This window comes from Pleurodeles waltl, chromosome 7 (assembly GCF_031143425.1).
Source record: "Pleurodeles waltl isolate 20211129_DDA chromosome 7, aPleWal1.hap1.20221129, whole genome shotgun sequence".
Lineage (NCBI taxonomy): Eukaryota > Metazoa > Chordata > Amphibia > Caudata > Salamandridae > Pleurodeles > Pleurodeles waltl.
Window position 1 is genome coordinate 337,522,520 of NC_090446.1, and position 144,179 is coordinate 337,666,698.

Consider the following 144,179-nt stretch of genomic DNA (forward strand, 5'->3'; position numbering starts at 1 on the left):
CAGAGCTGGGGCTGGCTCCTTGCCCTTCCTGGCAGGAGCTGGGGCTGGCTCCCTGCCCTTCCTGGCAGCAGCTGGGACTGGCTCCTTGCCCTTCCTGGCAGCAGCTGGGGCTAGCTCCTTGGTCCTCCGGGCCACAGCTGGGGCAGGCACCCTTTCCTTGATGCTGACAGGTGCAGGCTCCTTCAACCTCTGGACATGTACCCTGGATCCTTTCCCACCATGAGTTGGTGTGGAGACTACTGGGCCTGTGGACTGGTTGGCTGAGGTGCTTGCCTGGATTTTTGCCACCCTAGCCAGACGTGAAGGACAGGGGGGAGGGGCTGGGAAGAGGTCAATGGTGGAGAGGAAAAACTTCTTAGAGACATTGGGGCGGGAAGAGGGAGAAGGTTTGGGAGTGGAGGAAGAGGGAGTAGTTGTATGAGGTGTCTGTCTGCTGAGGTTGGGTGCAGGTGCATGGGCTGGATGCTGTTGTGAGGTGGATGGCTGTTGGGTGGCTGAGTGCTTGCGTTTGTATACCTTTGGGGGACAGACATAATGGGAGAGGACACATGGGACGTGTGCATGGCTGTTGTGGAGGTGTCTGCCAGTGAGGTGTGTGTTCTGCTATGTGTGGTGGTGATGCTGGTAGTGGATGAGGATGTAGTGCATGCAGGTGTGAGTGTAGATGGAACTGGGAGGGAGATGGAGGAGGAGGGGGACACAGTGGAAATTGTGGATGTTGGTATGTCTGCATCTGGATGGTGTTTGTGTGAGTTCCTGTGGGATGATGTGTGGTGCTTGTGTTTGCCTGTGCCACTCTTGTGTGTTGTCTTGTGTGCATGCTCGTCTGCCTGTGTGCTTGGGATAGGGTGGGGTTGAGGGGAATGGGATTTGGAAGAGGAAGTTGGGGGGAGGGAGGAAACTGGGACAATGGCTGCCATCAGAGAGGAGGCGAGAGCCTGGATTGATCTCTGTTGGGCCACCAAGCCAGTGTGAATGCCCTCCAGGAATGCATTTGTCTGTTGCATTTGGGCTTCCAGCCCCTGGATGGCATTCACAATGGTTGACTGCCCTACAGATATGGATCTCAGGAGGTCAATAGCCTCCTCACTCAGGGCATCAGGGCTCACTGTGGCAGGGCCTGAGGTGCCTGGGGAGAAGAAGATGCCCACCCTCCTGGGTGAGGGGGCACGGGCAACTCGAAAAGGGGCTGCTGGCAGGGCAGTGCTGGTACGGGGGTGGCAGCTATACCTGTAGCTGGGGTGGTCACAGAGGTGTACATCACCATCAGGGACCTTCCATTGGAGGAGGTCTCTGTGTTCGAACTGTCCCCTCCAGTCTCTGTCGTGGTGCTCCCCTCACCCTCCGTCCCACTGGTGACCTCACCGTGGGTGGACTATGCCTCCAGGGTCCTGTGGGATGCAGCTCCCTCCGTCACCGGTGACTCTGCTCCTTCGCCAGATTAGGCTAATCCACTTAAGGACAGGGTGACAAAACAAAAAGGGGGGAAGAGACAAAGGATACACTGGGTCAATGGTTCCCACACACAGGGAACAGCCCTATGCACTATGCATTGCATTACCAGTTATATTGCAAGCCACCAAGGCATGGGGAGGGGCACACACCATCAAATACAGTACACTTGGGACCTAAGCAGCCCTGACCAGTAGTGGATGCCTACGAGCTAGGTAGAAGGATTATCACTTCAGAACCCTGGCCACCATGGGACCTACTCTCCAATGTCAGGCCTGGACTAGGGGCATGCACTGACACACATCCCTCACCCGGATACCACCCTACCATGCATAAGTTGTAATGATGGGTACTCACCCCCTTGTGGCTGCTGTGATGCCCTCAAGTGCCCATCCAGCTCAGGATAGGCCACCACCAGTATGCAGGCCATCAGGGGGGTCAGGGTTCAACGGGTACCCCTTCTTCGTTGGGAGGCCTTTCATGCACAGTGTCTCAGGACCCCCAGGGTCCGCACGTCCTTGGCACGCCATATACCCTTCTTTCGATGGGCGCTGACCTGCAGAGGAAAAACACAGGAAAATAGTATCAGTCAGACAGTCCTGACTGTTACACTTTTGGCCCACCACACCCCTTCACATCACCATTACACACACATGGCCCAGCACACAACCTGTACACCCAGGGGACTTCCACCAACCCCCCCCCTACACGAGGCCTACACACACCACTCCATACATTCATGTCACATGCACCCTGTCCACAGTGTACTCACCTGTAGGTCTGGAAGCCAATACAGCAACTCCATACTGTGGTAGGATCCCATCCACCAGTTGCTCCAACTCCGCCGAGGTGAAGGCAGGGGCCCTTTCCCCACTCACACAGGCCATGGTAGGTTCAAGACACAGGTCACAGCAGCACATGCAGTGTAGGTCCTCTCCTGCTGAAGATCAGGTAGCAAGTGAGTGATCAGATAGAAAATGGCGGTCACGTCCACGATGCTGCATACCGTCACCGCCGGCATACATCACCATTTGCCACTGTAACTCCTAGGGTCCAATGTTAACCAATGAGGAGTTGCACAGTGGTCCCCGACCGCCTCACACAACAACGGAATTACCTCACTTCCATCTCTCCGTCCACACATTACAAGTGGAGGCCATTTCAGTGGGGGGGAACAGGCCCTGGATAATAACTGCGTCACAGTTAAAATTTGGACATACAGGACAAATCCCACTTACCCATTACAAATTAACATCATGCATTGTACTGTTGTGGCTCCAATGACCAGTTTGTGATCGGCTCCTCACTCTTTTGTCTCTTAGACTGCTATCGCTGTGGATGAATAGCAGATGGAGATATACCCCCGTGTACAGACCCCTGGTGGACTTGGCAACAATGGAGGACAGGCACATTATCCTCACCTATAGATTTGACAGGGCCACAATCACAGAGCTGTGTGCCCAATTGGAGCCTGACCTGATATCTGCTATCCATCACCCCACTGTGATCCCCCCTCTTGTGCAAGTTCTATCTGTGCTCCATTTCCAGGCAACTGGTTCTTTCCAAGTGACAGTGGGCTTGGCAGCTGGAATGTCACAGCCAATGTTCTCAATAGTGCTGACCAGAGTTTTGTCTGCCCTAATTAAACACATGTGCAGCTACATTGCTTTCCCCCAAGTGGAGGAGTTGGCCACAGTGAAGGGTGACTTCTATGCAATGGGGCATATCCCCAACATAATTGGGGCAATTGATGGAACTCATACTTCATTTGTACCCCCCAGCCATAATAAACAGGCGTTCAGAAATCAAAAGACTTTCCACTCCATGAATGTCCAGAAGGTGTGCTTGGCAGAACAGTACTTCTCCCATGTCAATGCTAAGTATCCAGGGTCTGTGCATGATGCCTTTATCCTGAAGAATAGCAGCATCCCAAAAGTGATTGCCCAACTACAGAGGCACAGGGTGTGGCTAATAGGTGAGCCCTTGTTTCCACCCAGTATATGTTGGTATATGGGTATGGTGTGGGCCATATGGCATAGTGTGTGGCTAAATGTTGTCCCTTGATATTTGCAGGTGACGTAGGTTACCCAAACCTATCATGGCTACTGACCCCTGTGAGGAATGCCAGGACAAGGGCAGAAGAACGTTACAATGAGACACATGGGCGAACCAGAAGGATAATCGAAAGAACCTTTGGCCTCCTGAAGGCCAGGTTCAGGTGCCTCCATCTAACAGGTGGATCACTGTGCTACTCACCCAAGAAGGTCTGCCAGATAATTGTGGCATGCAGCATGTTGCACAACCTTGCCTTGAGGCGCCATGTGCCTTTTCTGCAGAAGGAGGAGGTTGGAGATGCCCTTGTGGCAACAGTGGACGCTGTGGCCAATGAGAATGAGGAGGCAGAGGATCAGGATGAGGACAACAGAACAGCAGTGATACGACAATACTTCCAATGACACACAGGTAAGACAGTGTTACTTCACATTTCATTGTCATTATTTAGATTATCTCTGGCATTGGAATGCTGCTATTTCTCACTTCTATGCCCACTTACTGTACCCTTTGGCAATTCATTTTGCAGATGTTGGTGCCCCACTATCGCTGCTGGTGTGATCACTGCAGGAAACTACAGGTCTTTCCTATCTGAACAATTACTGTACAGTTGAATTGCAATGTTTGAACCTGGTTAAACGAATACATATTTTACAAATGTAACATACACCATACTTGTAGTTTTTTTTCACATGGGGATTTATTGAAGTACTAAGAAGAAGAGGGGCAAGTGCATTGGGTTGGGGTGATGATGGAGGAAAGTCCAGGGTATTGTTACAGTCTATTTGTAGCACAGGTGCATAGTCCAAGGGGACATAGGAAGGGGAGCAATGGAAGTTCAAGGTGGACAGGGTGACTGTGTGGGACACAAGGGTGACAATCATTTCCTGGTGGGTTCTTGCCAATAGTCTCTGGCTTCTGCCTGGATCGCAGGGCACGTTTGCGGGGTGGTTCACCTTCTGCAGGGGGAGGGGTGCTGGTGGCCTGTTGGTCCTGTGGTGGAGCCTCCTGTCCACTAGTGACAGCGGAGATGGAAAGCAGTTTAGATGTCTGGCTAGTGGCAAGGGCCTGCTGTTGTGAGACTGCCTCCCTCATAATATTGGCCATGTCTGCCAGCACCCTTGCAATGGAGACCAGGGTGGTGTTGATGGTCTGCAAGTCCTCCCTGATGCCCTGGTACTGTCCCTCCTGCAGCCGCCTGTTCTCCTGCACATTGTCCATGATCTGGCCCATCGTGTCCAGGGAATGTTGGTAGGCTCCCAGGATCTCTGAGAGTGCCTCCTGAAGAGTCGGTTCCATGGGTCTGTCCTCCCCCTGGCGCACAGCAGTCCTCCCAGTTACCCTGTTGTCCTGTGCCTCTGTCCCCTGAACCAAGTGCCCACTGCCACTGACCCCAGGTCCCTGGTTGTCTTGGGTATGGGGTGTGCCCTGGGGTCCCTGTAGAGGTGGACACACTGCTGATTGACGTGTCCTGATGACAGAGGTATGGGTATTCTGGGTGGGTGCTGTGGTGGTGTTCCCAGATGGGAGCGGCTCTGTGGTTGTCTGTGACTGGGCCTGGGTAACCGACTGTCCAGAGGTCCCTGATGGGCCAGGCTGTTCATCCAGATCCAGGCAACCAGAGTTGCTGTCATCACTGTGGGCCTCTTCAGTTGGGGAACTGGATAGTGTTGGCACCTGTTCTCCACTGACATTGGCTGGGATGCCTGTGGGGATGTAAATGCTGTGTTATTGTTTCTGTGTGTGACATATTGTATATCAGTGGGTTTCCCTCTTTGGTTGTATTTGCCCTGGCAGCTTTAAATTGTGTAAGTTGGCATGTGGTGGGCTAGCTGATTCTTTCTAGTGTGCATGCTTTGGTAATAGGTGTCTATGCAGGGCTGTGAGTGATGTCCATGCATTGGTGGTGCATGCAGGGCTTGCCATTGGGACGGGTGGGATGTGATGGGGTGTGTGGGAGGTGGTGGAGTGATGGGAGTGACTGTGAGGGTGGGGGTATGTGATGGCATACAAGTAGGGGGTGATAGTAGTAGAGAGATGACTTACCAGAGTCCAGTCCGCCTCCTACTCCGACTAGGCCCTCAGGATGCATGATTGCCAAGACTTGCTCCTCCCATGTTGTTAGTTGCGGGGGAGGAGGTGTGGGGTCCACCGCCAGTCCTCTGGATAGCGAGCTGGTGTCTTGCTGCTATGGAAAGCACCTTCCCCCGTAGGTCATTCCATCTCTTCCTGATGTCATCCCTGGTTCTTGGGTGCTGTCCCACGGCGTTGACCCTGTCCATGATCCTCCGCAATAGCGCCATCTTCCTAGCAATGGATATCTGCTGCACCTGTGCTCCAAATTGCTGTGGCTCTACCCTGATGATTTCCTCCACCATGACCTTTAGCTCCTCCTCTGAGAATATGGGGGGTCTTTGTGGTGCCATGGGCGTTATTTGAGTTGTGTAGGTGAGGGTTTGTAGGGGAATGTGTTGGGGTGTGTGGGTGGTGTATAGGTGTAGGTAGTTTGTGGCTCTGGTTTTGTCTGTGGTCGTGGTGTCTGTCTCGTTCCAATGGTTTGTAGTCGTAAGGGATTGTGGGTAATGTGGGTGGGTGTTTTATAGTGGTGTGAGTGTGTGGGTGTGGTGTGTGTGTCAGGGTGTGTAGTTTGAATTGTCCAATGGGTGTTGTTTTGTTTGAGTGTGTGTATTTTGAGCGCGGCGGTATGTACTGCCAATGGTTTACCGCCATTGAATGTCTGTCGTGGTGATTTGTGGGTCATAATGTGATGGGCGTAGTTCTGTTGGCATAACGGTGTGGGTTTGGATACCGCCAGTTTATCACTGACCTTTGGTGTGGTGGACTTGTGTCTGTAGCTGAATAGTGACGAATTGGTGTGTGTGTGTCATAATATGGTGAACAGATATCCGCCGCAGAGCCGGTATGTTAGCAGCAGTCAGCATGGCGGTAAGTGGGATTTACTGCCAATGTCATAATGAGGGCCTAAGTGTTAACTTAGAAACAAAGCCTCCTCCTATAAAGGCCCCAGCTTCAATGTCCTGACCTGGGCCTCACAAAATCTTCTCACTTGCTTGCCTTACATAGATTGGGTTCATAACTACTCCAATACTTTTTTTATGAATCGAGAAAGAATTTGCAATTTCTAGCTCTTTTTAGTCCTACCAGTGAAATATTTCAGAAACTTGCTGCAAGCAAGAATTATATCATAGCACATGCTTAAGCCAATAGGGTCTTACTACAAACAATGTTTTTAGTATTAAGTGAGCTAGACTGTAATTGAATAGACAATAATCTGTGTGTTGAGCCTTATACATTTGGGGCCACATGTAGGTAGCTTTTTGCACTTCGCAAACAGCGAATTTGGCTGTTTGCGATGTGTAAAAAGCACATTGCGATGCACATACCCAGTTTTGGCGATTCAGTAACCTGGTTACCGAATCGCAAAACGCGTTTGCGACTCGCAATTAGGAAGTGGTGTTACCTTCCTAATTGTGACTCGCAGTGCAATGTAGGATTGTTTTGATCCACGAACGCGGTTGCAAAACAATCACAGTTTGCACCCATTTCAAATGGGTGCTAACCCATTCGCAAAAGGGAAGGGCTCCACACGGGATCCCTTCCCCGTAGTGAATGTCACTGTAAACATTCTTTCAGATGTAAAAATGAAACGAAAACGTTTAATTTTTTGTTTTTGTAATGCATCTCGTTTTCCTTTAAGGAAAACAGGCTGCATTACAAAAAAAAGCTGCTTTATTGAGAAGCAGTCACAGACATGGTGGTCTGCTGTCTCCAGCAGGCCACCATCCCTGTGAGGGCCGCCATTCCCAAGGGGGTCCAAATTGCAACCTACCTCATGAATATTCATGAGGTGGGCAATTGCAAACCCGTTGCGAATCGCAAATGGTGTCAAGGACACCATCCCACATTCGGATTTGCGACTCGCAAATTGTGAGTCGCTCTGACTTGCAATTTGCGACTCCTAAATCTGAACCTACTCATGTGGCCATTGGTGTTTTGCATGATGACAAGAAATTAGTCCATCCGGGGAAAGCTGTTAAACTTAATTAAATGCCTCTAATATTCAATTGTTATGCATTTAAAATCTAGCCCTTCTGTGTCAAGTACACATATGCACCTTCCTGTGAATCATCGTTTATATTTGGGGCAGATTTTAGACGAGTGTTAATCCTCATATTCGAATGACTCCACATGACGTATCTGCAGTGGGTTTATTTCTTTTAAAAGATGTGTTATTGGTTGTCTATCTCTGGGCGCACAACATGGAGCAACAACGTTCTTGTGGAATTAAAACTTTCATTTGTGATATTAGTTTGCATTAGGATGCACATGAGGGAGAACTTGTGGTCTCCTTAAAGGCCTGACAGGCTGATCACCAGGCTGGTGGGGCAGCAGAGATTCGTCCCCTGATGGCCCATACAGAGGAGGCCGAACCACTCTACTGAAATAGCCTGCCGTGTTGGCAGAGAAATTCTCACTGGCTTTATCAATCTCCAGATATGAGATGCAGTTTAGTAACATCTGATATTGCTACAAAGCTTTCTTCTTGTTTATGAGTCGTGCTGGGGTTTTAACCTTGCTTCTCTGTTTAGGTCAAGAATATTTGATTGTGGTTCAACTACAAACTCTCGTTGCATTAGTTGATTTCCAAAGTATCCAGTCAGATAATTGTACTAGACTTCGATGCAATGCCATCTGCCCGGTGCGAAACGGGAGGTATGCTGAGACGAGAAACCCTCTATCTTTTTATCCGACACCTTTTCTAACAAAGGCCTCTCTTAGTTTCTTCTACACAGTGAAAGTGTTCACGCTCCCTTCCCCTCCATCACTTTGATCCTTAAATGACAGTTTAGCATTTGTTTTCGGCCAACTTGGAAGAATTTCGCTTCTAAGGAGCGGAATACCCAGAGGGCCCCCATATCCTGAGGACGTCATTAGCGTGGTGGCGGCGGATGCCCTGTTCCCACCAGAAGAGTCCATTCAGCATTAAGCTTTTGAGAGCATGTGAGAGGGAATGGGAGATGTGGGGGTGGCTTTAGGGAGTGTAGTGAAGCAATGATAGAAGTACCTGGACAAAGGCTGATTAATTATGAATGTGAACAATCTAGCTTCAGAGACCTCATTAAAGACATTTGAAAGCATTGCCTTTCAAGAGATACTGAAAATACACACACATACACAAAATTGGAATCCATCCCCAGCTGCTGTTTAATGGGCATCTTCGTGTTTGTGTGTGGATCAACATCCACTGGATAGGAATTCAATAAACACAGACCGATCACTTGGGGGAAAAGTTTGGTTTGAAAAAGAGGCATTGGGCGAACATATTTTTTTTTGCCATACCGTAAAAAAGGTCCAGTGAAAATGTAACTACTAAGCAAAATCTTGCAAAATTTGTTTATCCTGCTTTACAAAAATGTCGTGATATGTTCCACTACTGTTATTTTATGTACGTTTTGTCACTGGGAGACGGATTCAAGCAGAAACCTTCTTGTGAGAACAGTTAAACCGTGCCTGAGAGACATATTCTGCTTGAAGCAGTTTATTGCTGTCATGTCTTTTGACTTTTATAAGAGTGGTATGTCTTCGAGTTCAATTATCACTTTAGATACCATTTAAGTACAGTTTGCTCAATATGTGTAATCTGCGGGATGGAAATTAGGTATATTTCATAGAAAAAAAATCTAAATTCCACCCAACACTGGTGACAGCCCAGAAAGGTGGCAATTTGTATTGTGCTACAGTAGTACGGATAAGAAAATGGAGAAACTTGCTCCTAGTATCTATGGAGTATTATTTCAAAACGTTGAGAACTTTGAGGGCCAGGGCATCATTACTAGCACTTTGCCTTCTTTCTTCCACTCCTTGTTGTGGTTCTGGATTCAGGCTTTGTAGTAAGAACAAAGGATTTCCTTTTTAGTATATGCAATTGTTTCAAAATATGCTTTAGTTTCTGCACTTTGAGAGAACACTTTAAATATATTTCTGACTCTTGAATGAGTGGCAAATTTAGTCAGCGTCATTTCCTAAGTGCTTAACCATAGGCACTGACCATCCAGCGTGTGATATGCTGTTGCACATTTACTTACGTTTTTGGTTTGTGGTCTGGAGGTCTCTGCAGATAGGTACAAGTGATGCTTGATACCTGTTTGGAAAATGATGAGGGAGGAGACATAATTCAAGTAAAGGTGTTTTTGTTCACTTCCCTGCACCAAACACAGATCCTTCTGTTTCAGTTTGTCACAAATCTGTTTTTAGGGTGTTTAGGCATTTTCAGTTTATTGGTTGCATATGAGAAGATGGCAGGTACCATTTCACACCGTGATAGTGATAGTAGGTGCCTTTCCAAATCGCGCAGTTAAATAATAAAGACTATTCAATTCTAAACCAGAACGCCAAAGTCATTTGGTTTAGGCTTCAAAAACATAGGGCTGATTAAGAATTTGGCAATGGGATTCTCTGTCAAAACTCGATGAATATCCTGTCTGCCATATTACAAGTGCCATGGATTGTAATGCACTTCTAATACAAGGGACGGGATATCCTCTAGCATCCTGTCAGCCAAACAGTAATAAGGCCCATAATCCTCAAGTGATAGCTAGTTTATTCTTCCTCTTCTTCAGTGTGTAGCATGATAATAATTCAGAAAGGAAATGATCCTAAAAACCACCACAGTTGTTCCAGTTTTGGTGCCAATGGAAGGAAATTCTGTCTAAGTTTCCACATCATCAGGATACTTTTCTTGACTGCTGAGTTAATCTGGAAACAAAGGTGATTGGCTTGTCCAGTGTAAAAAACCAGCCCTTTAACGAGGGAAGGCTCCTCAACCAACAGAACAGAAAAGTGCAATTAGATTTTGAATTTAATGGAAACATTCTGCATGTTTGTTGGTTATTCAGAAAGACCAAATGGACGTTATTCTTCCGTGGCTACAGGCACTTCCTACTCTTAAATTTTAAATACAGAGTAATCAGCTCAAAAACGATATAATCATTCCCATAATTTAGTTTTATTCGACTGCAATCAGCCGTCTCCCATTCAAAAATGAATTTGGTAGGGAAGTCACTTTTTAGTTTCGAAGATTGCTCTTTTGTGCTTAATGCAGAGAACTGTGTTTTGCTGGCACTCAGTCTGATCCATTTTTTTTGCTAAATGAGGAAGCATAAAAATGTAAGTAAACCTTTCATCTTTTTTTTCTTTTTAGGTAAATATCGGTGATTCGCACACAGCTAAACTAATTTACAAAAACGTTTTAAATTATTCTGTAAAAAAAAAAAGCTTCTTATAAAGTGTGCTTTGCAGGTTTTGTGCTGTGGCAAAATACGTCTACCATTTGTTAGTGGGCACAGAATTTAAGTGGATAATGGATGTTAATCACAGGGGCGCCACTTAGAGAAACAGCATGCCAATCCAGGCTAATAATTTCGATCTATTAATTATTTTACTAAACGTAAATACTAGTGTTATGGAAGCCTCTGAAAATTTGCATGCAAGCGGGTTGTGCTTCACCAAGTTCACTGAAAAGCTTTTCTCGTAGGATAGCCTTGAGGGAGCGTTTCGGGAGCCGTGGAGTTATCTTTGGTGCTGAAGCTGCACCACGGGCTCGCGCTGTGCCAGTTTCTCTCTGTTGCATGACGTTAACAGCCATTGGATAACATTGAACCCACTGTTGGCTTTCGGCGCAGTAGCTGTCGCTTTCGAGTAAAGACTGTTCCTGTCATAATCTGGAATCCCTGAGGATTAGAACTAGGATCGGCATTTGTAAAAAAAAAATTTATATATTACGCTTGTCTCAATATACTCGCAAGCAAAATTCTCAAAATTGTTTCACTGAATTACGTGTCATTAGTTCCGTCTATTCGTGGAAAAGGCTCTTTAACAGTAGCACAGGAAAGACACGAATTAAGAGAATGTGAATGACTGCTGCTTGCATCATGTGCGATTTAGCTATTTAATTTATGGCTAAAAAATAACACTGAGTTCTGGGTTTGTATTTCACGTAATTTCACATAATATTCCAGAAATGTTACTTAATTATGCATAGCCAAATTACGCAAATTATGGCAACGCCTAGATTAGAACTGTCCTGTTACCTTTTGATGGCTAATTTATTCTGTTATGCTTCTAGTTTGTACTGAAAGGTATTCACTTTTAACAGCACTAACTCTGATTGGACTGTCAAATTTATTAATATTGATAACACTGGATTTATGGTCTATTTCAGTGGTTCCCACCCTTTTCACGTCTGTGGAATCCCACTTTATCAATAATGGAACCTGGTGACCCCCACTGACTCATTATTGGAATCCAGGGACCCCCACTGAGTCATTACTGAAAGCGGGGAATCAAATCTGTTATTATTGTTTAATTTTCTCAGCAGTCACGGACCCCCTGAGGAGGCATTGCAAACATCCATAGGGTCCCCGGGCCATAGGCTGGGAACCAATGGTCTATTTCACACCAACCACCCTCACACCATCTCATATGTGAGCTATGCATTCCCTAATTGAGCACAGTTACCACTAGAGCGACAAGGAAGCTACAGAGTCATGTCATCTTTTGCCTGCATGACCAGAGCCAATTCGACACACGCAGTGTTGCGTTTGAGAATTCTAGGTGTTCCTGCTAGCAGGGACTGGAAAAGTCACTCAAGATGTTAACTCTAAATTGTAAGTCAGGATGTTGAAGGCTGTTTACCCGCGAAAGTGGTTCTTATCATATCGTTCTGACATAAAATTGTGTGCTGTCACTGTGTTGAATTAACTGACCCAAGGTAGAAGGGGGAACACAACCATGGATACGTTTTCAGTTAAAGTCATTGGGTGTAAGTCCGAGATTACCCAACAAATACAGCAGCACACAAATATAGATGTAACAACCAACAAGTGCAGCATTGGGAGGAGAAATGGGGGGACAGAAAATTCAAGGGCTCCTACAAATATGGGATATCATCCTGGAAAATAAACGACATTGTTGAAGCCCTACAGATCATTTCAAGCATCTATCCAATATCTGGGCTAAGTGTGAAAGAAGTGTGAGAAATGTTATCAGTAAACAGATCAATGTGTTTTATACCTGCCTAAGAAACTGTGACTTTTTGTATGCTGGAGTCAAGTGCAGAGGATCCATAGAAGTGGTCCCACTGCAATGATTTGAGAATCATCGACCTACTGGAGTGAGCAGAAGGTCGGAGCGTGGTATCTTGTTTAGAAAATTGGATCCAAGAGAATATCACACTGTAGAGATTGTCCCCACTCTTTATAACTGAAAGAGTTCATAGGCCACTCTGGTCCCGAGTGCACCCACACATCTGTTGGACGCACAGGTCTTGAATTACTTTTACAGGGATGTAAATCGACAGTGCATGAGAAGAAATGGACCACTTTCAATAGACACTCATAAAGTTTTCATGTTCCAAAACGACATGCACCGCTGCAATTCAAACCAGATGATCAGCATTGTTGGGGGTGAAGCAGAAGCTTCATTAGCTTGAAATGAAGAATATGCTTCTGTTCCCAGTGAAGCTAAAAGTTGTGGTTAATTAGACAATATTCTTTATGAAACATGTTGAGGCTTGGGACTGGACAACCCAAAGAACACACAACAATAGCAAACCGAGACTTAACAACTGGCACAGCACCAGTTCTCTCTTCAAAACACATAGCAGCCACCAAAGAGGATACATTGAATGTGGCTAGCCAACTGGATAGGAATAAGAATAAGACACCCCGAACTGGAGTTTCCTAAAGGTGGTAAAGGAGATGGGATTCGTGGCAGAATTTAGAGAATGGGTTCGGCTTCTATACACTAGACATATTTGAGGATCTGTACTGAAAGAGTTATATATCTCAGGCTGGGCAGGTATAGAGGAGGCCAGGCAGGCATCTGTTACTCGTCTTTGACTTGGAGCAAATAGCAATTATTTTAAGGCAGGAGGAGGGGAAACCGGGGGGAGGGGATGACCTTCTATGGTCACATGCATTTACTATCATTGTATGTGCATAATGTGTTAATATAGCTGAGGGATCCATCCCAACATTTGCCAGTGATTCTTAGACAATTGGAGGGATTTGAGATATGTTCTTGTCTTAAGTCAAACATTAATAAATCAAGTTTGTTACTGCTGCAACCTTTGGACATGGCAGGGGAAATTGACCTCCCTTTTCTCCGACTGTAGTGGTTCCCAAGATCATTTAGATACCTAGGGATTCAGATTATTTTCACACAGCATGAGACACTAGAGAGGGGAATCTGGGCAGAACATTATCCACCGCAAGGGAATCTATTAGATTTTGGAATATGTTTCCCCTCTCTGAGACTGGCACTTGTGAAAGTGGTGATTCTACCTTGTCTTTTGTTTTTTTTTCCTCAGTGTTGGTAACAATAACTGGTAGATATTTTAAAGACATCAACAGAATGTTGTTGGAATTGATTTCAGGAGAAGGTATGAATAAGGCGGTACTGCATAAATGACTGCTGCCCTTGACAGAGTGTTTGGCTGGCAGGCCCCGATTATGAGAATTGTTATATCATATCTCCGCTGCAGTGGATGACCAAATAAGTGTGTACTTCCCAACTGGAAGAGATTAAATATTTGGAGGACCCTGTGACTGGGGAGAGATTACTGTCAGAAGTGCTGCATGTAGGAGGCTGGCCTGGCTTGTAGTGGGTACCAAGGGGTACTTACACTCTGTACCAGGGGCAGTTATCCCTTATCAGTGTAGAAGAGGTGTTTCTAGCAGCTTAGGCTGATAGAAGGTAGCTATAGCAGAGCAGCTTAGGCTGAACTAGGAGACTTGCAAAGCTCCTACTATACCACTAGTGTCATATGCACAATATCATAAGAAAACACAAGGTACTTTATTTTTATGACAATATGCCAAAAGTATCTCAGTGAGTACCCTCAGTATGAGGATGCCAAATATACACAAGATATATGTACACAATACCAAAAATATGCAGTAATAGCAAAAGGAAGTGATGCAAGCAAGGTAAAGTTACAGTAGGTTGCAATAGGAGCACATAGGTATAGGGGCAACACAAACCATATACTCCAAAAGTGGAATGCGAACCACGAATGGACCCCAAACCTATGTGAGCTTGTAGAGGGTCGCTGGGACTGTAAGAAAACAGTGAGGGTTAGAAAAATAGCCCACCCCAAGACCCTGAAAAGTAGGTGTAAAGTGCACCTAAAATCCCCAGAGAGCACAGAAGTCGTGATAGGGGGTTTCTGCAAGGAAGACCAGCACCAGCAAAGCAACCAAAGTGGATTTCTGGACCTGAGTACCTGTGGAACAAGGGGACCAAGTCCAAGAGTCGAAGATTTCGTCGTCCCACATGAGATTTCTTCAGAGCTCCTGGTGCAGAAAGGAGGCTGGCTACCCCCAGAGCATGCACCACCAGCAAACAGTCGAGAAGGCGGGAGGAGTAGCGATACAAGGTTGCAGTAGTCGTCTTTGCTACTTTGTTGCGGTTTTGCAGGCGTCCTGAGCAGTCAGCGGTCGATCCTTTGGCAGAAGGTGAAGAGAGAGATGCAGAGGAACTCGGATGAGCACTTGCATTAGTTATCTAAAGAATTCCCCAAAGCAGAGACCCTAAATAGCCAGAAAAGGAGGTTTGGCTACCTGGGAAGGAGGATAGGCTAGCAACACAGGTAAGATCCTATCAGAAGGAGTCTCTGACGTCACCTGATGGCACTGGCCACTCAGAGCAGTCCAGTGTGCCAGCAACACCTCTGTTTCCAAGATGGCAGAGGTCTGGGGCACACTGGAGGAGCTCTGGGCACCTCCCCTGGGAGGTGCAGGTCAGGGGAGTGGTCACTCCCCTTTCCTTTGTCCAGTTTCACACCAGAGCAGGGCTGGGGGATCCCTGAACTGGTATAGACTGGCTTATGCAGAGATGGGCACCATCTGTGCCCATCAAAGCATTTCCAGAGGCTGGGGGAGGCTACTCCTCCCCAGCCCTGACACCTTTTTCCAAAGGGAGAGGGTGTAACACCCTCTCTCTGAGGAAGTCCTTTGTTCTGCCTTCCTGGGCCAAGCCTGGCTGGACCCCAGGAGGGCAGAAACCTGTCTGAGGGGTTGGCAGCAGCAGCAGCTGCAGTAAAACCCCGGGAAAGGCAGTTTGGCAGTACCCGGGACTGTGCTAGAGACTCGGGGGATCATGGAATTGTCTCCCCAATGCCAGAATGGCATTGGGGTGACAATTCCATGATCTTAGACATGTTACATGGCCATGTTCGGAGTTACCATTGTGACTCTATACATAGGTAGTGACCTATGTATAGTGCACGCGTGAAATGGTGTCCCCGCACTCACAAAGTTCGAGGAATTTGCCCTGAACGATGTGGGGGCACCTTGGCTAGTGCCAGGGTGCCCACACACTAAGGGGGTCATTCTGACCCTGGCGGTCCGTGGAAGCACCGCCAACAGGCTGGCGGTGCTTCCATGGGTCAGAAACGGGAAACCGGCGGTGTACCGCCGGTTTCCCGCCGGTTTCCCGCTGCCCCAGGGAATCCTCCACGGCGGCGCTGCAAGCAGCGCCGCCATGGGGATTCCGACCCCCTTACCGCCATCCTGTTCCTGGTGGCTTTCACCGCCAGGAACAGGATGGCGGTAACGGGTGTCGTAAGGCCCCTGAGGGCCCCTGCAGGACCCATGCCAATGGCATGGGCACTGCAGGGGCCCCCTAACAGGGCCCCACATTGATTTTCAGTGTCTGCCAAGCAGACACTAATAATCGCGACGGGTGCCACTGCACCCGTCGCACGCCTTCAACTCCGCCGGCTCCATTCGGAGCCGGCTTCCTCGTTGAAGGCGCTTTCCCGCTGGTCCGGCGGGCGGCCTTTTGGCGGTCGCCCGCCAGCCCAGCGGGAAAGCCAGAATGGCCGCCGCGGTCATTTGACCGCGGTGCGGTCATTCGGCGGCTCCCGCCGGGCGTGCGGTTACCGCCGCCGGCGGGAGTCGGAATGACCCCCAAAGTAACTTAGCACCCAACCTTCACCAGGTGAAGGTTAGACATATAGGTGACTTATAAGTTACTTATGTGCAGTGTAAAATGGCTGTGAAATAATGTGGGCATTATTTCACTCAGGCTGCAGTGGCAGGCCTGTGTAAGAATTGTCAGAGCTCCCTATGGGTGGCAAAAGAAATGCTGCAGCCCATAGGGATCTCCTGGAACCCCAATACCCTGGGTACCTCAGTACCATATACTAGGGAATTATAAGGGTGTTCCAGTATGCCAATGTGAATTGGTAAAATTAGTCACTAGCCTGTTAGTGACAATTTGTAAAGCAGAGAGAGCATAACCACTGAGGTTCTGGTTAGCAGAGCCTCAGTGAGACAGTTAGGCATCACACAAGGAACACATACATATAGGCCACAAACTTATGAGCACTGGGGTCCTGGCTAGCAGGGTCCCAGTGACACATAACAAACATACAGAAAACATAGGGCTTTCACTATGAGCACTGGGCCCTGGCTAGCAGGATCCCAGTGAGACAGTGAAAACACCCTGACATACACTCACAAACAGGCCAAACGTGGGGGTAACAAGGCTAGAAAGAGGCTACTTTCTCACACTGCATATCAGAGCTCGTAGGAAAAGACAATCTAGATTGTTGGTGGTGGCTCAGCATTGTTGGAAGAGCTGCTTTAATCAAACTAGTACTAAAGAAGCTTGTTCACCAGAGCTTCTACTGTGGATGCATTTTACATTTACGAGGATTGGACCTGCCTCTAGAAGGGCTTGTTGGAATGATGTCAACAATGCTATTTTGGTAAGTGTCTTCCTCAAAAACAAACTGGTTATATTCCAAGAGCTGAGACACACTACACAGGTAAGTGTGGGCCAATTTTTTAGATTTGGTGCAGTGTGTAAAAACCCTATGTGGCGATATAGAACCTATTACTCATTAATACTACAGAGCTTATTGACACATGGTGGAACCATGAAAGCTATTGCAGTATCTTATAGTAGTTTGACACGGCAATCAAAGACAGACATCTCCTTATTAAAGGATTCTAGGCCAGGAGAAGCCAAAAAATATTTTACTTCAAAGGAATGTAAATAAAAAACTATTTTTGAAAAAACAGACACTGTGTCCACCTCAACTTCCAAGCTCCAATGTCAGTGAGACAGCTCAGGAAGCCAAGAGCCCCCACCTGCGGTCTGTGTGTAACCTGCAGGCCATAGGTTTGGTTAATACACCTGTTGCACAAGTGTGTGTTTGTGGGGAGGAGTGTGTGTGCATGTTTGGTATGATTAAGACTCAATTTCATCTTGAGCACGCATGGACAAAAAAAGAGAGGAATTTACTCATGTTTTCACTTTCTATAACTTTTGAGGCCCATATTTGTGGCATAACGTAAATCGATGCACTATCATTATCTCTAAGATTTTGCTTGACACTGGCAAGAGATTATCATGTAACCAGTCATTTTCTGTTTGGGTAAAGCGCCCCCCCCCACAAAGTGGGGGGGGGCGCGGCCCATTAGGGGTCGGGCCTCCGAGGCCCAGCACTCCCCTCGGGCGCACCAGTGGTGCTCAGGGGCCGGCCGGACTTCTGCCCCCGGCCTCGCGAGGCTTCGGGCGGAAGTACTCTCGGGGCAGAACGTGGGGTCCGCGTTGGGCTCTGGCCGGATCCGGCTGCCGCAATACGGTGGGGGGCTATTTAAGAGCCCCCTCAAGAAGGCTAGTCCTACTTTACCGGTGCGAAGGCTGGATGCGTGCGGGAGCCCACGATTGTGATTACGCATCCTTGGATTCTTCAGTTGCTGCCAGTGTCGGTTCTTTGCTGCTTCAACCGTCGCTGGATCTTCACTGCTGGTGTACTGTGAGTATTTTGCGCGGCGCACAAGCTTGTTTTGCTCGCGCTCGAGCGACATGCCCCTGTTTGTTCAAGCATCGCAGGGGTGTTTTTAAAGTTTCATTTTTTTAAAACCGGGCAGCGTGTTGCGGTGCAATTTGGTACCTCGGTTAGTCTTCGGCCCCACGGCTCTGGGGGCTTTATTTATTGAACTAAGCAGCACTATCCAAGGCACAATTTTTTAAGGTCTACGGACCACACGAGTGGACCAGCATTATTATTCTTTGGTTTGTGACACTGCGTGGCAAAAAATTACCGGGTCTCTGTGTCAGACTACCTAGTGGGTTACAGCACATTTAAAGCGCACGCTAGGCTATCTGGCCTTGTGTGAGGTATTTTCCTTGCTCTTAGGCGCATGTTTTAATCTTGTTGTCGTGCTGTGCATTTTGTCAAGTTTGATTTGGTTAGCTTTCTTGTGTTAAAACACTTGTTTTAATCTTGTTTTTCTGCCATACGCGCACTTAGCAAATTGGTCTCGTTTTGGTGCGATTTGTGGGGTCCCGCTTCACAGGTCAGCTGGGGAACTTTTGCAAGTTTCCACCTCACAGGTCAACTGGGGAATTTTGCAAGTTTCTGCTGTGTCGCAAAAGGGGTAACTTCTGCATCGGCGTAAGCCCCTCAAGCTCATGGTTCTCTAGCAAAGAAATCAATGTCTATGTGAAAGCTGTGGTTACATCTGGGGGGCTTACAGTTTGTTAGCATTTGGTTTGTAATTTTCTCGTACCTTAGCACATTTCTCATGCTTTAGCACAGGGTTAAGCCTAACGTGTTACTTACATGAGCCAGTATTAAGGAGTGGCCCATTTGCGGTCAGCCAAAGAGCCGGTGTAGCCCCGGTGTTGAATTATCTGGCGGTTCATGGCTGGGTTTGGTATGTGTGACTTGTTAAACTCTTGATTCACTGGTTAACTGTAATTGTATTCATTTTGTTGCAGAATCATCAATAACCAATGAAAAAAATATATACATATATATATATATATATGTATATATATATATATATATATATATATTTTGACAATTTCAGAGTAAGAGGGTTTCTTGCATTTACATTTGATCATGCCACCAAAAAAGGCGAGCGCCCCAAAAAGAAATGGGAGGGATCCAGAATTATCCCAGTTGCTTAGGTTGGTTCTAGAGAAATTGGGGAGTGAGGAAGCAGCCGAGGTCATTGGGTCACCTGTTAAGGATGTTGGGGGGGATAAGAGCCGTCGCCCAAAGTGGTCTAATGTAGCACCAAGCGCTGCTTCCCCCTCCAGTCAAGCGCAAGAGAAGTGGTAAAGCGCCAGTTCCGGCCTCCTCTAAGCAGACCCCCACTGCAGTAGTCAGCCCCCCTATTCAGATTGACCTGCCAGAATCTCCTGCCCTATTGGCAGCCCCTCCTCCCGTGACTCAGGGCGTAGCAGGAAACACCCTTGCATCACCGGTTCTGGGGTTGGTAGGGGTCCTAGCGGATATCCGGAAATCCTTGGCCTCATTGGCACCCACAAAAACAGTCAGGGGCCCCTCCCGCCCCTTTACCAGGGGTAGTTTTGCCCGCAGTGGTGCCTGTGGGGGGGCGTGGCCCGTTAGGGGTCGGGCCTCCGAGGCCCAGCACTCCCCTCGGGCACACCAGTGGTGCTCAGGGGCCGGCTGGACTTCTGCCCCCGGGCCTCGCGATGCTTCGGGGCAGAAGTACTCTGGGGGCAGATCGTGGGGTCCGCGTTGGGCTCTGGCCGGATCTGGCCGCCGCAATCAGGTGGGGGGCTATTTAAGATCCCCCCCAAGAAGGCTAGTCCTTCTTTACCGGTGCGGCGGCTGGATGTGTGCAGGAGCCCACGATTGTCCCACCCACCCTCTCCTTTAGTTAGGTTGTCATACGTGGTTCTTGCGGTAGTTGAGATATAAATGTGACTAGAAGCAACAGGGGGGGTCCCCAAGGTGGGGCCCCCGGGAGGACACCTGGGATAGGATCCTGAAGTTCTGAGCCAACCAACGGATGTACACACCAGATCAAGGGGCAAGGGAGCTCAGATCGCTGGGGGGAACATTGGGCTCCAGCTCTTGGCCCCCCGTTACACCCTGAGTCTGATTGGTGTTTGGAGGGGGGCGGAACCCGAAGCATGAGGACAAGGTATGGTGTAGTCAGGGTAACCGCCCCTCCTATGGATACAGGTGAGATATGGGTCACCTGTGTGGTCCAATGGTAGTTAAGGACAGGAAGGGATCCTGTCAGAATTGATTTATGGTCACAAAAATCTCACGATATGTAAATATGAAAATGTAAATATGATAAATGTTTGGGGAACTGATACCCATTACTCATGGTATAAATTAGTATGCTTAAAAAGTTATAAGATGTTTTTTAATGTTTTAAATAAACCACTTCCAACGACCTAAAGTTTGTCGGTCTGTTTATTTCTGGTGGGGGAGTGTGAGTTGTCTGGAGGCCTCCGGATCCTAATCAGTTCGTTTCATCTCTCTGCTGACACTATTCAGAGGTCACGAAGCATGCCTTGTTTCTCCTCCGGTGCCTTTATGGCCTAGTTGCATGCACACTCCTGCAGACCTGTCTATCGGCTACTTGGTACTGTGAGCCCGTACAATAATAAATATACTCAGCACGCCATAACCCTGGCTAAACATTACGTTACCTGCGGTAGTGAGCTTGGGAAGTTTGCACTGGCACACCAAGCAGGCATCGTTGATAGGGTAGCTACACCCTGTTGCTCATCCCATGTGAATCTAGGTACAATACTCGAAGACCCAACTAGTTCTCCCACAACACAATTTTAAACATGAGAATGAACTTATTAGGGCTGATGGATATGCCAAAACATCCCATGAAGCTATGCCCTTGATAATGAGTTTACTTTCATTTGGAGCTTTTTGCTGCTTTCTATAGGCGAAAGTCTGGAACAAAATAAAGAACTGTGGTATTCCTGTAATAACTGATTCCCCCAGTAAATGTTCATTTTTCAGGCAAACCTCAGGGATTCACCTATAATCAATGCTAACTCTGCTTCAGAGTTTCCAACACCTGGTAACTCCTGAGGTGGACTTAAAGGATCCAAATCAGGGACCGAGTAAAGAGACACTAAGAACGAAGAAAATAGAAGAAATTAATACAAGCATTTACTGCAACAATAGGTCTGGCTCATGAATGAAAGTGTGTTTTGTGTCATTGATTGGTGTGGGCACTTAGTAAGTCCTCATATACTCTCTCAGTCACTTATCAGAGCAGTCGTACAATCATTTATCCATCCACAGACTCACCTGTACACAGCCACAATAAAACACACACAAGTTGAAAGCTGAACACCATTTGCAAGATAAATTAAAATAAAAGAAGTAAAACAATGAAACATGCTTCTGTCCAAACATGGCAGGCATATGCTTGCAATATTGAAAGTAAACATAGCAGCGGATGTTCATCTTGCAGTGATGTTGCACATCTTTGTTGATAACTTTCACCATGGCTGCTACATTGGAAACCAACGTATTGGCCAACATGGAATGGTAAAACAGTGATACATTAAGGACAGCATCATTCATCATCATCATCATCATTTATTGATCTTTCAAAACATATGTTCTATATTCATGCAATATCTATTAATAAAACATTTAAAAACACAATAAAAGCAGAGACAAAAACAGCAATACATATCTGTAAAAACCCATATACCAAAATCAACCAGGGGAAGAAAATCACAAGGGGGCATTTGTAGGCTAACTTTATATGGATATTAACACTTTACTTCTAATTAGCCATGCTGCATGCAAAAATCTGGTGACAACCACTACCACAATGGAAGTGGTGTCATTTCACAAATTCTATATGCCTCTCCTCTTGTCAATATACAGAAAGACCTGCACAATGGGACCATTTGGACCTTGGTTTCGCATACAAGGGACAGAAGAACAGCACATGCTCTTCGGTTTAGGAGATAGTTTGGCAGTCTGGACAACAGGCGGATTCCAGGTTTGCCTTCCTCCACCTTGCAGTAAAGGCTGCTACGGGTAAATATCCAAATCTAAATTGTAGGTATAAAGTTCGCACCTCAGCTGGGCATAAAAAGTCCAAGAATTCTTCACCCTTATACACAGACTTATGGAGGAGGAATGCACTTGTCAAACTCCCTGCCGTTGGACTGAGTTCTCTAAGGCGTCTGACTTTCTCTTGCACCATCTTTTTTACTACGATGGCATCCCCTCCCTGGATGGTCTGGAGCTAGCTACAACATTTTCCTAGGCCCGCAACAAGCCAGTTTTTTTTAGCACCCATAACCAACCCACTCTACCTACCCTATTGCTTGCAATATTATCCCTCAAACCTTCCTTCACTCAAGTCCAATATAACAAGAGTTTTAGCGAGAGTACTATCTCTAACTCAGCAGCATTCCTTAATGGTCACCTGGTTTAGAGGAAGTGGCCATAAGGGATATGCACAATGCAAATAAAATGAGAGGAAGGAAACAGCCGTTAGCACTGCTATAGTATCCTCTTGAGAAAAATTAACATAAAAAGAGGAGAAGCAAATATTAGAGGGTGGAAATATAAAAGGAGAAAATTGAAAATGATAGGACTGGTCAACCAGTCCTGACAATGAAGCACACTCATTTTCAGGTGGATGTGTACATGTGATTTGAAAATGCCGTCATTCACAAGACAAGCAAGCCAATGACTGATGTGGACTGAACCATTAACCCTTTCAGTATGGTGTCATGGATGGGAGCAGAGTATAAATGGATCTCTATCAATATTTATATATATTTTTGTATCCAGATTCATGTATTTAAACATTGTTTTAGTACACGATCCTGGCAAGCCTGTCAGGCCTTCCAAAGAGATTCTCATAAGAATTGTTAGAGTGCAAATGATCAACATCTACAATTTGTCAAAGAGTGAAATTAACATTGAAATCCTTTCCTGAGATTTCATGTCACACAATACCTAACAGAAACCTTTGCCTGCTGTATTAAACTTTTCCACAAGACAAACATTAGGAAAACATTATGCATACCATCATAAAAGTACAAAACTATGCAAAATTACAATTGACAGAGCAAAATTCCCTGTCATCTAAAAGAGTCTAACAAGGATTTTCACAGTGCAAACCTTCTAACCCCACTGTTTGTCAGAGGGGGGAACCAGCATCCATGGCTGCTATGGTAATCTGTGAGATCTCATGTAACAAAATACTTTTCTGTGGGCCTTAATACAGAGAAATAACAATCCACCCTTAAATGCCTATTGACTTTAACATATGCTTTTCACAATCAATATGTCAGGTCTACAAGCTTCATCGTAACTTTTCATAATAAACTATAAGGCAGATAACTTTTCTCACTTTACCAAATCAGACCTCCTGTGTTAAGCATAAGCTTTTCCACAAGACAACCATCAGTACTCCATAATCAAATTAAAATATGTACAAAATTAAAGTTGTCAAAACAATAAAAAACGTAGAACGGCCCAAAAAGGGGAATCATGTTGCAAATCTACTATTCCCATAGTTTGTTGGGTGAGTCACCAATCCCTAAAAATCTGTTTACTACTGTAATCTGTGAGAGTCCAAGTACAAAAATATCTGCATACCGGCTTTAGCACGGTGCAATAACAGTCCATCTTTAAAAGCCTATTGCTGTATCACATGTTTTTAATAATAAGCAAGTTGGGCCTGCTGGTTTTGTAATAGTGTTTCGTAATAAACAGATCAAATCTATGGAACCTGGCATAACGTTTCCCTATGAACCGATCTGTGACTTGAGACCAAAACCAACACAGGCCTATTCAAGTGCACAAAAACTGGCAACCATTGTGCATCTGTTATAAAATTGCAAAAATGTAGATAAATACAGTTTACAAAGCAATATAGAACTACTCTGAATAAAGCCTAACAAGAATAATCACAGTTAAACCCCTCTTGGTTTGTCAAAGTAGGTGACCGATATTAAAAACCATTGCCTACGAATATAATCTGTGAGATTTTATGTACCAAAATACCTATTTTATGCCTGTAGCACAATGTGATAAGAACCCACGGTCGAAGGCAAACTAGCTTTAATAAATGCTTTAACAATACATAAAGTTGTTCGACTGCCTTGTCATAACTTTTCATAATAAGCAGATCAGACCTATAGAATTGGACATAATTTTTCCCAGTACATTATCCAGGCGTATAGCTTGTCACCAAAACCAACTAAAGCTTGTTGTTTTGAGTGCAAACTTTCTCACAAGGGGCTCATCAGACACAGGATCATAGAATTATAAAGGTATGCAGGATTACATTTGGCTAAGTAAAATTATATCTCTCCTAAGAGGTCCTAAAAAGGATTCTCACACAGCAAATATTTGTTTTTCTCACACAGGGTAACCTACACCAAAGTCCTAGCTCACTACAGCAATCTCTGAGATTTCTTGTAACAAAGTCTTCTCTGCGGGCTTTCATACAAAGTAATATCAATCCACCCTTAAATGGATTAATGTTAGCATATGCTTTTGCTCAATAATGTTTCAGGCTTACTCCCTTTATTGTAACATTTCATAATAAACAGATCAAGCCATTGGCCATGATCACTGGCTTCCTGGCATATTCAACTCACCCAGCTTTCCGCCAGTCTAAGCCGTGCAAAAAGCACTCTGTTCAGTGGAAGTATACAAGGTCTGCCCAATCAAATCCTGTATTCAGCTATATCGAAATATGAGTGGAGACTACGGTCCTCCCTCGGTGGTACTCTGAAACCTATTTTTTGTTGAACACAAAGGGACTGGGGAAAGCTCCGCTGTCAAGACAGAACTAGGTAAAAGAAGCAATCGCACTCCAATACTTAAACAAAATCAGGCGAGTGAGAAAAATGAATGCCTTCAAATAATCATGGTTGAAAATACTAGGAAATCTTTTATATATTTTAGAAATTAAACGATCGAACAAGCGATCATTTACAATAACAAAGGAAGTTCGTCTGTTAGTGTGGGATGACATGGCAGTACCACTCTGGTGTCGCAAGGTTGAATATCGTTCTCCAGGGGGGCTGAAGGGGTGGGAAATTCCCACAATATTTGACCCAGTATATGCACAGCGTGCTGTGGACATGGAATCGGTTGTACTGGGCACTGGGCTGTAACAGAACAAGCTCGTACCATCCCAATGTTGTTTCGAGTGAGGGTGTAAAGTCCAAGAAGGCGGGTGTCAGTCATCTCACTGCCAGTTCGGACTTTACTTTCCTATGCCCCCCTTAATAATTTGGGCTTTTAAATGCAGTGCTCGCCCCCCCTTCCACCTGTGCTATTAGCCGGATGTCTGCGAGGTCCCCTGGCTGGCTGCGAGACTGCGCCTGACGACTGCGCGCAGGAGGCAGTTCAAGTGGCCTTTTAAGCCCCTGGCAGCTGTTTCATTTCCCAGTTAATAGGTTTTCGCATTATTGCTGCTAGTTCGGTATCGAACCGGCTGGTAAAGTACGCTTTGGGGACCTCATGCGCATGCAGTTTGTATAAAGCAAAGGAATCTTTGGGGATAAAAAACACAAGAACGCCTCGACGGGCTGGGCCTCCTATGTGCTCCGGAGAAGGAGCGCGTGTTTATTTACTTCATTAAGGAGGCCGGAGAGTGCGTCACACTGGCGCACTGCCGCGTTTGTGCTGTCAAGCTCTTCAGGGGACTGTCAGGCCATGGTCTACGTATGATGATGATTTTAACGCGATTTAAAAATATTCCAAAAGTGACTACCTCTATTATAAACATGTGGATAACATTACAACTTCTGCTATAGCCAACAACATTCTGAGGAGATTTAAATCTAAGTAAGTTTAATTGAAAAATGGAATACAGATTGCAGATACAGATTTGTATTACTTTAAGATGATTTTTTTTTTACAAATTAAATAATTATGTTAATTTGGGACACAGCTGCACAGTATTTGCACTTGTGCATATCTAGGGCCATGCAATTTAACCCTAGTGCAGTTGCACTGCCGTGTCACCTTTCTAATTACTGAGGGTATTAACATAGCTTCAAATTGTAATTGAGTGATATTATGTTACCTGACAACGTGATTGATTAGAAAAAACTTCATATAATTATAATCCTCAACTATAGGAACACTCTTGGTACTGAATTAACCAGAATAAGGCGGGCAGGCAAGTGGGAGCCCAGATATGTAGGCCGTGTTTCTGGCCTCTAAACGTCCATCCGTTGGTGTCCTAAGGCAGCTAGAGTGTAATTTAGAACTGACAAGCAGAGTTTCTTGGCAAACATCCATCTATTTTGGAACCAGGTGCTCCTCTGTCTTGCAATTGAGCAGAACCTCCTGGTCATCAAGCATGAATATTTTTTTTTTATTAATTGGTCTCTCTCAGTCTACTACCTGTGTTGAGCTATGCAAAATATGTGATAAGTGCTTCAAAATGGTCCCTTCTATAAGAACAGAATCATTTCTTCACTCAATTCATTCATAAATGCACCACACATTTGTTAGCTCAATCACGAATCCAAAGTGTTTCCTCTAGTACTGTGCTTATTTCCTTAGGAATATGTGGCCGGGCATGCTGCATTTTCAAGGGCGGCACCGGATTCCATCTCCGGTCCTGGCACATATCCAGTGCTTAATTTGGGCTTGTTGTTTCCGGTGCTGAGCACGGGCACTTATTTTTCAGGGCCGGGGCTTACTCTTCTGCCTCAAGCATTTACTGCGAGCAAAAGACACATATGGGGAAGACAGAGGACGGGAAAAACGAAAAAGCGTCACAAATGAAGAAAGTAGAAAGCTGCAACAGTGAGCTGAAGGGGCAGGGAGTGGCTTTAAAAGGATTGAAGAGGACCGAGATGGCTTCAGGATTACGGCGCCTCAGTAATCCGTGTTCACACATTTAATGCAGCAGCCGCGTGTTTAAGAGGAGGGCTTGGGGCACTGGCTCCTCTTTATTTACAAATTAAGCACTGCACATATCTCTAAATTTAGATGTTGTTCCAGTTTTGAGAAAGGATCAATTGAGAGGGAGACAAGTTGTCATGCCTTTTGGGGGAGGATTATTTGACAGACAGTACCAGAAAGCAAATTAATTAACACATTTAACCCTTTGGTAAACATTGTATTTAATTGCCCTTCATGCCTCATGGCCTGTGTTTTCTATGCTGGGGATCCCTGGCAATTGTCATTCGGACCCCCATCTTTAATGCAAAACTGTCGTTCCGCTTTGATGTTTGTAGAATGTCACGTCCCTTTCACCCGTGATACATCTAGCTTGCCTTTTCGTAATTTAAGTAGCAACAGTTGGAGACCATTCTAAAAGGGCTCCATCTCAATGCAACCAGTGTGGATTTAATATTATATAGTTGCCCACGTGGCTACTTAATTGTGAGTGGAATCCATTGCGAGAAGCCTGAGAGAGTGGGGGGTATGTGTAGGCCATGAACCAATGGATGAGGTCATTTGCATCTACTTTATGGGACTAATGGTAAAGGCCACTATTGGCACAATGCTACCCAAAGGAAGACGTTAATGCTTTTTATTACCAATCAAAAACCTTTCAGAGCCATGGTGCAGTACAATACTTTTACATCCAGTGAATCAAGTGTTTGCCCAGTGGTTTGTAATCAGGCTGCACGTGTCCACAACCGGTCACAAATTCTGAAGAGCGATGTAAGGGATGATTTCTATCTTAACATTTCAAATCTGGCCCAGTGGTGCTAAAATTGTGTTGCAAGAATTGTATGGCCTGCAGCAGGGACCGATAGTATGTTCTGTTGGCAGTAATACACCTGGCAAAGAATCCTTGAGGACTTTGCTTTGTCAAACACGGCACTCCTACCTTCCTGTGTGTTTTTGATGGCTGGGAGATTCATTTCAAACACATCAACCATGTCAAGAAACGTAATGTACAAGCATGCTGCAAGCCTAGCAAGAGATGCCAACTGCAGAGTGTTTTAAAGTAATTACTTTCAATAGGATACCCACCTCAGTTTAGCATGAGCAGCTAATAAGAGAAACAAAGACCCAAGAGATAAATCAATAGTCATCTTTACAGTGAGCTTCACTGCAAGATAATCTCCGGCAACCAAAGTGCCCTAATTTCCCTCTGAACGCATTATGTCTTCCTTGGATTTTTTTCTTATTATTCCCCCTCAACATCTACCTTTTCTGTATCCTTTTTTGCATTTTCTTTTAACATCCTCCACCTTTGCGGAGTCTGCAAAACTCGTATTCTTTTTGGGAAAAGCAATTTAAAGTTCGTGGAAAAAGCTGCACACGCTAAGGGCCAGATGTAGGTAGTAATGGTTTTGCGACTCGCAATTTGCGACTCGCAAAACCATATGCAGAATGGTGTCCCTGACACCATCTGCGAATCGCAAGGGGGTCGCAAAGACCCACCTCATTAATATTATTGAGGTGGGTCGCAATTTGCGACCCCCTAGCGATTCCCTGCACTCACAGGGATAGTGGCCTGCTGGAGACAGCAGACCACCATGTCTGTGACTGCTTTTTCAATAAAGCATTTTTTTTTGGGGTATTGCAGCCCCTTTTCCTTAAAGGAAAACGAGTTGCAATACACTCGGGAAAATGAAACCATTAGGTTTCATTTTTTCAGAGCAGGCAGTGGACCACTGCCTGCTCTGAGAAAATATTTTTGGCGACATTCACAAAGAGGAAAGGGTCCTATGGGGACCCCTTCCCTTTTGCGATTGAGTTAGCACCCACTTCACATGGGTGCTAACTGCGAATTGCTTTGCGACTGCGTTCGCCGTCACAAAGCAATTCTGCATCACGGTGCGACTCGCAAATAGGAAGGGGAACACCCCTTCCTATTTGCGAGTCGCATTCCCATTTTGCGAGTCGGTACCGACTCGCAAAATGGGAATGTGCATCACGATGCCCGTTTTGCATGGCGCAAACTGCGAATTTCGCAGTTTGCGCCATGCAAAACGGTTCCTACATCTGGCCCCATCTCCCTTAACTTGAATGATAAAAATAGTACTTCAACTAGTACAATTAGATCATAGACTCTTGTCAGTGGGATTCCTGTTGATCCTAGAAGAATTCCATTTGGGACACAAAGTTCATTGCTCGTACAGAGAGCACAGTTCATAAACAGTGCGGGGGGCCACCTGACGCTTCCCACAGCCCCGGAGACCACCACCTCCCTGGGGCTTTATTCAAATACATTGTGGGGTGGCTGCATGACCCCCGCAGCCCCAGAAACTGCCACCTCCCCGGGTCTATTTGAAATATTGGAGGGGGGCGTGTGACCCCCTTATGGAGCCAATAATGGTCCTAGGTACCACCAGCCCCCAAGGCCCGTTCCCGCTAAGTCCTGTGGTGCCCACCCTTGGGACATAGCTGTTTGCTGCAACTTGGCTGGAGATTTGACAGCTTCCTCCAAGTCACAGCAGACACTCCACTCGCAGTGTCAAACAGCCCTCCCTCACTGCAAGCCGAGGTTTCCTCTGTTTCACTCCCCACGGAGATGCAGTCCAGGAAACAGAGGAAACATTGCTGTCATAGAGAGGGAGCTGCTTTAGCAGCTTCCGCTCTGTGACAGCAATGCCAGCTCCCACAGGAGGTGGGCAGCCGGCTGGGAGTGCGGGGACCTTCAGGTCTCCCGTGGTCCCCAACATTGCCACTGGGTGCACAGGGGTGAAGCAGAAGCAAAACGAACAGATGATGGGCGGAATTCTGTACAATGCAAATATTCACCCCTAGTCACAAAGATCTGTGTTAAATCCATAGTTTTTTTGCCCGCCACCTCAGTTTGGACCCAGTCATATGCTAATTAGTCTTGATCCTTCTCCCATAAGAACAGTCCAGCCAGAACTGTCAAGCCAGGTCTTCCCTGGACCAGAAGGAAGCATCCTGGGACCGGTTTTGGGGTATCACCCTTCATTAGCCAGGCTAGCTTGAATCTATTTGCGCAGTGAACACAGGACCCATGTCTAGGCTTACCCTTCCCACTTAAAGCAACAAAAACAAAAGGAGCAGATGATGGACGGAATGCTGAACAAGGCAAAAATTCACCCACACTCACGAAGATCTGGGTCAACCAGGTCACATGGCTGGGGGATGGGGTCCCTGGGGCCGAGATCAGCCTGGGGGTGGGGTCCCCAGGCCAAAAATGGGCCCAGGAAGGGGACACAGGGCCCCACTTTCCTCCAAATAAAAAATACATTGATGTTGGGCCCCGGGGGATGGGATCCCCAAGGCTGAAATCGGACAAGGGAGGAATAAGAGTATTTCTCCCTGTTGTACCATGCTAACGCCACCCCTGGGGTGGTGTTAGTTTTTGCGGCTGCCACAGATTTACACCTTCTAGTAAATCTGTGGCAGTAGCAAAAGCAATGGGTGTTGCGTTGGAATGCCCACAGCAACACCCATTGCACGCCCCTCAACCTTTACAGGGTGGCGTTAAGCCACAAAAAAGGCTTAGTGCCACCTTGTAAGTGTGATGCACTGAATAGCACCACTGAGCGACACTAAAAGTGACACTACGGTGGCACTAGGGCCTTTTAAATCTGGGCCTTGGTTCGGGCACAAAATATCTTGTGACTGAAGGTTGATCTATGGACAAGATTCGTCTTCCGGACTTTCACCTCATGCCTTTCACGCTGATCTGATTGCCTGTTGGTTATGTGTTGGGTTGGCTGCTTGGTATAGACTGATTGAGCTTTCAGATGCTCGTTCCCTGTATGTTTACGTTTACTACATGATGTCTTGTCCTAGGAGCTATTTATATTAATATTTTTCACTAATATCCATTAATTATATGGAAGCTTTGGACTGGTTTTGGAATTTACTGTTAATAAATGCTGCAGTGGCCTTTACATCCACCAATTGTTTTCTCTTTGAAGGCCATTACAGCCTGCTATCCTAGCTATGAGTCCGCACCTTGTGAAATGTAGGAGCAGTTTGCCTTAGATGGGTGAAAGGCCTTGGCTGCTGCAAGTTGCCTTGTCCTTATCCACTTTAATCTTCTTCAGGAAACTTTGAAGGATGACGGGTGGGGCTGCCTCATTGCTGGAAATGTTTTCTCTATATTTTTGATGGTGCGGTGAGCAATGCAGATGCCTCTTCTTTGTACCTCCCTGCTATCCTGCCAAAATACTTTATAGTATGCTTAATGAACTAAGGGCCTCATTACGAGTTTGGCGGTTGGACTGCCAGACCGCCATGGTGGTCGTCTTTTGAAAAGCACCAGGCAGACGGTTCCAAGGTCACTGGATTATTAGTTCTCCACAGGGCTGGCATGACTGGCGGGGGAGGCCAGGGGCAGTATTATGGAGGTACTGCCGGCCATGCATCTCTACCTTTCGGCACAGCGGGCGAACTGTGCCCATGCACCACATTGTGCATGGGATAAAGTGTGCCTCTGAACCCCACATTTTTGTGGGCCCTGCATTAGCTATTTGCTAAATGAACCACAATTTTTGCATGGACTTTTTGGGGATTCAAAGATTTTTAAACAATTTTTAAGTGTTATTAATGTGCAACAGTGTCGCATTGGTATGAAACGTTTGACTTTTGCTGGTTTTACCTTAATGGTGCTTTTATGAATGTGCGTTTGAGTGAAGTTTGGTCTGTGGAATGGTTGGTTTTCTGGCCTTTGCCTCTAGGATCTGCCTCCGGCTACATATCTGTTATCTGAAAGTTTAATATAGACAAAACGTGCTCTCTCATTATTCCCCTGTGTGTTTATGTTGTTAGCAGTATTGTGGTGAACAGCAATTATACATTACAGAAACATCTCAAAGCTTGAGTTGCCCAGTGTCCACCAGCCACACCGCAGCCGTAGAAAGCTTGAACATTCATTGGAGAATCCATTTCCTTCTAGGCTAGGAATACAATATTTTTGTCTTCCAGCATTTCATATGGTATGCACTCATGTGGTGAATGTTTGATGGACTCGGGAGACTATTGAAATAAGACACCTGCAAATTGCCCTGTAAACTGGACGTTTAATTGCCAGATATGTGTAATCACAAACAAACCTAAATTCACAACTGTCAGGTAATGATAGAGAAAATGGTACAGAACGTGGTAACAGAAGAGGGGTAAGGAAACGAGAGGTGAAGTAGAGGAACTAGTAATGGAAAATGAAAGAGGTGAGCTATAGAGGAAAGTAAGCAAATCAACGGATGAGGTAAATTGAGAGATAAGGTGGTAGGTGGGGGAGGAGGTATAGATGAATGAGGTAGTCAGAGGTATGTGAGGTTAAGAAAATTATGTGTCGAGAAATGACGAGAGAGAAGTGCGGTAAATAGTGATGATGTAAAGAGAGATAAAGTAGAGAAAGACAGAGGTAAACTATATGGGGAGAGATACATGCAGATGAGACAGAAGCAGCAGTGAGCTGCAAAGAGAAGGGTGAGCTAGCGAGTGGGACCAGGGTTGTAGATATGTAGAGATAAGCACAGATTGGCAGTGGAAGAAGACAGCAGTGCTAGACTAACCATCCTGCAGCTCTGTCATTTTCCCAGTGGCCTACAGACCATGGTAGTGCTTTTAGAGCATGATGACATGTCATGGTCCAACCACTCCCCCATTGTGGCATTCTAGTAGCAGCCTCTTGTTGTGTGGGGCTAGCTTGAACATTTTTGCCGGGGCTGACTTTAGTTTCAGTCCATCCCTGGAAGTGATGTTGTAATAGAGACGTAGGGAGAAGTGGGATAGAGAGGTATGTAGATTGAAATAGGTGAGGTAAAGAGAATAAAGATAGAGGGATGGGGTAGATATATAGAGATGTCAAAAATATGTAGGACATCAGTAAGAGAGGGATTGGTAGAGATGGTGTGATTTAGAAAAGGTGACAAAATAAGGATAGAAGCATGAGATGAAAGATAAGTGAGATGTCGTGACGTAGAGAGAACTAACAGAGGGAGTCAGAGAAAGGAGTGGATTGAGAAGCGAGGTAAAGAGAATGGAGGGGAATTAGTGATTGGTGGCATAGTGAGTGACAAGATACAAAATAATAGTGAGGCAGAGAGAAACTGGATACAAGTAATGTAGAAGGGGTAGAGAGAGAAGCAAGCTAGACAAATGGAAGTAGTAAGAGTAAGTGAGAGGTACATAGAAAAGTATAAAACGATGATGCAGAATAAGCAAGAGAGGGAAAGAGAGAATGTGACAAGAGAGTGAAAAATAGTTGAGAGAGACAAAAAGAGGTGGATAGAAAGATATAGGGAGATGATGTAAAGATCGGCAGCGAGCGACAGTGTCAGAAGTAGATGTAGGCAGATTGATGCCAGCTGGTAAGAAAAGGGGACAGAAAAGATAGAATCTTTTGATTTTCTGATCACTTTACCAGGGGCACAACTAAGGGTGGAGCCCCCTTGGCAGTTACCCACTTTGCACATACCTTACAATGTCTCTCTCTCTCTCTCGCACACACACACACACATATTCTCTTCCCTTCCGCTCCTCCTTCCTCTCTCATTTCCACATCCCTTCCCTCCCCTCCTCTCCCTCTCTCTTCCTGTCTTCCCCTCCCTCTCTCTTCCGCTCATTCTCATTTTCTCTTCTCTTCTCTCTTTTACTGATTGATCAGCCGTGCCAGTCCAGAGCGTGTACCTGGACAGATGGTGCTTCTTACAGCGTCTTCATTTTAAAGCTATCCATCAATGTACTTACGGTGCAGTTGCAAGACCCAAACCGCAAAACTGGCACATTGAAGGCTGCTGAGCTGTGAAAGGCGGCCCGTGTGCTCAGCTCTGCTTTATTGAAGGCTTCAACACTTTTTTTTCTCCCAGAGAAGCATATGAAACCCATCAGGATGACTCAGAGATGCTCTGCTGCTGCTAGCGCAATTGGTACGTCTCTGCGCTTCACTTTCTAAGAAAGGAATTCCGATTCTCAGACTTATTTTCACCTTGAGCCCATCTTGAGCCCACTTCGAACCCACTGGAAACCTCTGCGTGGATATTCTGTATATCATCAATCTTAAAATCTATCCACAGCTCCACCCATCTCTCTTTCACAGTGCACCATTAGGGACTAGTCAGATATACAGATCTGCTTTTGCTTTTTTTCAGTAGTCTAATGCTTTAAGAACATATACAGCACCTTGCAGTTTTCTTTTTGGGGTACGCTACAGATTATAAAAATGGTACCGGCACCCAGATTCAATCATGAATTTGACATGCTGTTCCTCATGGTCCCTGCCCACGTGCTCCGTAGTATAAATAAGCACATCCAGATGTGTAGAGGGGCCCACCTGTACTGTAGTAGAAATAGGCATACCCAGATATTTCTATGGGAAGGCAGGAAGCCCCATCTTAACCTAGCGAGGCTACATGCTGAAGCGGAGGCCTGAGACTCCCTGACATGCGCATGGACTGCTCTGTCCAACGCCTCTCAGAGTTGGATTACTTGGCACCCACTGACCACTTTGGGCACACTAGGAATGTGTCGTGACAACCCTTCCGGTGGGCCTAGGACTCTTCTATGATAACACAGCCTAAAAGTCACACCTCTGCCCCCCCACATTCTGGTGGGTGACTTGGAAAGAAAAACACAGACTTTTAGGAATAGACAGTACTGTGCAAAAGAGGTACCACTCTGGTCCAATAAGTTGCTCAGCTGGCTGGTATGGGAAGATAATTGAATTATGACAATGGGAGATCTTCTTAGTTGAGACGCTTTTTGCCTATTTGAAATGGTTAAATCAGACTTCGGAGGGGCATGGTCAAAACAGCCAATATGGCAGGCGGTCTGAGGGACCTTGTCCGCCATCCAGCCGCATCCGGGACCCCAGATCCATATTTTCTGCAGGTAGGGTGTTTCCTGGCTTGTGGGGACTCTGTGTGGCTGTTGGGGTCATCGTGCTGAGCTTGAGCCAAGTTTATTCTGTGGAATGGTTTGGGATGGAGTCCGCGACCCAAATGGCACCCATTCATGGACCACAATTCTGGGCAAACCCATCCTGCTGGGACCTTGGGTGCCGAGTTGGGACATTAGAGTCTGCGCTATTTGCTGGAGGTGGTTCCTCGACTGCTGGAGACCCCGGTGTACTGCTGGGAGATGCCCCAGTGCCCCATGGAAGCTGCACTGCAATGGTGCTGATCTCGGGAGCTGCTGCGGGGCTGCTTCTTGCTGTTAGAGGCCCGCTACATGGTAGGGAGTGCTGAGACTTGCTGTGATCTTCGGTGGCTGCTGCGCTTCACCCCTGGGCCCTATTTCCCCCCCCCTGAAGTGTGTGATCCTGCCTGTAGGCCTAGTTGGTGCAGCCGTGGCCCGTGAGCTGGTCACAAAGGTGGCAAAAGCATCCTATTTGCCCCCTCTTCCCCTGAGTTGGTGACATGCTGGTGGTGGGTCTGTGGGGTGCTGGAGCTTATGTGTGCCCAGACCTCTGGCAGTAGACTGATGGACGGCTCCTGGGCACTGTGCCTGCTATGCTTATTGTCATTACTTCTTTTGTGACCCACACACACTGGCTGGGGATGGAAGCCTCCCCCTTTGGGCTCTATTGCTGAGTCTATGCTTTGACTACCCCCACTGAATACTGCTGTACTTTTGGGCACCAGCTAACTGTTCATGATGCTTCCTTGGAGACTGGGAATCAGTAAGCAAACAGTTTGGGAGACCCTCAGCTGCCCTATTGGAGCTGAGTATTTTGATCATTGGTGGTGGGCGTGTAGGTCCCTGGAGCCCTTTACTCCATGTGGAGGAGATCCCGCTGGGGAGCCCATTCTTGCTGATGGATCTGTGCTTTGGCTGCTCGTGCAGTCCACTGTCATCTGGGCAAGCGGGCCAAATACTGGAATAACAAGTCTTGGAGCTGGAGTCTTCAAGCTGTTCCCTTGCAGAACTGTCCTGGGTGCCTGCACTGCCCGTGATCCTGCTTGAGGGCCTCTATTCCCACCATCTCTCCCTACATCGAAGGGTGGTCCAATGCCTTCCACCATCTGTGAGGAAGATGGGTAAAGATATCCTATCGGTGGAGGCATGACAAACCCCTTGGACTCTGCCAGCAGTAGGCTACCGCGGACCCAACTCCATCACTCCCCCCACAGATATGGATGTGGTCCAAATCCTACAGGCCATTCAGGTTTCCTGTGAGGCCCCTGAATTAAAAATCTGTGAAGTTGGATCAGATGTGGTGCTTTTTCAAGATCTTCGTAATGTGGGTGGAAGAGTTACAGAGGTGGAGGGCCAAGTATCCACCCTGGAGGACGATTTGACAGATCTCAAATCACAAGTGACCACAGTGCTGTCTACTGTCCTTGAAACCAGAGTGGAGGATGTTGAAAATCACTCCAGATGCATTAACTTGCAGCTTGTGGGGTTCGCAGAGGGAGTTGAGGCACCCCACCATGAAACCTTTGCAGAAAGCTAGATCAAGTCGTGGATTCCTAAGGGAATTCTCTTGCCCTGGATCATGGTCGACCAGACAGAAACCCCCCTCTGGGGGGGTCCCTTTCATTATTAAAATACTTACCTTTGAGTCCAGGATGCAGTCCTTCAACAGCCGTGTGCTCAGGACAAGCTGAACTCCCAATCTGCTCATGCCGAGATTTTTCCGAAATATACCAAAGCTATTTAAAAAAATGCATGTCCTTCAGTGCTGTGAAAGAGAAGCTGAGAGCAATGTTCGTCCAATACATGCTGTTTTTCCTGGCGTGGCTGAAAGTGATTCACAGATCTTGCTCCTACTTCTTCAAGGTCCCGGAGGTTGAGTGGGAGTAGGCAACGAAGCAGAAGTCACTTGTACAATGCTATGAATCCCCAGTCCCTGCTACTGAGATGGATCAGGGAGCACCGGTCCCAAACATTTCCCTCACCCCGGATGCCCTAGGGCCAAGGGGGAGCGGAGGCCCCATGGGTACCCTGATACGGAGCAAGGCTCGAGTCAAACAACCAAGTGGCAACTCGAGAGCCACCAGTGGGAGGAACCTTGATGAGGAGTTGCTCAGCGATAGACAGGTGCAAAAGATTGGCAACTCAGTTATATCTCTGACACACACTGTGTTCATGTTTAGTAGATCCTGCATAGAAGGATGTCCACCTCGAACCCCCAGTTATGTGCTTTACTTGTTTTGTGGTTGAAGTGTGGGAAGAGGATTGTTTGTGTTGATGGGGAGGAGTTTTGGGGTTTGTCTTTTACATGTTTTGCATTTTTTAGTTTTCCATGATTCCTTATCTGCCTTGCTGCATTTGTGCGACAGATCCATCTTTTCTCTCTTGACTTTATACCATACCTAATGACTGAATTCTGCCTTCTGTAATGGATCAGGTTTCCTGGACCACATCAAGCACACACCTGTTCTTTATTTCTCAAGCTTCATCAACCAGGGTCACGTTCCTACAGGAGTCTCACCTCAGGGGCATTCTGTGTCCCTTCTTGTGCAGGATCATGCCTTTCATTCGGGGTTCAATAGAGGGTCCAGGGGTGCAGTGATACTTCTTCACACGCACTTTTCCTTAGTGGTTGCCTGGTCATCCACGATGCTCACGGCCGATGCGGGGGTGATAGGGACACTGGAAGGGAAACCCTACAACATTCTTAGTGTGTATATCCCTCCTTTCCTACATAGCCAAATCTACCAAGACCTCACTGAGACTATACCTGCATTGCCATATGGGGCACTGTTCATAGGGGGGGGCTTAAACACCTCCCTAAACCATTACATCGGTGTCCCTTGACCCCTCACCTCTTCACATGGCTGCAGGGATTTGTCCTGGGCTCTTGTGTCATGGATCGTCTCAAAGGCATGCATACACTGATTCCTTTGGGTCCACAAAGTGACTCTCACGCATCAATTTTATGCTCCTCCTAGCCACAGATATGACCTCCACCTCTGCTGTTAGCATACTGCCCTGTGGCATCTCTGATCATTCTCCCATGCTGTTCTGTCATGGCACATTACATAGATGCAAGACACCCATGTGGCATTTCAACGCCTGGTTCCTCTTGAATAATAAACATCTAGCCCACTTGCCGGAAGAGCTTCGGTCCTACTTCAACACTAATTAAGGAACAGCCCATAGGGAGAGTACCCTGTGGGTAGCCAGCAAAGCTATAATCTGGGGCGTGGCCAAAATTTACCTTACCCATGAGGATAGAGACTGTTGCAGACATGTGACGGAACTAGAGACTTGCATCCTATGGTCTGAGGTGGTAGTGGCTTCCAATGTGTCTGAATCCATTACCCACCAACTGGAAATAGACCATAGCTCCCTTCACAAACTTGCCTTTTTATGAGGCCCATCATTGCTGGAGAGCATCCCTTCACTGAGTATGTGAACATGGCGCTAAAAGTAGTACTGTATTGATGGTCATCAAAGGTACCAGCCCCGGCATTATCCCCGGACTAGTGCAGCTTCATACCCAGCCAGAGCACAAGACACAGCATCCGCTGGGTTCATACTGCCCTGGTCAACAGCCACAACATCAAGGGATCATCCACATTGTCACTTGTGGACTTTGAAAAGGCTTTTGACACAGTGGACTGGGACTACCTGGGTTCTGTGTTGCGATACACAGGCTTTGGTGCCAGTTTTCGCAAACTGGTTGGCGTTTAATACTTATGGTGTACAACACCAGTACTCATTAATGAATTCCTGATTCAACATGGAACCCATCAGATATTCCTACTCATCCCTCCTCCTTTTTGCTCTCTCATTGAACCCCTGGCCTGTATCATTTGCTGCAGTGCTCATTTAGGTGGCTGGAGATGGAGCACATCGCTCAATGACAGTATCTCCTTTATTTCCCTACCAACCATTCAAAATCAGGTCCACATGTATTGGAAAACCTGTGACTCTATGGAGAGTCCTTGGGGCTACAAATGAACTGGGGTAAATCACTCCTGGTCCCTTATGTGGCAACAGTGCAGTGTATGATTGGCAAACAGAAATACCACTGCATCATCTCAGTTTCAAATATTTAGGGGTCCATGTTTCCACCATGCCCAAGCTCTCGCACAGCTTTCACCTTGAGCCTCTCCTAAGGGGCATGTTGCCCTTTAATACTCTACGGAGTATTCCCCTGGTAAAGATGTTCCTTCCTTGTTTTCTATGCACGCTAAAAAACCTTCCTTTACACGTCCCTAACAGCTGGTTTATTGATATAATGGCTAGACTCAGGGTCTTCCTTTGGGGTGGCTGTCCCCCCAGATTGCATTTGACAAATGTTGTCGATATGTGTATGATGGTGGCCTGGACATGTGGTTCTATTACTGGGCGTCCCAACTCCTGGTCATCAATGAGTGGCTATCCAGTGGTTGGAGTGACCTGGCGTATCAACTGAAACTGTCAAGGCTGGGTCTGAATGTAGTGTATCCACGATCTATAAGGACTAGAACTATACCTCCCCACACCCCAGAGGTTACTAAAACAGTCTTCTTGGTGTGGTGAGTGGCCTACAGACTCCTAGGAGGTGATGGGAAACTAACCCCTCAGACCCCCCTTTGGAGATGGTGCTGGTTGGCTCACAATGTGCGACTGGAGGGATTCCAGCGGTGGGACAATATTATTAGAACCTTGGATGACACGTAGTATTGTTCTGGTAGGTGCTCCTTCATAGATCTGCCCATAGTTATATGAGTATTTGCAAGTGAGGCATACACTTGGCCACTATCGGTCCCATTGAAATGCCCGTCTGTATTTCACCCCCTGGTGACCAGATTATTGATGAGATGTCTGGGTCAAGGGGGATTTCTACATTACAGCGCCTCCTGATGTGTAATGCCTTGAGGCACTAGGTTGCACCCAACAGAGATGGAAAGGATGGGTTGGAGAGTTGGAAGAATGGTGGGAGGCTTGTATGATTCCCCCCAAGAACTCACCATTTCTGCATGACCCAGAGTGGTCAATTACATTACCTACACATTACATACATGACACCCCTCAAGCTCTGGCATGTGGACATTGTACCCAAACTCATCTGTGCCCGTTGCACTTCCCCGGAGGCAGGCTTCTTTCACATGGTCTGGCGGTGTCCCTTGATCGCGTAGTACTGGAACCGTATAGGCAACGGTCTTTCCAGGACTGTAGATCAACCTATGCTGTTGACACTGAAGATGGCTCATCTTGGCCTTCTGGATGAGTCTGGAGGGGTGAAGGGAGTCAGAACACTGGTAGGACTGGCTATGCTAGTGGCTGAAAGAGACATTGCAATATCTTGGAAGTTGCCATGAACATCTAGCCTGGCTATGTGGAGATCTGACATGGACTGGTAAGCTAAATTGGAGGAATTGGTCCATCTCTCTACAGGGTGCCTCAGAAATTACACGAAGTTGGGGGTAGATGGTGGGAATATTTTGGTTTGTCTTCTACACCAGAGGATGTACCAAATGGTACTTCCAGATTTCCTATATTTGATGATGATTGGGGGCGAATGCGGAGGCAAGGTCTGATTGAGAAGTAATTCTTGTTTTATTTGTGTTGCTCTTTATCAATATAAACTAATAACATTTATTTATTTATTTAAAAAAAATAAAGCAGTCAGTCTTCGCACTACCCCAAACACAAGAGTGGTGGTATCAGCAAATGAGACACTGCCTGCGGGGTAGACTAGGACGAGATCACATACACCTCCTGTTAGAAATTGGGTCGCTAGTTGGCAGAGGTATACACCCTTGTCCAAGTAGGGACCACAATCCTAGTTAGGGTAAGTCACACACAATACAAATTATCCTGTGCCCACCCTCTGGTAGCAGTCAGAGCAGTCAGGCGTAACTTAGAAGGCGATGTGTGAAGTATTTGTGCAAGAAATCATACAGTAACACAGTGAAAACACCACAAAAACACACCAGGTTTAGAAAAATAGATTACATTTATCTGACTAAAATAGGGTCAAAATGATGAAGATTCAATAAGCACAAGTTGAAATTTCACTTTTGCAAGTTTAAAAAGAGTCTTCAATCTTAGAAATCAACAGTTGTCTCTTGATTACACAAAGTACATGGTTTGCATCAAAAATAACACTCACGGAGAGCGCAGAGAAGTAGATGCGTAGAACAATATGGTGTGTGTCAGATTTCCGACACAGCACAGACGATGGGTAGCTTCTTTCCATGCTACAAGGGGTTTGTGTCGTTTTTCAGCATGCAGTCTTGGTTCCTCACCGCGATGCGGGGATCTTTCTGATGCCTAGGGATAAAGCAAGGAAATCCTTGGCCCGCTGGAAGAAGTCACAGGCGTTGTGTCAATCTGGGAGGGCGATGCGTCAAATTTTCTGTCCTACGGCAGGTGCTGCACTGATTTTCCACTCGGGGAATCGGCTGCATCATTCCGGTTCAGCTCTGCATTAATCCAGTAGGACTGTGCGTCGAATTTTCTGTTGCAAGGCAGGTGCTGCGTCAAATTAATACTCTGGATGTCAGGCTGTGTCATTCTAGTTTGGCTGTGGTGAGTTTCTTGGTCGCCAGGCAGGCTGTGTGTCATTTCCAGAAGGCTGTGCATCGATGTTTGGCACAAAAGGAGTTTCCTGAAGAGATGAAGGCCCTCATTCCAACCCTGGCGGTCTATGACCGCCAGGGTGGAGGTCGCCGGAAGCACCGCCAACAGGCTGGCGGTGCTTCATATGGCATTCCGACTGCGGCTGTAAAGCCGCAGTCGCCCAGCCAGGTCCGGAGGTTTCCCGCCGGATTACCCCCGGCTGGGAGAATCCTCCATGGCGGCGCTGCAAGCAGCGCCGCCATGGGGATTCCGACCCCCTTCCTGCCAGCCTGTTTCTGGCGGTTTTCACCGCCAGAAACAGGATGGCGGGAACGGGTGTCGTGGGGCCCCTGGGGGCCCCTGCACTGCCCATGCCACTGGCATGGGCAGTGCAGGGGCCCCCTAAAAGGGCCCCAGCATGATTTTCACTGTCTGCATAGCAGACAGTGAAAATCGCGACAGGTGCCACTGCACCCGTCGCACCCCTGTAACACCGCCGGCTCCATTCGGAGCCGGCTTCAATGTTGCAGGGCCTTTCCCGCTGGGCCCGCGGGCGCTCCCTTGGCGGGCGCCCGCCGGCCCAGCGGGAAAGTCTGAATGGCCTCCGCGGTCTTTTGACCGCGGAGCGGCCAAGTGGCGGCCGCCTGCCTATGTAGGAATGACCCCCAAAGTCTTTTTTGGCCTGAAACTTCAAAAAACAGGAGGCAAGCTCAATCCAAGCCCTTGGAGAGCACTTCTCAGCAAAGTCAGAGGTCATCAGGGCAGTAGGGCAACAGCAGGACAGCAGTCCTTCTCAGCCAAGCAGTCCAGATGAGTCATTCGCGCAACCTCTTTACAGGTTGCAGGTTCAGGTCCAGAAGTGTCTGATTTGGTGGGGTCAGAGACCCAGTTTGTATGCCCAAAAATGCATTTGAAATGGGGGAGACTTCAAAGAGTGGTTTTGAAGTGCACAAGTTCCCCTTCAGTACAGGTCTGTCTGCCAGTGTCCCAATAGGGGGTTTGGCAGTCCATTGTGTGAGGGCAGGTGACTAGCCTTTGAAATGTAAGTGGCAGGCCCTCCACCCTTCCAGCCCAGGAAGACCCATTCAGTATGTAGAAGAGTGCAGGTGTGACTGAGTGTCCTGTGTTTGTGCTTGTCTGGGTGAAATGCACAAGGAAGCTGTCAACTGCCCAGCCTAGATGTTGATTGGAGACAGGCTGCAAGGCACAGATGGATTTTAAGTGCAGAGAAATGCTCACTTTCTAAACGTGGCATTTCTAAAATAGTAATATAAAATCCAATCTCACCAATAAGAAGGATTTTCTATCACTATTCTGTCCATCCTAAATGTGACCTGGCTACCCCTTTCTGATCAGAATCTAGCACTCAAACAGTATATTAGGGTAGTCCTAATGCTTTCCTATGGAAGGAGCATGTCTTACAGTAGTGGAAAACAAATTTAGGAGTTTTCCACTACCAGGACATATAAAAAAAACATGTACACGTCCTGCCTTTTACCTACATAGCACCCTGCCCTATGGGTTACCTCGGGCCTTCCTTAGGAGCTCCTTATATGTAGAAAAAGGGGAGTTTAAGGGTTGGCAAGTACTTTTAAATGCCAAGTCGAAGTGGCAGTGAAACTGCACACACAGACCGTGCAATGGCAGGCCTGAGACATGGTTGATGGGGCTACTTATGTGGGTGGCACAACCAGTACTGCAGGCCCGGTAGTAACATTTAATTCACAGGCCCTGGGCACCTGTAGTGCACTTTACTAGGGAGTTACAAGTAAATCAAATATGCCAATTGGGAATGAACCAATGTTACCATGTTTAAGGGCGAGAGCATATGCACTTTAGCACTGGTTAGCAGTTCTTAAAAACTAGCAAAAACAGTGTCAGAAAAGTGGAGGGAGGCAGGCAAAAAGTTGGGGGATGACCACCCTAAGGCTGTCAGGTTTAAGATGTGTCCCCCCTCAGCTGAAAGTGGGGAGAGCTACCCAACCCCTTTGGAGCTTTCACGGCTAAGGTGGAAGAATCTGGAGAGACCATCAGCACTGGCGTGGTCAGTCCCCAGGCAATGCTTCACCTTAAAGTCCATCCGATGTAGGGAAATGGTAACGGGGCATTTTTCAACCGAAAGGGCATTACTCTGAACTGATAATGTTCCTCAGGAGTGGAATCTCTCTTTGATCCCTCAGGCAAGGCAATCTGCCAGTACCCTGATGTGATATCAAATGTACTGAGGAATTTGGCAGTACCTAGCCTGTTTACGAGCTCATCGGCTCGGGGATGGGGTGAGCATCTGTCTTTGTGATGGAATTGAGACCCCGGTAGTCCACTCAGAACCTAAGTTCTGGGTTGGCACCGGGTGCAGCAGCCTTGGGTACCAGCACCACAGGGCTGGACCAGGGGCCACACAAGTGAGCCCAGGGGTGAGGGAAAACAGGGAGAAGTACTGCTCCAGTAACTAGTAGCAGTCCCCTCGTTGGTTCAGGGTCAGGGAGACAGAGAGATTGACACCCTCTACTGACCCATCACCTTCTTTGGCAGGGAGGGGGTTGGGGAGAGGTTCACTGTCCTCCTCCACACCCTCATCTGTCACCAGGAGCATGTTGACCTCAGACCTCTCAAAACGAGGCTTTAGTCGGTTCACATGGCACCCTTAGGGTGTTCCTAGGGGACTGGAGGTCCACTAAGGAAGTGGCCTCCCCTTACGTTCCTTGATCTCAAATGGGTCAGTGAAGCAGTCCTGGTGAGCTCTAGGCTCTACTGGCTCCATCACCCAAACTTTGTCTCCAGGCTGAAACTCTACCAGGGTGGCCTTCTGGTTGTACCAGCATTTCATCACCTCTTGACTGGCCTCGAGGTTGCTCTTGGTCTTTTTCCAGAAGCGTTGCATCTGGTTGCGGAGGGCCAACATGTAGCTGACCACATCCTGGGGGTGTTTGTTGGGAGCTTTCTCCCACCCCTCTTTACCAATGCTTAAGGGTCCCCTGATAGGGTACTCACAGAGAAGTTCAAATGGACTGAACCCTACCCCCTTCTGGTGTGCCTCTCTGTAAGCAAAGAGAAAGCATGGCAAGAGGACATCCCACTTACCCCTCATGGTCTGAGGGAGGTCTGTGATCATGCTTTTCAAGGTCTTGTTGAATCTCTCCACAAGACCACTGGATTGAGGATGATAGGGTGTTGTGAACTTGTAGGTCACCCCACACGCATCCCACATGGACTTCATGTATGCAGACATGAAGCTTGTGCCTCAGTCAGACACAACCCCCTTTGGGAATCCCACATGGGTAAAGCTGCCCATTAGAGTTCTGGTTACCACCGGCGCAGTCACCATTCTCAGAGGAATTGCCTCTGGCTAGCGTGTGGCATGGTCTTCCAAAACCAGGATAAACCTGTTGCCTAGGGCAGTTTTGGGGCCCAATGGACCAATGATGTTGATGTCGACCCTTTTAAAGGGGGTGCCAATGATGGGAGTGGGATCAGGGGGCCTTGAGCCTGTTTTCTCACTGGCCTAGCAGGTGGGACAGGACCTACAGAATGCATCTGAGTCCGTCCACATTCGGGGCGAATAGAAGTGGGTGACAACCCTGGCAAAGGTCTTGTCTTGCCCTAAATATCCTGCCAGGGGAATGTTGTGGGCCAAGCCCAGTAGGAAGGCCCTGTAACACTGGGGGACCACCAGCACACATGCTGCCCCAGCCTCTGGTACCTGAGGCTCACTGTAAAGGAGATTATTCTCCCAATAGATCGGGTGATCACCAGAGGCTTCACCTGCTGCTTGAGCTGAGGCGTGCTTCCTCAAACCATCAACAGTGGGGCACTCTTTCTGCGCTTTGCAGAATTTTTACCTGGTGGGCCCACCCTCAAATAGCCAGCCAGCAAGCTCAGGTAGGTCACCAAGGGCATCAATTTCCTTCCCGGTTGTCTCAGGGGCCTCCTCCTCAGGGACCCCATCAACCACCGCAGGAATGTCTGGGACTAGTTTCCCAAGCCCCTTGCCCCTCTCCTTGGCAGCTTTCTGGGCCATTGTTCCAGTCTCCAGGCGCCTTTGACTCCCCTCCGGGGCAGCCATGGACCTTGACCCACTCAGGCAATCCCAACATTTCCAAGTGGGACCTTAGCTTTACTTCCTTCTAGGTAGTGTGCTGAAGGTCATTGCTTAAGAGACAATCTACAGGCATGGCAGGACTCACAGCTACTTTCAGAGTACTAGAGACACCCCCCCACTCAAAGGGAACCAGAGCTACTGGAAGGTGGCTCTCACGATTGTCAGCGACTATGACTTGGTGGAATGTGTTCGGTAGGACCTGCTCTGCCGAAACCAGCTAACCCCTGACAGTAGTCATGCTGGCTCCTGTGTCACGCAGAGCCTCCACCTGTTGCCCATTGATGGTGACCCACTGCCTATATTTAGAAGTATTTGCAGGCATGTGGGCTTTTTGCACCATCTCTGCATCCCCCAGGGACACTAGGGTTACCTCTATCTGTTCCCCAAATCTAACTGGGACTACCTCCTCCCCAAGTGCTACACTAGACAACCCAGGTGTCTGCCCTCCAGTGGGGGGCTGTGCCCTCTTGGGACACTTGGAATCCCCCTTAGAGTGACCATACTTGGAGCACTCTGCACATTGGGGTACAAATCTCCCTCTCTTATGGTCAATGAACCCTTTTCTCATGGAATCAGACTGGGACTGGTTACCACTATTCCCTTGTGAATTATTTTGGGGGGCTTTTGAGAACTCCTTATTTTTAAGTTTTCCTACCCCCTTTTTCTTCTGGTGGGAACCCTGACCACCTTTGTGGGTGTCCCCACAAATACCTTTTTGGACACTCAGGTGCTAGTCCAGAAGTCCGCCTCCTCAGCTTACTGTCAATCAGGTGCTGGTGCATCTCTGTAAAGCAAATACTGAGCATATGCTCTCTCAAGACCAAATTATATAAACCCATAGTCATTTACTTTACTGCCCGCACCCATCGATTCAGTGCCTTGCTGGAAGAATCTTAAAATTCTTTATAAAAGTCTATAGCTTAAAGTTAATAAGTGGGACACAACAGTGAAGAGAACTCGTGACAGGGATGGCAGGCGATACAGGGAATGAGGAACAAGGAGTTCACGGGATAAATTAGCATACATGGTAGGAGGAGGTGGCTTCTGTATTGGCAGGGGGGATAGAAGCAAGAAAGAGTACATTTCTCTAAGTGGGTATTCTCTGAACCTAGGAAGAAGAGATTGTTCTCGGTATTTCATGGGAACAAACTGACCCCTTGTTTAATTAACATTTCCATCTGTGCTTACTCAAATTCTGCTCATCATTTTGATGTTTAACGTTTTTTACTCCCAATTCTTCTTAGCAACAGATTTTGGTATGATATTCAAGAGTAACACCATTGAGAGTCACTCAAATGAAGACACAATTTCATTTTCTCTGTTTTTAAAAAGAAGAAAGACAGTGAAACACTTTGTTTTCAATGTGCATTCATGCTCTGAAATCAGTAAAAACAGAAAACTGGATACTTGATCTATAATTGGTGTGTAGTGGCCATGAGTTGGAAATAAGATATGTTGAATAGTTGTGTTTAACTATTTAAATGTGCTAGTAGGATACATTTCAATATCAAAATTATTTCATTTCTTATTTAGACATTTTTGTACCAAACCAAGCCTCATGGACAAGTTTAACATATTTGACCAGCTTTACTGAACATGAGAAACAGCTAAACAGTGATCAATAACATTGGTGACTGGGACAATACGAACAAACCCTGGTGCAGTGATGAATAGTTGTCAGCAATTGTGGCAAATCAAACGAAAGGTAACAATATGGTAGCCAATACATTAAGCAATGATTGGAGCACAGTGTGGCTTTCTGTTCCAGGGGTGTTGATGATCACAGAGAGATCCAAATTGAAAAAGATCAAATATTCTCCATAGTAAAAGACGTTGAGACTACCTTCCTCTACCTGCGATCTGCACTGAAATCCCACTGGAATACACCTATGAGAATATTTTCTTTGAAAAAAGTTATTTTGGTTTGCTATTCAATTTGTAGGTGTTGGGCAAGGAATAAAACCTGTTATGGGTCAAGAGTGTTTGGATGCACAGGATCACTTCTGAGATATATAAGGAATGTCTTGAAGTGCCAGTTTTAAGGGGATGGGTAATGGGTGTGCACCTTGAATGTTGACACGCGAATATCGGTGGAACACAAGATCAAAGATAAAATATTTAAAATAAACTATTCACACCTAAGACTCAGTTTTCTATACCAAACACCACGTACACGTACCTTGGCAATATATATCTTTAAAATGTGTTGCTGTGGAGTTAGGAATAATAAACCTCATCATATGCACTTACCACTTGATATGTTGTCCCTCAAAAATGTTGTACCATGATATTCTGGGGATTGATATTCAGTGATTTTACATTTTTATTCAGAAAGAATAAATAACCAATTTATCTATCAATTTTGTGTAGCGCCTACCTATCCATTCGGAACAGACACACACACACACACACACACACAAGTGTGGCACTCCCTGAACCCCTAAAGTGGGAATCATGTCCACCAATGTTCAGTCCCTGATGATGAACTCAATGCAGATGCAGCAAGCGAGCACTCAAGCTTCAGCTCCACGCCTCACTGGACTGTATGGATGTGCATAAACCAATGTTTAATCGCTATCATAAGGGACTACTGAGTTGCTGTCTCTTTTGTATATAACTTTACGAAATCTGTCTTGATAAAAGCTCCTCACCCTATTGGGTCCATCTGGGCTGAAAGCATGGCAACTATAATGACATGCAACTTTAACATACAGACCTTCTTGTTTTTAACTTCTTTGGCACAGGACATAAATAAATTGATACCAGTAGGTAGCCCACCCTTTGACATTATTAGAATTGCAAGGTTTATCTCAACACACAGAGCACACCTAATATTTAAAAAAAACACTACAAATGCACACCGAGGGCCTGATTTATGAAAAGTTAGCGCTGCCTTAACGTCATTTTTTGACACAAAAGCAGCAGAAATTTACAAAATATAATTATATTTTTTACGTTTGCCCCGCTTTTGCGTCAAAAAATAACATTAAGGCGGCGCTAACTTTTCATAAATCAGGCCCCAAGTATCTTTCTTGAAATTAGCATATTAGAGATGTCTCTAAGTGATAGATGGAGAACCCGATGATGAAGCATACCCCACTATGTGAGTGAGGGTTCATTATCCTTCGGCATGATATTTCCCAGACAATTAATAAACATGCAGTGCTCCAGACTCAAGATAGATGGACTTTACCTTTATTTCTTGCAGGCTGAGTTTGGGAGGACTTAACAGTCAGTCTTTTCACAGAGATAGTACTCTTAATCCCACTTACGTTAGGAGCATATATAGCATTGAGCTTTGTTTCATTTAGCTTTTGGCTGATTTTGTTTCCTAGTAAGTCAGGCTAGAGTAAGCAATGTCAGATTAAGGTGTGGTTTTGTGAATGCCTTCAAGAGAGAAATATTGTCTGCAGTTTTCAATTTCAGGCATGGTGCATTAGACTTTAGCAGTATGATTTTGTAGTTTTTGAATGCCTTCCACTTTTTGAATGTTGAAAACAGCATCTGTAGCAGAATAGGTCTGGCTCACCTCCAAAATCAAAGTGTACTTATACAGATTTCTTACAAAGTAAATTAAAGGAACTGCAAATCATTATGATGTGAGCAAAAGTATAATTTCCTTAAAAAATCAGAACATAAGAATAATGTCATTACATTAATACTTAAGCACCATCCCGTCTCTAAAAAACTTACTGAACACAATCTATGCTAATGTCAATCAAAGATGCTTGAACAAATATGACACACTGAACACAAAAAACGTTCAACGTGACTACACTAGTGATACCAGCAGAAGACAGTGGGAGAGACCTTGGCAAATGTTACAAGTCATAGAGAACATGGAAAAATTCATCAAAAGCAATGTAATCGTAACAGTGAGAATAGACTACTATGTCAGCTTAACTGTGCTCCGTGGAGACTCTGGGAAGAAGATGTCTGCGGGGGGAGGGACAGGAGTGAGGGACAGAGCTGACATCGATCTTGTTTAAATGATTTATACTACAGATAACTGGGCGAACAAAAACAAATAAATATATATATATATACACATATATCAAAACAAATTCCTTCATATATATGTGTAAAATAGTACATTATTCATCATTATTGGCGCACAAAAACATTAACTCAAAAACAATTCCAAAAGTGTATGGAGAGTATTCTGCATCCAAGGCTGATACTGATTTGACATAACTCATTGCATAGTTTTTGAGACGATGACTGACACCTCACTCTCTGGATCAATTTAGTTTATTTCCTGTGCCCAAATTTCTTCTTTTTAGGTCATTTTAGAGGATTCCCAATTTATGATGAAAGGGATCAAATTGTCATCAGACCAGCCAATAGGCAGTTGCTTACACAGATAGAATGTATGGCAGCTATGAGTACCTCATGAGTAAAAAAATGGGAGAGTTGTGTAAGGCGGTTGGCAGCAAGGACTTCTTTTAGGTTGAAGGATGCATGGTCTTGATGAAGTACCCAGTGTAAATTAAGGTGACTGGGGTGCAGGTGAGGTTAGACTTGTGGATGAGCCCCCCTCCCACATTTTTAGCTTTTTGAACTCAGCATATTATTGAGAAGCCCTCTAATAAAATTATTTAATAGTTGATTGAGAGGATCGATCTAAACATATATGCGAAAGACAACATGTCTAGGCTGTGGCTGAAGATTGGATAGCGAACTTCATTATAATGGGCAAGGCAAAGGCTAAGTGACAGTTTATGGTGTCTGCTTGAGGTTGGAATTCATTCTGGTGGTAGTAGGGTTCATGATCAGGAGATATTGACTTGAATGAGGTTATATCTAGACTCATTCTTACATATTCTCGAAACCTTTGCAGGTCCTTGATGAAATAAACAGTTTGTGTGAGAGGTAGGTTATGCTCAACTAAGTTTGGCTTCTAGAGATATTTAGTGTATGCTAGTTGCTCAGGCATTTTGGAGGCATCATTCCAGGAAGAGGAGCTAGAAATTATGATTCATTTTGTGTCATCATTGCTGTGCACGATTTGGGGATAATGCATGTTTTAGGGATGGAAGCTGAGAATGACTTAAGTTGAATTCCCCCAGTTCTGTTGAATCTCAAAATGTGTTTATTGCTTTAGGTCTAGGTCCTCCCTTTCCATATCCCTTGAAGGAGAACTGGATGAGAAGGTTAATTTCCACTAGTAGGCGGAGATTTTTATTGACAAGCGGCAGTACACCAGGGTTTGTGGTATCAGAAGCGGGAAAACAGTCAACGACTGTCTCTGCTGTGGGACAGATGAAGACAGTTAAGTTAGGTAATAGTTTGCTTTCATTCAAAGCTTTTGAGTAAGAAGGCACATTTTTGTAGCTCTCTGTCATTTGTCTGGATCACTAATTTTAATACTTGATTAAGTGACGCTGTTTATTGTAGCTATCTTTTTGAGGTTATGGAGGATGTTTCAGAAGCTTTGACCTAATAGATGCCCTCAAACGTCTTAGTCTAAAGCTGAAATATCCTTGGTCTGAAAAATGTGATCTGTTTCATTGACCCAAGTATGCTACAGTGGAAATAGTCCACAAAGAACAAGTCTGGGTGTGACACATTATTTGTATATTTGTTATTTCTTTTTTGTTGGGCTAGAGATTTTGAGGGGTCGACAATGTCATCATAGTTTTTTTTACTGTTACTAGAGGTAGTTAGTGTCTGTACTATTCTGCATCAAAAGGGCTGATTGATGGTTCAGGGCTTCGTTTCAGTCATTAAAGATGAAAGCTCCAAACACAAATTCATGTAAATGCAGAGAGTTCACATAATAAGATCAACACTGAGTAATTTACAAGAGTCAAGGTCAAAAGAACAAACCATTCATCTTTTGCTTAAAACGAAGGGATCATTACAAAAGGCTAAAAAAATAATGGTTAGCCATTCAATTCAAAATACTCAAAATGCAAATGAATATAAATCATCATTTTTAGTTAGAGATGAACCCTAATCAAGTCAGCAGCCAGAACCGAATAATGAGAAGTCAAACATAAGAGTCAAATAACATTCTGTCATGGGGACTCCTCAGTTCAGCAGGAGTGAAGAAACATGAAAAGTAAAGTATAGGATGTTAAATGGCTTATCTCCCAAAAGGGGAGTTCTACTGTTTTTAGCCACGGAAATCACACAGTCACAATGGTGTGAGACGAAGGATACATTATATTCTCCCACTGAGTAGCAGAAAACACATCACGAGGTATAATCACTTTTGCTTTACATCTATTGAATAATCCTGTATTACGGTTTACAAGAAAAAAAAGCGCGTTCAAATATATAAAGAACACCTCCGAATGGTCAAAGGAAATGACATTCAATGAAATACAGTTGCACTTTCCTTCCTTCGGGAAGATTACGTACACATAAATAGAAACTTTTGTTACAGTTTGAGCAGAACAGTAAAGCTAACTGCAATTCGTTCAATAAAATAAATCCTTATGGTCATATTTTGGGCTGCACGGTGCACAGGCAGAGAAAGAGTAAACATGCTAGTATGGTTTGCACATCATACATATTTGAAAGTGAATTTGAAGCTTGACAAGGCCCACTCATGTCATCTTTAAAAACTTCATTGTACTTACTGCAGCACAAACATTGCATTTGCGCCTTTATATGGTAATTTAAAGTACTGACTTATTAGTTGTTAAAAATGTTTCCACATATATAAGAGTTGAACAGGTATGATGAGATGCTGAGAGGAGAGGAGAGGAGTGCAAATCTATTAGGAAAAGAGGTGTTCAAGAGTTGACTTAATCTAATTAGATTCCTAGTGCCTGATGAACACTTAAAGGTAATGCTTGATTTGTACTATAAATCAGTCCAAAGTCCCATATTTTTAGAAGCCTACTGCCAGAGCTGCCAAATGTTAGAGCTGCCGAAGACCAAGGCTATATGATTTTGATTCCACCTCAGGCCTCTTTCTTCCACTGCCCAACATCTCCTGACTCTATCTCGCGTTTGCAGAAGATTTTTCATCTTTGCATTCTTCCTTTGTCACTGTTTTCTATTTCTATCTGACTCATTCTTTATCACTTTTATGTCTTTCTCAAATTTCCTCGGGGTCAATCGGGTCTGATCCCCAAAAAGGAGTCCTAGTTTCCACCACCTGCAGCCTCCTACTCAAAGTAAGCAATGGATTCATGCAATATATGGGGAAAATGCATAGGGGTCAGTCTCAATATCTGTGTTGCCAGCAGTTGAGAGATTAAGGAGGATATAGAGTTGTGATGGCACGGGAACTCTTTCAGTTCTGGATCTGTTGGAGAACAGCCCACACCAGTCCCACTCTTCATGCCTGATAGGGATTTTCAAGGTAGCCTGCCTAGCAATAAATACGTATTCTATAGTAATTGTACAGAGCTTCATAGCCTGTGTTGAAGCATCAGAGCACATTATCGGATGGATAATAGGCTAAACACGAAGATGTATTTAGGGCCTGATTTCTGGAAAGTTAGCAGTGTCTTTGCGCCACTTTTGACGCAAAAGCGGGAAAACTTACAAAATATAATGTTGTAAGTTTATACCGCTTTAGTGTAAAAAAATGACGCAAAGACGGCGCTAACTTTCCGGAAATCAAGCCCTTAGTTTGAATGGTGTTGTATTTGAAATGATGAACATGTTGGAAGCTTTTTGGTCTCATATGTGACTGACCAGAGCGCTGAAGCTAAAGAATGCACATAACATAGAAAGTGAAACACCTCACACTTCAAAGTATTAAGTGGACAGGCCCTGAGAAGGATTGTAGCTACTAGCAATTTTTGGTTGGATGGGTTACAAGGTATTGGGATTACTTGATCAGAATGTCACCTCAACTTCAGTTACAATATTTGAAAAACAACAGTCTCTCCTAGGAGTGGGATAAACCTGCTCACCCATTAAGCATTCAAATTGTATCCAAAACCCTAACAATCATTTGTATCTCCCAATAGATGACCATCATTTCCAGGTCACTGCCTGGGCTATTGTGAGCTGGTGTTTGCAGGTGTGGCCCACATCACTCTTTTTAGGGACCGTCACTTATTGTTCTTCAGCATCTTCGAACCCAGAGCAAGAGTGAGAGAAAAACATAAGAGGTGGAAAGAAGGAGGAAGAGAAAGTGGGAAAACAGTGACAAAGGGAGAAAGTGGGGATGGAAAAGAACCTGAACGAGTGAGATAAAGGGGCAGGGAGTTTCTGGTGGTGGCATGATGTGGAATAAAGACTATGCAGCCTTTGTATTTGACACCCCTGTCATTCGATAGCGTCTGCAGTGGGATTATGTGCAGATCTTTGGGCCCTGCAATTAATCTTTTCTAAATTAAGCTCTGGTGACTAAGGACACTTTTTCGAGTTATATGCTCTGTGCAATCACAAAATGTATTCTACCTGTTTTTGTCTTGCTTTATTTCGTTTGAAGGAATTCGTTTTATACATCCTAAAGCAATGATTTGTTGGTGAAATGGTCAGGACTGTGAATACTGTCTGTAAGGACCAGGAGTGAGGTGGTCACCCATCTCCCAAATCTTTCTTGACAAACGGGCAGTGTTATTTTGGACTTACTAAGCAGGCCTAGTGATCTTGGGTTGGGGTGGTTTTAGGGGAGGCAGAGTCAAGCAGTCCAGGAAAAGCAAGCGGTTTCCCGGGGATTAAGAGGCATACCCTGACAGATGTACCCAGAAAATCTGAATTATCAGTGGACCCAGAAACACTAAAGTGTTCGAGTTGAAACTCTGGATCTTCGTAATTACCAGGGATCTGCAGAATTACTACACACCTCGTAATTTTGATGAGGCCAGTATATCCTATGAATAGTCATCGGGATTGCCAAGGGTCTCGTCCAGTTTTTCATTTTCCTTGACATTGTTTTGTAATTGGTTTCATCAGAGTTAAAAAACGTGAACATTTTGGGCCAGATGTATCAAAACGTTTTGCACTCGCAAACGGTGCGAATCGGTAAATTCGGCCGTTTGCGAGTGCAAAACAGTGGTCTGCGATGCATGAAATGCATTCGCAGACCACAACTAAGAAATCACTAAAATTGCGATTTCTTGCGTTGCGACCTGGAAATTGTGAGTTGCAATTTGCGATTCGCAATTTCCAGGTCGCAAGGGTATGCTGGAAAAAATAGCAAATTGCGATTTTTCCAAAAACGGCATTTTGCACTTGTAAAATACCATGCTTTGCAACTAGGTGGTAACCTGGTGCAAAATTTAAAAATGCAGCTAAACTGCATTTTTAAATTTAACATGTAAAGCACACATGCCCTCTTGGCATGTGTGTACCTTACATGTTAAAAAAAAAGGTTTTGGGGTGCAGGAGAGGGGGACTTAGGCCCCCAGCACCTTGGCCTTTTGCATTTCCAAAATTGCGATTTCTGGTTCAGAAATCGCAATTTTGGAAATGAAAAAAAATTTGCAGCTAGGGGCCAACTGGCCCATAGCTGCGAATGGGGCCGGTATCGCAATTTGCGATTCGGTAATAGCTTTTGCGATTTTTAAGAAATCGCTATTACCGATTCGCAAATGTGATACATGGCCCTTTGCGAGTCGGTAATAACGATTTCTTAAAAATCACTATTACCGAATCGCAATGGGCCGTGATGGTACATCTGGCCCATAATTTGGTAGCAGCAGTTTGTGTCTAAGAAATATTGGGTGCGATTCCTTAAACGTCTTAGACTTGGTAATGTATTCCTCCTGCCCCTCCTATCATGGAGACTGTCCTACTTTTGCATCATGGCTGTCACTTTTCTTTTTCCTCCTACCACTGAACGCTACTCCCCTCCTTCATCTCTCATAACTAATTACTTCAAAGAGACATAGATAACTTCCCTCATTCACGCCCCTTCCCCCCACATAATGTCAGAATTGGTCTATTTCGGGAATGCTCTCAAAATCCTCAATTCACAATAAAATACAGATCATGCTTCTTTGAATGAAAGCGTGCAATTATTTAAAGGCCCTTTAAAACTTAGTGGTTGGTGTCTCACATTTTAAACAAACGTTTTCTCATTAACATTATTCTGTCTTCAATCACACCAACATTCATAAAATGGAGGATGTGGCCACTCTCCTGTGTCTGTGTTCCCTCTTAATGAGGTACCATCACATTTCAGCCATTCACTTTCACCTCAGGTACACATATCCACCAAAATGTCAGGGGTAGTGGAAGTGACATCACCTACTCTTTCACCTCATGGCAGTAAGCCAGGGTCAAACTGTTGTCCCACTTTAACCCGTCAACAGAATCGTATTTGCTGAGGAGGGTGTAGGGTGCAGGCAATGAGCAACACTTACTTCTCACTCTTTCCATTGGGCTTAAGAACACTGAGCAGGACTTGAAATAACATTATTTAAGTGCTGGCACTCACAGTCCCACAGGATTCTGCTTACTACTGACAACTGCCGGTACTCTCCGAATGAACGTTCTGCATCTGCTGGAACTACCAGTAGTCTCATTTTCAAATTAAAGAAGAGGAGGTCCTCAGTGCCTAACATTAACTTTCCACTTTAAATACTGTCCTAAAGTTCAGGGTTAGCAAGGGTAGTGATATAGATACCGAAGTGCAAGCCATGAGTTGCAGCAGTTAACCATGGCGATACCTAATTGTCATCTGTGCCTCATCTTCCTTATAAGTCCCCTAAATCTTGCAAAGCCTGTCATGATGACATCATTAAAATTAAACATAGATCCAGTTCAACAATGTTCATTCTCCCGGTACAGATAATTTAAGTTCTGCTTAATGTCTCCCTCCCTACACATAGGCTCAAGTCAGATGATTACAATAGACGTTTGTCGAACGAGATGTCCACCTCTTGAGTTTGTCTTGTCATGCTGAGGTCCCCTAAAAGGAGGAGGTAGAAGCAGCCTGGTAAGGGAGGAAGATATAGATGGAGGGGCTTTAGTGATGGGCAGGGGTCTGTAAATGATCCAAATTACACCTTGGTTCAGTATTTAGGGTGGATGAACATCCCCTGTTAGCACCGCCATCAGAAGAGGGGAAGGGTCCAAGAGCTCGTTATTTCCCAGGCCCTGTGCTTCTTAGGATCCTGTGCTTATGTTACAAATTCTGAAGCAAGTCTACTCGGTCAATTAATGGCAAATAACATGGCTACCATGGCTCAAAAGAGATACTGATGTGTGGGCTCTGCATGACATTTTGTGTGGGCCCCACGACAACTGCTGACAAGCCTACCTGTTAGTTTTTAGAGCAGAAAAGGTATCAGAATATTGCAACCAAAATATTGCCTTACAGAAATATTGTGTACTAAATATAATTTATAAAAACATCGCCCCGCTGGACTTAATAATAGAACATCTATACATAATGGGAAATATTTTGTAACAATTCTGAGGACACAACCCTTATGTCTGACAATATTTTTGCTATTCACAGACACAGTCATAGAGCACGAGTGGAAATATTCCTTCCCTCGCATGTGTGCTTTGTTGCAAAGCAACAAACTTTGTTTGAACAACTGCCCCGAACAGTCTCCTTACTGCAGTTGGTTGCTACCATTTTACTGTTTCCTTAATTGGCATGGCTGACCTCTTTGCTTACCTCCCCGGACTAAAATAATATTCATCACAAAATTACTGATTGTATTTAATTCATTGTAGAGTAAAACTGAAAAAGTCAATGCCTTTAAATTATGCATATTTTTTCTCCAGATGACACATTATGGGCTCCATCACGAGTGTGGCTCTCGGAGGACCACCACACTCGCCATGACGGTCCGACCGCTGCACTCAGGCGGTTCGACTGCCACATTACAACCCTGGCAGGCCTGAACATGGTTCCAGAGGGACTGACGGCAGTATGAGTTATACTCAGCCACGGCGGCACTGAATTCAGCACCACCTGGCTGATTACAACTCAACTTTCCACCAGCCTTTCCGTGGCGGGGACCCGGCCATGGAAAGGCTGGTGGAAAGGTAGTGCTGGGGGCCACAAGGGGGGCCCTGCACTGCCAATGCCCCTGCCCAGAACCATCAGAATGAGCACTTTCTATTTTGCAGACAGTGCACATTCCGATGGTGCTGATGTGCTGTGATATTGGCCTCGGCTCCCTTAAAGTAGCTGAGGCCAATATCGTAGCACTGTTCCTGCCTGTCAGCCGGCAGGAACAAGCAATACAATATTCCCACATGCCAGCCCAGCAGGTACATTGTAATACGCTTGGGGGGGAATGCCACCTGTATGACGGTGGCGACCACCCCGCAAGTTTGGCGGTCATTAGTATACAGCTCTGCTTTGCAGTGTCTGCACACCCTCAAATGCTGGCCCTTGATATCACTGCAGGCTTGCTCACTAGTGGTGAAGCATTTTTCAAATATGCTTTTAATGAGGTCAATGGGTTTTTTAACCCAGCATAAAGGGGTGGAAAAATTAGGCATCAAAACTCAAACAACAATTCATAATGACAGTATTATCCGTTTAGTTATACAAGGAAAACTCCAGACTGAAATAAAGTTAAGGGTTTTATTAGAGATTCAGGCTCAACTTAATATAAATGATTCTCAAAATAAGACTATAGAGTTACATAACCACCGTGGGTGGACCAAAGCGACAGAAAAAGTTTAAGTGAACCAACATCAAAAGGACTAAACACTCGAGAATAGCAACACAAAACATCAGCAAAAATATTTGATGGGTTGAAAAAAGCGCTGTTTAGTTATTTTAAGCAGGAAGGAAACTTAATTGACATCTTAGTTAGGTAGTTACAACAAAGGAAATCCTTACAGAATTATCAAGTCACATGTTACAAAGTGCTGGGCTTAAACACATGATGGCAAAAAGGAAAAAGGAAAAGGACAAGAAGAGTTTGAAAAACTGAGATCTGAGGCAAAATGTGACTAAGGTTGGCAAAAAGTAAGTAAAAATGGAAGGCGTCAGCATTTCAGAACCTCGGTCCAGAGCTGCCTTCTCGGGTTAGGGGAACATTTTTGAGACTCAGCCAAACATTGAAAATGAAGGATAAGGGTAGAGAGGTCTGTACCTCTAAGAGTCCAAGCAAAACCCAGTGGAGAATGCCAGGGCAAGAGTGGTAAGCACAATGCTCAAGGGGATCTTGAAAAGAATGCCACTTATCCAACTAGGCAATGATATATTAAAGCCCAAAGTGATTGATAATTCATCCAACACCTGCATGACATCAATCAAAAGACTTCACTGTCCAATCAAAGTTCATCGCATGACAGAGAACTGCAACATAGGGACATATTCCCAAGGCTATCATGAGAAAGGCATCCATTTTAGCTCATCTGTACAGTTGAAACAATTATATATAGCCCATTTCCAGAGTTTCCTAAAGTCCTGGGTTCAATTTTACTTTCCCAGGCTCACTATGGGTAAAACAATCGGACATCTATTTACAAGTTAGTGTTACAGGAAATGTAGAATATGAACAGCAGACATTGGCATAAGGCACTACACAGATGTATGTAGTAAAAGAACACTGCAGTCCCAAAACCAATACTGACCATAATAAGGTGAAGAGTTCACTTAAGGATATACCAAAATAAGTGACTTGAAAGGGTTGCAGTTTAAAGCTAACTCATGTTTAGCAAGCATCTAGGTATTTACCATTGGTGTCTGCCACTGACCCGGGGTTGTGGGGTGGAGGTGGAGGGGGTGAAATGAAAAAAAGAAAGAAAGAAAAATAAAACACTTACCTCTTTCCTACAGACGGAGACGGGTTTTTCTCCTCTGTCTCTTACTGGAAGCAAAAGGCTTCCAGACTCCCCTCCAATCATGGCGCTGCTGTCACCAGCATGACAGCAGCGCTGTGATTGGCATGAGCACCCTGCTTCGGAGCTCACAGAGGGAGTGGCACCCTATGCACTTTCTCCTCCCAGCTGTTCAATACAGCCAGGAGGAGAAATCAAAGCGTGCACAGCCAAACACACATGCGGCCACGCACATATGCGCACTTATGGTGCACCAACCACTCCTCCTTCCAGCCCCCTCAAGCCCCACCCTAACCTGGCTCACCGAAAAATAAAATGATAATAACGCTTTGTTATTCTCATTTCATTTTTTCTTTCCTTTCTGCTGAAAGCAGGGGGTGATGCTCCTCGCCTTAGCGGAAGAGCCACCCCCGTTATTTACTACTCTTAGCACACAGTCTCACTGACACACACTTTGTGTTTCTGAATAGATTGTAACCTGATTAGACAATGATTGCAGGAAATATAATCAGTTCATACTACAGGGAGGACTTAGGGTTACAATGATAAGACACCTATGGTATTAAATTTGTATTTACCACAAATATGTATGTATTCTAGAGTGAAGAATTGATAGTTTGCCAAGCATTGTTAAAGTCACAAGTGAAGAATTTGTAGAAGATTAGTTTAGAGCTTAGGAGTTATGGGGTCACAGGTGTTCAGATGTTTTTCAGTTTCAATCTACTGCTGACTAGTCAATTATTATTTACTGTTTTGTAACAAAGCATAGTATGATACTGTATAGAAGAAGCTGACTGTGCTACAGCAAATTGAGACTGGCTGCCTGCCAGTGTAAGGCGGGTCAATCTCCCTGTTGCAACAGTAAGGGGCTGTCTTTACATTGCCAAAGAGGAGTTTGCCTTTCTTTCCATTTTTTAAGTTTTGAATTACCCTTTAACACTAGCATTTCATGGGAATGGCATTCGGTTTTAAAGTTATCTTGATAGACCCAACTCCTTTAATGAGTCCTATCTCTTTTCCTGAAAAGTCCCAAACTTCAGGGGACACAGTATATTTAAAATCTTCGGGTAAGTCATTACAAGTCAAAATTGGGGTCAATGCGACCCTCGGGGATTCACAAATTTTAATGCTACATCTTTGCTATTTATACGGATCTCAATACAACATAGTGTACAAATCATAGAACAATTCAACTTGCACAGCAAGTCACATCCAGGCAGACTTACAGGACTTGAGTAACATATAACAAATTAATGCTCATCTTCCAAGCACTATATTTTTACTGGTACAGACTCTTTTGTACAATTGTTTTTTTGCAACTCTTACAACTTGAATTCTCTTTCCTGAAAGTGGCAGATTCAGTACTTCTGCTGTTCAGCCAGTAGAGCCTGTAGCACCTGTGTCAACTAGAAATGACACATAGTGACCATTTACATCACCATCAACTTATGGACCAAGCTGATCCACATATAAGGAAGCACCAAGCCTGCACTCCTCTTTTTCTTTGGTACATCTTTAAAAAACATTGTGCTGTCAATTGATTTGCATCCACACTTGCAACCAGATTTACATTTTGTCTGGAAACATTTGTCTGTTGTTGGGACATCAGGGCTTGTGAAACTTGCATTTGCTGTGTCTGGGACATATTTGATTTTTTTTTGTACTCTCTACATTTGAACCTGGTTATTGCCTTGAGCTTGTATCATTCCATCATTCTGCATCTAATTATTATTCACATTAAGGAAACACTCCCTTCTCTATTGGCCCCACCCGTTACCACTGCGCCCAAAGGTTTTGGATCTCAGCCGACCCAGGCCAACTGGACCACCCTCACCACCGACGACACCCTTTGGATCATGAAGACCATCCACCCTGGAGCCCCAGCAGGCCACTGCACCGCCACATCTGCAACCAAGCCAGCGACACCATTGACCCCAAGCTCTGCCGCACCATCAACTGCTCCATCAAGATCACCACCTTCCCTGAGGACTGGAAATACACAGAGATCAACCCCCTGCTGAAGATACCCTCCGCAGACGAGACAGACCTAAAAAACTACAGATCCATCTCACTGATCCCCTTCCCAGCCAAGGTAATTGAGAAAACCATCAACAACCAACTCACCGAAGTCATCAAGACCAATCACATCCTGGAACCTTCCCTATCCGGCCTCAGAAGCAACCACAGCACTGAGACTGCTCTTGCCACAACAGAAGACATCTGCAACCTCCTTGACCAAGGTGAAACTGCAGCCCTTATCCTCCTGGACCTCTTGGCCACCTTGGACATCGTCTCCCATCACACCCTCTGCACAAGACTCCACAACACTGGCATCCATGGCAAAGCCCTGGAGTGGATCCTTTCCTTCCTCACTGGCCAAACCAAGAGAGTCAGGCTCCCACCATTCACATCCAACCTACGGAGATCTGCTGCAGCATCCCCCAGGGATGAGTCCCACCCTCTTCAACATCTACGTGGCCTCGCTAGTAGATATTGTCAGAAACCACAGACTCAACATTGTCTCCTGTGCTGACGACCCTCAGCTTATCCTCTCCCCACCAATGAACCTACAGTCATGAAGAACAACTTCCACAACGGGATGAAGGCAGCCGCCACCTGGCTGAAATACAGTTGCCTCAAACTCAACTCTAACAAGACAGAAGTCCTTATTCTTGGCACCACCACCTCCACCAGGGATGATTCCTCCTGGCCCACAGTGCTCAGGCCCCTGCTACACCGACCAACCACGCACATAACCTTAGCATCATCCTCAACTCTGCCCTCTCTATGAGCCAACAAGTCAACGCCACCTTGTCCTCCTGCTTCCACATGCTCCGTTGGCTCTGAAAGATCTTCATTGGATCCCGTTCTAATCCATTCACCCAGGACCTCATCAGCAGCAAGCTTGACTAATGCAACACACTCTACACCAGCACCTCCCAGAAGCTCAAAAGAAGCTGCAAAGAATCCCATAACCCCACTGCTAGACCTATCCTGGACATCCCTAGCCACAGCCACATCTCCAGGTACTTGATGGACCTTCACTGGCTTCCGATCAACAAAAGAATTACCTTCAGACTCCACATGCATGCCTACAGGGCCTGATTCATCCATCAGCTGCATGACATGAACCAGAAGACTTCACTGGACAAACCATTATACTAAAACGGGGACCTCCAGTCTCCATAACCTTACATTGCACAACATGGAACTGCAACATTGGGACATATTCCCAAACCCACCATTAGAAAGGCATCCATCTTAGCTCATCTCTACATTTGAAACAATTGTATGTGGTCCATTTCACCATTTTCTCAATGTACTAGGTTCAAGGTTGCTTTCTCAGACTCACAATACATAAAATAAAAATTGGACAACTATTTCCAAGCTAGCATTTCATGGGAGCGAAACCTAAAAGAAACATGACTCTAACAAGAATGACTCAACATTCTTCTACACATTTTATGAAACAGGTTCTTGCAGGCCTCACACAGACTAACAAAAGTGAATTCAATTGGCACATTTGTTTTTGTCAATTATGAGCACATATAACATTTAAACTGATAAATCCATCTTTAATAAGCTTTGCCAGTGTTCATGTTACAGTAGTTTTAAAGCGAAATAACACTGTTAATACATTCCATTAGGTATTATGCCGAATTGCATTTTCAACATTTGCATATAACATTTAAAACACTTTTCTTTAGAAAGTCGTTTTTGTTTTAGTGAAAACTATTAATCAACATGATGAGGAAATACATGAAATCAAAATTAATGAAAATACTTAAATTTTAGGGCTATTCCACATTACGTAAAATCACTATTCAACAGTGAATGCACATTCATATAGACTTTTGGTGCACTGTTTTACTGTTAATATGTTAAGACTTCAAATAATAAAATACAAACTCTGTCATGTATAGATGATTACTGTGACATCAAAGTAGCAGTAACGTTTTCTGCTACAACACTAGAATACAGATGCAAGGAAATAGGACTAATTGCAGAATCCCGGGGCCATTCATATTGCACAACATTCCATTTTCCTGAAATCTTTGCTGAACATTACAATGTTTTGTTTGCTACAGAATATGTACCAATTAGAGGCATAATTAAAACACCATAAAGCTTCTTAGAGGCCAAATTACAAAATCATTTATGAATATTGAATTATTACCACCTTGGGAATATTCTTTCACATACATGTACTTGCCTTTGTGAATTGACACCAAACGTCTCTAATGCCTTTTAGTAAAAGTGCAAAGAGAGTAAAGTATTTTCTTTATGTATACATTGTATATGAATATTCCCTAAATATTCTAATGTTATTCCTGTTTGATGTTTTTGGGCTGTTTCATAAATGCATGAAAGAGTATGTAAAAAAGTACTACAAGAGTACTATTTACTTACTGCAAAATAACATTTCAATCTACACGTGCAGGAACATCCTAAATAAATTAAGTCCCATAACAAGACTCTCAATATTACAAGCTTGGCAATTTTAAGCATTACAAATAACAGATTTTCCCATTGCCTAATTTAATGATGCGTTTTTTAATGAACCATGCAGGGGAAAAAGTTTAAAGTTGGTCTTTCAAACTGGTGGAGCGACGTCTGTTATCAGCCGCGAGCGTTTAATTTCCTGAACAAAACATAAACCAGAGCAAAATGATAGAAAACAGTGATTTGATCCATTGTTCTCTAAGAATGATGGGAGACTGTCAGCACATGTGCCATTGTACTAAATAGGGACCTCCGACCTCCATAACCTTACAACAGCCATATTTACTGAAATTCTTGATACTCCAGCCTCCCCACTGTTTTAAGTTCCCGCTGATATTTGTTACCTCCGACCTGATGCCTGAGCTGTTTGTTTGGTATTCATAGCATCCTTGCTTGTCTTGCTGAAGGTGGCCCAGAAGGTAATTTAGCATCAGCTAAACGGAACATAATGGAGACTTAAAGTGCCACTTAGATTCTAAGTGGATCATAAAACAGCAGGCAAAAGCTTGCCTGCGGAACCCTTTTTCTTGTATATTATCATAAAGTATACACGTCAAAGACAGTGTTGTCTCACATGCATTCTTACTATGATGTAAAGGAGACGAGGGCAATGCTCATTCATTCATAAAGCATACGCCACCTCTGAGAACCGGTTTAGATAGGGTCTACTGTTGCAGTTATATTTCACGAATAGGTTTTTATTGGAAGGCTTTCAGAGTAAGCAGGCCACTGAAATTATGCTGCAATAGAGGAACAAATTATGCGACATGGTTGCCTAAATAATGCAGCAAAAAAAGGCGAATAGCGAGGCATAATACAGTACTTTTAAGACAGTTCGATTTCCTTTGTGTCCTTTTAGCTCAGATGTATACAGGTTGGACAAAAGTTTGTTAAAGACCCGAATACAGTACTGTGACCAGTTAACCTCTGCAAAGACACATGTGTGGTGCTGTTTTCAATTATTTTGACCAGTGTTTAATTTAAAGAAAAAGTACCGGTGCCCGGAGCTCTGCTCATAGCTCCGCTCCTGATACAACGAAACCCTGGGGTGTGGAATGTCAAACCGGCAGTCTTACATGCACCTCATAACTATTTAATCCACTACCAGGCACCCTCTGCTCATTACTCTCACGGTGCAGGTTCCTGCTATCTAGCTTTTAACAAATGTTCAGTCTTTCTATCCTCCCCTTTTCGATTTTTGTTTTTTCCCTCTTGTTCTCATAAATATCTGATGCGGAAAAATAGACACTGATCCCCAGAAAGCAAGTGAGGGTGGCCCCCACTGGCTCAAATTAAGCACTGACTGCTTTTCATCCGTTTGAGTTAGAAAAACATTTTTCATTGACATTTGTAAATTATGCAGCCAAAGGTGAATCATGTTGCAAGTACTGTAAAACCATAACTATGTGCAGCATTGCATAGTTCTGGTGGACTGGATAATCCTATCCTTAACTTCCGGTTTAATCCTTTAGTCTATCGGTCCCACATAGCCTGTAAAGGGTTTTATAATAAAAATTAAATGAAAAATATATACATTTTAAAAAAAGTAGGGGCAGCACGCAAACCGTACCTTTTTATTTATTTTTTTCATTACAAAGCCCACAAAGGGCTACAAAAATAAAAAAAAGCCCCAATTATCAGTGTCAAGGTTGCAGACCTTGACACTGAGCTATGGGTGTTTGAGTCCAGCTGGACTCATTTCCCTATTTTTTTTTAAGTAAAAAAAAAAAACTTTTTTAAATGTATCAAATACATTTTTTTAAATTAAATCCAACAAAAATATCTAATTCTAAGTATATGACATATTAACACCTAACAAAAACCTTTCTTTCTCTCACTTTCTTTCTTTCTGTCTCTCTTTCAATCAATTGCTCCCACTCACACACCCACTTAGACATTTACGCACCCACTCACAGACCCACTCAGACACTCACGCACCCACTCACAGACCCACTGACACCCTCATGCAGCCACTCACAGACCCACTCACAGACTGACGCACCCACTAAAACACTGATGTATGCACTCTCACACCCAGACAGACAATTTGACAGCCACTCTCATCCCCAGATACACCCCCTCACACCTATTCTCACACCCAGAGAAGCTGCAGCTAACTCCTGCCGCGCACAGCAAAAGGGTTGTGCACAGGGCTGTGCACAGCATGGATTTGGGTGGTTGGGGAGAGTATGGCCACAGGGTCTGGCTGCAGGCCAGGTCGTGCTGGACAACGCACCACCAAAATCGTTGAGAAACACACTGGGTGGGCCCTTTGGTAACCCAGATTTCATTGAATAGAGATATTTTGGCCCCGGAAACCCCACCCCCAGGGACCCAGCCATAAACAAATGGGGGAAGGTGGGCCGCTCCCGGGAACCAAGAATAAACTACCATTTTTGGAATCCAAGTAAGTGATTTTTAATTCACATTGATGCCAAGCCTCATTTTCTGATGTAACTTACCAGGCGGGCAGCCCATACACCCCCTTAAATGATTGTCTGACGTGACAACCTGACAATGAAGCGTGCCACCTAGTCTGGTGGGTAAGAGATTTGTTTTTTCAAATACAATTTCAGACAAACCTACAATGTCAATTATTGGCACCCATCAAAGGAAAAAATCTCTCGTGGCTGACAGCTCTTCACTGGTATTGTTTTTAATTCTTCGAGACACAGTATCATGGTCTAATGGTGCATAAGGATGTAGTTGGAACGTGTGAAATTTAAAACTGATGCAGATGGATGAGACGTATATCAAACAGTGACAGTACAACACATATAATCTTGCAAGCTTTACAATTACAGAATGACCCAGGGCTTGCTGATGTTCAGGAGGAGGCTATTGCCGAGGAGAGCGAATTGTACAGGTGCCTTATACTCGGTACATGATTAGTTTAAAATTTTTATTAGTTTTATTTTTTAACTAAATGATCCATTTTTCTTGCCCTTTATTTTTCTTGCCCCATTTGTTCCTGTGTTCTCTATATTTTTCCATCCTCGTATAGTTTTTTAAAGCTACTAGCGTGACTTGCTCCTGTGCGATTATGCCCGGTTTCACTGGCATTATTTTTGGAAATAAAGAGCAATATTTTCCAGAATTTCTGGATTGCATGTGGCATCTTCATACAAACTGAAATTACAGCTTTTGGGGATTTATTCGTGGAAAAGCAAGCATTCTTACCACTTGGATTTTGTTCATGGAAATAAAAAAGAAATGGGGATTTTCGACTAATTTTCCAAGAAGCACACACGTTGGATTGTGTCCAGGGCTAATCTGTCCTATACACAACATGAACTACCACTGTAAATCAGAGAAACAATTTTGGACCAGCGTCTTCTCTTACATTCTATTTTATTAAATTTGCTTTTGAGTGAACTGAAAAGAAGTAAGTAGCCTTTTGCTTTCCGCGAACGTCATCTATATTTAAAGGATATGAGTAAATATCATGAATAAATAAGGAATAAATGATCATACATTTAATACGTTTCTTTTAATATATGCAAAATGTAACTGATCAACAGGCCAAATATAATGAGAAAAAAAAACCTGTGGAAACCTATTCAGGTGAAAAAACTATGGAGCATATTTAAGAGTCCCTAGCGCCACTCCAACGCCACATCAGTGTAATTTTTTTACGCTAATGTGGTGTTAGAAGGTCAACAACGCAGCGCCATATTTACAACATGGCGCAATGCATGCATCGCGCCATTTTGTAACTCTTTGCACTACATTGTGCCTGCGCCAGCCCATAATATATGCAAAGGGGGCGTTCCCCCATTAGGGGGGTGGCAAAAAAAGGCACAAGGAAATCTAAGAGACTCAGAGCAGGTGTTAAAAGGATCCTTCCATTGGTTACAATGGGCCTCAGGGTACTTTGCAGGATTAGTGTCAGAATATTCAACATAATCCTGCAAAGCCGCCGAACTAGCATAACAAATTCTGACACTAGTCCCCTAACTACCGCCATGGTGCACCGTATTTTAAATATGGCACACACCTGGTGGCGTTAGAGGGGAGCTAAGGGGCGTGAGAAAAGTGTGCAGCGCCATTTTTCTTAAATATGCCCATGTATACCGAGCAATGCATCACCTACCTTTTGAAAAACAGTTTACATTGTGGTGAGTCAGGGAAAACTTTGGGTCTAACAATGCGTTTTATGGGTAGAATATATGGCAATGATATTTCCAAATAAAGATCTTTTTCCTGACATCCCAAAATGTCTTTCTAACTTGTTTAGCTATACATCTGACACCCTGGGTCTGCTATTTCTGTTTTAAATTAGTAATTAGAAACACGGTGAAAAAAGTGATTGGCAGTTTAGTAATTACTCTGGGCTGCATTCCAGTTGATCGTTTTTGCTCAGTATGCCACTACAGAAAAAGGATCATTTACATGAATGCAAGCCTTGTTTCTCTCTTAATAGGAACAAATCGAGACAGAAATATAAGCTATTTCGCCTCTGAATGGGATCAGAAGTAACCTCAAACCAGTTTCAGTGTTTTTGGGCCTTTCTGTGAAATGCAGCTCGAGTCCATTGGCACTCAGGGTGTGTCACTGAGAAAAAAAGAACCGTGGTTAATATATGCCAGAATTACTCTTAGCCGTTAGTGTTAGTCACATTCTGATGCAATTTTGTTCTCACCAATATGTTATCTAGACAGAGACCAACCACAGACAAATCATACTTGGTCCCTTTCCTGCGGGACAGGCCACACTGTCAGTTTAGGTCTCCTTCGGTTGAGAACATACAAAAACCCCAGACCAATTTTGGGTATTGTGGCTCTCATCAAAGAAGTGCAGCTTCAGTCCAGCCATCACCTTTTTGCTTTTCAGATAGAGTGCAAAGTGCAATGAAATATTTGGTCCACATAGTCAGACAACAGTGAACAGTATACATATGTGGTCATGCCAATTAGGGTGCTACCACTCAAGAACTTATAAATTATGTCTTTTAAGTATATAACCATACTTTTTTACCCATTTTAATTAGATTTCGATAGTTAAGTACAGTGACATAATCAGATCTTTATGCAAACACTAGTTACAAATATTGTATACGTACAATACAGATAGTATTTTGGCAGACATATTTGGTTCATAACATGAATTCAAAACTTTTGTAAACTTTAGAACACTTTCACGCAGGATCCACGCAATTAATCCATGCTATCTCATTCGTGATTTTACCCACTGTGATGCTGTTCCACAATCTTTAAAAGTGCTGCTCAGTGGAAACTATCCATGCAGATTCCCACAAAGCCCCCAGCACCGAGTGCACTTAAGTACATAATCTTTAAATGCCACGGTGAACCATAGGTCTGCCCTTCTAAGCTTACCTGCATATCTAAATGAGTTTGCTGTTTGTGTTGTTTGTAATTTGTAGGTTGTGAGCTGAGGATTGCACTTGAGAGGCTTTCTTGTCGGGATGTGTTGCTGGGATGTGGGTGGAACAGTTATCTAGGAAAAAGACAGGTTTTCAATGGTCTTTGAAATGTGTATATGCTCCTAGGTTTTTCTTATGCTGGCTAGCAGTGCGTTCCGGACCTTGACCGCTTGAACTGAGAAAGCAGTGCCATACGGATTTCTTATGGTAAGGTGGAATGATGATAAGTGGTGCAAGCCTTGAGTGCAGTGTTCCTTTAACTTAATGTGGAAATCCTTGAATTCTTGTAATCCTTGAATTTAATGTGTAGGTATACAGGTCCATTTCCTTGGTAATGCCTGTGGACAATGCAGAGTGTGTAGAAGGTGTGATAAGGTCCCACTGCGGCAATGATAGCCCTGGCACAGATATTGTGGAGAGAGTAGCAAAATGCGTTTGTCAGAGAGAGAGTTGAGCAGAAAGCATATATGTGCAATGAACAGTAAACACAAATAACAGTTTCTATTGATTCATGGTGTCTCAGATCTGATTGAATGGGTGATCACATGGAGAATGCTGTACAATGTCATAATTACGGTAGTTAGCCGTATACAAATGCAAACAGCGTAGAATAACATAATATTAATAGCAGGCTTTAGTTTATTTAGGGACAGAGCCTTATTAGATCCCAAGATTCAACAAAAGAGGGTGCAAACGAGAAGCCAATAGCCTCGGATTAACAAAATGATCAATATTATTTTTATATTTACGAATCCTCTGCATCATCTCATGCTTATACTCATTGAAAGACCGGCCATATGCTATGACTTTTCATCACATTGCACAAAGCTGGCATCAAACTCACAGGATTCAATAAGTGTAACACTACATTGTCAATTACATAATGTTTCTTCGACCGTACGGAGCAGTATTTGGGTGAGGAGCACAATGTGCTGCATCGAAGGATTGCCCAAACCTCTCATAATATTCTGATCACTTACCAGCCTAATACTAAAGTCAAGCATCTATAATAATCAAAGTAAACGTATTAGTGCTAGAACTCTATGTGAATTATGCATGTATGACATGAACAATTTTAGGTCCCTTGTATCTGTGAGCTACCAATGATGTAGTGGAAAATATCATTGTCAGAATATAGATTTTCATCCACTTCTGCCTGCCGACAGCACCACCACTTTACTATTGCTGAACTCTGTCATTTTTGATGCAAAGAACTTGCTTGTGTTACACAGTCAGTAAACATCGACTCTGTGGTCCTACCCATTAAGAACAAATGTACAACCACCCTCAGCCAAAGGGTTTATAATGGCGTAACTACCCACGTACATAGTATGAAAATCACATTTTTCCTATTAATCTACAAAGTCATTGGGAGTGTAACAAACTTTGGCCAAACTAAAGGCCTGAGCTAGAGAGTCTCAAATACAATCGAGTAGCCGGCCCACTAAATTCTTGGTACCAGGGTATGGGTTCATTTGGTATTTTTAATTTTCATTTTTATTTTTTGAAAACAAAACTCCCTCTTTGGGAGTTCCGTTTTATCAAGGCATTTATGTTGAATTTTTTCAGCAGATCACACTCAAATCTTTGTTAAATTTGAGACAGATCCTAAGTTGGCAGCAGCATAACTTTATGAGAATCAATTTACTGTTCATCACTGGATGAGAAACAAGTATTTGAAAGTCACTGGAACCAAGGCTGATATCCTATGCCTTGTCAAGTCACTGGAGTTTTTGAAGCTCGACTTCTGGCCCAATAACTGAGTCTCAGCCCCCTTCCCCATTAAGGTGGTAAAACGATTGGGAAAAAGATTGACTCATAGTTATCTTCATGTGATCTAATTTCGTTCCATCAGTGGTTAAGTCATAACTCCCCGGATTCCAGAGCTCGAGAAGAGTGCTTCATCTATTTAGCTCTATCCAAAATATTCTAATTTTAAATGAATTTGCACCATAACATTTGGTTTACTGCATTGCCTTTCATCTAGGTTTGGTCATACCTTATTGTCGAGTTCTAACTTACCACGAATTATGCATCACTGTTGCCTTGCAGTATTCACACCTTTGCTTTGGTTGCCAATCAGACAGAGAATTATTTTAAGTCTCTCTGTCGGATTCACGAGGCCATTTATACCCCTCTTCATTCCCTTCTATATCATCAGTTTAAGTGGTATATTTCTCATATGTTTAGACTGACAATTACTGTTGCTTAGCTATTCCCAGGCTTCATCTAAAGACAGCAGGAGGACATAATTCTTCTTCTGCAACTGCTGCCAGTTGAAACAAGTTGCCTGGACATCTTCGGACTGAATTTGATCTGCTGAAATTTAGAAAGCTGCTGAAGACTTTTTTGTCCCAGTGCTGAATTTCCATTTAGTAAACCCTGGTATTAGTGCTTAATTTGGGATTTTGATTTTAGCACCGAGATACTCTATTGTGGGTGCATGTTCACGCATTATACATTTCAAATACAAATACAATTCAACATTTGCAACTATTAAAATGATTTTTTCCTATGTACTTGTTCCATTTTAGAAATGTGTTTGGACTTCTAAAATAGGATTCAGAATGGGTACATATTTGGTATCTGGAAGGAGCACATTGTAGGTGTCCCTTCCAAAGACAGAATTGTTATTTTATGTACCAATGTTTTGTGACAGAAATCCGGCCACAAAACATTTAAAAAATGACTGGCACCTCAAAGGAGGTGGTAACCTATTTGCAAAAGGGAAGGGGTCCTCTTGCAACCCCGCCCCCTTTTAAATGTCAAAATATGTTCGTTGAGGAGTAGACTGTGGTCCAAGGGACCACATCTCAAACTCTTAAACAAACTTATTTATTTTAATGCATCCTATTTTCTTTTGAGGAAATCAGGCTGCCTTCAAAAAATGTTTACTTGATTGAAAACAATCACAGACATGGTTGCCTCTTAACCCTTACAATGCCACCATGACTGTGATTGTGGCCAATTTGATTGAATCATGATTTGGTACCTACCTCAAGAATATTAATTAGCTAGGTTGGATTGTGACACAATCTGATTTTATTTTGAACAAACTAATATAATGTTACATAGGTCAGGTGGTAAATATATATACTGGTCACAAAAATACTGGTCACCAATTATGACTGGAGGGTGTATGAGGGGGGAACACAGTATTAATAATAAAAAATAGAAGACAAAAAAAGGCACTTACCTTGAGACGTCGTCCTCGTGGTGTCCTCCTGCTCCTGGAAGCTTTAACGCACAGAAAAAACCATTAATCAATCCTGACAATGATCTCATGCTGTCTTATAACAGCTGGGCTAGAGAAGTTTAAAGTGCATGTCTGGCTGGCCATTGCAAGACAGCCGGCCAAAGGGACATGAGCACTTTAAACAAGTGCACAGCTCCCTGCTGCCACTCGGCAGCAGTTGCCCCAACCCGGACTGGCACTCGGTTCAGGACTTGGCGCTGAAAAATAAAATGGAAATAAACAAATTTGATTGCCATTTTATTTTTCTGTTATGGGGGGAATTTGTTTGGCGGGGAGACGCTCCTCTGCTCAATTGGAGGGCCGCCCCTGTCTCATACCATCAAGAATAGAAACAGTGGTAAGCTCTGAGCTATAGCCTGATCGAAAGTCTGTTTAGGCAGGATGCAAAAGAAAGTACTTGCCCAAATATTCGACAGTTTTTGAAAGCTCACTTTCTCTCATAACCCGCAAAGAAAAGTTGTGAGATGGGTTATAATTAGATAGGTTTTATGGATTTAGGGCCATATGTACGAACACATTTTCCCATTGACACAGAATGGGAAAAACCCTTTGCTGCATCTGGCCCTTAATGACAAGTATTTTAGAAGAGGAGTCACATAGGCTAACTTCAGTGGCATTATGAATCTGGAGGGCCCCAGACCTTGGAAAGAACATGAAGGGGGCCTCCCTCCGCACTCATGCAGGTCAGGTGCTGTGCTGAGGGGGGTCCCTGGAGCTCGCGGGAGCCCCACACTGTGGGGGCTGTGGTGGCCTTTGTTACGCCAGTGGCTAACTTTAGAATTTCAAGAAACTAGCCTTCTGCTAGAGAGGTATGAATACTTACTTGTTCAGGCCCAACAAGGAGCTAGTAGCAAATGCTCTTTCTGTGTTTTGATTAGAAGAGGATCACTAGGAGAGCAGGAGTGGTTTGCTTTGAGATAACACAGAAATACTTTTTTACACTTATACTTGTATTTGAGAGGTACATTAGCAACAGAATTTTTAGGACCGTATTTGTATTCTGCTATTCTATACATGTATGCAAGTATATGATATTTCTATAGCATACAAGCATAACATCAACAAATAATAGGTTATGCAGCTGGGTTGTGAACCGTTAAAACATTGTGGTGTAGTGTTTTATAAATGGTCTTTCCTAAACTGATACTGAGATGTTACTGAGATGTTGTTCTGGATTTTGGATGCATATATGAAAAAGGACTTCTGTGTTGTTTCTTTTCTTTTTTTTAATGCTTCTTAGTCTGCAGTGGATGGCGTTCTGGCTGCAGGTGTGCTAAGAACCCCCAGACATTGTGAATTTATCTGCAAGATAAGAAGGAGTGCTAGTCATGATGGCTATGTAAATGATGTAACTGGATTTGAAGACGGTGCAAGCTGGCAACGGAAGCCAATGGAGACCCATCAGGATGGGAGTGAAATTATGATATTTCTTCAGACACTGGAAGAGATGTTCTGTGGCATGTAGAATGCCCTTGAGGGGTGCCAGTGTGGAGTCTGGGAAGTTATGGAGCTGGGTGTTACCACCATCTAGATGCAAGATTACAAGGGTTAAAACAGTGGCTCTGTAGCCACATTCTGGAAGAAACTGTTTGCCTTTAGAAGACAGAGATGCTACCATACCACTTTTGTTTTTCGGCAATGTTTAACCTCTTTGCTGCTAGGGCATTTCCTCCTCCAGTGCTAAGATTTGTTGTGGCTGTTCGGGTAGTTTATGCTTAGGCCTCCATAAATATTTTCCCACATAAGCTATCCATGGCAAATCTGAATCCTTTTTTGCAAACATCCTAGGGATTCTAAAGGTGTCCACAGTTTGTGGATTCCCCTAGAGGGGACTGACAAATTAGACAAAATATAGCTAAATTTTTTTGGGGGTTGGGAAAAATGTGAAAAAGTTCTGCAGTGTCTGTATTTTTACCCGAGAATGGCTCAACAAACGATTTACAGTGCTAAAATCACAAATTTTTAAGCTATCAGGAACAGGCGGACGTGATTCAGAAAAACACATTTTCAAAACCAGTTTTGGCATTTTACTGGGAAATAGCAAATTTTTCCTATTTCTTGTACTTTCAACCTCCTTCCTTCCAGTTTGTGGTGGAAACAGGTGAAAACAACCCATGGTGAATCCCATAAAGCTATACATTTCTGAAACCTAGACAAAATTCTACATTCAGAAAGGGTTCATTTATGCAAATCCTTGAAGGTTTTCATAAAGAAACCAAGGGGTCAATTACGAGTTTGGTTGATGGGAAGACCCGTCTGCCGAACTTCCAACGGGGAGGTTGCCACCTTAGTGGCTACCTCCCCAGCAGCCCCATTACGACTTTTCCCCTGGACTGAAGGGTGGAAAACAAGGTTTCCGCCCGTCAGCCCAGCACGAAAGTGGTGGCAGCATTGTTGTCAGCTCATAATAGTGTTGGTGCAATGCTGCCGCCCACAGGGGGCACCAGCACCGTTGTAATGTACACTGTCTGCACAGCAAACACTACACATTAGGAGGGTGCTGAGCAGGGGCCCCCTGTGCCCCCCTGCACTGTCGGACCTGCAAAGCTGGATGTGCTCCAGTAAAGAACTCTTAAGCCAATCATCTTTCTTTGCAGGGACCAATGTTTGTTGTAACCTCATAATGTTTTACATATACCATTGCTTGTTTACAAAGACCAATGCTTGATGGAACCAATGCTTGTTTAGGACACGGTTGCTCAAGCCTCCAGCATTCCTATGACTCAGACTGGGTGTGGATCCCGATGACTTAGACTGGTGTGGCTGGATGCAGCAGGTATTTAAACCACCCCCGGCCAGAGTGAATTGTTTGCTGTAAAGGTCACCAGCTGCAGGAAAGAAGTCTCTCCTTCTCCACGTGTGATCTTCATGTTCAGTCCTGTACCCTGGATGCTGCTTCTCTGGAGTTGAAGAGATCAGGAGAATTGACTACTAAAAAGGGTGTTAAGGTGCTGTGTGCTCGAAAAATATTTATTTGTGAAAACTTTACACTTGTTGACTTGATTTTCGAAAGTCAGATGTTTCGGAGCGCGATGCACCTAAGAAGGCATATTATTGCCGTTTAAGGTCACTGGGATGCTCACCGCTAGTTGCGTAGTAATGCTTATCATTGTTGATTGCTATATATCGCAGAAAATAAATTCTTTTGTGCAATTATTATAAAAACGATTTATTGTGAATACGCTTGTTATCGCTACGTTTAATATGACATTTGCGTAATTGGTGCAGGTGATACTGAACATTCTGTGAATGGCCTGAAAGTTTCATTGCTACGCTTAACTTACTCTGTGATGTAACAATTACAAAACGGATGACTTGTGTTATTGATATTGACGCTATGTTTCTAGAGTTTTACAAACATTTCACTCTGATCTTTTGATATTAACCCTGTGTTCCCAGAGTGTTACAAACATTGTACTGTGATATTTTGATATTAACTCTATATTTCCAAAGGAGTGCAAATATTGCACTGTGATCTTTTAGTATAAACCCTATTTTTCCAGAATGATGCAAACTTTGGACCATAGTCTTTTGATATTAACCCTGTGTTTTCAGTGTGATCAAAAGACACCAAGGGGGTCATTACAACCTCGGCGGTCTGCCTTGCAGACCGCCGAGGTTGCGGGAGCCAGAATACCACCAGTGCTGGCGGTATGGCTGGCTCCGTATTTTGACTTTTCCGCTGGGCCAGCGGACGGTAACAGAGTTACCGTCCGCTGACCCAGCGGAAAAGGCACATCAACATTGCCGCCGACTCGTAATTGAGCCGGCGGCAATGCTGATGTGCAGCGGGTGCAGTAGCACCCGTCGCGCATTTCACTGCCTGAAATTCGGGAAGTGAAATGCGTGACGGGGCTCTGCCTGGGGGCCCCTGCACTGCCCATGCCAAGTGCATGGGCAGTGCAGGGGCCCCCAGGTGCCCCCTGAGTCCCCTTACCGCCAGCCTCTCCCTGGCGGTGCAAACCGCCAGAAACAGGCTGGCGGTAGGGGAGTCATAATCCCCAGGGCAGCGCTGCTTGCAGCGCTGCCCTGGTGGATTATCACCGCTGGGGCTAAAATGGCAGAATACCGCCGGCCCCGGTGGTGCGACCGCGGTGGTACCGCCGCTGTCAAAATCTGGGTTTTCGTACTGCCAGCCTGTTGGTGGTACGAACGCCACTTTAACCCTGGCGGTCACCGACCGCCAGGGTTGTAATGACCACCCAAATGTGTGTTCCTTGGAATTCTTAGTACAGTGCGTAAATTAACCCATGAATGTCTGCAAACCCACTTACCTGAGAATTTGTTGTCATTATTTGTTACCAATTTAAATGTATATGGAGTTGAGTGAGTCAGCATCATAGGAAATCTCAACAAGGTCATCAAACAAGATATCCACAGACCTTAAAGTACATTTAGATAGGCGTTAATTAAGGTGACATGGGATCAATCTGGGGTCACAGTGGGAGTAGTCGTAGATTTTATAGGAGGTTCAGGGTTCCTATTCAATTACAGGTAATCCACATTGTTTCCAGAAAATTCCTAGAGAGAGGGAGAGCCATCCAAAGCAAGAAAGGAAAACCTCACTGGTACACCTAGCTTGCACATAGTAGTCAGACACTAGTATGTGCATGGTTGCGAGTTATGAGCTGTTTGACTGCTTTTTAATTTATCATAGGAAATCACGGTTCTTCAAGGACAATCACCAGTTGTTCGGATCCGGACCTGTGGCTCCAGTGTCTCTCTTTCATCCATACCGTTCCCCCTGGGCGTTCTGATGCCGATCACGTGCATTTAGGTGGGAAGCACGTAGTGTCTAGAAAGAATTGTAAATAAGCAATGTGGTCAACATTGTATTTCCATGGGACAAACAGGTTAGTGCTTGATATGCACCTGTTCTCCACCAGCCTTTTCAGGGCAGTAAAACCACCATGAAAAGGCTGGCAGAGAACCAGGTTGTCAGGTAGTTCAACGCCACAGTGGCAGATTCCAACCCGCCCATTGAGAACATTGTTCTCAATTGTTGTTTGGTGGTCTCTCCACCAAACTCCTAATTTGGCAGTCGGCCAGCCAAACTGGTGGTGGTCATGATGCGAGTCTGGCGGTCTGTTGACTTCCAGATTCCTAATAAGGCCCTAAGTGTTTAAATAAAAAATATTGAAAATTAGTAGGACAAAATCGGCATTTGTGACGTTTTCATTTGTAACTTCTCATCACAATGCCTGATTCAGAAAAGCTATATACCATTACATCTGCTAGTTGTGGGGATATGTAGAGTTTGTGGTTTTATAGGAACCCAAGGCACCCAGAGCCTGTAACTGAGCTGCACCTTGCAATGGTTTTTCATTGTGTACCAGAAATAGAGCAATTCATATGGTAAAATATAAATAGTGAAACATAGGTAACAAGGACACTTGTGTATTTCCTAAATGGGCACAAGATATGGAGTTTAGAAGCAGGGGTTATTTGCACATTTCTCCATACTAGCATGTGAATTAGAGGGTATTTCACAAAATTATTTTTGTCTTACACGTTGTCTTACATTTGGAAGGTGCAAATGAAGACAAATACAATTAGTAATATCATTTGTTCTACTATTCCGTGTTCCCCTAAATCTCCCAATAAAAATGGTACCTCACTTGTGTGGATAGGTCTAGTGCCCACGACAGGAAATGTCCCTAAAGACAACATGGGTACATCAAAGATTTCCACGCAAAAATGACCAGTTTTTTGCAAAGTAGTCAGCCCGTGGTTTTTGGGCCATAGCTCAGCTGGCATCTAGGAAAACCTTGCAAACCTGTACATTCTTTTAAACTAGACACTGAGGGCAATGCAGGATGGAGTGACTTGTGTGGCTTTCAACAGGTTGTTTTACCCAGAATCCCTTGCAAACCCATACCAAACTTTGGCTAATAAAATATTTTACTCACATTTCTGTGATAGAAAGTTCGGGAATCTGCACAGAGCCACAGACTTCCTTCCACCCAGCATTCTCTAAGTCTCCTGATTAAAATGGTACTTCACTTGTGTGGGTAAGCCGAATGCCTGCGACAGGAAGCAGGCCAAAGTTCAACATGGATACATCACATTTTTCCACCCAAAGCTGACCTTTTTTTTTTACAAAGTGGGGAGCTGTGGATTTTGGGCCATAGCTCAACTGGCACCTAGGGAAACCTAGCATATCTGAACATTTTTTAAAACTAGACCACCTAGGGGAATTCAGGATGGGGTGACTAAAACGGCTCTCACCAGGTTGTGTTACACAGAATCCCTTCAAAACATCAATGTTTGACTAAAAAAAACACATTTTCCTCATATTTCTGTGATGGAAAATTCTAGCATCTGCACCAAGCCACACAATTCCTTCCACTCACCATTCTCCTACTTCTTGCAATAAAAATGGTACCTCACTTGTGGGGCTGGGCTTGGTGCCAGTGACGGGAACTTATCAAACCAAGGGCAATGGGAGCCCTTGCGTGGGGACTCCCAATAACATTGGTTGGATACATGTCTGTCGCTGGCCCTAGGCTTAACCACACAAATGGCACAGCATTTTTATTGGCAAAATTGGGGCAATGCTGGGTGGTAGGAATTTTGTGGATTTATGTGATTTCTGGGTGTTTCCATCACAGAAATATGAGGAAAAATGTGGGTTTTTAGTCAATATTTGAAGTTTGCAGGGCATTGTGGGTATGGAAAAGGACTGGGATGGATGTGAAGCACACCATCTGGACTCTTCCAGATGTCTAGTTTTTAGAACTGTCTGGGTCTGGAAGGTTTTTCCAGGTGACAACCAACCCCAAGACCAAAAAGTGCATCTGTTCACCATAGCAGGTGGAATGATACTGGGAGTTAGCCAAATCCTCCTGTCCCATTTGTAAAAACAACACCCAAAAGCATCAAGTATCCTCTTCGTTGACATTGAGGTGAGATGCTTAAGTTTGCAGGGGAGCAGAAAGACTGTTTCCCAATTTTTGAAGGAGTGAGGGCATAGCCATGCCCATGCTGGGCAGCCCCCACCTCTACACAAAACATGTATTCCCTGATGGCTAGTGGTCTTTCTGCCCCCGGGAGGGAGATATGGAGATTAGAAAGACTGTTTCCCTTTTTTTGGAGGGGAGGTCAGGCCACGGCCATGCTCTTGCTGGACAGTCCACACTGATACAAAGTAAAAAAGTAATCCCTGGTGTCTAGTGGGCTTTCTACTGGCCCCATGGTGGCAGATAAGAGTAATTGGGTCCCCTATTACCCCCTGAGGGGCAGAAAGACTGTTTCCCTATTTTAAGGGGGAGTGTGGGAAAAGTCATGCCCATACTGGGCAACCCCCACCAATACAAATACAAAAAGTAATCCCTGGTATAAAGTGGGTTTACTGCCCAGGAAATGGCAGATAGGGGTAATTGCCCCCATCTTCCACACCTTGGGGAGGGGCAGAAAGACTGTCCATTTTTTGGGGGGTGGCGGTGGGGGCATGGCCATGCTGATGCTGGGCAGCCCCCATTGATACAAATATAAAAAGTAATCCCTGGTGATTAGTGGGTGCTCTGCCTCCCTAAGGGGCAGAGGGAGGTAATTGCACTCATCTTCCCTCCACGGAGTGCAGAATGACAGTTTCCCTATTTTGGAGTGGTAGAGCCATACCTATCCCAGGCTGGGCAGCCCCCACTGTTACAAATAAAAAACAGGTAATCCCTGGTGTCCAGTGGGCTTTATGCCCCCCATGGTGGGAAGATGGGGTAATTGGCCCCATCTGCCCTCCCCGAGGGGGGCAAAAAGACTGTTTCCATTTTTTTTGGGGGGGGGGACATGGCCATGCCCATGCTGGACAGCCCCCACTGTCACAAATAAATAAAAAAAAAGTAATCCTTGATGTTCAGTGGGCTTTCTGCCCCTGGAGGGGTGATGCAGGTAATTGCTCCATTTCCCCCTAAGGGGTGTAGAAAAATGTATATCTATTTTTGAGGGGGCATGTCCATAACAATGCTGCGCATCCTCGACCAATGCAAATACAAAAAAGTAATCCCTGGGGACTAGTGGACTTTCTGTCCCCCCGGGAGGAGGGGTAGGTAGAGTAATCCCCCCATATGCCCCCGGGAGTGGCATAAAGACTGTTTACCTTTTCTTGTGGATTGCTCACCCATACAAATTAACAAAAGTAATCCCCGGGACCTAGTGGTTTCTGCCCCCTTAAGAGTGGATCGGCCCATAAATATGGCGGGGGCAGAAAATGGCCATAATAATGCCCCATATAATGGGGAGCAACCTTTGCCCAAGTGATTGTTCCCCAACATATAATATTTAAAATCCCTGGTATCTAGTGATATTCCGCTCCCCAGGGGGCAGATTGACCTAAAAATAAAGCCCATGTCCCCCCAGGGGGGTAGAAAACAGGCCAAATTATTTTCTGAATAAGGAGAACGGCCCTTGATTAAGGCGCCTCTCCCTATCACAAAAATAAATACCTGGTGTCTGGTGGAGTGGATCCCTGCTTGGGGATCACTTTCCATGGGTGATCCCCAAGCAGAAATACACTTAGAAAAGGTATCATTTAAAAGGGGAGAGTCTTCCCTTTCCAATGATACCTCTCCTGTATGCATCGGTGCTCGAGGGCTAAAGTAACCCCATGAGCACCGAAGCAGTGAAAGTGAAATGAGCCATAAGGCTCATTTTATTTTCAATGTAATTATGCCAGCACGACATGCACTCAATCGGCTAAAATACAAAAAAGGAAATCCCTGTGTGTCAACAGCAGAGGTATTTTGTGGTTGTGTGCAGAGGACATAACCGTTCCGTCCTCCGCACCGAATGGGTTAAGATTTTAGATGATAGTATGGAACCCGCGAGACTCCACAGGTGATTGGGACCTTTTGGGACCTGGAGGTGCTAGTGAGAGCCAAATGGTGTTGGTTAGAAAGATAGGAGTAGGCCTAGTGAATAACATTGCTGAAGAATCCCATTCAAGACACCAGGCTGTGTATAATGGTAGGATAATCGACTGTGTTGAAAGCAGCTGAGGGGTCTAGCAATGTCAGGACCAGGGGACATCTTCATCTACACTCAAAGGGGGATTGTCTACCATTTGTAAGCTAATGGTCTCTGTGCTGCAGCATCATCAGAAGTCAGACAAACAGTCATGCAGGAGATAGTTAGCATTATTTGATCTTGGAGGTGGACATATTCAGCTTTCGCAACGATCCTCCCAATAAATGGTAAGTGGATGATGTAGCTAATGGAGATTTTTTTCTCCTGATGGTATAGCTCTGACTGAGACTTGACTTTGAGTACAATTGCTTTGGTGACAAAGCATGTGGGTTCCAAACCCTATATCCACAGTTTGAGTTCGCCATGATTGCACTTTAGAGAGTGAAAAGTACAAAGGAAGTCATGTATTTATTCAGAACGTCAGAAATTCAGAATGTCAGTCAGAATTCAGTCAGAATGCAATAACACCTGTGACACTGGGACGTATTCATAAACAAATAGTACCTACCATGTGTATTACCTAGTAATCCCTGATTGCACAAGGACCATAGATTGTTTTCACACTTCAGATGATAAACATTTTTCCAGCTGAGCAGATTTTCCACAGTGATTCAGTGGGGGTTAGGGTGGAAAAGTGAATATTTACATTGAAGTTGTCTTTGCAATGGTAGCAAGCAGCCACAAAGTAAATGTTGTGGATGTTCAGATTCATTTGGAATGCATCCCCATCCTAACAGCACAGGCAAATTACCATAGAAAAATTACAGGGAGTGCAGAATTATTAGGCAAATGAGTATTTTGACCACATCATCCTCTTCATGCATGTTGTCTTACTCCAAGCGGTATAGGCTCGAAAGCCTACTACCAATTAAGCATATTAGGTGATGTGCATCTCTGTAATGAGAAGGGGTGTGGTCTAATGACATCAACACCCTATATCAGGTGTGCATAATTATTAGGCAACTTCCTTTCCTTTGGCAAAATGGGTCAAAAGAAGGACTTGACAGGCTCAGAAAAGTCAAAAATAGAGAGATATCTTGCAGAGGGATGCAGCACTCTTAAAATTGCAAAGCTTCTGAAGCATGATCATCGAACAATCAAGCGTTTCATTCAAAATAGTCAACAGGGTCGCAAGAAGCGTGTGGAAAAACCAAGGCGCAAAATAACTGCCCATGAACTGAGAAAAGTCAAGCGTGCAGCTGCCACGATGCCACTTGCCACCAGTTTGGCCATATTTCAGAGCTGCAACATCACTGGAGTGCCCAAAAGCACAAGGTGTGCAATACTCAGAGACATGGCCAAGGTAAGAAAGGCTGAAAGACGACCACCACTGAACAAGACACACAAGCTGAAACGTCAAGACTGGGCCAAGAAATATCTCAAGACTGATTTTTCTAAGGTTTTATGGACTGATGAAATGAGAGTGAGTCTTGATGGGCCAGATGGATGGGCCCGTGGCTGGATTGGTAAAGGGCAGAGAGCTCCAGTCCGACTCAGACGCCAGCAAGGTGGAGGTGGAGTACTGGTTTGGGCTGGTATCATCAAAGATGAGCTTGTGGGGCCTTTTCGGGTTGAGGATGGAGTCAAGCTCAACTCCCAGTCCTACTGCCAGTTCCTGGAAGACACCTTCTTCAAGCAGTGGTACAGGAAGAAGTCTGCATCCTTCAAGAAAAACATGATTTTCATGCAGGACAATGCTCCATCACACGCGTCCAAGTACTCCACAGCGTGGCTGGCAAGAAAGGGTATAAAAGAAGGAAATCTAATGACATGGCCTCCTTGTTCACCTGATCTGAACCCCATTGAGAACCTGTGGTCCATCATCAAATGTGAGATTTACAAGGAGGGAAAACAGTACACCTCTCTGAACAGTGTCTGGGAGGCTGTGGTTGCTGCTGCACGCAATGTTGATGGTGAACAGATCAAAACACTGACAGAATCCATGGATGGCAGGCTTTTGAGTGTCCTTGCAAAGAAAGGTGGCTATATTGGTCACTGATTTGTTTTTGTTTTGTTTTTGAATGTCAGAAATGTATATTTGTGAATGTTGAGATGTTATATTGGTTTCACTGGTAATAATAAATAATTGAAATGGGTATATATTTGTTTTTTGTTAAGTTGCCTAATAATTATGCACAGTAATAGTCACCTGCACACACAGATATCCCCCTAACATAGCTAAAACTAAAAACAAACTAAAAACTACTTCCAAAAATATTCAGCTTTGATATTTATGAGTTTTTTGGGTTCATTGAGAACATGGTTGTTGTTCAATAATAAAATTAATCCTCAAAAATACAACGTGCCTAATAATTCTGCACTCCCTGTATTCCCCTGACCCAAAATGAACTAAGAAACTTCCAACCCATCTACAGTTACTATACAAGGAAAGGTGATAGAAAAGCAATAAAACAGCAACTCACATACCACCTGGATTTCACAGCAGTCACTGCACAGAGCTGCTACTGTTGAAATATGTACCCTTCTAGACAGTGAAGAAACCACATCCCTCATACTGCTGGACCTCTCAGCAGCATTGTTTCACTCCAACCTCATCAAAAGTATACACATTACAGGCATCCAAGGCCCAGTCCTCAAATGGATATGCTCCTTCCTCACAAAGAAAACACAGTGAGTCAGACTCCCCCCTACACATCAAAGACTAAGGATCTGATCTGCGGAGTCTCTTAAGGATCATCACCCCCCCCCCCCTTGTTCAACATTATTGTGACACCACTCGTGATTGTCATCAGATTCTATGGCATCTCCATTATCTCCTACGCCAATGACATTCAACTAATTTTCTCCATGTCAGACAAATAACCCAGGGCCAGACCCAACTTCACCAAATGCATGGTCCATTTAGCAAAATGGATGAGAAAGAACTGCATGAAACTCGACAGAAATAAGACAGAAGTGCTGATCTTCGGGAACAAAACCACCCTCAGTGACTTCACCTGGTGGCCATCAGAGAAAGGTCCTAGTCCATCACCCACCAACAATGAACACAAACTGCAGATCATATTAGATGACAAGCTCTAAATGGCAGTGCAGGTGAACACAGTTAGCTGCTCCTGCTTCCACAGACATCCTCAAAACAACCTTCAGATGTATTCCCAAGCCCACCAGATGTACTGTCACTCAAGCTATAATCACCAGCAGACTTGACTAAGGCAATGACTCTATGTTGGAGTCCCCAACCACCTTGTCCTAGACATCCACCAAGCACCCGTGTCATGTCACAACTCAGAGATCTCCGGTGTCTGCCAATACACAAACGTTACTAACTCCAACTCCTCACACATGCATACAAGGCACTGTACAAAATTGGACCAGTAAACCTCAACTCCTGCCTCCACTTCCACTGGGCCATGAGGAACCTATGTTCTGTCTCTCTCTCTAACACATACCATGCATCTACAGAAGCAGAACAGGCGGGCTAGCCTTCTAATACTTTGCATCCAAAACATGTAGCAGCCTCCATCTACACCTAAGGGCCTCCTCGCTTCCAGAATTCTGTGAGAAGTAGAAGACCTGGCTCTTCAACTTCCACGATGCAGGTGACCTTCACACCTGCTCCAGCACTTGAATATTACTTAGGTGATTAGGCACACTTTATAAATCTCTGTAACATAACATTCCAGTTGAAGATTTTCCAGAAAATACATTGGTTTTGAGGTCTTTTCATGGACTGATGAACCTATAGGTGTGATTAAATGTATTCTATATCAACTGTAGAAAGTATGCATGATATGCAGCCTAAATGATCATGGCTTTCCACCATATGAAAGATCTCTTGGGTGGGGGTGCACTGCTGATTATCAATTTAGGGAGACAATAGCATCCTTCTCTTTGAGGACTTGTTGTACTCTCACAAGAAGATCAAAAATGCTTCTGGAAGCTCATCAAAGTATGAAATATATTTCATGGACTTCTAGGCAGGAATTCTGTAAAAGAGTACAACTTTGTTAGTTGCCGTTCACGGTGCAAAATAAAGGTTGTAAAAAATGTAAATGTCATTGAAGAAATTGTACTTAGAGCCTGATTTAGAGTGTCGAGGACAGGTTACACTGTCAAAAATGTGACAGACATTCCATCCGTCTTATTACGATTCCCGTAGGATATAATGGGATGGTAATAAGACAGATGGGATATCCCTCACCTCTGTGACGGAGTAACACCTCCGCTAAACTCTAAATCAAGCCCTTAGTCTTTTCATCATCTATATCAGCTTAGTTTGTGGATATGACACAGATTCTCTAGCGACTAAAATTATATATATATATATATATATATATATATATATATATATATATATATATATATATATATATATCCCACAACAAAGGGTCTTCAAAACAGGGCACTCTGACTGCTGGTGCAAACGTGAAGGGTGAAGACCACCACCCCTGGTAAATAAGTTCAACAAAAAGCGCAGCACTCCTGGAGGTTTCTCTTAGTAATTTTCGTTTATTCATCAAAGCAGCATGAAACCAGACCCCACAACGCGTTTCGACTGACGTCTTTTTCAAGTGGTATGTAGTCTGTATTCACATCGTTTTCCCAATCAAAGCTTTTTTATATATTCAGAGCATTCTGGGACATGTTCGTTATATTAGTGCATTCTGGGATTTGCAGTTTCTCATATATAATCCAGCTGGGGTTTATTAGTCTCCTGTGACTCATTATCTTCTCATTTGCGCTCCCGTCAGTTGAAACGCATTGTGGGGTCTGGCTTCATGCTGCTTTGATGAATAAATGAAAATTACTAAGAGAAACCTCCAGGAGTGCAGTGCTTTTTGTTGAACATATATATATATATATATATATATATATATAGATAGATAGATAGATAGATAGATAGATAGATAGATAGATAGATAGATAGATAGATAGATAGATAGATAGATAGATATGTATATTTGTAAAGTTTGTGAAAAAACTTGTTCAGATTTTCTTTGCAAAACTATTTTGGGAGAGAATGCTGCAAAATGTCAATTTTGCCATTTTTTCTCCAACGATATTTTCATACGTTTAAAAAAAACAAAAACTCTGTGAATATCATTATGTGGTTGATTTTTTTCTTTGAAAAATTACATTTACAAAGTCGGAATTCTTACCTCCCTAGAGAATGAACAGACGAGCCTAACGACGGCATTAACTGTAATGTTTTTTTCTGGGACCATCTTAATCTAAACCCATGCAGCTTTAAGTCCCGTTCTCATTTCTCAACATATGGTGGGGTCTTGTAGTCTATTATCATCCAATGATCTGTTAAAGAAGGAAAGGAAAAGCATACCTATCAAATAGATATCCCCTAGGGTCAGTTACAGTATTATAACATCAGTATTATTTCCCAGTATTGACATCTTGTCAGCAAAATGAGCACATTTGTAGGTACAGTTTGAACTGCAGTTATTTTCAAATTCCTGTTATAGCTGCTTTCACAGCTAGGAACAAGTTGAATATTCTTGTTCGCGTGACTGTATTTTTTAACTCCTATTTATGCTTTGTTTAGCTCTTGTCTGTTTAAGACTCACACAAGAAGGTGGATTCTGAAATGGTGCCAACCTAATTGATCGCATAGAAAACACAGGTTCCTGAAAGTTGAGTTAGCTTAGAAGCTGCAAATGAGGAGAGAAATAATAGTATGTTGGAGTGTGAAAGCGCTAGGGACAAGAGGGAGGAGGAGGAGTGGAGGTATGAGAAATAAACAGAAGAAAAGAGACAAGGAGAGAATGAGAGAATGAGAGAGCAGCACAAAAACTGGAAGGTCACAGTGTAAAAGGGACATGGAACACACTAAGCGAGGAGAATACTAGGGGGGAGCTAAAATAGAAAGGTGGTTGTTCACAGGAGCAGAAAAAAACACAATTGGAAGTAAGACACTAAGAATTATCAGGTTGTAATATAAGGGAACAAACCAAATTAATAAAAAGAAAGAAATGCTGGAAGATGTGAATATGAAAAAAACGCTGATATAAAGGCAAAAATAATTGCCAATACACTATTAGTTAACTGTACGAATATTCTGGCAGGTGAGCTGTTTGGTTCTGAGGCACTATAAGAGATGGTAGGGTGATGAAGTACAGCTGGCATTGTTCCTCAGTTCTAGTTCAATTTATGAACTGAATGGGAATTGACACGGATGAACATACTGGACAGTGTGTGAATCTGACACTTCTTGGGTAGTGTGAGAAACATGCACCTCTAGGCAGTATTATGTAGGTGGCAATATTGACAATGTGATAATAAGCTGACATTAAGGGGAAAGTTGTGGAGATAGATCTAATATGAAAAGTAAGACACTCACATTAGAGAGTAGTGTGATTAACCTTCAATGGTGAGCAGTGATGTACAGCACTGTACACACCTCAGTGTGTCTTTTGGTCAGTAAACTTTGTAATCTTTGAGTTTCCTGAAAATGCTTTAAGTTTTGCTAAGATTTTCGAATGTGCTGCCCCTGGGTATAGCCAAATGCATTCCCACCTAGCATTCCACAGGTATGTTTTGTGGCAGCTGATCCTCGGATAGTGTCGCCGGCTCTTATCATGTTCTCCTGATGAGAAGATTGCTTTCTGTTTTTTCACCTGCCTATGGACATTAATTTGATCAATTCTAGGGGGTAGGGGTATCGGGCTTTGTCCTGTACCAAGGCAACAACTCAGACCAAACTGTTAGGCCCTGTGCATGGGAACAAAAGCAGATAAGGCATATTTTACCCATGCTGAGCCTCGAATTTAAGCTGGTAAAACTGGTTTAAGGTTGTTCCTGTTCCCATTCCTGGGAGGTGCGGCCTGGTAACCTGGACCATCTCTTTTCGAGATGGAGCTAAGAATGGTTTAAATATGTTTGGTAGCACTCTGTAATGGCGCAGGCAAGCTAGCAATAATACAATAGAATGTGGTCCAAACTGTAGCTAACTGAAATTATTTCAGCATTCGATTCGTCACTTTTCATGTTTCTGTTGTCTAGACTTGATACTGCCCCTGCTAACCTTCGTCTCAGAAGTCATGAATGTAGAGGCATGAACAGAAAGTAAGCCTGGCTCCAATGCCCATGCCTTCTTTCACCAGATTTCTATACTATTCCTTGCCATGACCCATCAGCAACACATAGAAGAATGTTGAGGCATGAATGATGGAACATGAAATCAACCAACTAATATTATTGACGGTCACAGTAGAGTAACGTCACTTCTGTTACTCAGGAATATTGGCGAACCTACATCCATTGTGCAATCCCATTAACTAGATCCCTTCTTTCTTGTGTGCAATATCCTGGTTCATTTCCTAGTTGCCTTCATCCTTTCACTATGGATGCCATAATATGCATGTACCTTGTCCTTGGGAACGTATCACTAATCATTGTAGGTGCCTTGGGCTGTATTGTAGTTAGGCCACAGTGTCCCTGCTAGTGTTGATGTGCACCTTTAATGAGGTTCACCAAGAGCAGTCAGGAACAGTTTGCCCTATTGTATATAATGTGCTGCCCTCAGGGTCAATACTACTCTCTGCTGCCCTGGATAAATTGCATTAGTTCTGTGCAGAGTGGCTGTTTGTGGCAGCTGTCTGTCTTTCACAGTACTGGTAGTACCAGACTTGCAGTTCAGAAAGAGGACACAGATCCCCTTGCAGGCTGGTGCAGTGAGTGACTGCACCCAACTGCCTGGAGATGTCTTGGGGGTCCATAGACGTCCTTTGCCAAACTTTAAGAGGGTGCACTCGGAGGTATACTGACCGTGCACCTTCATGATGCCCAGTCACTGTGCCTCGTGATGGCCTCTTTACCTCTACTGTCATGTCCATAAGACGGTGCGGCGCTGAAGCATAGTGTTACCTTCAATTGAGTCTCCTTGAGACAGCAGTGGCTCTGCCTGTGTGTGGTGTTATCTATATTAATGCAGGGGGCACATAGTTTCTACATCCCCTCTGTAATAATACAGTGTCCCTGCAGGAACAGGTAGCAGGGGTACATGACTGTTGCACCTCTCAGGCACTGTATGTAACATGGCCTCTTGTGGGCTAGGGGGATGAACACCTACTACGCTACCACTTGGTCTTTGAACGTGACTGTACTTGAGATCCCTCCCACTGGCTCTGTGGTGTTGGACTTCAACCAGAAACGTTCAACCTTTTTTATGGTGTCTGGCGTCAGTAGGATGGTAACATAAATATGTTGAAGTTCATTTTGGATCACTCATGCTACATTTCTGCAAAAGCCCAGGAAGGTACAATTCTTCCTGATTTACAGGGTGGTCACATATTAATCAAAGGTTGTGATTTAGATAGTAGTGGGTTTCCGACAGTGGCCAAAAATATTGACTTTTTCCAGCCAGTAGTTGTAGTTCATCTGGATTCCCAATAAAGATTCTGTTACCTAAGTCAGAAAGGTGGGTTTTTTAAGAACAAGACTCTCTACTTGTTTTACTGCTTCAAGTCAGCACTAGAATGTGATTCACAGAAGCCTTGTCATTGCTTCAAGCCATGAATGAAGTGAAAGCTGCATGTCAAACGTTAAAACAATGGCCAGTTGGCCAGGAAACCAAAAGTAAGGCCAACTGACGGAAGCCTGTGTTGAGAATGTATTGAATAATTCAGATTGCACAATCATGTTGCAGCCCAATTGTAGTGTCTTGCAAGATTTAGAACAGAATGTTTCTGACTTCCAGCCAACTCTGTATCAGTGTGATGTAATCAATAAAATAGAATGTATTGAAAATTTGGTTCAGAATGTTTGAGTTCATGGGTACACGCCGAAGATTAAAGATGTGTGATTCACGACTTGTGCGGTGTAGTCATTAGTGAGTACCCATCCTGGGGAAGATGCTAAAACTGGTGACAAGATAGGAAATAAGTAATCCAAAGAAGAAAGTGCTCTCTTGGAGAGTTTGCAATGGCCCAAGCAAACTGCTTGTGTGTGCCACCTGTGCCTTTACTGAAGTGTTGAGTCAATGGTTGGCATATGTGGAGTCAAAGCGCAGCTCCAGCCGGTGTGATGTCAAAGAAAGGAAGCAGTACTAAGAAGTCCATGCATCTTTGTTCAAGAAGCTATGACCGAGATCATACAAAAAAGGTACTGCACTGCCACGCAAAATGAAATTATACGTGTACGGATGGTTAACGCGGAAGGTAGGCACAACCAGGTTTACAAAGTGCAGTTAAAGACAATTATCAAATACCAAACAGCGCTGCAAGGAAGAGATCAACCAAGTGTTAGAAAATTCACACTGAAGTGTAAAAAGGATGAAATATATGACTTACAGAGTCCACTAAAAAGAGTCATCATACCACAGCAGTCAACAAAGTGGCTCAAGGAAAAGTGCTCTGGGTTATGCCTACAGAGCTGTCCATAAACAAAGCAGTTGCTCATTAGGCTGCTAAGTGGGACTAAGAAATACTTCATAGGTCTTCCATGAGCAAGAGATGAAGGCAACTGTTGGATTTATGAAACTTGAAGATGGCAGCTAACAATGAAGATACCATTCCAATTAACATTAAAGACGATATTGAGGCTCACATGTCAAAAGATTTTAAAGAGGGCTTCCACAAACATGATTATCCTACAGCATCAGGGAGCATGCCAACGTTACCCACCACCACCTTTCGATACCACAGAATAGCAAAATATTGGGAATAGATTGCCTGGCTCGATAGAGACATTTGAAGATTTCATTAATGCACTTGAAAAGACTGATAACAGAAAGATGACCAAATATCAAAAAAATCTCACTAGTGATGGTGTGAAAGAAGTCTTAATGAAAATGCTGAGAACTGACAAAGAAGTCACATTCCATCAGATTAAGAATGCTTTGAATCTCAAGTTCTATCCAGTACCAAACGCTGATCATGAACAATACGTTTTCAGACGAGAGCGTCAAAGAGTTGGTGAAACAATCGTTGAATTTATGGAAAAACTTGACACAATCATTAGACACTGTAAGTTCAATGAATTTAACAATGAAAAAGCCATGTGGGTTAGAGTTATTAATGGATGTTTGTCCGGTTTATTCCAATGACAAATGCTGAGTGAAACTCTTAGACTGGAGTGAGTGTTAATGGCTGCCAGAGCTGAGGAACGTGCTGAGAAACAAGCTCCTGACATGGAGGAGGTGCCCAGAGCGAATCAGTCATGAGTGTGAAAAGTAATCTGAAACAAAAGACTGAAGGACACAAACAGATCTAGATGTAAAAAGAAGTTATGTTTCAGATGTGGATTTTCATTTCCACACAAAGGAGGGTGTCTGCTCACTGGACAGATATATGAAGGCGTGGAAAAGAGAAACATTTTGTGACAATGTGTAAAGTAAAGAAAAAGTAAGAGCATCATGGTGTGAATGCAAAATGGGTGCAAAAACATTCCATAAGAAACATTTGATGCACACTCACGAGGCCAAGCGGTGACATCAGTGGAGGCAAATAGATACTAAATGAAGTTGATGGTCATCTAAATCATTGTCAAACAGTTGTTCTGGCTCAATAATAAGTGAAAGTGAAGAAAGTGGTGCCATGTTGATGTTTACCTCAAAACAACGTGCACATGTCGGACTGGTTGCATGTGAAGAAAAATGTCAGTCAAAGAAATGTCAACATGCCAAAGCACCAAAATCATACAAACACTGCCCAAAGATTACTATTAAAATAAATGGACGTTCAATACCTTTCATTATCGACAGTGGTGCATTGATAAATATAATGCTGAAGAGAAACAGAATCAACTGGCTCCATTTCTTCTGCTTACGACGTTGAAGACCAAAGTGTATTCATGGGCTGCATCGATGCCCATGAAGAGTCAAGGTTCATTCGTACCAACAGTGAAACATAAGAAAACAAAGGTACAAGCTCCGATCCATGTGCTTCAAGGTGCAACGGCAAGCGCCTGTTTGTTCAGTTTCAACACAGCTGCTGACATGGGACTGATTTCTGTGAATTAAAACATGACTATTCATCACACAATAGTATGTCAACTCTTGTTGTTGTTTCATGGGTTAGGAAAGTTAAAGACTATGAAAGTAAAGCTGCAGATTAATGAGAAATATCCATTCTGTTGCTCAGAGACATAGACGAGTTGCTTGTCATTTACAAGAAGTTGTTGAAAAAGAATTTGAATCATTACTTAAGCATGATATTTTTGGGCATTCCACTGGTCCACCACCATTGGTTTCTCCCATAGTAGTAGTGCCAAAAAAAGACAGCGAAGGAGCTGGGCCTACATACGTTGGCATGCATCAGGCAAACAAAGCAATTGAACAAGAACGACATCCAGGGCTGCACATTGCTGACATGATAATGCAATTGAATGGTGCAGAGATCGAATTAATGATATCATCAGTTGGAACTTGAAGAATGATGCAGGTATGTGAGTAAAGTTTCAAGCGAGTCAAACAAGCCATTTAAAATGCTGTGGAAATGGCATACTTTAACCCAAAGCTTCAGACAGAGGTTGTGGTTGATGCTAGCCCGGTTGGGTTAGCAGGTATCCTTGCACAGCACAGCATAATGGACGTCCAAATGCTTGATGGCATATTGTGGTCTATGCTAGTAGACGTTTCTCTCAAACTGAACGTACTTACTCACAACCCGAGAAAGAATGTTTGTCTGTAGTATGGGCATGTGAACATTTCCATGCATTCTTGTATGGAAAACCTTTTATGCTGGTGACTGATCATCAAGCTTTACTTGCCATATTTGGCAATCCAATTGCAAATTTGAGCTGGACATAGGTTGTCCCTACAACTAACCAAATTAGGAAATGCATGAGAAGAAACACATGCGGGTAAAAATACAAAAATAAGACAAAAATAATTTGGGTAAAATGTATCTTGGACTACAGAATACTAGCTGGAAAAATAAAAAGAGTGAGTGTCAGCATAATAGATTCTAGTCTAGAAAAAAGGACATGCAAAAAGCAGGCAATCAGCAGAGACCTCTCCAAGTGACAGCATTCAATGATTCTTCATCAGCAGAGCATTTAAAGCATCAGCAAATCCAGTTGGAAGCATCATCAGGCAAGGTGCAGAGAGAGAATCTGGGGTCAAGGGGGCTGAGGATCTGCAGGGAGACTCTATCAAACTGACAAAACCCATCTCTATTATAAACCCACAAAATAATTTGATTTTTCAGTTCAGTGGCCTCATATCATGCAGAAGGTGCATCATCCAATCAACTTGTTAGACAAACTTCAGGTTGTAACAGTCAGGTATTTTCTCAAGCCTGTCATGGGAACATCTCCTCCTTCCGTGTAACACCAGTCAGTCGGAAATATTTTGTATTCCTTTGCAAGAGTCAGTATAGTTCTCTGGTTTTTACAATGCAGTCATATCTATTCCATGTGAACCCGTACGTCCATTAAAATAATTTACTTCATGCTAAGTCCACAGCCCTGGATGTTTCTTTCCAAGGTTGCTAAACTAGAAGTCTTTGTGCCATCAAATAAAGAACCTATCACTACGCCCAAAGCATTTCATGAGAACAGAACGTAGAGAAAAACACACGTTAGAAAGAACAATGATCCATCACTTTTACATGACTGCAAATACAAATTCTGTAGGCCCAGGTTATGCTAATAAAAAAATACAAAATGTATTAATATATCTGTTCATAAAATGCGCATAATGCATACACTTGTAATTTGGAATTAATAATAGATTATCAGAATGAGTAAAACATTTCATTCTAAATTGTAAAACTTTATTAATGCATCACATTAGGCATAATAGATTATGGGGGTGATTCCAACTCTGGCGGGCGGCGGTAAAACCGCCATTTGGCCGCCACGCGGCCAAAATTCCGCGGCCCCCATTCTGACATTCCCGCCGGCCCAGCGGGATAGCGCCCGCCGGCCCAGCAGGAATGAGGCCGCAACACAGGAGCCGGCTCCGGATGGAGCCGGCGGTATTGCGGAGGTGCGACGGGTGCAGTTGCACCCGTCGCGCTTTTCACTGTCTGCCATGCATGGGCAGTGCAGGGGCCCCCAGGGGCCCCAGAACACCCGTTACCGCCAGCCTCTTCCTGGCGCTGAAAACCGCCAGAAACAGGCTGGCGGTACGGGGGTCAGAATCCCCAGGGCAGCGCTGCTTGTAGCGCTGCCCTGGCGGATTCTCCCAGCCGGGGCAAAAACGGCAGATGACCACCGGCCCCGGCAATCCGACCGCGGCTTTACCGCCGCGGTCGGAATGGGGATTGAAGCACCGCCTGTTGGCGGTGCTTCCGTCATTCGTGGCCCTGGCGGTTCAAGACCGCCAGGGTCAGAATGACCCCCTATGTGTATTATGTTCATTTCGACATATCTTTAAAATCATAAATCACATATTAAACATTATAAAATCAAATTCGTTTTGATGCTATCCGTTAGTCTAGAGTCTAAAATACACTTTATAATTATTATATTTCCCTAACAAATTGCTTGATAAAGAAGGCACAATTGTAACCACCAATGAATGAAACCATGAAACCTTTTAAAATACGAATCAGTGGAGCTTCTCTACCTAAGGCTGTCAAACATGAGACATTAATTGTCATCTTCTGCTGATGTCTGGGACACTAAAAGCATTATTTAATTTTATCTCCAACAGTCCCTCCTCTGATGGCAATCTATGCCATCACAAAAAGGACACACTCTAATTTCAATGAGACAACTCAAAAGTTTGATGTCTTTTTCCGGTTAGGTCTGCTGTAATTCTACATTTTCTTGAGATTACAATAATAAACACTTCTCATCTTTTCCATTTCTATCTCTTGCCTCCTCTAACTACTCTTAGCTCTTTTCTCTATCCATATTCTAAACAGTTTGCATGATCCAAGTACAACTAAGGCACACAAAGCCGGAATCACCTCAGGTCTCAAGGTCATTCCTACTGCTTCCTTCCCCAAGTTCCCAAACCACTTTCCAGTGGTTGAAAACCTATAACCTACTGCCTCCCATGCACAGGTGGCTGGCAGTTCTTTCAGGTCATTTTTCAGGTTTGTGATGTTAGGGATAAACTTCCTTATCTCCTTACTATTTTCAGCTATGTAAGTGCAACAGTGTTGCAATGGTAACATTTACAGACTTGGCCCTCCTTTGCGTGTGTGATGTCTAACGTAAGGCAATTTTGCAAAACCATTGATCTCACAGCAACCATCTCCGGATCCATTAATAACATAACTCCAGCATAATCAGTAGATAACTTATCTACTATTGTTGCCAATTTCCTATCTTGATATCATTCAAGATAACTCCAACTGATGAAATGATGGCACCATAAATATCTCCTGTAATCACTGTTGCACTAGCTCTTTTCTTAACTCTGGAATTTGGTTTCTCTTTCCAGACTCGGTTGTCAAAATTGTCCACCTGATAAATTTCCAGAAATACCATTTTCAGGTAACATGTACCATACCAACCTTTCAGCGGTTTGTCATAGTCATTTTCCCCACAAAGGAAATACACACCTAGTATGACAGGTGACTGAAACTGGTGTTTCTTATTCCAATCAACATAAACGTCCAAACACTCTTAAACAAAAATACATTTCTACATTCACTAGTACCTGCAAAATGTGTGTCTGTCTTTGACTTAGGTCTATATATACATAATTTCCTTCTGTGTTGCCAGTCTAAACCTAAGTATCCTTGGCTACTGCTTCCCGAAGCATGTGCAGAGTCTTTTTGACAGTGTTCTAAAACTACTCCGTTTTAGGTTGAGCATAGCAGCACACAAGCGCTGCTTTTCCAACGTGTTGGTATGTATCTGGGCTTTTAACCACGCCCACTGCATGCCCATCACTATCACTCGTTCATGGGCTTACCTTTCAAAAATGCTTTCTTTTTTGTTGGTAACTGCTTTTCTTTTGTCCCTCCTTAGGGCGATTTTGTTACCGCCTTGGGGACTGACCTTGTTACAAGGATAATTGCACTTTTGCCAATAACTTTGACCTCGAGCGAACTTCTATTTCCTTTTGTGTGTCTCCTTCATGCTCAAGGCGTCACTTTGAATTGACTTGCTTATGTCAACTGTTTTACTTTTTATTATTAGTATGTGTGGCAAGAAATGTCCAGTTAATAATTTACACTAATTAGCTCTAACTCGTTTTATCTTGGCTCTCATTGCTTTCCTTCTGTCAATTACTTGTCCAGTGAACTCCTTTTCTACTGGTGTAAGAATGCAGGTTAAATTGTTCTTGTGTGTATATGCGGTTCTAAAAGTCAAGGACGGTTCAAAGAAACTTCCCACAATGCCAATGTTTTTCACTTTAGCAATACTACTAGGTCATAGTTTGAATAGAAGTATTGAATATATTCCTGGTACTACAACAGTCTTAGTGACAGACTGCAGGAAATTACATATGTTAATGGTAAACTGTGATAAGTGATTCTTTCCTGAACTGATAAAGGTATCTGTGTACAAACTATGCACTCCCGTAGTTTCAATATACTCATACAACAAGTTATAACACATATTAGATGTCAAATCTTACTTACAACTGTCATTGTGTAACAATCTCTCATCCTCATATAGGGGGTCTCGTTCTGTGGTTGAATCTCCTAGCACAGGTGTAATTGTCCTCTCAACCTCTCTGTTCACTGGCAGACTCAATCCGATTAGCAATAAAATGCTTACAACAACACATACTGTTGCTAATCCCACACGGACATACTTACCTTGGTCAGGTTTCATGGCGTGCCAAGAGTCAGACAAAAAATAAATTCAATTAAAAAATACAAATAAAAAAATAAAAATTTAAAAATCCAAAAGTGCCTCTCAATTAATTTACAGTGTCCTTTATTTTCTTTATGTGAACAAAGAAAAATCAAACAACAAAAATGTATCTTCTCAAATTTATTGCACTTATTTACAAAGTTCTCAAGCTTTTAGAAAGTTTATCAAGACTTTTTTCTACTTGCAAGTGTTCAAAAATCACTACTGAAAGTTCAAATGTCTCTAATAACAAACCATCCGGTAGTCATTGATTAACACTTTCGGCAAATAATGTCTCTGTTCATCAAGCAGTATTGAAATTTCAAAGTTCAGTTCTAATGCAATTTCAAGTTAAAAAATATTCAGCTGGATTTGAATTGTCAGTACAAAAGGCAATGAATTCCTTCTCCCAATCATTAGCTGCATTCAGGAGGAGGGGATATTTTTGACTGGCCACTCTTTTTCTTTTTGACCTCCTTGCTGCACGACCTTCAATATCTCTGTCACTTTAATGTGATCCTTCGGTCACTTCAGCAATAGAAGGAGGCACATTTATCACTGAGTTTGGACTTTTCATGGGCCACTGGTCTCCAATCACAATTCTTTTCTGAGGCTCAACTACAATTACAGCATTTTCGGAGCTACCAGAAGTCAACTGACTCTGACTCAACCCTTCTATATCTTCGATTGTCTTTGATGTGCTCAGACTTTCACCAGACTGTGCATGTTCTGCGAAAGTCACTTGTCTAGTCCTCACAGCTTGGTTCACCTGGACCCCCTCTATCACTGTAACTGACCATGAAGAAACCGGCACTGTCTCATAAAGAGGACTTGGAACTTTGTGTGTGTGCCTCGCATGTAACCAGTTCAGTAGAATAGCACACTTCACAACAGACTTTGTAACTAGAACAACTTGGAAAGGCCCTTTCCAGCGTTGTTGAGCAGTTGCTTCCCCAACCTGGCGAGACAAAGAGCAAACCACATCAGCTAGTCAATCAATAAGCTTTATTTCAGTCATCAACATGACCATAAAGCATACATTAAAACAGCTTAAAACGAACAACAAAACATTCTCCATAGTTATGAAAATATGTGTAAAATAAAAGAAAACACAGTTACAAAGTATCAGACAATCTATTACATTTCACGGCTAGTTAAACCATGTGCAGAGCAAACACCTTAACAAAAATACAATCTAAAATTCAGTATAAAACTTGTGACTACTGGTTGAAAGTCACTTAAAACATCAAGGAATTTCTTCTAGTAATTGCAAATTTAAGAAAAGAGCATATACTAGCACAGTTAGATGAGGAATCAAGCTGTTGCAAGCACACCAGGGCTAGTCTCGAAGATCTAAGCCCCTGCCTACATAAAATCAGGATTAAAAACCTCTTGGTAAGACCATTATAATACTTGCAGAAAATAACAAAATGCAGAAGACTTAGCGGTGAAGACTCATCACAAGGGCATGATCAGACTCTAGAGGGCTCAATTTGGCCAAGAGGAAAACCAAGTTGCCACATTACAAAGCATAGCCTGAACCTGGTGAGTAATAACCTATCCCAGGAACCACCAATCCACTCTAGATATGGTTCCAGAGATGGAGAGGTTCAAATCTCCACATACTTTGTATTGGACCTTGTCTAAAGTTATATATTCTCTTTAGGAGCTATCAACCTTTCCTTAAATGCAAATTTTCCGCAAAGAATGTCTGCTTTAAAAACTGATGAGGGATTAGTAAAGAGTGCCGGCCTACCCATCTTCGTAAGTTCAGTACTTACACTTGAGGCAATCAATGATAATTGCTCTATTTGACGAAGCATGAGGGTTCGTCTAGATGGAGCACCACAAGGTAAAGAGGGCAAGTTTAATAATGTCTTACTAGCTTCAGATGTAAAATATAAGTGGAGCATTAAGGAGAAACACCCAGAAGTCACCTGAACACTATATTTTGTTCCACCTGTAACTTATATTGGAATAGCCCCAAATCCCTGCACCACAGGTGAGAGATAGAAGACACTTCGGCCCATATTTATACTCTGGTAATGCTGGATATGCGTAATTTTTTTTGCAAATCCGGCGTAAATTTAACTCCATATTTATATTTTGACGCTAGACCCATCTAGCATCAAAATATTGGCGTTAACGTAATTTTTTGCGTGCAGAAAACTACCTTGCGTCAATGAGATGCAAGGTAAGCGTTCCCGGGCAAAAATGACGCTAAGGCCCTTGCGCCTTATTTATCCTCCAGTGCAAAAATCACGCACAGGAGGAGGAGGGACTTAAATAATAGCGCTAAGCCTTCTTAGCGCCATTATTTAACGCCTGGATATGGGCAGGCGTTAGGGGACCTGTGTGCCATTTTCCATGGTCAGACCCCATGGAAACAGCCCACAGGTGCCCTTCCCTGCACCCAGGAACACCACACCAGCTCCCACCCACACCTGGAGGACAACTAAGGATGGGGGACCCATCCCAGGTAAGTCCAGGTAAGTTTTTCGATTTTTTTTTGAAGTGCCATGTGGGGACCTAACTTGGGCCTCCCTTCATGGCCATTGGGGTGGGGGGCATGACTCCTGTCTTTACTAAGACAGGAGTCATGTACATGGGGGTTGTGCACCAAACAAATGACGCTGGTTAAGTTAGAGTATTTTTTTTTACTCTAACCTGACTAGCGCCATTCTTTCCTGCACAACCTCTAGTTTGCCCTATGCCTCCCCTACCCGGTTAGCATCATTTATTTTGACGCTAACCAGGCCTTAGGGCCGGCTTGTGCCATTCCTTAAATATGGCACCAGACTGGCATCTTGGAATGGCGCTAGCCGGCACTATACTTTTTGACGCAAACCTGAGCTAACGTAGGTTTGCGTCAAACAGTATAAATCTGGGCCTTCCTCTTATAAATTTCAAGGAGGGAGCAACCATTTTTTTCTCAATATGCTTAACCAGGTTAAAAATAAAGCCCACCCCATCTAGAAATTTCTGTATCACTTTGGCTAAACATGGGCCCCAATTACCATGAGTATCCATAACAACGCCCAAATATGAGAAGTCCTCGGTCTGGGCAACCGGCTGACCAAACTGGCAAATTCTCTGCATCTTACAGTTTCTGAGTTTCCATACCATGATGAACATCTTAGGTTGGATGGTGGCCAGGCCCAGGGTCCCCCAAAAAGACACAAATTCTTGGAACAGCATATTACAGCCATTTGGGGTTTGGGATAAAAGAATTGCATATAGCAATATTGGGACCTTTTTTCTGCCCAAAAGTGGAGCATCGGTTCCAAGAAGGGCTGTGCTGAGATATTGATGTACAAAAGAAACAAGATAGGGGCCAAAGCACAACCTTGCTGTACCCCCTCCCAAGTTTGAAACTCACTGTGTGTTCCCCAGACGGACCAAACCTCACCAATGCTGACAAATCATAATGAAGTGCCCTCAAAAACTGCACCAGGTTAGCCTCGACTCCAAGGTCAGTTTGGATCTCCCATAAGTTTTACTTGACCACACTGTCAAATGCACAAGAGAGTTCCATGAAGGCCAGGCAGATGATGTCCAGCCTTGCAAAAGTGTATTGACTGGCCAGCAGGTGGAGGTTTAGGCATTGTACCATGGTGCCAAGGTCCTCTTTGAACCCATATTGCACCTCTAACAGCGTGTCAGACTCCTTGATCCAGGTGAGGGGGCACTCAAGTACAGCTCGGCCCACCACCTTAACAGCTGAATCCAGCAGGGACATAGGTTGATAACCCCAAGGGGACACATGGGTTACCCTTCTTGAAAATTGGTACAATAACAGCAGAGTGCCAGCTCTGCAGGAGGCCCACCTTGCATATGGCACTAAAAGCATTACAAAGAAGATGGGCCCAAAGTTCAGGAACAAAAGTTATAAAGATCCATGGGGGCACCGTCGGGGGCCCTGGGCTTTATTTGGAGGACTCTTGTTAATTGCCTCCATGATTTCAGTGCCGGAAAATTCCAGGGCTAAAGGGAATGTCTCCCCCTCCACTTCATAATAATGGTTGGCTCTCAAGTTATAGACCACTGAAAAATTATCTACCCAGATTTTCAGGCTCATGCGCAAGACAGCGGAGTTGTACTTGGGCACACCAATCTAATCTCATTAATCTCTGTCCAAAAAGTCCTAATATCCTTTAGCCTACAGGCCCTAATAAATTTCTGTAGGCCGCAATTTGCAATTCCTTATTCCTGTGCCGCATAGCTTCCTCGTACTCCAGCCTATATCTATGTATTTTATGAAATCTCTAGGATCCGCCTTCAGGACCTCGCACAGCAGTGAGGATGCCTTCATACAAGGCCGTTCAAACCACTTAGGCCCAAATTTTTACTTTTTTTGCGTCGCACTTGCATCACTTTTTGACGCAAAAGTGGTGCAAACTTACAAAATACAATTGTATTTTGTAAGTTTACGCCACTTTTGAGTCAAACAATGACGCAAATGCGCGCAAAAAAAGTATAAATATGGGCCCTAGTCTCTGAGGGACTGGGCCTACATGGCTTCAATAGCAAATTACTAACCTCCTGGTTCAGTCAAACAAATGAGTTAACCCTTTCCTTGTATTGAGCCAAATGGCGAGGCATTGATTTATTAAGGGCAGATAATTCTAACACAGCCTAGAGAGAAGGACATGCATATCTGCATTTTTCCAAGCCAGACACAGTCCCTCGGTCTTGACTATGGGAGGCTTTATAATTGCACTCTCCCCCACCACCCTGCTGAGAAAACAAAGGCCTATAATCAGGAGATTATGGTTGCTGAAGACACTAGCGATAATAGGGTTAATCTACACCTCAATTACCCTATCCAACAAATCTTGGACAACAAAGATGAAATCAATAAAAGAAGAATACCCACCTCTCACAAATGTAGGATTTCTTCCATAGTTGGGGTCACATGCTTCATTTACATTGACCAAACTGAAAGACTTGACCAGCTGGGATAAAGCATCCCCCTGCCGGTCCCTCTGAGGAAATACGTACCCAGGTCCAATATTGGAGCCCAAGAGGTACCCAGATACCTCTGTATCAGTCCCACTGTTGGAATGAAATCCCGCCTCCTAAAATAATGACAAATCCTTTGTGCAAACATGCAGGTTTAACCTCTAATATTAATGTCCTTCGGCCATATTAAAAGAAGTGCATGGAACAGAGTGCTGTCGGAAGGTACCAAACTGATACCGCAGTTGAGCATTGTTCTGGTCCAGGCCACGATGGAACAGTAGGTACAGAGAAAGCGTGGTACCCATCAAGACAATAGTTTTCACACAACCATGTCTCCTGGAAACATACAACGTAATACGGCTGAATACAATTGGCCCACTCCTCACAATTAATTTTATTAATAAGAACAGCAATGTTCCCAAAATAAATCTTAACCACATTGGTATGTACATCACGTGGCGATGGGAACCCTTTGTGAGGTGATGGCGACATAAGGATAAAACCACTCCCAGAAGTCCTTCCATTTCCCGGTGTAACTGAGTAAGGGCTAAGTCTAGGGGCTGGTGAGGGTTCTATCAGGCTCGATTCGGGAGGTAACAGCCCTTCAGACATTTTGGGGTCCTCAACATGGCACTCCTGAGGCTCCCAGTGATTGCACAGTCAATCATTGTCAGATAGGTCCCCCAGTGGAAAAAAGTGGTTGTGAACCGGCACACTAAATAGGGAAGAGTGAGCTATCTTGAAAAGAAGGGGCCTCTCCCACCTGTTGGATGGCACCAACAGGTCCCTGTAGAAATATCACAAAGGGAAAACCTTAACTTTGCCATATTTGGCATGAGCTATAGCCCAAAAAGAACACAAACAACCCTAGGGTTTGGAAATGTAGCAATAACAAAGTCCCCCTCAAATTCCTCACTCATCTTCCCCATCCAGCTCACTCACCTCACCATTAAAATCTTTGAGGATATATTATCGCTACATCTAATGTTGCCTTGGACCCAGAGTGTCGATTTGTTAATAAGCTCGAATGCGGACTCAATGTCTTCAGGGCGCAACACAGGGACGTCTGCCAGAATCATTACATATGGGCAGGCTGCAGACAGAAAGTCACAATGGGGAAACAGATTTATTGAAAGGTACATGTGAGGGAAGGGAGACAGGTATACAGTGCTAAACCTCAGCCTGTGGGACAACATGTGAGACAACTGCCCCTATGGGATCGCTGTGAGAAGATACTCCCCTTCCTTCGCTCTCCCCCATAGAGGGTTAACTGAAGAGTTATTAGCCCCATGTAGAATAGTCAAGCAGCATATTTTGGCCTTGGTAGCCTCCAAGCAAGCAATAATAGGGTCAAGCTTACTAAAGATAGAGACCTTAAGATCACAGTATAGAGTATTAATTTTCTCAATTATAGCATCTTCCTCTACGATCTTCCTTGCTGGCTTACTGGGTTTTACAGGCTTAATAAACCTTGAGGTAGGGGTAGGATTAGACCCACACAGCCTCTCAATTTTAGTGTTAACAGAAGCCTTTCTTCTTTTAATGGCCTGTCCCCTGGTGACCCTGGTGAGAATCTCACCATCACTATTGTAAATTGCAACCTTGCCCTTCTGTAACTTGGTAAGCAGGTAAACATCAACATCGATGTCAACACCAGCATCAGCAAGGGGGTGGAGCCAACAAGGTGGCCGACTAGACGTGTTTTGTCGCACTCTGGCTGGCCCCGTAAATAATCCTAGCAAACCTGCAGCAAAATCCTGTGTACGGGAACAAAAACGTACCTGAGAACGAAGCCCGGTACATGGACTGCCAAGATGGTCCCCTGCTGACGCCCTGCGAGGCCTAAATTAGTGCAGACGGGCCCTGAGGTGTGACCTGGCCGTGACGCTCTGGGCGGCGTCTGGGGATGCAGCCTTCCCTGGCTGGGGCGGGCTGCGGTGAAACGGCGCTGCTCGTTGAGTCAGGCTGAGCCGAAAATACGACTCAACCCAAACACTGGGCTGCCTAGGTCCGACGACTGAGATCATCAGACAAGTGAGGCGGCACCCCTGGAGCCCCTGTGATGGTGGCAAGAAAAGAAGGTTGCATGACGGAAGCCGGCAGGGAAGAGCAGGTGGCCGTGAGATGCCGTTGAGCGGAGTCTGCAGGCCAGGGAATACTTGGCGCAGGCCGGGAGCCAGGATTGGGCACCCCCACCGAAGAAGGGAGGCAGGAAGCAGAGCCAGCTGGAACGGCGCATGTTGTGACCTATGCCGTGGCGAGTAGCTGGCCTGCGGACGAAGAGCCACGTGAAGAGGGAGGATGATCGTGGGTCTCAGAGGTACCACAGACAGCAGACGGGGGAAGAGGGGAGCGATCTGAGTCCAGGCATTGCCCCCCAAAAAAAAACCTGTGCTGGGTTCGGAATAAGCTGAGATGGGGCACCCAGATTTCAAGCTGTGCAGCATAAACTGAATGGGCCTGGGCTGCATGAACAGCAAAAGGGGCCCCGTGATCCTACCATTGATACTTGGAGGCATGGGGGAACAAAGGAATCACCCACGCAAGGCCACCCAGGCCCTAGAGTAGAAATTGTACAGTGGAAACCCACGCATGGTACCTTTGGTTTAGACAGGAGGGGGCACAGTGCAACAGATCTCAGTGGCTTATTGACTGGTGGGCTAGCTGGGGGAGAAACCTGAGCTGTGTTTCGGAACTGAGAAGGCTTCTGGAGGTTGCCTGGCACGCCACTAGAAAGACCTGTGAAACTCTACTGTACCATTCCTGTCTTTGAGTACAAGAAGCTACCACAGCCTGGAGACCCGAGCAAGGATAAAGGAGGGTGACAGTCCCAAGTCAATAAGATTGTTAACTATGCGCAAGTCACCCATGATAAAGATAGGACGGGCACAAACACCCCAGAAGACACTAGGGGCATCATAGAGAGCTGTGCCCCCCCCCAAGAACCCTCCATGTCTGATATCATGAACGAAATCAAGGGCACACACACTGAACTGGCCACCAAAATTGACACTGTGGCGGTGGATGTTACACTATTGCGAGCAGACCTACGTAAAGTAGCAGATAGAGTGACAGAAGCGGAGAATGCCATTGGAGTGCACTGTCTCCTCTCTCCAGACACTTACTGTGCGACTTGAGGAGTGGGCGGAGGATGCGGAGGGCAGGTCCCCCCAAAACATTTCCAGAGGGGGTGGAAGGGCAAAACGTGGAACAATTCCTGGAAACATGGCTGGTCACAGTAGTCCTCCTGGAGGAATGTTCCCCCTTTTTCAATGCTGAGCGCACCCATAGGGCCCTTATACCCCCTCTGTGGTCGGGGGCAACGCCGCATGCTATTACCACCCATTTCTTTCATTACAAGTACTGAGACGTGATCCTTCAGCAGGTGCGAAATAATGGACAGCCACTTTATGATGGAAACCAAATATTGGTGTTTCCGGACACACCCAGAAGGTGCAGAATCTCAGAAAATCCTTTATGGACTTTAAGAAAAAGATGCAACACAACACTTGGTGTTTCCAGCAAATCTCAGAGTAATTTATAACAATAAACTTCATTTTTTTCCTGACCCACAAGAGGCGAGCGAATGGGTGGACATGGTGTCTTTGCGAGTCGGGTACCCGGAGACAGACAGCCCGGAAGCTCGTTGGGGCCCGCGTGCAAGGAAATGTACCCAGAAGCCATTTGTAAAGTGGCACCTCAGCACTAGCTCCAGCTGGCAGAATTACTGTGCAACCGGATGACACTCAGGCTGATGAGGGAGATGAACTGTGTGGTCTCTTGGAGAACAGTAAAGACACCCTGACTCAGACATGGATGCTACAGGGGATGGTGAGCCTTGACATTGTAGAAAGGAAGAACTGCCTAGGGTGATGTGGTCTTAGACGATGAGGGGGTAAACTGCACTAGGTAAATGGAAGAATGAGGGTGGCACAGATTCTGAGAATGACTACTGTTGGCTGAGCATGCTCTAGCTTTAAACAATGATTTATATGCTTTCAAGGAATGTTAGATATCCTATACCAATGTGTGGGCTTGTTAGCCCTATACCCCCACAGGGGTGCATGTGGAGTTCTGACTACTGGAGGCTCTGCCTCGTGGTTAGGCTCCTTGATGACCTCTGATGAAGCATAATGTTACACATAATCGGTTAATAGGTTACTTGTCTGTTTCTATTGCCTAATCGGGTCATGAGGGGGGCCTTTCGGCCTGTAACCCATTCTGGTTCACAAGGGAAGGGGTCGGGTCACTGCCTGTGGGAGGGGGTAAGTTGGGGAATGTTCGTTTTTTGGTTCTTCAACAATGGGCTTTACTGTTTGTGACGGTTTTTGGAAATGTGTACTTCTCAGTCCTGACTTACAGAATAATTGTCTTTGAGCTATACTCTAGGTTGTAATCATGACAGGCGCTTATATATTAATATCATGGAATGTACGAGGTTCAACCCAGCTAGCTAAGTGATGCCAGGTACATGCTAACCTCAGAAGCTACCACGCTTCGATAGCAATGCTACAGGAGACGCACACATAGGGGAGCTGTATACCTAGTCTTCAAAAACGCTGGAAAGGCCATTTATACACGCGTCTTATTCTCGTTTTGCGAGGGGAGATATGATTTGGATAGCCCCTGGGGTCCCAATCGAACATAAAAGTAATGTGCTCGATCCCGATAGAAGATACTTGGTGTTGTATGGGACCCTGGACGGCCGGGAAATATGCTTGATAAAGGTATATGCCCCAAATGTAGATGTGAGACTTATTTTGGGGGCGTAGTGTGGGCTGCCTCCCCATATCTAACAGCAGAAGTTATATTGGCAGGAGACTGTAAATGTGTTCTGGATGGTATGTTAGACTGGGATAACCCCGTGACAGGGTATGAAACCCCACCTGACTACACAATTGGTAGGCACTGTGCGAGAGCTTCAGTTGCAGGATCTCTGGAACCATAGAAACCCCACTCTCAGGGAATATTCCTGTTACACCATGGCAGCAAATACTTACAGAAGACTGGACTATTGCTTAGTGTCTGAAACCCTATCCCGGCAGATACAGGCCATTTGTATATTTGGCCCATTACATATCGGATCACTCCCCTCTTCTAGTAAAAGTGAATAAAGGCTATAAACGACATGCGGTCCTGACATGGCGGTTGCCACCGGAGGCCTTGACGGATGCTCTGTTTGGGGGGGCCAGTTCAGGACGGACTGATGCAATACTTTGAAACAAACTGGGGAATGTCCACAGCTAGGGGATGTGACTGGGAAGCAATGAAGGTTCTCATCAGGGTTCTTTGCATTCAGACTACTAACGGTGTTAGGCGTCAGCTCGAGAAAGATGTTCTTGATAATGAAGCAAAGCTCTGAGACTTTGAGAAATGCCTTCCAACGCAACTGCAGAGAATGGAAGAATGGCGGCAGACTCCACAGTTGATACTAGAAGACTAGCGATGACTGAAAAGATATTTCTATAAGGCATACTACCAGCATCTACATGCAGAGGGCAATAAGGCGGGTGTGCTCTTGGCGCGCTTGCTCAAGCAACATCCTGACTGTATGCCTGTCACTGAACTGGTAGACATTACAAGTAGGAGAGTATGTACGCAGGTAGTAATTAATAAGGTGTTCTGGGATCATCTTGAAGGAGTTTATTCTTTGCCCAGAGGTGCCCTCCTGGAGGCTGGGACGGCCTTACTAGAGCTGGTCCAACTTCCTCAACTGACGCAGACTACCAGGGCCCTATTAGATGACCCTCTAGATCGGTAAGAAATACAACGGGGCATAAAACAGTTAAAAATATCAAAAACGCCTGGCTCTGATGGACTGCCAGCAGAGTTCTATCAAAAATATGTTGATTTCCTTTCTGAGAAATTGTTGGCAGTATACCAAAAAGCGTCTGCAAGTGGCAGCATGCTGGACTCGATGAGGGAAGTCTGGGTGGCCTTCTTTCCCAAACCGGATAGAGATCCGAAAGATCCAGCTGCATATAGACCACTGTTGCTCCTGAATGTGGATATTGAGATACTCAATAGCATTCTAGTGGGGCGCCTGCTTCCTAATTTGACCTCCCTGATTCATGAGGATCAGTGTTGTTTTATACCTCACCGCACACAATGTTTAATATTCGTCGCCTCAACCGTATATATCATACATACCTACAGTTGAAGGAAGTGGTAGTGTTTGCACTCCTGTATATAGAACAGACTTTTGACTCTGTGGATTGGGGGTATATTTGGTGAGTTAGGGACAAATTAGGGTTTGGTCCGAAGTATATTGCTTGGGTCCATCTCTTGTATCATTGCCCAGTCGCTCGTGTGCGAACTGGGGAGGTAGTTTTGGTGACTGTCCAGTTGAGGGGGGGGGGCACGACAGGGCTGCCCGATGTTCCCTCTCCTATTTGCTATGGCAATGGAGCCATTGGCGGTGCACTTGCATTAGCTGCTGAACCCTTGGGGCTTATGTATTTGGGAGGACTCCACATGTGGTCTCCCTATATGCAGATAACGTGCTAGTCTATGTGCGGCACCCAGAGTCATCGATTCCTGTTCTTTTAAATGCTTTGTAGAAATTTGGGGAGTGTTCTGGACTCCGGGTACGTCTTTGTAAGTCCTACCTGTTTCCGATGGGCGCTATAGCCAAGGACCATACCGATGCACTCCCTTCAGTTTGATAGCCATGGGGAGTTGAGGGCCTTCGCTACCTTGGGATACGACTGACACATACTGCTGAAATATTTTAGGACCTCAATCATAGCAGAATGCTTGAGGGACTGGAGACGTCAATCAGATTTTGGAAGGATTTGCCACTTTCCCTAATCAGCAGGGCGGACATTACAAAGATGGTCATCCTGCTTCACTGCTTATATGGGCTACAGAATCCCCTAGATCACACTTTGCACGAATAGATCGTTGAATCCTAGAGTTGTTATGGGCAGATAGAAGGAAGAGGGTGGTACTGTCTATGCTGCGACAAACATGGGAACGCAGGGGAATTGAGCTCACACAGATGAAACTTTATTATTTTGCCTCCCAGCTGCAACATGCAGTACACTGGTTTGACCCTGAAATTAACTGGGAGAAGAAACTATTGCAGGGTGAGTAGGAAACATACCCTGCCAGCATTATTACTGGGGAACTGGACAGTGCGAGAAGGGGCCCCTATATAGTGAAACAGGTTTGTAATGTATGGACCCGAGTGGTGTCCTCTGTTGCGCTGCTACCCTTACTCTAGGGATGTACTCATGTGGGATATGCAGGCATTTGCGAAAGTTGCCTTGGACATACCTATGAACAAATGGAAGGACGGGATGTGAAGTAGCGGGAGATCTTTTCCTTGGGGGGGAATTCATCACCCAGCAGGATGCTATGGATGCTTTTCAGTTAGTGAGAGGTCAGTTCCTACAGCAAGCATAAATGATGAACCCCCGGCCTCAGTCACCCTGGATGCATTGTTGTCCCTGAGGGGAGGATGGAGACTAATTTCTTACATTTATAATGCCCTGAGAGAGGATGTCCCGTGTATTACTCCGGTGGTGCAGCACAGATGAGGGTGGGGCAGTGCTGGAGGAGGAGATTTAATCCACAGAATGGAAATGCGTATACGAAGGGGCTAGGACTAGCAGTTCCCATGCCAGGTTCAAACTCATGCAGTATAACTTTAATCACCAGGAATACCTGGCTCCCAATATTGTTGCCCAAGCTGCGCTATGGCTTCGGCAGACTTCTTTCACATAGTATGGTAGTGTAGTGCTGTGGACTCATACTGGGAGAGTATAGTGATGGCCTTGGAGGGGACTACTGAGTGGAGACTGGTACGTTCCCCCAGAGTGATGCTGCTGGGGCTACTCCCTTTGCGTAAGGGGAAACACCTAACCCGTACATTTATAATGCTGGAACTGTTGTTGGCGATTAAATGGCTTACCCACATCACCGAAATATGGGGACTGGTACTGAAACTTCATCTAATGGGCAATAGCAGAAGACATCTGGACGAAACACGTTTGCACAGATCCAAAATTGGCAGAAGATGTATTGGCCTGGGCACAGATGGTGCAAGACCTAAATGCGCCAAACATCCCACCAGAAGGAATCAGGGATCACTAGAAAACATGCATGTACTGGGAGTTAACGGGGCAGGGTGTAGTATGGAGAGGTGGGGAGGAGGAAAGATTAATGTTTATGTTTCCAGCGCCTGTAAGGATTAAATGTAGCGGCATAACTATTGGGGATAGAAATGTATAACAATATGGAAAACAGATGCTGAATGTACAAATATGTTAGGACCTGAGAACTACCAGAAGCAGTATGGGGGCGTGGGAGAGCAGTTGGGGAGTTTGCATAAATTTGCTTGTTTGAGGTTACAGAAATGATTATTGCCCAAAGCATTATGGCAACCAAGTGTACTGATCATCTGTAATACTGTTTGTATGTGGTGCCATATTGCAAAAATAATAAAAGTATATTTAAAAAAAAACACCAGCATCAGCAACTTCCAGGACCTCTGCATCAAAACGAGGCTCCACAACGGAGGTGACCATCATTCCACCACTAGCAGGGCCATTGTCAAAAGTTAATAGAGCTGACACAGAGGCAAGACTAAGGCTAGAACCAGGAACAAGATTAGGTGGTGAAGAAAAGGATAATCGAAGCACAGCAGGTTCAATCACTTTGGGTATACCATTCACTGCTCGATTTAAAAACCCATCAGTAGTTGTTCCAAGGGTCACGAAAAGGCTGCAGTAGGCTGATGCTTGCCCCTGTCACTCAGACAAACTCCTTTAGCCAATAATAAAGTTGGATGAAGCTATGACAGTGACAATAACAGTACAGTGCCTATGGGAGGGTAGATGAACAGGAGCAAAACCATCTGTTGCCTAATGCAGCAGCAGAGAGCAGAACAATTGAGGCACGCCCTCCTCGCAGAGCTAAAAATGCAGACCATGCAGTGCTATAGCACTGTAACACTGTAACACTGTGGCACTGTAGCACCTCCTGGAACCAGCACTTACCTCTCCATCTGCTGGTCTTAGTAATGGCGATGCCTACACCCACACACTCACACACAGGAGCAGCAGCAAACAGTACTTAGTAGATTGTAGACTGATTATAGGATGATTGTACGTTGTAAACAGTAGTAATGTGAATGTGTGAAGGCAAGCAACCATATAGATCCTGGCTCAGGACTCCAGAACACTCAGATGAATCTACTGGTCATTGTTGAGTCTGCTGGCCATTGTTGAAACTACCAGTAGTTCGATAGGCTGCAGAAACTCTCTCTATGGCTCTATGGCTCAACTGCGCCCGGGCCCAGAGCTAACTCAGTGCCTCCAGCCCTCCAGCCCTTCAGCCCCCATTAACCAGACTACAATAAACTACAATAGTGCTCCCCCCTTAGTCTGCCCACACTGAAAAGTACCCCCACCACCCTGCTGTTGCCCACACTCACTCAGCTCCCTGAAAGAGTGGGGTACAGTGGCATTGGCAGCACAAGCAGTTAGGTGTTAATAAAGCTCAGGTAGGCATTCAGCGGCATCAGGGGGCATCAGGAGGCCATCAGGATACTAAAGGTCTTGAGGCCTAAGCAGCAGGCCCACTGAGAGCTAGAGGCAATAAGAGACCTCCTCCAATGGCAGATCAGCAGCGCTGCCAAATCGGTAAAACTCCCACCAAAACTCTGTGCTCTAGGCTCCCAAACTTCAGCATTTGGTCATCCAGCCATCCATCTGACCAAGTTGGCGTACATGCGGTGTATGACGTGGTGTGGCATGTGGGTGGGCATGAGCATGCCACTGGGGAGAGTAGTCAAGTGAGATATGACTCAAATAACTGCTTCCATTGTTTCAACAGTAAAACAGGTCTTTCGGAGGTCACTTTTAAAGGTTCTGGGGCAACCCAGGACCAAACTCGTTTGGCACCAGCTAGTCCTTTGCAATAATCCAGTATTAAGTCCTCTGTAATGGTCACAAGTGCATTTGCGGGCACAGCTGGCAACTTCATAGCATGCCCCATAATGATTTCATGATGGGACAATCCTGTCTTACTTTCGGACGTGCGACGCATGCTTATCAGGACAAAAGGCAATTCATCCAGCGATGTCAATGTTGTAGATGCACACACTTTTGCCAGTCAAGACTTCAACGTTCAATTCATTTGATCAACCAATCCTGAGGCTTCTGGTCTGTAACTGTAATGCAATAATTGCTCAATTTGTAGAGCCACACACAGCAATTTTATGATCTTATTATTGACATGAGTTCCTCAGTCTGATTCCAGAGAAGTCGAAAAGTGGAATCAAGGTATCAATTCCATCAAAAGCAGCTTTGTAGATCTAAGGCTATCTTTCCTGCAAGCTGGTTAACCCTCAACCCAAAGTGAAAAAACACACACCACAACCAAAACATATCTTAATCCATTACACACAGGCATTTCAATGAAATGAAGCTGCATTCTGTTGAAAAGACCTCCTGATCTACTTATGTGACTCAGGTTAACCACATGTAATCCATACATTAATTTAGTGACATGTTAAAGATCTGTGGCACACTGCTTCTGCAACCGATCTAAATCAGGGGATGTACCATTTTTGTCTGAAAGTTCTGATCATTGCTTCTCTACCTCTGTGGGCCTGTCCATGGTAATACCTGGCCATCGGGAGCAAAAACTATTGGACAACACTACTTTTCCTTCACTGGAAACCCACACATCATCGTCATCCCTTTGAACACAACCTGTTTTACTCCAGCCTCTTTGTTCTTCTTCTGGCACTTCTTCCTGCAATCTTTTGACTTCTTCGCAAGTATCAATTGCTGTCATGGAGAAGTTTTGATTTGTCTCACTGGCAGTGGTGGCTGGTGTCCTTTAAAAGTAGAGGGGCATAATCCTTGTCTCGAATTCCAAAGAGCTTTTTCCTGAAGGTTTCTCTCACACTTTCTTGCACTGTTTCATTCTGACTCAGTCTCACTTGGTCTCACTAATTCATGCAGTCTCACTCATTCTACTCTGGCCCACTCTGTCTCACTCAGTCGCACTCATTTTTATTCATTCTGAATTACTCAGTCTTACTGTGACTCAGTCTCACACACAGTAACACCCAGTTACACTCACTGTCATTCTCCCTCACTCGCTTACATTCATTCTCACTCATACTGGTCCTTACTGTCACTCATTCTTAATCACTCTGACTCATTCCTTTACTGACTCTCTCACTTTAACTCACACACCTAGTCACACAGACATGCTCACAGTGCAGGTATTTCACCAGCTTTGAACAATATATCTGATGGCTGACGCAGGCACCTTCATGCACCTGTGTCAGCAAACAAACAAAGTCACTAGCTGCCTCAGTTTGCTGATCGACCCAAAGTGGGTCTGCATTTTATTTTTATTATATCAAAAGTGAATAATTATTTACTTTCAAAACAATCAAATGGACCACAAAACAAGGAAGGTGTAGTGTAAATGTGGAGCCCTTTAGGAGAGCTGCCACTGGTCTTTGGACACAGATCCATCAAACCAATGCATCCACTCAATCATCCATCCTTTCACTTATCCATCCCCCCTTTCATCCGTCCATTCACCTATCCATTCAATCATCCATCCATCCTTTCGCTCATCCATCCACTTTTTCACTCCATCTATCCATCCTTTTACTCCGTTCGTCATCCTCCTTTTGGCTCATCCATCCATCCACCCTTTTAGTCAGTCATCCATCCTTACACCCAACCATCCACCCTTTGTCCCTTCCATCCATCCATCCATGTATCCATTCGTACATCCCTCCATTTACCTTTTCACTCAGCTGTCTTCCTTTCACTCACTCATCCGTCTATCCATCTATTCATTCCTCCATCAATTCACTCTTTCACTTGTCCATCCAGCCATCCATCTACCCTGCCTTACACTCATCCAAATATTGTATTACTCATCCATATTTACATACATCCTTTCACTCATCCATCCTTTTGCTCATCCATATTTTGACTCCGTCCATCCATCCATCCATCCAGCTATCCATCCTCTCATCCATCCACTTACGGTGCCACTCATCCATCCACCCTTTCACTCATCCCTCCATTTACCCTTTCACTCAGTCATCCATCCTTTCACTCACTCATCCATCTGTCCACCTATTCATCCATCCATCAATTTACCCTTGTACTCATCCATCCAGACATCCATCTACCACCTTACACTCATACATTCATTGTTTTCCTCATCCATCTCTACATACATCCTTTCACTCAATCATCCTTTTGCTTGTCCATCCATACTTTCAGTCCACCCATCCATTCATCCATCCATCAAACCATTCATCCATCCATTTATCCTTCCACTCATCCATCCATCCTTTCAGTCATTCTACCATCCATCCATCCTTTCTCTCGTCATCTATCAACCCATCCTTTCCATCCTTCCATCCATCCATCCGTCCATCCATCATCCCTTTTACTCATTCATCCTCCCTGCCTTTCACTCTTCCATTCTTATGTCCATCCTTTCACTCATTCATCCATGCATCTATCCATCCACCATTTTGTCTATCCATCCATCCTGCCTTTTACTCACTCACCCTCCCAAGTTAATTATGAGCCTTTGTCTGCCAAGCTACAGACAGAAGAGGCCCATCAGGAACCCCACGCCACTTCAGCTGATAAAGGGGGTGGGGAATTGACAATGCCCCTGACATGCAGGCAGAAACTTAACAGCACACTTACCTCTTAGTCCACAAGTGCAATTGTTGTCTGCAGCTGGTTTCTTCCTTCTTTTGAGCCTCTACAGACGAAATAAGGAGCACTGTCAGGAGTGAAGCCCCCTGTACCCCTCCTACAGTCTGCCCATCTGTGATGACCAACAAATTGTTGCCACCCACTCCCTTTTGTACTCTTGGCCTGCCCCACCTCCAGGCCCTGAAGTGAATGGAGCTTTGTAACTCCTCCCAGGGCAACTGTTAAAGCACCACAAAAGCAACTGTATCCAAGGCTTTAATTTAGTACTCCCTCTCACATGATGTCATGTGTGTAGCTTGTGCCTGCAGTTCAGAGAAAATCTCACCCAACTCTCATTTGCACAGTAGAACATCTGCAAAGTTCACTAGAGTTCATCCAGGAGATTCAGCATACTGTCTCACAGCAGTGATTTATTTTCAGCTGCTCTGAGTTAATTTCCTTGTTCTTGCCTCTCCTGGGAGGGTGACAGGGCAACACCCCTTTTGCCCGTGAACACCAGTCGCTCCTGCTCGCTGGTGCTGCTTCCAATGTTCAATTTCTCATTAAAGGTTTTGCCATGAAGAGCACAATCATGTGCCACTTGTACAGCATAGGCAGTGCCTAATGAGATGTAATCATTTGACTTTTGATGTGCTGCACATTTGACAACAGCAATGTTTACAGGTAATTGTAATGCTTTCAACAATTAGTAAACCCTGTCACTGTTTTGGACAGGTGATCCAGAAGTGGTCATAAAGCTTATCTGGGACCATAACTATTAGAAATCATGAATGACACCAAAACCATATTGTCTGTCAATGAAAATAGTCATTGAAAGCTGTTTGGAACCACGGCATGCTCTAGTAAGAGTAACCAATTTGGTTACTTGGGCAGAAAAGACTCCTTGAAGCCATGAAACTTCTATCACTCCTGAGACTGTGCAAGCTGCATAACCAGATCTCAGACTTCCATCAGCATTTCTTTAACAGGAGCCATCAAGGGACATGACATAGTCATTTTCATTTAGTGGGGTATCTTGAATATCAGGTCTTGGTTTGGTGCACATTTGAGGTACATTGAGATGGTCATGCTCCACTTTATCTTCATGGTCATTTACATTTTCAACAGGAATTGGTTAGAACGTTGCCAAATTCAAAACATCACATATTTTAATGTTGACATTGGGGGACTCCAAAATGACTTGCTCATAGCAATTTAAATGAGCGTTAGTCAGGTACTGGATCTTCGTACAGGTCAAAAGAACTTCAACAGAATGGGGCACAAAACATTCAAGGGATGACCCATGACAAAGCCTTCGCATTGTCTGATGCTGACACCCACAGCGGCTATGGCTTTTAAACAGCTGGGCAATGCAGCAGCTATAGGATCAAGTGTGTCTAAAAAAATAAGACACAGGCCTGTTGGCACCTCTGTGTAACTGTGTCAAAATAGAAAGCACACAACCACCTCTTTCGCAGAAAAACAAAGAAAAAGATTTGATGCAATCAGACATAACCGGAGCTGGGGTTCAGCACAGACTTCCTCAGAGCACGGAGAAGGCATGCATGCATTCTTTATAAATTGGTACTGGGTCAGACATACCTTTGTGTGTCAGCCTAGTAAAGTCATGAAAAAAAGGAAAAAAATTGGAAATCCATTAGCTAATCCAGCTAATCATTTCCAAAAACATTTTGCCATCTCTCTGCATTACTGGTGGATTCATCTGTATGATTACTGAAATTCTCTCTTTGGACATCTTCCCTACACCAATATCTATGTGGTGACCTAAGTATTTCACTTCTTTTTGACAATACTGCAACTTTGCTAGGGAAACTTTATGTCCATTTTCACCTGAATGATTTAACAGGGCAATTGTATCTCTTCTACAGGCTTCATGCATATTTGATGTATTTGAAATCATTTGATTTGATGTACTTGAAATCATCAATGTATTGCACCAACTAAATGAAAAGGCATTTTAAGTATTTCCAAATTCTTTTTCAAAATCTGATTAAAAATTGATGGTCACTCTGTATACCCTTGAGGCGTGTGACACTATGAGAAAACATGGCTTCCAAATGTAAAGGCAAATAAGAACTGACTGTCCTCATAGAGGGGAATAGAGAAAAATGCCTGATACAAATCAATGACCGTAAAACATTTCACAAGGAATCTGAAACAAAATCCTTGCTGGATTGGGTACCACAGGACTACATGGAACATTAATCTTGTTCACTTTTCTCAAATCCTAAACTATGTGGTATTTTCCATTGGGCTTGCACAATCCTAAAATAGGTTAATTACATAGGCTTCCCAAGATTTCTTTTAGAACACCCTGTTCAATGAAATTCTCAGTCACTGGAGTTATTCCTGCAATTACTTCTAGGGTCATGTTAGAGGCAGTATCCTCAGACCCACTGTGTTTGGCTTCACTATTATTTTTACTGGCACAACTCCCTTTAGAAGTCCTATTTCTCTTCCTGAAAAATCCCAAACTCCTTGCAAAACTATCTCTTGCTACTCATCAGGCAAATCTTTAACCGTCATTATTGGGAACAATGTGATAAGTGGGTAATGTTCTTCAATTTTACAGGGCACTTCTTCATTTGTTTGAATTTCTATTCTTTGGGGTGTACATCTAATGGAACAATTAAGCTTGCACAATAGATCACAACCTAACAAACTAAAAGGACTTGAATCACAATCTACAAATTGGTGTTTGTCCTCAAACAAACTTTTTTTTACTGGGATACGTTCTGCAAAAGGATTTGTTAATTGCATATTTGTTACCACTTCGACCTGAATTATTTGTCCTGACAAGAGCGCATTTGGTACTTCTGTGGTTCTGACAGTGGAACGCGTTGCTCCAGTGTCAACCAGGAATGAAACATTGAGTGCCATAAAGTTGGATTTACATAGGGACCAAGTTGATTTACCTCTAAGTATGCTGCTAACATGCAGTCCTCCTCATCAGAACTGTCACTGTTAAATGTTTCTGAAAGCTCCTCATCACTCAAATCAGGGGAGACTGGGCCACCAACTGACTTACATTTGCATTTGCTCTCTGACTCAAGGTTTTACTGAGGATCAATCACTTGCTTCTGTGTCATTAAGGCTTGTGCAAGCTGCATAGGTGGTGGGACCTGTATCTGCTTTGACACCTTGAGACCCTCTGGGTGATAAGCCTCACGTTATAAATACATGATTGATTGTTAAAATACCTGATTGCTGTTGAACCTGCATTTTCTGTGCACCTTTGGAAGCCATCCCATTTTGGACTCAGGGTCTTTGAATTCTCTGAATTTGAACGTGATCATTGCCAATACTCTGAGCAACACCATAATTATGCACCAAATTATTCACATTATTTTAAGGACATTCCCATCTCCAATGCCCACAACCTCTGCACACACCACATGGTTTCATTTTCTTAATTGACTGCACATTAATAATATTTCCATTCTGATCTATCCGAACACCACATCCTCTACCTCTAAACTGAGCACATTGTCAACCTGCTGTTGCACAGCTTGCTTTCCACTAGCGTTCACCATCACCTGCTTACTCTAATTTCCTGCCTGAGCAGATTTCAATTTTATCACCATTAATTTTTCCTTCAAATTTTCTGCGTCAATTCAATTTTGTCATTACAGTACCTTGCGTACGAGGTCGTCAATGGACTTGTTCTGTCAACATACTAAATGCTGCTGTATCATGGTACTAATCTCAGGGTTCAATCCTTTCAGAAATCTGAATACCAAATTCTCGTATCTTTCGACTCAATGGTTTGAGAACCACTGTGCTGTTTGAACGCTTGCAACAATCTCTCATATTACCTATGTATCAACTCTTTCGTTTCCTATGCTGTCCTGTCAGTCCATCTTTCAGGGAAACTTTGCTCTTCAGGAATACAGTTTTATAATACCCTTTCATCACCTCTTCAGACAGCACACCTGATACTGGATCTCTCACGATCAGCCCAATCAACACTTCTGTTGACCTCAACCGCCAAATCAACTGGAGCCATAATGTTAAATAAGGTATTCAAATCTTCTCATAGGCATTTTGAAACTTTCACAAACCTATCTGTCTACTATCATTCCACTGGCTTCTTTCTCAATCTTGAGTAATTATTTATGAATGACAATGTGTCACTTCCTCTCCAAGATCCATGCACATAACCTCCACGTGGTATTTCTCAAATACAAATTCTGCTTTGCTTTCTTTTTATCTCTTTTCTTAGCCCATCTGCCTTCCCATTTATCTAATGCATCCCATGTTTGCATGTATGTAATTAATTCTTTTACGTACATTCTCCTTCCAGGGGGTCTTATGTTTGCCATGTCTTTGGTACTGAATACTAATCTGTAGCTTCTTTTTAAAAGTTTGGATTTTTCTAAATCAACTTTGTATTTCTTGGTAATTCTGCTAACTTCTCATAAGCCAGTCATGCACGTTGTATAACATCTTTGACCATGAATCGCAGTTCCTCTTCTGTTTATGTTTCTAGTTGCTCTATCTCAAGTGGTCCCGTAATCAATTCATTTAATTCTAATTTTAATCTGGGTACATTCATAGTTCTGTCTTTCTCTGGTGTCTCTTCATTGCCATTTGTTGTACCTGTTGCTCCTTCTGGGCTTGGTTTGTCTAACCAATCAGTTACCTTCTCTGCTGAAAAACCTTGCAAACTAATATTGTTTCTCTTGGGCAGGTTTTGTGTGGTACTGCAATGTACACTTGTAATCTTATCTGGTGTTGGCATGTAAGGAAGTGAAGTTCCCTGAGGAAACCTTGCATCAAAAACGGGTCCTGCTTGATTTGACATATGGGGGCAGATTTTTTTATGCTAATGTGTTAGATAGCTAAAAATGCTGCATCAGATTTACATTGCGCCACTTTGTAACCCTTTTCTCTACATCATGCATAATGTATGCAAAGGGTGCATTCACCCATTAGGGTGGCCAAACAAATGGCACAAAGAAATGTAAGAAATGTCTTTTTGGCATTTTTTTCAGCACTCTTAACGCCTGCTCAGAGCAGACGTTAAAGGGAGGCACCCCATTATTCGTCATGGGCCTCAATGGGCTTTGCAGGATTAGTGTCAAAATGTTTGACACTAATCTGCAAAGCTCTGAATTAGCATTAACATTTTTAACGCAAGCTTCCTAACTACTGCCATGGTGCACGTATCTTAGATACGCCGCACACATGGTGGCATTAGGGGGACGCTAAGGGATGCAAGAAAAGTGGCGCTGCACAGCGTGCAGTGCCACTTTTCTTAAATATGGCCCCAGGTTAGGTTCTGCAATTCATGTAGAGGTCAAAGTTGGGACACAACTATTCTCTTCATTTCCAAATTGTTTGAATATACCCATCTCTGCTTGCCAGTTGGTGACATCCCCATAAATACTACTGTTTCTGGGACTACTGAAACATTCATTGACTGGCCATTACATTCAGGGTTGCCTGAAGCATACAATGTAACACGTGGCGCTATAGTCATGGGAACTGCTAATGCATCAGGTCTAATGAGTCCCATTTAATTCTGCAGAATTTGCATTCCAGCACTTTAACCTGTTAAAACAGTACTGAAAGTCTGTCTTGTTTGACTCGGGGTAACATTTGACATTGTCTGCACTGGTGTATACATAGGCATAGTCTGATTCTGATTAATATTCTGCACAGGCGTAATCACATTAGGTGTCTGCACCATCTGATTCACCTGAGGACTTAGCATTACCTGATTCATAAATGGCCTTGTAATGTGCTGTGCTGTGTTGACAGTCGGAACTGGTGGATAAGCCACAGGCACTTGTGTCACTAAATTTGCAGGTGTACTTGGAGCTATCTCAATCGTTCTCTGTGTAACTGTGACTGATACGGTGGGGGGCGTTTCATCAGAAGGTGATTTATGAACTCATCTTCCAAATCATTTTCATATGTGGCTGTCTTTTTACCCTCATCGGTTGTTTGTTTCTGCTTTAGCTGTCTGCCTCTTTCTTGTTTTAGGTTTTGTACTCCCATCATCTTCCTTTGTGATAGCTAGGAACATTCTCACTCTGTCTGTTATCTCAGTTCTCCATCTTTTCTGTTGTGCATCCCATCTAGCTTCTGCTAATGTCTTAACTGCTTTCTTAATTCTGTCCTCAAATGTTGCCATTTCCTTCTGTCTTGCAATAAGTTACCTAATAGCAAGAGCTTCAGATTGTGTGAATCTTGGAGGGGGCTATGATTTGCACATCACTCTCCTCAAATGATCTAAAAGTCTCATATTAAATGTACCATTGCAAGGAAAGGCTAATGAACCTTCATTCTCAGTGATCTTACACAATTGTTTAAGCCATATGCGCGCTGAAACTCCTTTTGTTTCTGACACTTCTTAAGCTGGTGTTCCCGGGAGCTACCTTTTCACCCTCTCTAACTTGAATAAACACATCTTCTCTCAGTGCACTTTTCAAACCTTTGAAAATGTTCATTTTTGCACGATTTCAATTAATCACAATGATTTTCAGTGAAACCAGGAAGTAAATTCAATCCCACAATCCCTTTCGCAAAAGGTTGTCAACCAATAGCTACAAAGTACTGTCTACCAGTACCAGCATGGCTTTCACACTAAGGGGCATATTTATAAGCCCCTACCGCCACCTTGCGCCACACTGGCGTAATTTATTTTACGCTACTATGGCCCAACGAGACCAAAATCCTAGCGCATATTTACAAAATGGTGCAATGCATACATTGCCCCACTTTGTAACCCTTTGTGCTACATTATGCCTGCGCCCGGCATAATGTATGCAAAGGGGGCGTTGCCCCGTTAAGGGGTCTGAAAAAATGGCGCAAGGAAATCTAAGAGATTTCCTTGCATCATTTTGTGCAGCACTTTTAATGCCTGCTCAGAGCAGGCATTAAAAGGGGGCTTCCAACATTTATAATGGGCCCCTATGTACTCTGCAAGAGGAGCGCCAATATTTTGGTGCTACTCCTGCAGATTACATCAATAGTGTCATGAAAAAATGATGCAATTGTCCCCTACCCTGTGCCATGGCGTGCCATATTTTAAATACAGCGCACACATGGTGGAGGTAGGGTGGCGCTAAGGAGCACAGGGAAAGTGGTGCTGCACTCACTGCAGCGCAACTTTCCATAAATCTGCCTCTTATGGACCTATTCCAGTGTGGCACAGAATGACATCTCACTCACTTCACTCAGCAGCTGCAGTCACTTCGTACTAACAGCAGAAGGATGATGGACGGAGTGCTGACACTTTTCAAACACTCACCCCCAAGTCATAGATCTGGGTTTAATCCTCTGTTCTTTTGCTCACCATGCCACCCCAGTTTAGACCCATCCATATGCAAATCAGTCTTAACCCTGCTCCCTGCTGGAACAGTCCAGCCTGAACTGCCAGGCCAGGTCCTACCTGGACCGGAAACCAGCATCCTGGAACCAGTTTAGGGGTATCACCTTTAGTCAGCCAGGCTAGTTTGAAATCAATGGCCCAGTGAGCAAAGGACCCATGTACTAGTACGCTCAATGTCACTAGTGGACCGCAGCTCTTATTGCACTATCAGTACAGTGAAGGTGAAAACATGACTGTAGGTCTTCCACTGCAGACTAGTCAGACAGCATTTATACTCCCAACCCAATGTGGCAAAATACATCTGTCAGGTCAGAACCTTCCCTTTTAATATTCATAAGTCATCCCTTGGGAAGGCCTTAGTAGTTCAGAAGGCATATTATTACATTTTAAAGAGAAGGACATGTTCCTTTATATGTTACATGTCCTGAAAGGGAAAACTTGAAAATATTACTTTTAATGTAGCAAGGCCAGTGCCTCATTGGCTAATTTGGAGTTTCACAAGCTCACGTGCTAAGTGCTAACTTCCACTTGCGACAACTAAACCTAGACATCATAGGTATCAACTTAATAGTTACATTAAACACAGCTTAATGCTGAAGCAGGATTTAAGTTAACTTTTAGTGCATATGTGACTTTAGAAAGTCACCACTTCCTTGCCTCAAGCTTCTAGTAGTCCCTTCTCATTAACAGCTGCAGTTGTCACCAGGGACAACCTGCTGCCTTCCTGTTTAGAGGTGTGTAGTGTCCTAAAAAGAGGGAGGAGGTGTGACCTCCTATAGCCAGCATGGCCCAAGGGAAGTGACCAGGGATGGCCCAGCTTCAAAGGGGCTACCGTTTCTGAGAGGAAAATATGAATGACACCTTAACTTGCCCACTCTTTTCTATAGGTAGACGGACTGGCATTTCCCCTATGGGGAGAAAAACAATTGCAGAATCGGATTTCCGGGGGGTGGGGGGATGGCTTATTTTACAGGGTACACTTTAGGGGCGTGGCCATGGCTCTGTCCCAGGGAAGAATCTTTCTGACATCTTGGATTTGGGCAGAGTGAGGCCCTGTGAGATTGTTTAGTGCAGCCTCTCAGGAAATTATGTAAAAGGGAGTAGGGTTGCCCCGTAGGAGTTGTTACCCCTTTGGCTAGGGGGCACATAGTTTGCAAAAATACATCAGTGAAAGAGGTACTGGGCTAATAGATGTAGACTATCTAGGGGTAATGAGCAGAAACAAACAGAAAGTCTGATAGCCAGTGGAAAATTATATTGGACCATAATGACAGGAAGGCAGTTCACCAGGTTGTTGACGGTAGGACAGTAGGAATGGTATGTGTGAGTCTGTTACAATGACAGAGAAGAAGCAGCTGAGAAGGGGAAAAGCTGAAATAAAGAAATTAGGAAAAGAGCAGTATAAGAAAAGTCATGCCTGGTAACCATTTATCCACTGGGAGGAAGTTGTTATGTATTATTGTTTGATAGGCCGTTAAGGGGAAAACCAAGTACATTTTTCACAATGGATAGTGGGAATTGATAAAGCTGAGATCCTTGTATCTCAATCGCTTAGTTAAGATATCAAACAGTACTTTCCACTGGTCGGATGGACTTTGATTGTCAACTTGAATAATAAAAAATGAGCTAACATTAGCAATACAAATCAAGTACAGGGAAACCAACATAGCTCCAGAAAAATGACAGATAGGAGGTTTCCAAACCATAAGGGTTTTATTTGAAAAATTAGTCAACATTACAAGTGAAGCTAATTATCAAAATTGCAACCAATATATTGTAAGTGCATGCATATTTGAATGATAATGCAGTCTAAATTTGTATATTAAGAGGAAAAATATGCAAAATATAATCACACGTAGCAGACAGAATATCAACCAAACAGGTTCCATAAAGAAGGTTCCCTATTTCATACAAAGCATCAGAAATGGCAAGGGGATTTCTTCAAAGAAGGTGCCAGCATCAGATGAACGAAGTTGAAGGTTCAAGCGAAAGTATGAATGCTCAAGCATGAAGCTTGTCACACTGGGCAGGGGTATACACAGATATTTAGAAGAAGACTTCTCTCAGCGAAGACAGGACTGAATCTGTAAACTAATCTATGAAAACACATAATTAGTACATGAAAGAAGGTTCTGGAAGGCTTGTCATATCCGCTCCCACCAAACAGACCAATCAGGAATCGTTCTCTGGGAGTAGGACAACTCCCCAGTTTCCCAGCTCTCGACAATTCAGTATACATCTGTGTGACTTTGGATGTACTATTGGTCTGGTCTGGCTGGTACAGGAGGCTCTCTTCCACCATCACTGTCTCCATGTCTGCATCTAAACAGCAGTTACGTTTCAGTTACCATTAACAATAAGACTATTCTAGCTAAGGAGGCACAAAAAAAAAAGACACCTGCAGAGGAGAGAAAAACGAGAAACTTTCAAAACATTTATAAATACGAAATACATGCAACTAAGGTCTGGTTACATTAGGCCGCCTGGAACCAATTCAATATGGTTTCGAAGCAAGTATAGTTAGCATGAGTAAATACATTGATTACAATTAGAGAATATATCTGTTGTTCTCGTTAATGTGAGTACATTGCTTATACTTCAGCTAGATGTATGAGTGCCTCGCATTAAGGTGAATAGGGCCACCTACTCTTGGTTAATATAATGCCATGGATTAATGTGCTTAACACATTTATTGAATATGATTTTCATATAACTATATGGAGCATTAAATGACGCTGCTCCAGCATTGAATCATCAGAGTCCCTAGCCTTTCGACCAATGAGCCAAACCTCTCTAGTTCTCAAGGGAACAGCTACACTACAGGAGTGGGAAGGGGTGATTATATCTGTAGATAACTGTGCTGAAGGGTAATAAAAAAAAATAGATGCAGGATCCATCTGGGAAATTACTTCATCAGTAGCAAGCAGTGACTACACCCCTTTGTAAACCAAAGTTGGCAGCCCCTTTAGGTTGTTCTACGCAGAAAGCAACATCTGAAAAGTACACGGTATCAGATCTGGGAAGATTGAACTCCATTCTTGCCCGCCATTCTAGTATCCAGGTAATTGGATACTTAGGTAAAAGAGACCTACTGAGTGGCTTTGCACCTGAATGCCCAAACCATAAACAGAATGTTGGCAGTGCTTGCAGGCGATTGGTTAAACTCGGGGTTAGGGAGGTGTGCCCGCAATGTTGACTTTTCCATTCTCATATCTTAAATCACTCAAAGCAGTCAGAAGAACTGGGCAGTCGGAAACTCACGAATGTGCGCTGTGAAGTGAAACTTGCACCGTATGGAACTAATAAGTTCTAACTTTCAAGAAAGCCCTTAAATTTAGACTGCCTCGTGTGGCCCGCCTGCAGGCGTGCACGCTCCTGTGTTGTTGGGTTTCAAGCCGAGCTCACGTACAGCACGAAAGAATAAATTCAGACAATGTGTAGAGTGTATTTGGTGAACCAACCTGCGTTTCTGCGTTGCTGGCTACCAGTGTTTCTTTAGTACAATATCAGTGCTTAATTTGAGCCAGTGGTTTCCGGTGCGAAGCACCTGCACTTATTTCTGAGGGCCTGCACTTATTCTTCTGCCTCAAGCATTTCCTGCGAGCAAAAGACAAATAAGGGAAAGAGGGAGGAAGAGAAAAACGAAAAATCGTCACAAAGGTAGAAAGCATAAATCTGCAAGAGTGAGCTGAAGGGGGAGGAGTGGCTGTAAATGAATTAAAGAAGCCCGAGATGGCTTCAGGATTAGCTGCCTCAGTATTCCGTGCTCGCACATTTAGGGGCATATTTATACTCCGTTTGCGCCGGAATTGCGTCGTTTTTTTTGACGCAATTCCGACGCAAAACTAACTCCATATTTATACTTTGGCGTTAGACGCGTCTAGCGCCAAAGTCCATGGAGTTAGCGTCATTTTTTAGCGTGGACACCTACTTTGCGTTAATTATATGCAAGGTAGGCGTTCCCGTCTAAAAAATCGACTCCGAGGGATGTGCGTCGGATTTATACTCCCGGGCAAAATTCACGCCCGGGAGTGGGCAGGTCAAAAAAAATGACGTACGGCCGCTTTTGCGCCGTTTTTTAGCGCCTGCAAAAGGCAGGCGTTAAGGGACCTGTGGGCTCAGAAGGAGCCCAGAGGTGCCCTCCCATGCCCCCAGGGACACCCCCTGTCACCCTTGCCCACCCCAGGAGGACACCCAAGGCTGGAGGGACCCATCCCAGGGACATTAAGGTAAGTTCAGGTAAGTTTTTATTTTTATTTTTTTTGTGGCATAGGGGGGCCTGATTTGTGCCCCCCTACATGCCACTATGCCCAATGACCATGCCCAGGGGACAGAAGTCCCCTGGGCATGGCCATTGGGCAAGGAGCCATGACTCCTGTCTTTGCTAAGACAGGAGTCATTTCTATGGGGGTTGGGAGTGAAAAAATGGTGCAAATCGGGTTGAGGCGAAAAAATTGCCTCAACCTGACTTGCCCCATTTCTTGAAGCCCAAGCCCCATATCCCCCTACGCCGGCGCTGCCTGGTGTACGTCGTTTAGTTTAACGCACACCAGACGGCGCCGGCGGCTAACGCCGGCTAACGTCATTCAATAAATACGGCGCCCGCATGGCGCTTCAGAATGGCGTTAGCCGGCGCTAATTTTTTGGACGCAAAACTGCGTTAGCGCAGTTTTGCGTCAAAAAGTATAAATATGGGCCTTAATTGCAGCAGCCACGAGTTTCAGAGGAGGACTGGAGGGCAACAGCACGTTGTTAGTTTCAAATTAAACACTGTAATATTATCATCTATAAGAACACCCTCAACATCTATATCGTCATAGTGGAGAAACCTTTTAACCTTTTAAATTAAAAACTTCCGATTCAAAGCAATGCAAAGATGTTTATTTGCTATACCGAAAAAAATCTATATATTCACACACAGAAACACACACATCGAGAATTTTTGTAACTTAAGTTTGTCATTTCCCTTGTGGCTCGAGAGCATTCTCACCCCATTAACGCGCATATTATGTGCATCTCGGCATCATCACACTCATTGGTGCAGTCTCACCTTTTGAGCTGTTCATTCTCAGTCTGCATCGGTGCACTCTCACACTATATAAGTGACAGTTTCTCACTATATCAGTATACCTTAACACACATGTAGGAGTCGTAATCTCGTAACAACGTGTTTGCCGTTCATGCTTTGCTTGCCGACCGTCCTTCTGTGTCATTATCTGTATTCCACCATTGGCACCGACGTCAAAGGAATTGTGAGTCTGCCGAATGTTGAAAAAATGAAGTCATTTTATCAAAGTTTAAAAGTGTGCACATTTATCTTGCCCACACTAATGTGCAAGCTGTCTCTAGGAGGAGGGAATTTTTATGAGGGGGGGGCGGGTTGGTGGAGGAGAACATAACAGGGCCAGATTTGGCCTATCATCTGTGAAGGTAAAAATGTCTATGGAGGCTGTAAACATTGTCAATATCCCAAGATCAGATATTCCGTATTGACAGTTTTCTATTGATTACAATCGTGCAAAGCCTGGCTACTTAGGAAGGAGCTGTAATCGGACACGCTTCTGTGATCTCACCAATTGACAGCACTTCCTTTCAACCCTTAACATCGCGTTGCCGGAAACCTGGAGAGTGCGAATATGACATAAAACTCATATTACTGATATAAAAAGCAGTCTTTGCCAAAGAGTTCCCAAGTTCCATTGACGTGACTATGAAACATGCACATCAGCATAATAACAAACAAAAAAAAAATTCTGACGCTAGTCTTGTAATTTCTTAATATTCGGATTTGTCGAAAGCAAAAAATTAGGCCTTATGATGGTGACAGAGTGACAGACTGCGGCACAATGGCTCAGAGATCATTTAGAGGATAAGGATACACAAATGGGGCTCATCAAACCTGAAAGCAATGCCGTTTTAGGTACCTGATGTCATTATGTGATGTGACATCACAATTGTAGAGATTCAGAGTGCTCTACATATCTCAATCCTGAACACAAAGTAAACTTGTGGGTCTGTGAAGGCTACTGTACCTATGGTCACCCATGTACACACAATGGAAATCTCAAAGTGTGCATTTGTTGACAACACTAGTTTAACTGTGCAGAGCTAATGCTGCCATGTACAGTTGAGGCTGCTCAGGGCAGCGTTATGATTGGCTGGGAGCGTCCAGCCAGGGCGCTTCAAGGCAAATTGGAAGCCTGTGCCTGCTCTCTCCAGCCCGGCAGCACAGTGCCAGGCTGGAGAGAGCACACTTCGCAAGAGTGTTTGCTGGTCCGAGATGGCTGGCCAAACACACATGCGCTCTGAGGGGAGTGCACAGTGCACTCCCCTCATTCCCATCATCCCCCAATGCCCTGCCCCTTTCATAACAAAAGGATAATAAACAGCGTTTGTTATCCTTACGCTGTGAAAGGTTTTGCAGTTTCTGCTGATGGCGGGGGCCGACGCTCCTCCGCCGTAACGGAGGAGCCGCTACTGGCTATGTAGATAAGGGACGATATGAACTCAGTTTGTCAAGCATAAATGAAACCTGGCAATCCTTGTTTTGTATTAAGTGCCCTCTTCACAAAGGTAAATAAACTTGTGAAGATTTGCCCATGTATTCATTACTATACGCAGAAGCAATTCATAGATTTTTGCTATTCACCATTTCTGAATGTAAAGTTGGTAGTAATTTACAATTTTTTCCTATTCACCATTTCCAAGTAGAAAATTATTCTTAGGTGTAGAATTACATATCTCTACCCTATGGTGGAACCTTTTAGAAATTGATAAGGTTATTTATAACTTTTCTCATGTAGCAAGAGATCTCCACCTCCAATATGGAGGTTCTTCCGATGTAAAACTATATGGAAAATTCTAAAGTTTTATTAACCTTAAAAAAAAAAATTTAATGTTCAATATTATTATAGAATAATTCAATATTAAACCTAGAAACATTGACATAAAATGTTATAAAATGTTATAGTACATTAACTTAAATGTGTATTGAATAATTAAATAATATGTATTTAATACATTTACCATTAAAATGTCTCAAAACTTACTTTTAAAAAAACAGACCCACTGTAAAACTGTTATGTTTATTTAATATGAATTACCATGCAGTAAATTATATGTACAGAATGTATTTAAATATAAAAAAAAATTAACAAAGTTTAGCAGGAGCGAGCCCTGGGGGTGGCAGTCCCCAGGGCCATGAGTGCCTCCATGAGGGGGCTGCACGGCCCCACTCGAACATAGACCAGCCCCAGGGAGGTGGCGATCCCTGAGGCTGCCGGAGTCCGCTATGGACCCCCTTTTTTTGTTTACACTTTGCCCTGGGGAGGTGATGATCCTCAGGCTGCAGGGGGCCGCACAACCTCCCTGCTCATCATTGAAGTAACACCCCATGGAAGTGGTGGTCTCCAGGGTTGTGGGGGTGGGGGTCGTGCGGCCCCCTGCATATAATTACATTAATGCTCAAGGGAGTTGCTGGTTACTGCGGCAGCGTGGGAGCTGCATGCCCCTGCTTCATAATTGCTTTACTCCCGGGGGAGGTGGTGGTCCCGGGGCAGTGGGGGGGCCATACGGCCCCCTTGTATTAAAATAACAATACCACCGGGACCTGGCAAACCTGAGGGCCTATTTAAAAACAAAAGCACAGCAGCCCACGCTTGTTTTTTGCTGGGATTTTTGGCAGATCCGTGGAGTCCTACCATATCTATCCAGTGGTGACTGCCAAAAGGCAATGTTATATATATATGTGTGTGTGTATATGTGTATATATATGTGTGTGTGTGTGTGTGTATATGTATAAATACATAAATGTAAATATATATCTATATATATATATTTATATATATATATATATATATATATATATATATATATATATATATATATTCACACATATATCTACACACACACACACATGTGCCTACATATAGACAGAAGGACACCAAATTTGGCAGAAAGCCAGAACTTGGTCCAGAAAGAGTGCTTTTTGTAATTTGGTGTTTATCTGTTTGTTAGCTTTGAAGAGATTAAAGTAACAAGATTTATGTGTATCTAGAGATGTGAATCCACCGCTGTGGATCTGCGGATCCATGCTCCTACAGCAATGCTGTGATTTGCGGCTGCCACTTTTTATATCAGGACTCTGTTCCTAGGGAGGAAAATAATATTTAAAACAATAGAAGGGGTTAAAGGTAGAGGTGCCCTGATGCAATGGGACTGATGGAGGGTATCTGTGAGGGACCCCTCATGATGCCTAGGATAATGCCGTTCACAGAGGTGCCCCCAGCACCCTAGGATTTGCACTGTCTGCCATAGCAGACAGTGCGCATTTCAAGAGTGCTGGACAAGGGGGTTCCTGTACTGCTCACAACATGGTCGTGAACAGTGCAGGCCCCCCCCCCTGCGGGCCCCAGCATTGCCTTTCCACCAGTCTTTTCATGGCGAGGACCCGGCCATTAAAAAGGCTGGAGGAAAGGAAAGTTGTGATCGACATGGCCTGTGCTGAACTCAGTGCCACCGTGGCTGACCATGACTTTGACCACCGTCAACCCATCAGGATCCATGATCCTGGCGGGGGCGGCGGTCTCCTGATGGTCTGACAGCCAGGTTCGTAATCTGGTGGTTGGAATGCCAGGAGTGCGGCGGTCTGACCGCCACTGCACGTTTGGTGGTCTGAAGACCGCCAAACTTGTAATGAGACGCTTAATAATCTCAAATGTTTACAAAAAAGTCAAGAAGGCAACTTATTAATATATATTCATATTACCATAATTATTAATTTATTTTAATTCAGAAATGAGTGCCATTAAATTGAGTCGTTGTAACACTTTATTACAGTGCCTAGAAATGTCAGAAGTATGTTACAAAGCACTGTGTAGTATCAATCTGTCATTATTAAGTCATGCCCATTGAAAACAACCTATTTAGTGTACATGAAGTACATATTGCAGAGCAATTAATCCCAGTTAATGTTGGTACAGCATACAGACAGACCTGAAAAGAAAATCACTACTTCTGATGTTGTACACACAAGCTCAGTAGCAGAACACTAGAGGCAATACAACATTGCATGCAATGTTTTTATGCAGTCACTTTTTTAAATCAGTGTTAATACGGAATGCAACGAAGTGTACCATTCTATAAGCCTTTAGACCACAACTTTGTTGGCATCCTTGATGCATAATGGATGCTCTGTTAAATGTGACTCTTTTTTAATGATGGACAGAATATCTCATTCTGCCAGCAGAATTGGTGGAAATTTGGTCACTCTGCGTTACTCTTTCACACAGATTTCAAGCCAAATTCCGCAGATTGCATTGTGGTGGACGTTTTCTCCTGCGTGGCTCCAGAAGTTGCAAGCTGGTGAGTGTGAGCGAGATTTGGCTTCCGCTAATGTGACTTTCTAATGCAGGCAGTCGTGGGCAGTCATGAGCAGTTGCAGTCAGAGGGCTATGGCTCGAGTAGATTTGCTGCAGCTCAAATGGCTGCACTCTATTTTAAAACGCATACAGCCATTCACGCTGATTTTCCAGTGCTGCTCGCCCCGCCAGTGCTAAACTGCAGAATACGCTGCATATTTTCTGCCTCCTGGCAGAACTCTGCGATATCTCCTGGAAGTTTTTATGTAACTCTGTGGAATTCTGCGGTGTGAAACTCTGCAACTTCCACTAGCCTCCTTCTAGTTTTCAGAAAGCTGCTTTCTGAAGTTTTACATGCTTTAGCATCTTAAAAAGCTGTGAGGCAGACATGAGGTAGCTTATTAGAACTATATAAAAAGTTTATATAAATTGAAAACATACACAGAAGAATGACATTCTTATGAGGGGACCTTTGTGACACACTCTTAGAAATGGGTTCTCTAGTTGGCAGTAGTTTCTACCCTGTCCAAGTAGGGACCCTCACTCTAGCAGGGTAAGGGAGCCACACACCTAAGATAACCCCTGCTCACCACCTTGGTAGCCTAGCATGAGCAGTTAGGCTTACCTCAGAGGCAATGTATAAGTATTTGTACACACAAACACACACATACACAGTAACACAGTGAAAACACTACAAAAGGACTCCATGCCAGTTTAGAAAAATAGCCAATATTTATCCTAATAAAACAAACAGCCCAACTGTCATCTAGACCCAGACTTGTATTCCACAGACATGCAGAGGCAGAGAATGGTTCATCAAGGAAATGGCCACTTTCTAAAAGTAGCATTTTCAAACTTACAATTTAAAAAACAACTTCACCAAAAGATATATTTTTTAATTGTGAGTTCAGAGACCCCAAACTCCAGATCTGTATCTGCTGCCAATGGGAAATTACAATCAAAAAATATTTCAAGGCAATTCCTGTGTTAACCTATGGGAGAGATAGGCCTTGCCATAGAGAAAACCGAATTTAGGAGTATTTCACTATCAGGACATGTAAGAGACACCAGTACATGTCCTACCTTTTAAATACACTGCACCTTGTCCATGGGGATGCCTTGGGCATACCTTAGGGGTGACCTACATGTAGTAAAAGGGATGGCTTGGGCCTGGCAACTGGGTGCACTTACGAGGTCAAGATTACAGTTTAAAATTGCACACACAGGCACTGCAATGGCAGGTCTGAGATATGTTTGTAGGGCTATTCATCTGGGTGGCACAATCAGTGCTGCTGGCCCATTAGTAGCATTTGATTTGCAGGCCCTGGGCACACCTGATGCACTATACTAGAGGCTTACTAGTAAATATAGGGACATATTTATACTTTTTGACGTAAAACTGCGCTAACACAGTTTTGCGTCAAAAAAATTAGCGCCGGCTAACGCCATTCTGAAGCACCATGCAGGCGCCGTATTTATTCAATGGCGTTAGCCGGCGTTAGCCGCCGGCGCTGCCTGGTGTGCGTGAAAAAAAACGACGTACACCAGGCAGCGCCGGCGTAGGGGGATATGGAGCTTGGGCGCCAAAAAATGGGGCAAGTCAGGCTGAGGCAAATTTTTCGCCTCAACCCGATTTGCGCCATTTTTTTCGACTCCCAACCCCCATAGAAATGACTCCTGTCTTAGCAAAGACAAGAGTCATGCCCCCTTGCCCAATGGCCATGCCCAGGGGACTTCTGTCCCCTGGGCATGGTCATTGGGCATAGTGGCATGTAGGGGGGCACAAATCAGGCCCCCCTATGCCACAAAAAAATAAATAAAAAAACACTTACCTGAACTTACCTTAATGTCCCTGGGATGGGTCCCTCCATCCTTAGGCGTCCTCCTGGGGTGGGCAAGGGTGACAGGGGGTGTCCCTGGGGGCATGGGAGGGCACCTCTGGGCTCCTTCCGAGCCCCCAGGTCCCTTAACGCCTGCCCTGACCATGCGCTAAAAAACGGCGCAAAAGCGGCCGTACGTCATTTTTTTTGACCCACCCACTCCCGGGCGTGAATTTTGCCCGGGAGTGTAAATACGGCGCACATGCCTCGGAGTCAATTTTTTAGACGGGAACGCCTACCTTGCATATCATTAAGGCAAAGTAGGTGTCCACGCTAAAAAATGACGCAAACTCCATGGACCTTGGCGCTAGACACGTCTAATGCCAAAGTATAAATATGGAGTTAGTTTTGCGTTGGAATTGCGTCAAAAAAAACGACGCAATTCCGGCGCAAACAGAGTATAAATATGCCCCAAAATGTGCCAATCATGGATAAACCAATTATCAATAGAATTTAGAAAGGGAGCACTTGTACTTTAGCACTGGTCAGCAGTGGTAAAATGCCCAGAGTCCTAAAGCCAGCAGAAACCAAATGCACTACACAGTCAAAAACAGGAGGTCAGCAGCAAAAGGTTTGGGGCCAACCCTGCAAAAAGGGCCGTTTCTAACACACATGTATTGAGGAGTGGTGCAAGGATGTTCAGCACCTTTAGATAAAACCATACTTTGCATTGGTGAGAACCAAAAGCTGTTCTGTTTTCTGTCTTTTAAATTTGGCACCATTTAGTGTTAGTGTCTTTAATATACCTTCTCACTGTACTTCCCTCAAGCACTAGCCTTGATTTCATCTCTCAAGTGCCGTACAGTTAATCAAATGCTTTTATTTGGATTAGGCTGGGACTGCTGTTGAGCTTCATATTATAGACTTGTTTCCTCCTAGCCTTGTCATGGCTGAGGCCTGCTCACTGAACTGTAGAAGGACTCCTGCACTCCAGTACACACAGGTCCTAATCCATGGAGAAAAGAGACTGAAGAATTCCCCTTCCAGCTGGAAGGATCCGCTTTGTCCCTACCTAATGTGTGCCTTCCAATGCTTCTCATCAGGTTAGAGGACACGGGGCTTCCCCAGCTTATCACCTGCAGCCTCTCTGGTACCTTGGTTCAACCACTCTTCCCAACTGCAAAAGAGCTAACTAGATGGACTGCAGTCACAGGAAAGGCACTATATTCATGGTGGACCCCAGAAACGGCCGGTCTGTGCTTGGACATAGACGTAAGATAGGTTGCTTGCTCTAGGTTGCCCACTCGAGACTGGCTGTCTACTAACCATGTGGGATTTTTGAGGGAAAGATGAGGTGTCAATGGTCTGAGATCTCAGTGAAATTTTCTGTAAGATGGAGGGAACATAGGGTGTTACATGGATGGATTTCATAGAATACCTTGCCCTATTCCTGTCTGCTCTTTCCTGCTGATAGTCCCACTTGAGGACAGGAACGCATAAGAGTACCTGCAAGGCCTGGTTAGATCCCACCTGTGCAATGTTCTGATAGTCTGAGGGGTGTCCCTGGACGATGTACCTCTTAGGTGGCACATTTCTTCACATAATCCTGTCTCCATTGTTAGTGAAAGCCAGAAATCCCAGTACCTGATCCCTCACCATAGTATATGCCACCAACAGTCACTGACCCTGCCAGCAGAGGCCGGGGGGCTGTTTTACGTTTGCCCCGATGCTACCGAGATCCCATGTTGGAATCCTACTATTCCATACCGCGATATAGAGAGAGCAGGCACATCTTTGTGCCAGGGTCTCCTGTGACATTCAGACTCTGGCACAGAAACGACTGACGTTCCTCTTCCGGCCCTAAAATCCTGACTTGGTGGCACCCAATGACCACGGTTGAAGGGTCACAGTTTCAGCAGACTCTGCTCTGACATCCAGGGTGTTTATGTGGCTTGTTAGTGCTGAGGCTCTGCTGAAAGGATCCCCCTTGCTTCTTCCTCACATGCATTTATCTAGGCCCCTCACCAGATATCCAAGCCCCCCACAGCTGACGGCTCTCACACTTTAATACATTACTCACTCCAGCAGAGCTGCTTCCCTCACCTGTCACAGATATCCATGTTCTCGGTCACTGCTAGTGGCCCTAAAGTGTACAACCTACCTCGGATCGACCATATATCACTTTAATATAAGGGTTCAAACTGATCACACAACATGCCTGGAGAGTTGGCGTGCCTGCCTAGGAGAGAGCGGAGTAGCTAGGAACTCATGGCAGCCTCATACAAGAGTTTGCAGCACCATGTCACTATACTTTGCTTCTCACACGTGGAGACACTAAATTGCCTTTGTTCCATGTGTGATTTCTCCGTTTGCTTTGTCCTATATGTATTGTTCTGTTGGTGTGCACTGTACCAGGTGCTATTTTCACTTTCAGGTAATTGCTCATAGATTCCCCCCAGTTAGTCCATCTTTCTGCATGAATATTACCTCTGATAGTGTTGTTTACGCTCCCCACAAGTCCAGCACCAGTGTGAGAAACCCTAAAGAAGCTCCCCAGGAGACACTTTTCTTTCTGTTTATTTCTCCAATGCTCAGGGTGTTTCTATCCCTCTGGTCCCACGCTATCTCTGGCGAACTGCGTGGGAGAGGCTCATGTTTGTCTCAGAGCACACAGCATTGCCATATGACCGTCATCATTCTGAAAACAAGGAAAAAACATTACAGATTTGGATATGTTTTCGAACTCGCCGTCGCGGCGTACCGTATCACCTGTGCAAGTGTGAAAATGAACTGAAAGTAGAAGCATAACGTAAGAAGTATACAAACGGTTCCATTAAGATTGTTTGCGGAAGAAGCAATTTCCGATACTTATTGGTTTAATTCAAAGTTTCAGTTCGAAGCAAGCCATGAAAATATACAAAAACTAACAAAAGCTAATCCGATACTTTAGTCGAATGCTGCTCCTACTCTGCGGATAAGTGTTTTCATTTGGCAGTTGGTAGGTTCTTGCTTCCATTCCTTGCGAAGTAGATGAATAAGCACCTTTGAGCTGGACAACTCTTGTTTAAAGCACTTTGAAATTAAAAAAACTGTGATAGCAAGCACTACATAATATACGTTAATATCATTATAAAATACAAGAGATTACAAATTACGACGTATTGGAATGAATTTCAGCTGGTCTGTAAAACAAATGTTAATGTTGATTATATGAGAAACTCAATTTATATTTTAAATGCAACCTTAAACCCAGCTGAAAAATGGTGGCCATGGCCAGGTGCAGTTTTGATGAACATAACAGAAATTTTAAACAAGGTGCAAAAAAAGATACATGTAAAAACGCAGCGTACGAGACCTTTGTCTTTGTACCATTCAGCGTGTCGACAAGGTCCAATTTCCCGTCCCAGACTTTAGATCCCTTGAGCGGCCTTGGCTACTTTATTCTGAGGTCAATGAGATAAGGGCGATAGGAAGTGGGCCAAAGTCTGTTCCGTGTGAGGGATGCTAGCATGGGCCAGAAACGACTGTGTGTTTGTAAAGCCGCGTTTTCAAGAAGCACTTTTGAAATTTTACCGCTAGAGGGCAAACTTAGCTTGGCAAAAAGAGTCAATTAGAAACATAATTTTGCATGTAATTTCACATCGCGTTCTTTCACTCATCCCCTTCGTTCCTTGTTTCGTCCCTCCACCCCGCCACCTCACTCCGCACCTTACCATACCCCTGTTCTCTTCCTCTTGTTTTCTTTTCCTGTTTATCTAGTCCTTGAAATAGAAAGGTAAAAGTGCAGGTGATTCCGAAGCTCGTGCTCATGGTTCTATGAGTTTTTACCCTTTCTCCTCCTTTTTAAAAAAATTCCGAGCGTTAAATCTTTTTGCCCGCCTTTTAAGCCCCTACACTGCCCGACGTTCCCGCGTACCCCTCGTGCATTTTTGCTCATACATTTTCCCTTATTTACCCTCGCTCGTCCTGTTATAATATCTTGTCGGATGACATCTCCACTTTTTTTTTCCACCTCAACCTTCTCATTATAAGCTAATATCTCTTTGCCGGGGTCTCCTTCACCAGATGTCAAGGTCAAGCTATGGTCTGCAGTCGACGCTTCCAAACACCATCTAAGGCCTGCCTACAAAGCCCTCCACCCTGCCCTTTCCACTCAACGAACAGCTCCCCTCATGTACTTTTCTCATCCTCCCCTCTCTTTTTACCTGATCCCACTTACTTTTCACTGAGTCGTGTCCCGGTAGAGGTGGGCAAGCCAACAAATTAATAAGGAGAGCTGAGTTAAAGTCGAGCCTAGAGTCGGATGTGGCTCTAAGTGCCCGCGCACAGGCAGAGCCATGAAAATAGTTGTGATTAAACATCATGTGAAAATATGATAGTGTAAAATAGGCTTAACGTACCGGTCTTTCACCTTAATACATCAGAAATATTTTTGTACATTGCCCACCATGAACTCAAGTTTGATATGTTTTCTGATGTGAAATAATGAATAAAAATGAGGCTCTGTAAACTATTTGCCTAAAATCTGACAATTTGGTTAAGCGGGGAAGCCATGATTGGTTGCAGGTTTTCTTGTTTCATGTTATCAAATTTACCTATAAGGTGGCTACATCTTTCTCTCCTTTTAACATCAAGGCCAGTACTTATCATGAGTTTGCATCGCTCTTGAGCCATGCAAGGGGGCGCAAGGGCGATGCAAAACCTTGAACGATATTTACGAAGCCCTGCTTGGTAAATGTGGAGTAACACAAGACAGCACAAGTCACTGCCTTGCGTTATTCTGCCCCAGGGAGGTGTTACCTGGGTGGAGCGTGGGTGTTCCTCTGCATCCACCCGTGTATTTTGGCGCATTTCCAGATTTACCATTAGTGGTAGACATTGGAAAGCATCAAAATGGTATGTCTCACCAGGGGAGGCACAACAAGGAGAAATACCATTTCCCCTCATTGTTTCCTCTTTCTACTTGTGCTGCATTGTGCAGCCCACATAGAAAGGAGAACATGCTTCTGAGGATTTTGTTTTGTGCAGGAAGGTGTCCCTCCCTGCCCAAAACAATCCTGCCTACAACTCAGGCACCCTTGCACAATAATGCAAGGGTGCCTGCGTTGGCTCTATGCAGCACATTGTGCAGCAGCGCTGTTGTGGGCAGGAATGTGCTGCATAATGGTAAACATGGCGCCTTCCTGCCATATCCCTTTCACGAAGCGCAGCATAGCAATGTGGCTTGCTGTGTTGTGTGAAAGTTTGATAAACATGCCCCCACATGTTTATGCTGTTTTTAATTCTATGTAGATGATGGTAGAGTATGGTGGAAGGCAGAGGCCACGTTAAAGCTCAGCTAGCTTTAGGCTCAAGGATTCATAAAGACCTTGTGCTGAGCCAGAGCTAGGCATCTGGCTCAAGCCTGGCTTGAAACCTAAGTGGCCTACCCACCTATATTTCCCTGGCCCCACCTCTCCTGTCCCTGGGTCTGCCTCGCTTGTCCACTGGCCATATGCACTGGCAGTAGCGCAACCGTGCGTCATAGGCCCTTGAGCAAGAGAAGGAGATGGGCACCCTTGGCTGCTGTTTGGCTTATAAATTGCATCAATAACCAGTGTTCAGTGGGCCCTCGGGGCTCTGGGCCTGGGTGCCAGTTCACCGGCTGCACCAGTGAAAGCTAAGCCCCTGTCTCCTAGCCCATCTCGCTCACCTATAGACTGGCTCGCAACCACTGACAGGTGTAATGCAGAGGGCTTCATAAACAAGACTGAATGAGAATTCTGAACTGGGGTTTGTCTGACGCAGGGGTGGTCGGATCTTGTAGTGATCCTCAGTATGAAGTGTCAATTCAGTAGTGACTATTTCATTATATTTGTTTTAAGAATCATCTCTCTATTTGAGGACCTTTGTAGAAATGTCCATGCGCTATTTGAAACTGATACGAGGGAACACACATTTTTCTCTAGTAGTGCATTAGCCTGGCTAGGATTGAAACATATGGTCTAATTTTCTAATTTGTACCTACACATCCCTGCAGGAGGCGCATTATTGACTTCATATTTTCTTCAGTTTTCATTCCCCATTGCTAACCGATTTCTGTCTCTTTTCACCTTTCAACAGTTACGTTTTCCACCGTTTCCATTTCTTCCCATTTCGTGTTTCTACCGTTTCTATCTCTTCCCATTTCATGTTTCGTTTCTCCACCCTTTTTTTCTAGTTTACTTATTTTCTTGATTCGTCTTACCACCTCTTGCCTTTTAATTTTCTTCTTTTTCTTTCTCATGTCATTCGTTCACAGCTCCACGTCTGTAACTTGCTCTTTACTATGTTGTTCTCCTTTTCTTCCACATTGTGTAGTTTTTTTCGCCACTTTTATGTGAGCATACTCGTGAACTGGGACATAGTGACCAAATGCAGCGCCCTATCAAAATCAGCCCCCACTGCACGTGCAGCAAACGGGTCATCACACGAGCACCTGACTTTGCTGTTGCAAAGAGAGCTGTACAGTGCTGCAAACGTCAGCGGTGCTAGATAGCCGCTAAGATGTCGTCGGAGAGGAAAGAGCCTTCCCCGGGGCCCAGTGTCGTTTTAATGACTTTTGGGGACCCTAGCAGGCCATATTTTTGGCGCCGCTATTCGGAACATCGTTTAATTTTATCACTGATTGTCTGCTAATCTAGACCTGTATAATGTCTACCGAATTTTTAAAAATGGGCTTTACTAAAAATAATTGAAGGATGAAAATGTGTTTGCAAAAAAGAAATATGTCTTTTCCCAATGGCCCCAAAATCCATCCTTAAGATGCCCCTGATAAAAATAGACAGATGTAAGGTAGGCAGTGCATACAGAAGTAGAGAGAGGTGAGACTGAGGGGGCCCTTGGAAGGTGGGGGGCCTGGCGATTGCCCACTTTGCTCATGCCTTAAAATGTCCTGAGAACGTGGTGATGGTCTGCTCAGTCAATTTTTATTATTCTTGCCTTCTCTTATGTTTTAAATGGGTTCTAATGAATTCAAAATCCTGCTGCTCCCTGCTTTAATTCAACAGTAGGGAAAACTGCAAATTGATTTTTACTGCTGAGGTGTCATCAAGGAAAGTGTCTGATTGCCATTTTTCCCTCCTCACCCAGCTTTTCAGGTCCCTCTAGTCATCAGCCAAAGTGAGGAGTGAAGTGGGGGAGTAAGAGTGGTGTTCTACTGCCTTCACTCCCCCATTCCTATGTCATTACTAGCACAGTGTGAGCACCTGAATTGGGGACAGCCACTCTCAGCACGATATCCACTCCCTGCCCTCTCAATGAGAGATGGGAGCACAACAACGGGGTGGGTGAAGGAGGTGGGGCAAGAGCCTAAGGAAGATGGGAGCATGCTGAAGAAGGGTATTTTATCTGTGGCTCCACCACAATTCCTCTATCCCACCACCGGAGAAACATCCTTTACAAAGTGGTCATTACCAAACATATTACATCATTCATGAAATCTTCTATGGCATCACTGATATTATCACAGTAACATTTGCATTACAGTTATTGACGTGAAAGCTAATAATTTGGAAGTATTTGAGAAAGGTCTTCAGACAGAAATTCAGTAGAATATTCTGTTAAGAAAGGTGCGATGGCATGAAGTCATAAACTTATGAAGTCTGTAACTCAGAAGGGTCTGTTCAGCTCTAAAGATTGGAAAGGGTCTGAATCTTTCACTAACTAACCCTTCCTTAAATAACAGTTTCCAAGACAATGACATCACAGTCAAAGCTTCTCGAATTAAACCCTAATTAATATTAATTGGAAGTTACAATTTCCAACCCCTGAAGCATCCCATCTTGATACTCTTCGGTCTCAGCAAATTCAATAGAGTAACGACTGCTGAGCTTCCAGAACACTCCTCTCTTTGTAGTTGCAAAGTGTGTCTCAGGATTTCTTATCTTTCATGTATAATAATGAGCTTCTTGTTGACTCCAACAGCGAATGTTAACTGGAAAAATAAAATTCTATGCGTAGGCCTTCACTCCAGCGAAGTTAATAATACACAAATATACTTTTGAAAGTAAATTAATTCTAAATACTACGTGTAAGAATATACAAGATGAGTATGCAAAATAATATTTTGAAAATGTTAGTTTTGAATAGATATTCATAAAAATGTGGATTTTATGCCATATACAAATATGCACTCCACGCATATGCTTACCAGTGCAGAAATTAAATGAATTATATTAAATGTTACACAAAATGTAACCACCTGCTTGTGACCACCAGAAAATGATCACCCTTTCACATTCTTTTCCCAGAGATGTCGTGGCACAGCCACGATACACTCTTTCACAGTTCGCATGTCAGAATGTTTTAAAGAAATACATTTTTTCTTTCTTCAGCACTAATAATTTCTATGACAAAATTAACCCCCTCATTTTGTTACTTTCTAAATTAAATGTTTTAGGTTTTACCCGTTTGTTTCAATCACAATGGCTTCAGGTGTGCCACACTTTTCTCATAAGTAAGACTGTTAGTGCTCTGGTTATTCTTTAGAACACTCTGTGAGGCTGCAGCAGAACACAGGGTAATCAACTGACAGGCTGCTCCTGTTAGAAGTAAATGTTTTACTGAGAATGTCTGACTTCATTCTCACAGGCTGAGAAAAATAGTGTGAATTTACAGAAAATATGCTCCCATTTTATCTTCTGGAGCATTTTCCGTAACCTCTATGGGAAAATAATGAGAAAAAAAGTTTTCTCTTAAACATGATTCATGAAATTCCAGCATTGTAAAATCACCTTAGGACACAGCACATTTCCTAAAATTTGTATGGTACCATCAACAAATGATTTATATTGTGGTCACCACTTAAATGTTCTCCTTTTTGTGACCCTCAAAACCTGCCATTTACTACAATGCATTCCAATGGGTGCTATTATGTGTATTGGTCCCAAGATAGCTGCAAGGATATTCTGATTGAAGAGCTGACAAGCAATCAGATCTCACAATGAGATCTCTGCTTAGGCTCCGCCCTGCTACACAAATTTGGTTTTCCTTTAATATCTCAAAGGCTACTGAGCGGATTTATACCAAATAAGAAAAGGCATGATCTGCAGAGTGAAATCAACCTCTCTGCCAAGTTTAGTGTACTTCCATCCAGTGGTTCGGGCTGTAGTAGTGTTCAAAACTCCTATTGGATTTAACATGGAAAACACACTTTTTTGATTCCCCCCCCCATTTTTCTGAACCCCTGCCTGACAGATCACTCCGAACTTTCGATGTACAACAAAAATTACCGGCACGCCAGTGATATAGTCAAGTCAAAAAATGCTTTTCCTGTAGACACTTGGTCCTAACTATAACTGTAACTAATTGCAGAGGATATATATATATACATATATATATGGGTTGGTGGTCCCCAGGGCCATCAGTGGCTCGTTGAGGGGGCCCCATGCCCCCCCAACATTTATAACCCCCGGGGAAATTGTGGTCCTTGGGGATAAGGGGGGTCCCCTTTACATATCCTACTATTTGCCCCAGGGAGGTTGTAGCCCATGGGGCTGCAGGGGGGAGGGGTCGCAAGCCCCCGGCACCTTATTTGCTAACTGCCCCAGGGAGGTGGTGGACTCCGGGACAGCGGGGGCCCACTTGCCCCCATACACACAATTTCTGTAATGCCTTGGGGTAGTGGTTTCCCGGGACACAGATGGGCCTGCACTTTCCCTACACATATGTGACTAAATCACCCCGGCGAGGTGGTGGTCCCCAGGGTTGTGGGATGGCCAGGAGGCCCCCCTCTCTTAAAGACAAAAACTACCCCCAGGACCTGGCTTGCCCAGGGGCTTATTTAAAAACAAACATGGGATCCTGCACTAATTTTGTTTTATTGTTACTGCATACTCGCGACCCCTTTGTAAATTTGTGGTAAACATATGAAAGCAAATGCTTTTTAGCCCGGGGGTCTCTTTGGTACCTCAGCACCAGAGCTAAGAGGTCAGGGTGTCCCTATTCTTTGTTTTTAACCTTTTTGGTGGGCCTCAGCTGAAGCAGAGTCCCAACATAGCTGACTAACACTTCCATGTTGAAGTGCAGTTAGCCAATCAGATCTCAGCACGAGATCGGAAGGGGTTGGGAATCCTCTGCATCCCTATATATACAAATTTAAATTTCCTTTAATTTCTCTACTTCTGAACTTTCTGCAAAATTTGGTGTATTTCCATCCAGGGGTTTCGGCCCTATCACTGTTCAAAATCCCTATGGAAAAATGAATGGGGAAAATGTGTTTTGGGAACCCCTTTTTCTTGGCACATGATTGACGGATCACCCTGAAGGTTTCCAGACAGCAACTGAAGTGGCAGTCACCACTAGGTAGTTATAGTCAGGACCTAGTTTCATTATAAAAATTGTTTTTTTACTTGCCTATATCTTTGGCGCCACTTAGCAAATCTTCACGAAATTTCAAAAAAATAAATTGCCAGTCACGTCAGCTGCTGTCTGGAAAGTTTCAGGATGATGTGCTCAGGTGGTGAGAAAAAGAGAGGGTCTCAAAACACATTTTCCCCATTAAGTTTTCCATAGGAATTGTAAACAGTGATAGAGCAGAAACTACTGGATGGAATCAAACCAAATTTGGCAGAAAGGTAGATCCAGGTCCATAAACTGACCTTTTGTTTTGGTGTAATTCCATTCAGTAGTCTTTGAGAAATTAAGGGGAAAACAAATTTGTATATATAG